General features: G+C 39.6%; 9 protein-coding genes and 1 long non-coding RNA gene across 15 annotated transcripts in view; 3 read left to right on the top strand and 7 right to left on the bottom strand.

Annotated features, from left to right (window-relative positions):
* LOC146566241 (heterogeneous nuclear ribonucleoprotein A/B-like) overlaps nt 1-418 on the bottom strand; it is a 7,150-nt gene extending 6,732 nt beyond the window's left edge. The window contains exon 1 of the mRNA XM_085289843.1: nt 269-418. The gene's annotated coding sequence lies outside the window, so the exon portion shown is untranslated. The remainder of the gene's footprint in view (nt 1-268) is intronic.
* A 5,973-nt stretch (nt 419-6,391) lies between these two features.
* On the bottom strand, nt 6,392-11,079 carry btg4 (B-cell translocation gene 4). Its single transcript, XM_085289842.1, has 4 exons — nt 10,115-11,079; nt 8,417-8,554; nt 7,164-7,443; nt 6,392-6,855 (listed from the first exon to the last, which is right to left on the bottom strand). The coding sequence occupies exons 1-4, from the start codon at nt 10,285-10,287 to the stop codon at nt 6,652-6,654; spliced, it is 795 nt and encodes a 264-aa protein (XP_085145968.1). The 5' UTR covers nt 10,288-11,079; the 3' UTR covers nt 6,392-6,651.
* A 1,603-nt stretch (nt 11,080-12,682) lies between these two features.
* slc25a14 (solute carrier family 25 member 14) lies at nt 12,683-32,952 on the bottom strand. Of its 2 annotated transcripts, XM_085289841.1 has the most exons (9): nt 32,791-32,952; nt 32,087-32,191; nt 30,609-30,747; nt 27,540-27,634; nt 20,337-20,422; nt 20,012-20,107; nt 19,627-19,751; nt 19,328-19,541; nt 12,683-17,244 (listed from the first exon to the last, which is right to left on the bottom strand). In XM_085289841.1, exons 2-9 carry the CDS (start codon nt 32,148-32,150, stop codon nt 17,203-17,205), a joined length of 861 nt encoding a protein of 286 aa, XP_085145967.1. In that variant the 5' UTR covers nt 32,151-32,191; nt 32,791-32,952; the 3' UTR covers nt 12,683-17,202. The 2 variants fall into 2 exon arrangements, with proteins under 2 accessions (XP_085145967.1, XP_085145965.1); XM_085289839.1 differs by lacking the exon at nt 32,791-32,952 and having other exon boundaries at nt 32,087-32,285.
* Nucleotides 32,953-34,077: 1,125 nt separating this feature from the next.
* On the bottom strand, nt 34,078-39,712 carry LOC146566238 (uncharacterized). The gene is made up of 3 exons (XR_014894193.1): nt 39,498-39,712; nt 38,916-39,032; nt 34,078-35,396 (listed from the first exon to the last, which is right to left on the bottom strand). It is a non-coding gene; the product is annotated as an uncharacterized LOC146566238 (long non-coding RNA).
* A 5,826-nt stretch (nt 39,713-45,538) lies between these two features.
* Nucleotides 45,539-49,043, top strand: gpr119 (G protein-coupled receptor 119). Its single transcript, XM_085287995.1, has 2 exons — nt 45,539-46,449; nt 48,358-49,043. The coding sequence occupies exons 1-2, from the start codon at nt 45,945-45,947 to the stop codon at nt 49,041-49,043; spliced, it is 1,191 nt and encodes a 396-aa protein (XP_085144121.1). The 5' UTR covers nt 45,539-45,944.
* Nucleotides 49,044-53,394: 4,351 nt separating this feature from the next.
* Nucleotides 53,395-62,087, bottom strand: LOC146566236 (dual specificity protein kinase CLK4-like). Its single transcript, XM_085287994.1, has 13 exons — nt 62,024-62,087; nt 58,106-58,199; nt 57,885-57,979; nt 57,176-57,299; nt 56,625-56,691; nt 56,363-56,476; nt 56,007-56,173; nt 55,561-55,655; nt 55,312-55,441; nt 55,151-55,233; nt 54,971-55,050; nt 53,904-53,979; nt 53,395-53,817 (listed from the first exon to the last, which is right to left on the bottom strand). Exons 2-13 carry the CDS (start codon nt 58,140-58,142, stop codon nt 53,680-53,682), a joined length of 1,206 nt encoding a protein of 401 aa, XP_085144120.1. The 5' UTR covers nt 58,143-58,199; nt 62,024-62,087; the 3' UTR covers nt 53,395-53,679.
* Nucleotides 62,088-73,110: 11,023 nt separating this feature from the next.
* LOC146566235 (rho GTPase-activating protein 24-like) lies at nt 73,111-82,603 on the top strand. The gene is made up of 9 exons (XM_085287993.1): nt 73,111-73,183; nt 75,356-75,469; nt 75,817-76,024; nt 76,100-76,232; nt 76,367-76,440; nt 76,556-76,677; nt 78,566-78,800; nt 80,144-81,088; nt 81,345-82,603. Exons 1-9 carry the CDS (start codon nt 73,132-73,134, stop codon nt 81,583-81,585), a joined length of 2,124 nt encoding a protein of 707 aa, XP_085144119.1. The 5' UTR covers nt 73,111-73,131; the 3' UTR covers nt 81,586-82,603.
* A 645-nt stretch (nt 82,604-83,248) lies between these two features.
* On the bottom strand, nt 83,249-95,651 carry LOC146566234 (putative monooxygenase p33MONOX). Of its 2 annotated transcripts, none has more exons than XM_085289837.1 (9): nt 95,499-95,651; nt 94,185-94,308; nt 94,004-94,070; nt 89,350-89,525; nt 89,165-89,276; nt 88,738-88,865; nt 87,066-87,169; nt 86,763-86,950; nt 83,249-85,727 (listed from the first exon to the last, which is right to left on the bottom strand). In XM_085289837.1, exons 3-9 carry the CDS (start codon nt 94,026-94,028, stop codon nt 85,516-85,518), a joined length of 945 nt encoding a protein of 314 aa, XP_085145963.1. In that variant the 5' UTR covers nt 94,029-94,070; nt 94,185-94,308; nt 95,499-95,651; the 3' UTR covers nt 83,249-85,515. The 2 variants fall into 2 exon arrangements, with proteins under 2 accessions (XP_085145963.1, XP_085145964.1); XM_085289838.1 differs by having other exon boundaries at nt 83,249-85,724.
* A 1,971-nt stretch (nt 95,652-97,622) lies between these two features.
* LOC146566233 (general transcription factor II-I repeat domain-containing protein 2B-like) lies at nt 97,623-99,101 on the bottom strand. Its single transcript, XM_085287871.1, has one exon. The coding sequence runs from the start codon at nt 99,099-99,101 to the stop codon at nt 97,623-97,625; it is 1,479 nt and encodes a 492-aa protein (XP_085143997.1).
* Nucleotides 99,102-100,377: 1,276 nt separating this feature from the next.
* pof1b (POF1B actin binding protein) lies at nt 100,378-135,573 on the top strand. Of its 4 annotated transcripts, none has more exons than XM_085289833.1 (13): nt 100,378-101,035; nt 105,634-105,714; nt 119,012-119,280; nt 123,501-123,534; nt 124,242-124,322; nt 124,911-125,003; nt 125,945-126,058; nt 128,785-128,937; nt 129,058-129,177; nt 130,022-130,153; nt 132,051-132,121; nt 132,757-132,871; nt 133,562-133,840. In XM_085289833.1, the coding sequence occupies exons 1-13, from the start codon at nt 100,640-100,642 to the stop codon at nt 133,640-133,642; spliced, it is 1,740 nt and encodes a 579-aa protein (XP_085145959.1). In that variant the 5' UTR covers nt 100,378-100,639; the 3' UTR covers nt 133,643-133,840. The 4 variants fall into 4 exon arrangements, with proteins under 4 accessions (XP_085145959.1, XP_085145961.1, XP_085145960.1 ...); XM_085289835.1 differs by lacking the exon at nt 133,562-133,840 and adding an exon at nt 133,849-135,573 and having other exon boundaries at nt 100,382-101,035; XM_085289836.1 differs by lacking the exon at nt 133,562-133,840 and adding an exon at nt 133,894-135,573 and having other exon boundaries at nt 100,384-101,035.
* The last annotated feature ends 7,709 nt before the right edge of the window (nt 135,574-143,282 follow it).

Below are 143,282 nucleotides of genomic sequence, written 5' to 3'. Positions count from 1 at the left end.
AACTGCCATTATGCACAACGGATGAGAATCATCAAGAGAACAAGAGACTCATAGCGTGCAAAAGCCGCGCTAACGCACATTAGCACGCTGCAGCTAACGAACTAGCCATGCTTACAGGCTAACAAGAAAACACCGCACACGAACAAAATGGTCGCCGCAGAAGAATCACGATGGAAATAAGCACGATATAAACCGGAACTCCTACAGTTTCTATTTACTACTCTTATATTTGCTATTACCCAAAATAACAATAAAAACGTGTTCTTACTTTGACTGAAAATACCGGGGACGCCGAGTGGCTGTTCAAAATGGACACGCTCCAAATTCGCCGCTAACTCGTGGCAACATATATATGACCGGATGTGACCAAGAAACAACCACGTCGTAATGTCGACATGCGTGATTGGACGAAAGCGACCCTTTTGAAGTTAAAGGCGTTGGATCATTGGTTGACTGTTCGCCCGCTGTGACAAAAGCCACATTCAGTAGCCAAACGTCCTTCCTGCTTCCTGTGTTCTGCTTTCTTTTTAGAGTGGCGTCTCAAAAGAAACGCTTTAAACATGCTAGGCTTAAAAGCGTGAATAATACTAATGTGTGTTTCCGTAGCTTCATTTTAGTCGGCTACAAATAGCTTTAAAAGTGAAACCGATGTTTGTACTGTAGCTTCGCTACATTGTTACGATCCTCTGCGACATCAGGGATTAAAGAAGACATTTTGTACTGTTCATATTTGTCACACTAACATGTTTCAGATCATCAATAATATTTTAATATTAGACAAAGATAACCTACGAAAAAATAAAAATACCGTTTTTAAATGGTGATTTTATTTATTAATGGGAAAAATGCCCCTATGAGAATTAGTAATCGCCCCCTAAACCTAATAACTGGTTGTACAACCCATGGTAGCGAGAACTAATAAGTCTTTCACATTGCTGTGGAGGGTTTTTTTTGCCAATTATTATTTGTAGAATTAATAATAATAATACATTTTATTTGAAAGCGCCTTTCAAAAACACTCAAGGTCACGTACACCATAGGTGTCAAACTCTGGCCCGTGGGCCAAATTTGGCCCGCAACCTAATTACATTTGGCCCGCGAAGCCATACCAAATTACTATTAGAGCTGGCCTACTGGTATTATACAGCTAATATATATATTGTTTAGTATTAAGCTTTGCATGTTCCATATTCAGTTTTTCAGCAAAACGTGTTTGAGTCCATAAGAAAAGATTCATTCTTATATCTGGAGGAATAAATATATTTCAATAAATATTAACGTTAGCCCTGTTCCAGTTTTGAATTTTGGCCCACTGTGTATTTGAGTTTGACGCCCCTGCTGTACACAGCAGAATAAAAGCAACATAAAAGCAAGCAGTTTACAGCAGCGGTCCCCAACCCCCGGGCCTCGGACCGGTACCGGTCCGTGAGTCGTTTGGCACCGGGCCGCGAGAGTTGAGGCTCAGGTGTGAAATGTATAGTTTTCAGGGTTTTTATCGGTTTTCAGCGTTATTTTGTTATCGTTTTTATCGTTTACTCGGTTTTCCTGGGTCTTTTCACGTGTGTTATGAATAAATTTTCTTTTTTTCGGTACGGTACTAGTTTTATTTTGTTGTATTTATCCGCGACACCTTAAAGGCCGGTCCGTGAAAATATTGTCGGGCGTAAATCGGTCCGTGGCGCAAAAAAGGTTGGGGACTGCTGGTTTACAGAATTGTTTTAATGTAGTCAGATTGGAGGGTTTTTGAACCTGAATGTCCTGTTTACGGTCATGCCAAAGCACCTGAATCTGGTTTAAGTCTGAACTTTGACTACACACTCTTTGCCTTCTTCTTCTTCTTCTCCTTCTTCTTTAGCCTTTTAGAGGTGGACTTGCTGAGAATCAGAATCATCTGTCTTTGGCCAAGTTTGTGCACACACACACACACACACACACACACACACACACACACACACACACACACACACAAATAGACAGTACATGCAGAATATATACAAACTATAGGTTTTTTATGGCAAGTCTTCCAGGTGCTGAAGCAGCAAAGTGACCCTAAACAATCACACTACCACCACGATGTTTGATTATTGGTATGATATTCTTTTTCTGAAATCTGTTAATTTTACACCAGATGTAACAGGTCTTAAACCTTCCAAAAAGTTCATCTTCTGTCTCCTCAATCCACAGAATGTTTTCCCAAACGTTTTAGGGATCATCAAGATGTTTTTGGCAAATGTGAGACGAGCCTTTGTGTTCTTTTGCAGTGGTTTCGTCTTGGAACTCTGCCATGGATAGCATTTTTGCCCCCAGTCTCTTTCTTATTGGTGAATGACGACCTGACCTTAACTGGGGGAAGTGAGGCCTTCAGTTCTTTAGAGGTTATTCTTGGTTCTTTTGTGACCTCCTCGATGACTCGTTGATGCTCTCTTGCAATAATTTTGGTGGACTGTCCGTCCACTTCCTGGGAAGGTTTTTTCATTTGTGGATCATGGCTGTTACTTATTGATGTGTTACACTAATGCAAATTTTAGCATTGATCCGTATACAAATATAGGTCTAATATTGCTGATGCCAATACTTTTACCCTATAAAGGCAGCATATGTAGAGGAGAGCAGTGTGTCATGATTTATGAGATGAATCATCATTAATTAGACACGTATGTGAGAATGCTGTTTGTAGATTACAGCTCAGCATTCAATACCATCGTTCCCTCGAAGCCGGACAGGAAACTGCAGGATCTAGGACTGAGCAGCTCCCTCTGCAGCTGGATCCTTAACTTCCTGTCTGACAGACGCCAAGTGGTCAGACTGGGCAGCATCACCTCATCCCCCATCACACTGAACACTGGTGCTCCACAGGGGTGTGTACTGAGCCCTCTCCTGTACTCACTCTACACCTACGACTGCACAGCCACTAACAGCTCCAACATCATTGTGAAGTTTGCGGACGACACTACAGTGGTGGGTCTTATCACCAACGGTGATGAGACGGCTTACAGGGAGGAGATCAGCGCACTGACCCACTGGCGCCTCCGGGAACGGTGCCCAATCGAGGAGGGCAGGGATAGCTCAGTAGGTAGAGTGGTTGGGGGTTGGGTCAAATGCAGAGAAAAACAAATAATTTCCCCACGGGGATCAATAAAGTATACACTATTATTATATATACACACACGTAGAAAAACATATTTAGTATACACATTCAGTAATGCATACACTCTTATATTGTACATATATTTATTCATATAACTCTCAGATTTAGCCATTCTTATATTTTGCTTGTTCTTATGGTATTGTATTTTTGCACACCTCTGTTGCTTGTGAAGTTCGCACACAAGAATTTCACTCGCATGTCCTGTACCAGTGTACCTGCACATGTGATGTGACAATAAAAGTGATTTGATTTGATTAAATTAGCAAATTCTGAACAAATTTTAATGACTACTGTATCACTGTCAATTTCCCCCACAATAATTCATTAATACAACAAAGCACACTTTTCAGCATTTGACACATCCCACACAAAAAAGCTCACATACAGAGAAAAATAATAGTGAACAGGACTCAGGTCAACTTATTCTTGCAGAACCTCCACAACAGCCCCAGGTTCTCATGCAACACCACCCCTGTGTTAAAGAAAATCTTTCCATTCAGGAGTTGTAATCTGTAGGAAATTGAGGGAAAGTAGGTTTAAACTATAGTTACAGGCCAGAGAGTGATTCTTCATTTACACCAGAGCCAAATAATGTGGGGTAGAAACAAATGTACTTAAAACACAAGAGTGCTGGGGATTTGTAAATAGGGCAAAACGTGCCAGTCCTGGTGGTCAGGACGACTGTTTACTGCTTTATCGGGCAAGTTGAGGCACGTACAACATGGGCACACACACACACACACTCATACACACACACACACAGTAAAGGGTATCTGTGGAGACAGTTGTGTTTCAGCAGTGGTCACTTGTAAACAGAACGAGAACTGCAGCAACGACAGGTAAGAACGCAGCACATTTTAAACATGACTAAATTCTTTCTTTTTCTACTTTTTTTCAGTAAAAATATTTTCCAAGTTTACTTAATCCATCCAGTTGTGTCAAAGTAATGATTATGCACTATACTAAATGTGTAACATGACTGACATGCCAGTTGAAGAGTTTGTTTTGGAAATGGAGGATGGAAAGGCCATCAGGCTCAAACCTCAACCCTTTTTGGATCTTCACTCAGCAATAATAATCTAATTAGAGCTTTATGTCCCTGTCTTCCTTTTCCCTGCAATGTGGATTTTCCAGATTTGTAGATGTGGATAAATAAAAAAGTTAAAAATCCTTAACTGGAGTGGGTATTGTTATTTAATTTTAACTAAAATTACGTATTAGACTTTGTCTTTACATCAAATATTAACTTTTTAAGAAGTCATTGCTTTATAGAAACAGATTAAAACATGACACAACCTGTTTCTTGCACATACGCACACACAAAAAGTATGGTTGTGGTGCTAAGGCCCATACGTTGTTACCAAAGACCAAGTATAAGAGTGAGAAAAGTTGTCTTAGACAGTGTGACTGCTTTTGTTGTTCTAATAATGATCTCTTACTGCATGTGACTCATTCAAACTTTTTTTTCCACGGCAAAAATGCATTAGAAGGCATAGACGTGGCTTTGCAAAGTGGTGACTTCACTCTTTTACAGAAGTATAGGACTAGTTTATTGAGCTCCCTCCTGGAGTGTCTGAAGGTTGCCTGGTAACTGCTCAGAGCTAATCACATGAAAAAAAGGCTTTTTGCACTTCTGCTTGTCGGGATTTATAAAGTGCGTATGGATTAAGTGGTGGATTTTGGATGTTTTGATAAACAGATCCGGCACCTTCTGGTCAGAACAGGGTTACAGATTCCCTGTTTTTCCAGTCTGAGTAAGCTGCTCCCTGTACCCTTACATTTACTAAACATGAAAATGGCATTTGCTAATGCTTCAAGCTATTTTTGACACACACTATTACATTGTAAAACTGTGTTGTAATTTGCATGTACTCATTTGCCCTAAACAACATATTTAAGCTACTTCTGGCTGCTCCTTTGCCCAAAGGTTCACTACAGGAGCTCTGCAAGTTTGATTCAAATAGTTTTATGCCAGATACGTTTCATAATGAATAATGAAGACATTTTTGTCTTTGGCCGGAATTGAACCAGCAACAGTTTAATTGTAAAACATGTTAACCACCAGAACAACTTCCAGATAAACATAATCTGCTTTCTGGGATAACCACTGCACACCATTGGAGGATTTAAGAAAAAAAATCCTGTCAGAGGAAGCATTGGTTATTATAAGAGCTTGAAAAAAGTGGGCAGCTGGCTGCTTGAGATTGTGAAGACATTTCACTTTGTATCCAAAACACTTCTGTTCTAAAAATAAAAGGCAGACAGTCCCAGGTATTGGCAGCTCGTTGACCTGCTATTCATCATGCGAGTCATCACATGAGCCAAGGTCTGGGGGAAAAAAAAAAAAATCAACAAACAAAACAAAAACGAGTCATTACCGTCACTGGGGGTTAAAGGTGAAACCACTGTGAGACTTTGCCCCATCCCACGATGTGCTTTATTGATGTTACCTGAAGGAAGGTGTGAGTGGGGTTTTTTGTTTGTTTTTTAAGAAGTGGGAAAATCACATGTGGTTCCATTTAACTGACTGAACTAAATTAAATACAAAGTTACAAAATATAACAAAAATTATAAAAATCTCAGAATATTACGCAGATTATATATATATATATATATGATTGACATTGGAATTGTAACTATATAACTATTTTCACTGTAGAGGATGTGCAAATGTTAAGGTTGTGCATCTATTGCACGCTCTGCTTAGTTGGATGGGTTGCAGAGAGAGATGGCCGAATTCAGGAATGATTTCCTGTGCCGTTCAGTGATGCAGATGGGCAATCTCGTAAGGTATCAGAAACAAGGTTTATGCAAGAAAAGGGTCTCCTGCACTTCTGCTAAAAATATTGCAGGTGTGACACCAGGACCAGACACTGCACAAGGGCCTTCAATGAAGAGTAAAAATGAAACTGACAAAAGGCAAGCTAAAGGGGACAAAAATATACATTTTATTACAACAAGCATTTACTGCAAGATTACAAGTTTCTGATGGTCAGTGTGATTGGGGTGGCTGTATAGGCAGTGTCGTTAGCTGATTGTTCTTACACGCTAATCACTAACTACACTACCAGTACAACCACCACACACACCAGCGCAGCTGTATTTCCTTCCAGACTGACCCGCTTTACAGGTAAATATAGATTCAGTGTTTTTCAAAGAACTTTTGGATGTTTTATCTAAAAGTCCTAAATGTTAGGTTAACTAAAACTGTTTAAGAGAGGGAGAAAAAACCAAAACAAGACATGTTATGGCCAGTAGAGCTGGCATGAATCTATTTATTTCTTTTCAATGACAGGTCAATGTTACTTTATTCACACTTTAATTTAAAAAAGACAATTAGAGTGAAGAATTATTTAAAATATCAATTTTCACATCTTAAAAACATACTTAAACAGCATTACTTTAAATCAGGTACAAATAAGCTTATCCTTTAAAAGATGTACAAAGTGTGTGGCCTAAATCCGACATCAGCAGGAACCAGATTCTGGTTTGTAGCTTTAAGGCTAGGATCGCGATTTGCTGACCCAGTGGTACTTGTCAACACGAGGCCCAGTGAAGGTGAACGTGGCTCGATAGGATCTGAAGCCTTTCTGGCTTGAGAAGTGGGCTCCAGCAGGAGCGCCATGAGGTGGGAACATGTCTCCTGGAAAGCCTTTCCGCTTCTCCCTCAGCCAGCTCTGAGGGGCACCTGGAGAGAACTCGCTGAACTGAAGACAGGTACAACAAAGTCATTTAGAAAACCTGAGATCTCTTAGAGAAGTTACTAAAAATACTTTGCAAAGCTCTAGCTTTAAAAATGTTATTCAGCAGAATTACATTTTATTTTATGGCTAAAAACCTGCTCCTGAAGATGGTCAATCAACTTGCACTTTCAGGAAGCCTACTTTTTCCAAGTCTCATGTTAATGAGCTTACAGAGAATGAATATGTTAAGATATAAAACACTACCATCATCATCGTCATAAAACAAGCTTGGGAGGCTTTAAATTGTCCTGCATTTCATATATTGAACTCACCCTGTAAACACTGTTGGGGTTGCTAACAGTCGGAATGGTTTTGGGTTCACTGTTCATGGGTGGGATTTGAGGGCAGAGGGTTGAAAGGCTGCTGCTGCTGGTACTCATGCTCATGCTGTTGTCTCCACCTCCATCTTCATCCTCATCTGATGAGCTTCCTGATGGGACCTCGAGACTCGCCCGTTCCACAGCTTCATGGATGCGGCGGGATAATTCCCCATCACCGCGCCGACAGTTGTCCACCACTGAGACGCAGAATGGACTGCTGTGTTCACCATACCTGCAGGGATTCAAAAGAAAATTAGAAACTGACGGCAAATTCAGGTTTCACGATTTCTTTGTACATGTACAATGACAATAAAGGGCTTTTCCATTATGAGGCCAGAAGTTCCACCTTAACACTGCTCTAAACATTTGTTCCCCCACCACTCCTTGTCCTAATGTTCTAGAAACCTGCCAGAGCTGTGACAACATCAGCCCGACTCATGTGCTTCACATATCTTTAGTTTAGTGGCAGGAAATCAGGACAAAAAAAGCTCCAGTAAGGAAGCCAAATCAGCCCTTTTCAGTCACAATCCATTCCTTCCCTTAGCAGCAATGATCAAGTACACAACTATGAATATATTAGTACATGCCCATGACAAACTTAATTACAAGTAATCCGATGCTTATTTGTAAAAATGAAATTACAACTATAGGTGTGGTAGATGCACAAGGTAAAAATAGTTAACAAAAAACAGGTCATTTTATCTTCGTGCTAAATGGTTGTCAGCCAATGCAATGGTATATTGATATAGATAAGAACCTTCAGTTTGGCTGTTAACTCCTGGTGGTCTAGGAGAAGTTGAGATAAAGATTTTGTGTATTATAAAAAGACACTCGTTTTATTGATTCAACATTAGGTTTGTAACTCGCTGAACCACTTGTTAGCTCTAGCTTTGGCATGAAGACACTGCTAACTAATCATATCACCACCTGTTTGAGGCAAATAAAAAAAAAGTTGATTAGACCAATTTATTTGCACTTTTCCTCAAGTCTTGTCACTGTGTGGATGATCAATAATTAGATTATAATTAAGCATTTACTTCAAACTCTGCTTTTAAACTGACATTAAAATAAATGGTTATTCATGTCTTAATGATATCACCATCTGGTTAGTAAGTTAGATGTGAAACCAAAAAGGACTGAGGACTTTGAAACAATGTAACCTGCAGCGTCGCACAAATGCAAGGTGACTAATGATTAAAGCAAACCTGCAGGACACCTCTCCAGGGTCGACCCACACTGTCAGCTCCTGGGGCAGGCCCAGGTCCTCGTACCTCACCCCGCTCCGCTCGCAGACCTGCTCCAGCACCGGGTCCTGTAGCCGAACACTGTTCATACGCAGACACCTGAAAAACACCGGGCAGCTCAAAGTTTTTTTTTTTTTTTTTTAATAGTGTTGCAATTTCACATGTCACCAAGATATCAAGTCCAGTAAAAATCCAATTAAAATATAGATGGAAGAGTAGTAGTTGGTGCCAGTTAAAGGTGGTTTAAAGCCAGACAATTAGGAATAGCATCAGCACATTAGTTCTTTAAATGGTACAAAAACAAACTGAAGATCTCTTTCATGAATCCTAAAATTGTACGATTTCTTTATGTCCCGAATCAAATGAGAAAATGCAGAATATTGAACTACAGAGTCGCCTGTAGTGTGCAATGCAAGCCCCATTTATTTTAATTAGAGCACAAAAAGAGGGGGGGGGGGGGTATTTCCCACGACAACACCTAATATTACAGGGTCTAGCACCACTCAAAGTGAGCAGTGGAACGCAACTTTGTGCATTTACTCCAGTACTTTACTTAAGCACAGCTGCAATGCAAATGTATTTCTATTGTGCTGGTTTCTACTCCCTGCACCACCGTAAGGAGTCTTGTACTTTGAGTCTTCAGACCTCTCCTTTGGTTGCTCAGATAAAGTGAGCAGATTCTAAGTCAAGCATTTTTCTGAGCAGCTGAGCAAAGCTTAAAATTAACCCGCCAACATTTAGATTGATATCCATTATATTCCTGTGAATAAACCTGAGAGCTGCAGTCCTGCTTCTTACTGAGGCCAGTAGAGTGGAGCATTACAAGTGTTTTTCCAGGTGTTTTGATCATTTACAAGGTTAAATAACTCAAGTATAACAGTTGGTATTTTAAGTAAAGAATCAATACTTTCAATTACAAAGTGGGTTCATAATATTTGTTGCATTTCTGAAGGCAGAAAGAGTTTCATAACCTTACAATTTTAAAGATTTGGATACTTTATAGCCAAGTACATTTAATACAATCAGCAGCTGCAACATTAAAGTGACATTCATTAAAAATAAAATCAGTAATTGTATCAAAATATACAAAATAACATAAAGTTACTAAAGCAAACATATTCATTAAGAATTTTGACTGAGAAACATTTATTATTTCAGCAGCGAGACCTTTACCTAAGGATAGATACTTTACAAAACAGCTGTTCACTACAAAAAGGTTCTCAGGCTCCAACTCAGCCACTTCATTTTTATCTATACAGCACCAAATCACAACAACAGTCACCTCAAGGCAGTTTATGTTCAAAGTTAACATGCCTGCAATAACACTCTGGATGCAGTACATGTACATAAGCCACCAGTCTGAAAAATACTTAAATCATTTTATTTTTAACCATTTATTTCTGATCAAATAACCTGATTTCCTGTGGGTCCCCAACCAACTTGTCTTATAGTAAATCCATACAACTTAAAAGGAGAGTGCCAAATGGATACACATTCAAGCTTTGAAACAAAGTTTTTCCTCTTAAATTTAATTGAGTTTTAATTTTTAATATTATGTTTGGTTAACTTTTCATTTTTAAAAGGGAAGCAGGACCTTCAGCCATTTTGAAACAACCAAAAAAAAAAAAAAAAAAAAAAAATTGCTTTTGGATTACTGACCTGTAGGCCTGACCCCTGGCGGGTGCACTTGGGTGCCAGTGGTTCTTGTAGTTCTCAAACAGAAGGGAGGTGAGGGAAGCAGCAAAGCGCTCTCTGCTGTCATTGTCCAGACATCCGTATCTCTTCACCAGCCGAGCCAAAAAGAACACAGCGGCAGCAATTTCCTCCTTCATGGCGACACACTTACCGAGCACAGCAAACTGAAACCGTAATTTTAAAAAAATTATCTCTTCAGATAAAACGCATGTAGGGATCCTAGTACCACAGAAAATAAAAACATCCAGAGCAAACTGGAAACCAAACCAAACAATTCAAGCAAACATATTTGCTGCTGAAGCTCAACAGAGAACTCAGCTTGAATTGTAAGGCAGCTTCATCAAAGACACCAAAACACAAATATATCCACATGCATCTAAATGTGCAAACGCAGCAGCACCCTTCTCAGCAGTGAAACCTCACTCAAATCAAATTCTAAAAGAGTTTTTAATAAAACCACCGTTCAGCTGTGCGACCAGCTGCCACAGCTGATGCTGATTTACTTAATGACTCCTCTCAGGGTTCAAATGTAAACAACGCCCTGTCTGCACTTCTTCAATGTTAAAATGCCCCAAATTCAATGAAATGTGTGAACAGTTCTGTGCAGCAGGAACAGACTTCTACATTAAATCTGTCCATAAAGTACAAGCAGAGAGAATATTTACATTTCTCAGCTCATCAGCACATAAGAAGAGAGGCATTTCTGATGATGGTGCAAGACTGAAAAAGTTGTTTTTACAACTTATATTTATTTTGTTGAGTCAGTTTCATTTAAAATCACTTTCACTTATTTATGGTGATACTGTTGTGCAAGACGGTTCTGGGGCCGTTCTCTGTGGAGCTTGGATGTTCTATACCTGCACGTGTTCTCCGTGGTTCCTCCCACAGTCCAGAGACATACATGTTTCTAGAGTGATTCTAGAAATATGCATGATAGACTAGCAGCTCATCATAATCCTAGCAAGATATTTACCTCTGGAGTTGTTAGTCAGTGATTACATCGAGCCTATTTTGTATTTTAAATGTGACTCTAATCATGCTTGTAATTGATTATTTACTTTTATACAATAAATATGTAGCTTGCAAGGAAAAAGAACAATACATATATTTTTGTTATTCATTTGTTTGGCGTTCACGAACAGCCTATTTTGTCACCTGACTATATACGGTGATATGATGAAGATGAAAGGAATAACGTGATAAATTAACACGTCTGCCACGTCATGTCTTTTCATACATGAGCGAAGCAATTGTGCCACAGGCCTGGCAAAAACCATTACAGTGCACAGAAAGCCAGAGGCGGGGAACACAGCTGTGAGATACCAATGTAAGTTTTCCAAACAGTTTATCAGACAGGTCCAAGGTTGTTGCCTCAATTTTGGGAAAATGAGTGAAACAAACATCCTTTTTTTGTACACGCAAGTGAAACCTTCCTCTAAGTAGGCCTGGAAATTATTCTCTTGATAAACTGATTAATCGGTCAACTATCCTATTAACAAGGAAATCTGTTTGTTTTTTTTTTCAGGTTTCAACATGACAAATAGTCATGCAATCTACTTCAAACACACATTTTTGCTTTTCCTTTTAACCTCACTAATAAAACAGGGATTGTCTCCTTGTTAGTTTTTTTTCTGCTTCACTTACCCCATCCCTCATCCAGTCCTTGAACCTTGAAGATGTATCACTGGGGACCTAAGTAAGCTTCACAGTTGTGTGCATCACCATTGGGGTTTAGTCTTTTCCATGTTGCTGATCCTTTGATATTGCTCGCTATATAAATATCTCTTCTCATATGTGCAAAAGTTTTAGGAAGGTGTGAAAAAATGCTGTGAACAAAGAATGCTTTAAGAAATATAAATGATTGTTTATTGGCCCCAAATGTATTCTGCAGTAGGATGACAACTCCAAACAAACACCCAAAGCCATTAAGAACTATCTTCAGCATAAAGAAGAACAAGAAGTACTGGAAGTGATGGTACGGCCCCCACAGAGCCCTGATCTCATCATCGAGTGTGTCTGGGATTACATGAAGAGACAGAAGGATGCAAGGAAGCCTACATCCACAGAAGATCTGTGTTTAGTTCTCCAAGATGTTTGTAACAATCTACCAAACAAGTTTCTTCAAAAACTGTGTGCAAGTGTACCTAGAAGAATGCAAAGGGTGGTCACACCAAATATAGATTTGATGTAGATTTCTCTTTTGTTCCTTCACTGCATTTTGTTGATTAATGAAAATAAATGATTAACACTTCCATTTTTGAAAGCATTCTTTGTTTACAGCATTTTTCCCTCACCTGCCTAAAACTTTAAATATCTAAAAAAATCTCTCTATATAATTTTTAACTCTTAGATGTGGTATTAATGTGACAGCACATAACTTTTCTCCCCCAAGAGAACAAATGATATTTACCAATACTAATAAAAAGTTACTGTTATTTACTTATATCATCTACTTTTACATACATTTTTATTCATCATAAATTTTTTTAAAAATCCATGAAATAGATTTTATCAACTGACAAACACACAAAATTAATAATCACAGCTTATATTTTAATAATAAGTGAACAGTGAGTTTATATTCTGTCAAAAAAAAGAAAGAAAGGAAAGAAGAAAGAAAGATGTCTTTATACAGCAATGATACAAGCTAATCACAAATAAATGTGCAAATGATCAGTGGGAGTGAAGAGAACACTTACAAAATAAAGATTTTCTTCTGCTTTCAGACTTTAAAAGAAGACGAAAATTTGGCAGTTACAAAGTTTCATAATTAAGTTACTTTAAACAGTAAAATGATGAAATTTAAGTGTGTCCGGACCCATCAGGACAAGAAACATTGCCTTTAATAGATGAAATCCAGCCTTCAATTACATGTTTTCATGAAGTATGACTAAACAATAAAAACAATACACTACGTGTCCAGAAAAACCCATTTCCCCTGCATCACAAAGATCATTGATGCCAAATGCTCAAAATTTAACACTAAATTATTGGCCGTTAAGTCAGTGTAACAGTGTTTTAGTTTTGTTAATAAGAGTAAAAATAAATAACAACATGGCACACACCGGTGGGAAAAATTACTAGGCCCGAAAATGTGAAATAATGTGGTTGACACATAGCACCTGAACAGTCTAAATAAAATCACCCAAACAAATAAAATAAACATGTCTTGACTTCAGGTTAACTGAAGACAGTCGAATAAATAGACAAATCTACAGATTGTCACATAAGATCAGCCAAAATAAAAAATAAAAAAAAATAAAAAAATTGAAATGTCATCTTCAAACATAAAATGACCCTGTACAATCATGATTCTAAATATTTGACAATCAGAAAAGAAGAGAAACCTTTGGACATTTAAAAGCTGAACAGTTCACAGAACATTACAGTGAATTTCCAGCTCCGTGGTTTTACCGTTGGACTGTACTAGAGTGGATTTACACAGTTCTCAATTTCAAATGATCCCATTTATCTTAGACTGGACACTTGCTCAGCCCCTCAATTCATCCTGTGTCTGAATCAAACCCTCTAAATTGGCTGTCCCTGACACACACGCAGCATGTGGGTGGGGCCTCTGTGGTCACAGCCAGAGCCCTGTACCTAAGATGACCATATTTGGGGTATCCACCCTGATTGACATCATTCATTTAAATTTGAGGAGAACACCCCCCCCCCCCAAAAAAAAAAAAAAAAGACTTGAAACTTGCTGTTTAGAGCAAGCTGAAGCCTGGGGTTTTGAATTACAGGGATTATTTCTATGTTGCTGATGTTTATTATGAGCATTCATCATCTGAACTGTAGACATATCACAGGGGAAACTGGAAAGCAGAAAAACAGGTTGAGCAGTAAGTGAATTACCCCACTGTGACATACATTTGTGGAAACATGAAATATGAGAGCGAATGTCAGTCAGCACTCCTGGTTTTACAGAACATTAGAAGGAGTGAGATGAAAACGTGTTCTGTAAATTTAAATGAGCTGACCTTCAACTGTTATTTATGAACAGAGCTGAACTGAACAAGTACACGACAGAAAGCCTCATCATTTACCTGTCCGAGTATCACAATCACATTTACATTCACAACAATGTGCAAAAAGTAGCCGTTATACTCAGATTTAATAAATAATTATGTTTTTGTGTACCATCCTTTACCCAAGTTAACAGCTTGAAAAGGTTTGTCCAAAGAGAATTAAAGTTAAAGTTCTTCAGTCCAAATGACAATTTGGTTTTCCAGTAATTTCATCATTTTAAAAAAAATATTAGTTTACATGTATCATGTTGAATGAATCGAAGACAATTGTATATTAACTAAATGTTCAATATTATCCACATTTACATGGATACATCTGAAAATGCTGTTTGCACATCAAAGGTTTCCATCCAAGAAAAGCATTATAAACATATACTGCAGCATATGTTTATAGTACTTCAGTATATTAATGGAAGTTATTGAGGAGGAAACAAAACAATTTAATTTAACAAACAAAACAAAAACCCAAGTTTGAAATCAGGCAGGTCTGCACTTTTTCCTTCTGCCTAGAATTCCCTGCTGATATTTTTTAATAAAAGAAATTATTAAACAGACTTAGAACTGCAGCATTGTTACTTAAGTGTGGACTGAAGCCAAAACTGAAGACACATCTTTGTTTTCAGATGCAGACAAAAAATAAAACTGAAGTGCAAAAATCAGTACTCCGTACACTCAGTGCAGTGATGAGCTGTCAGAACAGGACTGGAAGAATATAATTACAGAATATCATCTCTAACAGGTGATTGATGTACAGTGTAAGGCTGTAACAGCACAACGCTCCCAGGACTCCAGGAAAACCTATTTTAAAGTGACCTCTGAAAGCAGCACGTCACACTTAGACGTACAAAGACGCAAAGTGAAACGGCTCACTACAAACTCTGGAGCACAAACTGGAAAAGAAATTAAACGCTACAGCAGTTTGAGGACAGGTAAAACCTACCAACTCCTCCTCGGAAAACTTTATTCACCATTAGTCACTTTAAAAACTGTGCACAGGACGACAGCATTTACACTGGAAGACTGTCTGTTTTACTTAGGATTTTAGTCAGGCTCAATTAAGGAGAACTCAGTGGGTACCATGTGCCCCGTTTGTTTGATTAGCATCATTAGAGTACACAGAGACCCAGGCTTAAGCAGGGCACTTAAACAGCTGCCTTTATGAAAATTGTGTTACGCAGTTAACAAATTGTTCCAATTAAACTACAAGATGCATAAAATTATGATCCTAATGCTCCTATGGAAGAGTGCTGCCCAAAGGTGTTTGAAAGAGACAAGCAAGCATGATAGAGAAGAGTTGAGATGCTGAGACAAAGTAAAGCGCTCTCAGGGGCAGATTATTAAGCACATGTAATTAAAGGGCAAGAAAGGAGGACTACTGTACGTAGTGCAAATGCAGCCTAAAAAAACAAACAAACAAAAAACAAAACCCAGACATTTCTGCAGCTGCAATGATTCAGTACCAGTGGACACCGTGTGCGTCTTTTAATCAAAACTAGAGGAGACTGGGTGATGCAATTAGAAGAAGAAACAGATTCACAAAATCCAATCAGGTTTTTTTTTTAAGCATTTGAGAGAAAGATGGCACAGCTATGTGGACGAGTATGACCAACGTGGTGCTGGTTTATGAAATATTAGTCAAATATAACCTAAAGAGCACGGCTGCCTATAACAGTGCTGTTAAAGGATTTTGATAAATTAAGCAAAAAATAAATAAATAAATAAATGAATAAACTGAATTTGACCAGCACCCAGACACAAAATGAGGAAGAAAAAAATGTTTATTTTAAATAAAATTTAAACAAGCAGTTAAAAATAAATGTAAATATGTCTGGTCTGTTTTACATGGGTGGAGTTCAGAGAATGTGATTTACAAATGTGCACATGTCACCGAGTAATCTACATCAACTACAGTGACTTATTACAAAGACCAAGTGCAAGTTCGGGACGGGACGCAATTTGGCACAGGAACTGAGGTTAAAAGAGGAACGATAAGGCCTTGTATGTACAGGAACATGCCTCAGGTAAAATACATCCACCTCTGAGTGTGAATGTGTCTGTACATACATTTACACTATGTACTGATTGTTCTCTTGTTTGTGTGGCAGCAAGCTCTCTGCCCACCACCGACTACATCCTAATACTGATTCAGATGGATGTGAACAGAACTGAAAAAAATAAACAAAACAACCTTTTTGTTAAGGATTGGCTGCTGCTTTGAATCAAGTACTTCTTAATAAGAGCTGATGTGCTATTTACTCTTCACAGGCTCAGATGGTTCAGATTTCTGACTGTAAAACAACAGAACAAATGAATAACAAAAACCTTTAGATGAACACAAAGCTCACTGGAAGAGCCATCATCTCTCTGTAACAGTGTCAACTCTGTTGTACCTTCATCTCTCTTATTACTGTGACTACCAGTAACAGTCACTTTGTCACGTGTACCACTCATTCGCGCCATTCCTCTGTTCAGCAGTTAAAATGAGATTTTCTGAGCAAATTTCATGCACCATCTTTCCCCTAAAACAAAGCTTTCTACACATTCTTTTTAAAATCTAACACCCTTTTTCCTCCGTACGTGCATCAGCTGTGTCTAAGAATCCTGAGCAAATAATTAGAAATTTTCACTCTGTCCTCGGAAAGCCCAAGTTTAAAAATCCAGTCATGCAATCCACACTAATCTATTTCTCATCAGCTGAGAAAAACAAAACAAAACACATTGTCCTCTAAGCTTTCCCTCTTTTGCTAGAACTACGCATTTAGCTGCCTGAGGAGTGTGAAATGGTGAGCGAAATCATTAACCACAGCAGTCTTTAAAACAGAATCAGTAACAATAAAAAAAAAAAAAAAAAAAAAAAAAAAAAAACCACAAACAAACAAAAAAAACAACCTTGAAATGAAACTGGTTTTCGTTCAAAGGGAGTGTGAATATAGATTTGCCAAATCGCCTGGTGCCATGCTCATGCCCCACTTATCTCTGACACAGTCCAACCGACCCACACAGTCGCACTACCGGCTCTTGTTAAAATGGGAGCTTCTTCAGCTGCTCAAAGGTGATGAAGAACTGAGAAGTATGTTAAGGAAACAGACAGTGGATTGGCAGATACAAATACTTCAATGCATTTACCTTGCAAAAAAAGTTGGTATTCAAATTGCACCAATGAAAACACTGACAGAGAGCATCATTGCCAGCACTACGATGGTTCATGGGGTAGGCTGAACAAACTCACCAAGTCCATTACTTGATTGCCATACAAGTCAATTTAATTTGTACTGTGCAAAAGTCTCAAGCCTCCTTTAATTTCTTTATATTTTTCGTTCAAGGAGCCAGACTTTCTTTAAAAGTACAGCCAGTGGCCAGCCGTTACCAAAAAAAAAAAAAAGTTATTTAGCAATACAAAACAAACAAAAAGAAACATACTTCACTCATAAATATAAACTGATTAGTGTGTAATTATGTTCTCTAAGAAACTGATGCATTCTCATAAATGCATAAAATGAATCCAATAAAAATACATAGGAGTGGGCACTGGTTTTGAACAGTGGCTGAGATGGACATCATCCTTCTGCTTAATGGAGTAATGGAATGCAAAGGTCGAGGAGAGGAGAACTCATAGGCATTTATGTGACATGGAGGCAGTGAAATTAATTAAGTTGAGGATAAAATAAGCTTTCTATACATTTGAACCTTGAATACAGGAGGAGCGATGCAGTTTTCGTCCTGGTCGTGGAACACTGGACCAGCTCTTTATCCTCTCGAGGATACTCGAGGGCGCATGGGAGTTTGCCCAACCGGTCTACATGTGTTTTGTGGACTTGGAGAAGGCATTCGACCGTGTCCCTCGGGGGGTCCTGTGGAGGGTGCTCTGGCAGTATGGGGTGTCTGGCCCATTGCTATGGGCCATTCAGTCCTTATACGACCGTTGCAAGAGCTTGGTCCGCATAGCCGGCAATAAGTCTGACTCGTTCCTGGTGGGTGATGGGCTCCGCCAGGGCTGCCCTTTGTCTCCGGTTCTGTTCATAATTTTTATGGACAGAATTTCTAGGTGTAGCAAGTGGCGGAAGGCTTTCACTTCAGTGGTCTCAGGATCTCATCTCTGCTTTTTGCAGAGGATGTGGTTCTGTTGGCTTCATCAGGTGATGGCATCCAGCTCGCCTTGGAACGGTTTGCAGCCAAGTGTGAAGTTGTGGGAATGAGAATCAGCACCTCCAAATCTGAGGCCATGGTCCTCAGCCGGAAAAGGGTGGAGTGCCCACTCCGGGTCAGGGTCTCGTCCCTGACCTGGAGGGGTCTTGTTCATGAGTGACGGGAGAAGGGAGCCGGAGATCGACAGACGGATTGGTGTAGCGGTTGCAATGATGCGGACGCTGTACCGGTCTGTTGTGGTGAAGAGAGAGCTGAGTGTAAAAGCGAAGCTCTCAATTTACCGGTCGATCCACGTCCCTCCCCTCACCTATGGTCATGAGCTGTGGGTAGTGACCGAAAGAACGAGATCGCGAACACAAGCTGCGGAAATGGGCTTCCTCCGAAGGGTGGCTGGCCTCTCCCTTAGAGATAGGGTGATAAGTTCGGCCATTTGGGAGGGGCTCAGAGTAGAGCCACTGCTCCTCCACATCAAAAGGAGACAGTTGAGGTGGTTCGGGTATCTGAAAAGGATGCCTCCTGGGCGAGGTTTTCCAGGCATGTCCCACTGGGAAGAGGCCCCGGGGCAGACCCAGATCATGCTGGAGAGATTATATCTCTCGGCTGGCCTGGGAACGCCTGGGTGTTCCCCCAGATAAGCTGGAGGAGGTGACTATGGAGAGGGAGGTCTGGGCTTCTCTGCTTGGGCTGCTGCCCTCGCGACCCAGCCCCGGATAAGTGGAAGAAAATGGATGGATGGACAAAATAAGAAGTGGCAGGCCTAAAAACTGGAAGTCATGTCCACTGGGATTTATAACTACCCTGGTATACCATAACACCATGATATAGCCCGAGTCTAATAGGGATGGCCAAATGCTAAATTTTAAAGTACTAGCAGTTTTTTTCCATATTATATATCTAGATTTACTATTTCTGATCCTATTCCAGGTCTTTTATGGAATTAATTATTTTTCTAAGAACTAGAAATGATCCAAGTTCAAGTTTTGTTTACTTTAAAGGATACAATGATGTTCCAAGGTCCCAGTCGTAGCCAGTTAGGCCAAAATCCCTTGTAGAGAGCAAAGAAGCCTTCATTCCTCCACGTCTGCATCAGTCCATCCAATGTTCCTTTGTAAATGGGGTTTCCAGACAAAACTCGCTGGTTCATCATTCGAGTTCTGACCACATCTACAGGATTGGAGGCCAGTGCCCCCGCCAAGCCACATGCAAAACTTGAACTGCAGAAAAACACAGAATGCAGATTAACTACAGCTGTTGCCACTGCACAGCTAAAGACAGACTTTAAGAATAGTTTAAACTTACATGAAATGTGCTAAAATAGTGTCTCCCATGAGGCCGGAACGAAGGAGGTGCTTCTTTGTTATGTCATAGACAGGAAGTTCCACTCCGACAACAATAGCTGCTCGCTGTGCTGTGGGGATGACACCCTGAAGACGTGAAGGATGGAGAAAATGAATCAGACCGTAACACACTTACAGTGCAACTCAGTGAACAGAATGAAGCAAGATGGGTGCCTATTTTCCTTGGGGGCATAGAAAAGTTGCTTTTAGGCTTTGTGCTAAACTGTGGATAGACTGGACCAGATTAATTTGTAAAGAAATCACGTGAAGAGCTAGACCAGACCTTACTGTAACTTTTATGGTCAAAAACACCTTGACCTAGCTATACAGCGAAATGCAGCACTCACTCTCCACAGCCCTCTGGTGCCCTCTGTCTGGTAGATGTTGATGAAGTTGGACATCATGCTGCCTTGGAGCAGGCTGCCCTGTGCCTGCATTCTGATCTAAAACAAATGGAAACACAAAACAGTTGCTAAACTTTTGGCTCATGGATTAGGTTTAAAAACAGAAAAAGGTTCAACTATAAAGTTACTAGTATTATGTTTCATGAGTGAGTATTTCTCAGCATATCAGTGTCACAACTGCTGTTTAATAAATAATAAAGCAGTGCTTTGATATTGACAGCACACACATTCCAATATCCTAGGGCTTACTGCCAACATTAGTAGTCACCTTGAGAACATCTGTAGGGTTGGCCAAAGAGGACGACAGGACTCCAGACACGACACCGCAGAAGACGTTGATGACCATCGTCTCATCTGTCACAAAATTACACAAATTGAGTCAAGGCAGAGCCAAAACCAACCAGCAAACTAGCAAATACTAGATCATCCTATAATTAACTATGAATTGATGTCTAAAGGGTTATTTCTAGAGATAACGTAAATTTTATGAACACTTAATTCTTGCTTTGTGTATCAGTTTTGGTACACTATTGCATCTTCTCTGGGTCTAAACATCAGTGTAATTATTTAGAACAGCAACCGAGACAACTCAGTACAATTATTATTATTCTTCTTAATGTCTGTAGATTACAGAACAAAGTGTTAATTTTGCAAGGATCCAGTTACTGTATAGTGTATACAGTTTAAAATATAAATACAATTTCTTTAATGCAAACTAGAGCTGGGCGATAGAACGATAACGATATGTATCGCGATATAACTTTTACTCGATAGAGAAATTAAGCTATCGCGATAGACCTCGCCGCTCTTGTCCTCTTAAAAAAAAAAAAAAAAAAAAAAAAAGGTCAGCCAATCCAAATTAAGTAGCGCAGAGCCGAACCAATCACAGCCGCAGCGTCACGTCGCGTGACTTGTTACGTACAGCACAAGTGCCAAGCCGCACGTGTGTTTGTTTGGGAAGCAGCCAGCGGGTAATGGAGGAAGCACGTAATGGAGGAAATGAGTGTGCCGACTAGAAAAATCAACCGAGCGTGACCGAAGAGAAAACAGATGATGGTTCCAATGCCGGAGAAATTGTCGGACGGAAGAGCCATAGAAGTTCCGTAGTGTGAAGGTATTTCGGCTATTTCAAGTCTGACAAAAAACAGAGTAGCATGCACTGTAAATTGTGCCGAAAGCAAGTCTGGAAATACAATAAACTGGTGCATGCGTCACACTGTGCGCCACGTTATTGTTTCAGTGAAATTAATTTCTACAATACTGTTAATTCTACTCTCTGCAGTGTTTAAATGCTTACAAATACACACAGTTACTGTCCCTCCACACATACGACTCTGTTCTGCTTCTATGCCCCAGCTTTGTTTACTTTTTCCCACCGAGGCTTCTAGACTTCTGATTGGCCAACATTTCTGCACGGTTAGGAATCTAGCGCCACCTGCTGCTTTGGCATGTTCATAGCAGCGTTTTCCTTCATTTCTCCCTTTATGTGTGGACGGGATTATTTTTTAAAACGAAAACGGAAAATCTCCGTTTTCAAAAATACCCGTGTACGTGTGGACGTAGCCTCAGTCTCTGACTGGAAGCGCTAATTCGTCATTCGGCTTTTGTCAGACTAAAGTAACTGTTAAAACTGTTTGAAAAGCTCAGCTATACAACAAGGAGAGATTGAGAATTTCCTTTTAGTTCTCAGTTTATTTGATATTGACAAAAGTTAGTCAGTTTTGTCTGATCTTCTGTAAAACAAACTAAGATTTATTTTTAGAATTAATATTTTGTTTCTAAGTGGAATTGACAATTTAGTCTGTTTCGTTTGTTCTATTTTGAAACTTAAACGCTTTAGCGGCTGCCTTTTGTGTAGTTTGCAATATTTGCCTTTATTTATCTGAAAAAGTCTCATGTTCCTTAAGTACATCTACCCTGTTGAACTTATTATGGGAAATAAATATTTAAATAAAAACAAGCTGCTGATTATTTCACATTTTACTTGTGAGCAACGGCACATTTAAATCTTACAAATATAGTTATTTGGCTTATATCGTGATAGATATCGTTATCGCCTGAAATGAAAAAAACATATCGTGATATGAAAAAATCTCATATCGCCCAGCTCTAATGCAAACTAACTTAAAGTGTTGACTTTTTGTGACATTAACAAAAAAAAAAAAAAAACCCACATATTGGCATTATTTTAGGGCCTGTTTTGAAACATCTGTTGAGGAAGAAAAGTTCAATTGTTTTTGCACCTTGTACTTTCAACATCTCACATCAACGTCTGATCACAATGAGAAAAATCGACATATCAAAGAATCAACCCTTTTAAATATCTTACATCCTTAAAAAATGACAAATCAAGAGTAGAGCTCAACTGATATATCAGTCTCTCTCATTTCAGCATTAGTGTAAATGTTGATGTTGTTGTTCACACTTTTTTACATTTCTTATAATGCTGAAAATAATCCTCATGAAAATGTATAAATGGTATTATCACAGTTCAGTGTTTACAGCTGTTTCTAGACAGATATGAGAGTTTTCTTGCAGTCCAACAGTACTAGCCATTAAAGTCTGAGCATGCGCTAAAAAAAAAACGAAACCCAAAGTTGCCAAAAATAAATTTAAATTAAAAAAAGGAAATGGCCTGAAAACAACAACATAAAGCAGAATGGAGTAGGCAACACGGCTAAGCAGACAATGCATAGTCAAGTGACACCTTAATGGCAAGTTGCTAACTAACTTGTAAGATCTTTTGCTAGTAGGTGAGAACCTACCCAACCTCTGACTATTTTTCTCTTTAAATGCATACTACAGAATATTGTGTATCAACAGTAGCAAATGATACACTGGAATTATTTGAACTCCACAGAAATCATTATTAGCCTCAAAAAGAAACATTAGCCGTTAGCCTGTCTCTTAACTAGAGCCTGTCTGAAATGAAGTTCTCTTAATTTTGAGTAAAAGCTACAAAATTAGGATAGCTATTTCTGGAAGGTGGAAAGGTTAAAAATATGCTAAAAGGCACCAAGTTGAAATTACAGATTCCTATTCAGAGCTCTTATCAAGCACACAGTACTTCACAGTCAGTTTTAAGAGAAGAGAGAAGGAGAAAATCAAAGGCGTAACCATTGTTTGGCTTATCTAATTTTCTCATATTTTCTATAATCTACATTGTGCATACTGGCTTAAAAACATTCAGATGGTTGATCTCATTTGTAGTAACCAAATGTGGTGTCTACACTGGATCAAGGAATAGAAATCTGACATTAGCAGTACAACAGTGTAATCGCTGTGTTGCTTATTAAGGACAGAAATGTACACATTTCCCTGTGATTTGTGGTCTCAAATAAGGTCAGTGCAAGTACAAGCTGGCAAGTGTGCTGACAAATGCCATCTAAATTCAATTTTATTATATTTTATACTGACTTTTGTTATTTAGCATCAAACCACAACAACTATTGCCAAGGTGGCTGGGATGGTGCCTCCCCCCCCTCCCACTTATGTCTTTGGATGACAGTTACTTAAACTAAATTAGGCAGGTGCATAAATTTGGACACCCCAACAGAAAAATTACATCAATATTTAGTAGATCCTCCTTTTACAGAAATAACACCTCCAAACACTTCTTATAGCTTCCAATGAGAGTCTGGATTCTGGTTGAAGGTATTTTGGACCTTTTGTCTTTACAAAACATCTCCAGTTCAGTCGGGTTTGATGGTTTCAGAGCATGGACAGCCCGCTTTAAGTCACACCATAGATTTTCAATAATATTCAGGTCTGGGGACTGAGATGGCCATTCCAGAACATTGTACTTGTTCCTCCTGCATTCGTCTCCCATACAGCATCTCCTTGTGCAAAGTGCGCTGAATAGTTGAACGATGGACAGTGACACCATCTTCAGGAAGATGATGTTGTAGGTCTTTGGAGCTGGTGTGTGGGTTGACTATGACCGTTCTCACCATCCTTTCCCTCTGCTTATCTAAGATTTTCCTTGACCTGTCACTTCCAGCCTCAATTACAATTGTGGTCTTCCATTTCCTCACTATGTTCCTCACAGTGGAAACTGACAGCTGAAATCTCCGAGATAGTTTTTTGTATACTTCCCCTAAACCATGATGTTGAACAATCTCTTTGAGAGTTGTTTTGAGGCTCCCATGTAGCCACTCTCAAGAGAAGATGCAAAGAGGAGAAAAACTTGCAATTGGCCACCCTAAATACCCTTTCTCGTGACTGGATTTACCTGTGTATGTAGGTCAAGGGTCAATGAGCTTACCAAACAAATTTTATGTTTCAATAATTAGTGCTAAAGGTATTCAAATCAATAAAACAACAAGGATGCCCAAATTTATGCACCTGCCTAATTTAGTTTAAGTAACTATTGCACACTTTCTGTAAATCCTATAAACTTCATTTCACTTCTCAAATATCATTGTGTTTGTCTGCTATAAGATATATTTAAATGAAATTGCTGATCCAAACAACCAATGATTTATGAAGGAAAAACGTGAAAATTATCAGGGGTGCCCAAACTTTTGCATACCACAGTATATAAAAAGGAAGCCAATTTCAGTCTCAAACAACATCACTTTCCTTTTCTGGCAAAAAAAAAAAAAAAAATTATGCAATTTTGTGCTGTGCACACTTAATATCAAATATATGTTTGACAAATGGATAAAAGCTTATCAGAGTATCAGTATCAAAACAGCCTCTTTCATAGTTTCCTGCCTTTTCCATCCCCACTCATCTTTCTGTCCCTTCCTTCCTTCCTTACTGGACGCACTTTGCCTGTTGTTTAGCTTGCAAATTACTGCCGGGATGTTAACTCACTCACTTCCAGATGGGTCAACACAGGTGTTGTACTGTCGCTCTATTCAGAGGAAATATGTTGGAGAAAAGAAATGTCCAACTTAACCTGGGTAAAATGTTGGGACCTCAGTGTGTGTTTATCAAGGCTGATTTTGATTTTTAACAAATAAAGGACATCCGCTCAGCTAAGGTGAATGTATTTTATTCATTACCAGGGGCAAATTATCATATAACTGCTTTACTTTCAACCATTTCCAACAAACATACAAACATCATTAACCTCTTTTCATCCACTTAATCTCAAACAAGTGACAACACAACATCCAATATTTTGCAATCCAAACAAGGAAGAAAAGATTTGCAAGGGGTTTTTTCATGTTTGATGCACAAAACTAGCATTGATTGCAAACAAAGAAAAAGAATGAGCATGAAAAAATGAAAAGCAAGAGAAGCACGGTCATGCACAATCAATTTTTGGTTCACCTGCCATGGAGACTTTTATAGTTATGAAACTGCACCAGCCCCAGGTTTATCGAAGGCCAAGAGCATTTTAGAAGCCGAATTTTGTGTTAATTATTCCACACTACAATGTTAAATGACTCTGATATTCTGCTGTTTGGTTTGCTGTCCTAGAAATATGACTTGCATAGTAATAAAAAAAATAAAAAAATAAAAAAATACTGGCTTTAAGTCAAATTGAGGTAAATCAGTGCACTGCAGCTTTGGTTATGCTCTATTCCTTTTCAATGTCAGTATATCTTAATGATCAACTCAACACTTGGCAAGAAAGAAGAAATGGCTGTTGTGTCTCAGGGAGCCGTTAGAGAAGGACATTTATTGATATTCACTCTGGACTGTTTAACTGAGCTTCAAAGTTCGCCTTAAAGATCATGGCAGGCTTGTAAAGAGCTCGCTTTGTGTAGCAGAGTTTTTACCATTTAAAAAAATAAATAAATAAATAAACAGCAATATTAATCTTTTCCCCTTTCTCCTGTCTAATTCCATCATGCTTCTAGTGCTAACACCACAAACCTCTGTTACATCCGTGCCCGCATCACTAAATTAGATATTGTCAGACAGTGAATACTAGCGAAGAAGACGACGACGAAGAAGGATCGTCAATAATAATGATGCCGTTGCTGGGAAAAAAATGATCAAACATCTTAATGAGTGTAGTTGTAACACATTATCTTTGGATTACTTGGTTCCCTGTTGCTATGCATATGCAGAGCTGCCTACATTTTAACTGTGCTGATAAAGTCCAGCACAGAACCTGCGTGAGCAGAAAATAAGCAAAGGGAGTCTGTTTAAAAACAGTTTTTCTGGAGCATCTCTATTTCAACCTCATCTATGTTTGGCCTTTACCTTTGTGACAGATCCCTTTCCTCTCCTGTACTATATAAGCCAATAACATAGTATGTTTAAACCATTTGGAGTTCATTTTGTAAGCTTACTGATCCTCAAGATGCAATGCAATATTACTTCAAGTATTCCAACGGTGATTTGATTCCAGTTGGAAACACAAATCCCCTTTGGAGGGGTGTCAGAAAGGGCATCGGGCTCAAAACTCTGCCAGATCAAACCATGAGCTACTTGTTATGGTGAATCCTTGTAGAAAAGGAGCAGCCAAAATATCCATTTAGTCATCATTACTGGGTATGCTGAATGGAAGATGGTCCTTTAAAAAACAAAACAAAAAAAACAACAACAACAACAACAACAAAAAAGAAAACCCTTTACAGCAAGGGTGGGTAACATAAGAAGGGGAGGGCTGCACCATAAACAGAACCCAGTTCAGCTTTTTAGCCTCCACAACAATCCCAGATTTAGACTTTTTGTTTTTATTTCACTTTATTTTCAGTTAGTTTACTTGTCTGTGTTCAGCTTTTAATTATTTGAAAATGTTTAGTTTTAGTTTTCTATTGTTTCAGTGGTAGTTTTAGACTTTCTCATTAGTACAGTTTGGAGGGTGTTTAGATATTTGGAGAAATTTAGAAAAAGAAAAAAAAAAAAATCACAACAGACGTCACAATACAAATGCACCTCTGTGTAAAGCAGGGGTAGGCAACTCCAGGCCTCGAGGGCCAGTGTCCTGCAGGTTTTAGATATCACCCTGGGTCAACACACCTGAATCACATGATTAGTTCTTACCAGGCCTCTGGAGAACTACAAGACATGGTGAGGAGTTAATTTAGCCATTTGAATCAGCTGTGTTGGATCAAGGACACATCTAAAACCTGCAGGACACCGGCCCTCAAGGACTGGCTCTCTGTCCGTTCTGTTTTTATTATGGAAGATCCAAGATAGCTTAAAAAGCATTTGCTTAATGTAATCTCTGGTTTTGGCTGAGCCCAAACTAAAATCTTACAAATCAAATGCATGTTAAAGGACATTGTATCAGTTTACTGTGAGGACAGAATAATTGTTATTCTAAATTTTATGCCGTATTAAAACACCTACATGGTTGGCCAGTTGTCTGGTTTAGCTGATTAGAGTAAATGTGAGAATACTATCAAGTTTTCAGCTGGGTTCTGTGTAACTAACTAATGAAACCCTGTGAATTAAAGACAGTCTAAAATTTGCCTTTTAAGGAGAACTTAGTAAAGGGACACACAAAAAAAAAAAAAAAAAAAAAAAAAAAAAGAATATTAGAGTTAGAAATAGTGGTACCAACCTTCTGGCTGACTGACAAATAGCCTCTTCAGAGAATTGTAGGTTCCTATCTTGATTGTCCCATAAGAAGCCTGTCTCAAAAGAGCCGGGGAAATTCTGTGAGGAGAAGATTAAAAAAAAAAAAGTTTGATTCAAGTCAGTTCCTAAAGCGAGTATATATATCAAGAACTTACTTGCGTGGCTATGAATGCAAGTCAATACCATTTCGGCCTTATTAAGGATTGTGAAATTCTAGCTATTGTCTGTTACACAGAAAGTGCTCTGAAAACACCTGAATGCTCTAAAAACAAAGAGAAGCTTGTTTTTAAATCTTTTTCAGAATGGATTGCATTACTTTCCCCACGGGGCTGTCAGCTGAATTCAGCTCAGCCGCCCACAAAGTGTAGCAGCTCTGCGTTCAGTCTTTATTACTGCATATTGTAGAGCACATCAAGGCTCCAGACTAATGTTCAATTTTTTTCCCTCCCCACATCAGTAAACGTAAAAGAGTATTCACAGTGTCTTATCATGTTCAAATAATCAGCCTTTACTTGTCATGAAGTTGTTGCTGTGGCACATTCTAAACTATTTGTTCTGATGATTGCAAACAGTTAAGAAAAACCACATGGTGAACAACCATCCAGCTTTTCTCCTTCAGAAGGTGAGTACCAAAGGGCTGAAGATGAGTGTGGCTGATAAATGAGAAGCGAATGAGTCCCACACTTTCCCACACTTTTTGCTTTTCTCAGACTGCAACATCCTCAACTTGTGTCTTATTCCACCCACGAGAAATGTGAGCAGAGGAGTGGAGGCAATATGAATTTAACAGAATGAGAACATATTTGCCTCTGCGCCTCAGTTAAAGAGGGCATGTGGTGCAGCTTCATCATAAATTGGTTTGTTACTGCCCACCTACTGATGTATGCTACGATCTCAGATGTAACAGCGCTCATGACATGGTACCATTTAGGACTTAGTTAAATTGAGAAGGGTGCAACATGACCAAATGTGAAATCATACACACAAGAGCAAAAAGTCTGATTAGCAGCTTCCCCTGTATGCCTGTTCTCTATGCTCTCCACACGAATTTTAAGAATTCAAACATTTTTCAGTATGGTGGAAAAAGACCGATTTCCTGGTCACTGGCAGGAGGATAGAGGACAGAAGAGACAAGGAGGCATAATTTAGAGAACTCAGAGGACTTTAGGCTTTACTTGGGCAGCCAACCCAAGTATATTATTAATTCTTCCCGCCTTGTGGTTTCCCTAACAGCTCGCCAGCTAGCTACTCTGGCAATCCATGATATTACTGACCTTCCACCAGCTCCAATCCAAGATAGTGGAGTTGGAGTTCATCCACAGGGTGAGAGACAGCTGACTACATTGTTCAGGTATTTATGGCCACAAAGTACTTCACAAATATTTCCACTGGAGAATTTATTAACTGTGTTATTCAATAACTCATTTAAGAAAATGTGTGCAAAGAAAGGAGTCACAAATGTGAACACAGGGTTGCTTAATTATGGGTTTTTTTGGTCAGTAAGACTATAGATATTCATCACGATCACTCAAAAGGGATTTATTGAATAAGAAAAGAGTTGTTTAACTAGATTTCCTATGAACCCGGACCTCGTGCATGTGTACAAGTGGCAAATAAAATATTTTATCTTCATCTTTCTTAAACTTTTATTATACCTTACCTAACAAAAGCTAAATAAACTAAACCAAACATACTGCAGCATGGCAGGGATTTTTATTAAGGGGTAAAAATCAAGGAAAGAGATGTGTTGAAGGCCAAAAGAGAAAATTATTTCAAAGTAGAAGCAGCACAAATATTGTTTAGGCTGAAATTCAAATTCATTTATTGCATAGCCCTGTGTACAGACCCCTTGCAGCTCATATAGTTATATTTTTTTGCATATCATATATTTTTACTATATTTCTCATATGCTGTCTTTATACATTTATTATTCCTTTAAATGATCACTTATTCTATTTCTCCATTTTATATGAGCATTTTTTGCATCTGTTGTGGACAGCAAAGGAAAAATTTAGTTGTACAGGGAAACATGTTGGGAAATATTTTGTTATATGCAGATATTTTGTGCATATGACAATAACACTTTGAAACTTCAATGTGAGAAACACTGACAGTGGTGAGTTTATTTTTAACCAGTGGAGTGCATTCATATTTACTGAGGTTCATATCCCGACCAACCTAAGCTGCTGACCACTCTAACCATACGTGACCCGACTCCCTTCTACCCCCCTTCCACAAAATATCATGAAGCTAAAATAGAATACTAAACTGCTTTAACAGAGCAGCCAGCAGCAGCCTGCGTCACCCATATATGATATCAGAAGTGAGTAGCAAGTAAGACTATTTGACTGCACAATGAGAGAAAAGAAAATGAGATCTCCCTGTCTTCTAGGAACAATAATTTACCTGGGACTGTATGCACACTCCCTGGAAATAAGAGCTGGTAGGACTGAAATTCTAAGGAAATCTTTATTCAAATAACCCCCACTTAAACTTACAGCGGAGTCTTATTTCAAAGTGTATTAGCTCTCAGTAAAGCTCAAATGAAAAACACTGGCGAGGGGGGCAGTCGCTTCTCTGCAGCACAAGCAATGTAGACAGGGAGATAGCAGAATTATTTATAACATTAGAGAAAATATTAAATACAAATGGACTTTTCTACATATAAGAAATGATGGAGCCAATCAATGAGGTTTTGGCATTCCACCAAAGAGATATAAACCAGATTTTTTAACATTGTTGCTACAGAGTTAAATTTATTAAGACTTTTCTGTACATCAAATGGCCCAGAAAATACAGGAAATGCTAAGACATCCGTTAGGTAAAGCAACACAGGCTCTTTGCCAACACTGCTTATGTGCACAGTCAGCCTACAAAGGCTCAGCTGAGTCAGAAAACAAAAACGTATTAAGCAAAGACAGGAATTTTTAATCTTGATCAAGCAATAGCATTCATGTAAACTAGAGAGATGCATCACGGAAAACCTTTCTACAGTGAAACTATGACATGTTATGCAGATCAAATGAGTGGCCTAAAAGATAATATTCCATACCCAGAGTAGAGCGCCCGAATGCCCTCCTCCTTCCCGATCCTGAACAGAGCATGGAACATGCCTCTGTAGCGCACCTCTGTGTACTGAGACTGACCTTGGACCTGTAGTCTGGTCTTAGTAAGGTCAATGGGAAATGTGCCTGAGAATGAAAAATAATGATAAATAGGGATTAAAAACACATTTTATGTGGTTTATTATTTTATTTTATTTATTTTATTATTTTAAAAAGACTCAGAATACAGAAACAAATGTATATCATGTAGCTCTATGTTCATATCATATACAGTAAACATCAATCATGTTAAAAGAGAAATCTTCTACTGAAGTCAATAGATGAGTTCTACAAGAGGAAAGATAGTGGTAGAAGCATAACTTCCAGAAAGTTTATTTTTGGCGTTTAAAAAAACAAACAAAAACAAACAAACAAAAAAAGATTAGTCTGAAATGAACGCCTCAAAATTACATATTGATTATGACAAAACTATTATTAACAGTTACTTTAATCAGCACTCAAACCACAGATTATTCAACAGAATTAAACATTTACTTATTGTTTATATTAAAAAGAAGCATGTATTTTTTAGTTGCAGAACTTCTCATTCAGTTGCAAAAAAATAAACAAACAGGTCCATGTAAAATGGACTAACCCTGCCAGAACCGAGCAGAGAGTAAATCTGAACTTTTATGGAGACACTTGAGTGAAAGAATATGATGGGCTGAAAGCCAAAGTGTTGTTAAAATTTAAGTTTGAATGCCTCCATGGCTCTTGCTACTGGTTACTTGCTCTTAGAATGTCATTGTGTTATTAGTTTTACAACCCAATTCTAAGCAACATGTATTTAAACACAGGAAATGTATTTTTCTTCATTCTTTAAGACTCTAAATAGAGCAACAGATGAAATGTTTTAATTTTGTCTCATGTTCTCTGGGGAAAAAAAAAAATAGAATAGCCCTTTATTGTCACTGTACATGTACAATGAAATTGGAGGTGCTCCACACCAACTGTACCGGAACAAAATATATAAATAGTAGACAATAGGATTAAATAGCAAAGAGTAGCTGATGAAGAGTGATTTAAATGGGCTTTTGCATGGAGCAAAAAATCTAAATATGATTTTGAATGTGATGATTGTGTGAGAGACACAAACTGAGGCTAAACACCAGACTTTTGTCAGCACTCAACAATCTGGACTGAACTTTGTGAATCCCACACACCTGCGATTGCAGAATGGGGAACACAATTATCACCAAATGGCTTTGACATTTTCTCTGCTACATGCACCATTTCCCTTTTTGGAGCCAGTGTTATCTGTAGTGATGCATTTTCCTACAATACTGGCGGTTAACCATTTGCATACAACGCGCTCTACTCGTGTTACATTAAAGCATATACCCCCGACTCCCAAAAAAATATATACAAAAAAACCCCAAAAATACACCTGATGGTCAATGTGTGGATATTGCGGCGCACCACGTACCGAATTCTGCGACAATCGAGGCCATCCCTCCGTAGATAAACGGCTTCCAGTTCAAGTTGGCCATCTCCGTGGCGGCGGCTGCTGCTTCCACCTGCTGCAGCCCCGCTAAAAATAGAAGAAGACCACCCAGACAGAGGTCAACGCAGTGCTGCCACCTCAGACAATACAACATGTCGACAAACATTGAGGTAAAAGAGGATGCTACAGATCAACGAAGTGCCTCAGCATCAGCATCCCAGCATACTGCGCCGGAAAGAGACGCCCCGCAGTATCGAACGCGGTGAGGAGAGCCGTCATATTTGTTGTGACCCTACTATTGGCTTATAATAAAGTCAATAACATTTTCGGCGTCTTGATTGGCTGGGGTGCAAGAGGCGGGCACGGAATGCGTTACCGATAGCAACAGTGCCAAGAGAAATAAATGAAGTTATTTATTATTACTACTAGTCATAGAATGACAAAGAAGCTATTTTATTAATGAAATCTAAATCATATGATGATATATACAGTTTTAATCATTTTATAAAATGGTCTTTTTTTTTCTTTTTTCTTTTTTTTTACAGAGATGATCGCCCACCTGCTTCCAGCGTTCCGCCTCGAAACAGATGGCTGCTGCTAGGCTAAATGCTACTTCTAAAAAATTACTAGCCGGTCTGTTAGCAAATTTACCAACTGGCAACCAGTTACTGTCAAACTGAACGTACCTGTGCTGTAGATAAAGTCCGCGACCTTCTATGCAGCTTGGTTTCCCATGTGTCAGAGAATAACTATGCATTGACTTTAATAAAATGCCAGCGGAAAACTTCTCACCTTTCGTTAGCTTCCCATTTACGCTAGCGCCAACTGTGGCAGAATTAGTAAAAACAGGATTTCCGTTAACACTTTCAAAATAAAACGCCTTTTGTCTAACTAAAGTAATCAAGCAATGTAATTTATGTCGTTACGGTTAAAGCAGTGTTTACACAAATAAAACATAAATAAACAAAGTAATGCTAAATGTAATTTCAGGTGGCTAAAAATGAAAACAGTGATCTTAAAATAAAGTTTCATGGAATAAACAATTTTAAACTAGTGATTTAGCTAGGCTACTGATGGTTTACTGTTGTTGCACTTATTTCTAAATGTTTATTGGGTGTTCATCTATACAAATATATAATTAACCACCACAGCTGATAGATCTTCAGGAAAGCTGAATTTGTTTTATTGGAGTTGTACTGTGGAACAGGTCTTCCCCTGAACAGTGTGAAACACGCAGTCATACAAAAGTAAGAAAAGTACATAGTTTTCTAATATCTTTTCAGGTAGCACATTAAATTAAAATCCATCCACAGCATTCAAACTGTGATATATTTAATCACACCCTAGCGTTTTCATCATCATATTTCTTTAATGAACCCTTACTCCTTTATCTTTGTGCTCTCAGTTGTATGGCAACACATATTCGGCTTTTTTTTTTTCTTGCGTGTTTGCAACAGATGAGAGACTCCATTCTCAATAAAACATAAAATCGGCAACTTGAAACAACCCAAGTTTTTATTTTTTTCCGATTTCTTAATGAAATTGATTTTACATACGATGCAAAGTTTTCTTTCTTATTTTATTATGATTTCCTGTTGGATTCTTTCACACCTAACTGCTCTAATGCTAAAGTGTTTGTTTTCTTCTTCTTCTGGCTGCTCCAGAAGAAGCAGCTTGAGGTTGACATATCAGATCATCTGCCCCCATCTCACCTAATCCATATCCTCGTCTTTGACGCCAACCCTCTACACGTCCGCCTTCACTACCTCCTCTGCAGTCTTATTTCCCTCCTGCCTGGCAGCTCCATATTCAACATCCTTTGTCCAGTACTTGCACTATCCCTCCTCTGTACATGTCCAAACCATCTCAGCCTTCTCTTTGTAACTTTGTCTGAGCTGTCACTCTGATTTACTCATTTCTAATCCTTTCATTCCTGATGTAAATCTTCAGCTCTGCCTCCCGGCAGTGCTACCATTTCAAAACTGTACATCAGAGTAGGCCTCACTACCATCTTGTAAACCTTCCCTTTCACTCTTTTTGCTATCCTTTAGCCAAAAATCACCCCTGACAGTCATCTACGCCCACCTCCTCGACTCTGCCTGTGCTCTCTTCCTCACCTCTCTTGTGCATTGTCTAATGGCTGTTGGTTTGCATGGTTGACCCGTTGTATTTAAACTTACCCATGCAACCTAACTACCTTCACTACCTGCAAGTGTTACAAAATAAATTCACTCCCATTACTTTAGCATTAAAAAAAAGTACCCACCCCCCTCAAACTGCATCTGTTTGGTGCTTTAAGCACCTGAGAGTTGCTCATCAGGTAGCTGCACAGCATGAAAACATACTTCCATTAGGGACACAAATAAAAATGCTGTGCACAAATGACATTACCTTTCAAAATATGACACCTGAAATTTTTCATATGATGAAATGTTGATCTACAGTTTCACTTATGTAATAGGAGTAAAGGGCATAAGGGCAACATGGTTCAGCTAACATGTCTAAGGCTTATGTTTCTTGTACAACCGTGGCACATATTTGCAATGAATGAGCCAAGTGTTACTGCAGTGTTTAAGCTTTAGTAGTTAGTCCAGGTTGCATTCACTGGGTTTTGATTATGATCTACTGTCTTGTTTTTATCATTCTCTTTCCTTTTCAGGAGCATCATGCTCCTCTGTTTCTTGTGGATTTTCCTGCATTTTGAACCTGTGAAGACAGCACTTACATCACAGGATACAGTAGAAACAGAACACAAAAACAGCTCTTTGGTAGTTATTAGCAGAGGGAAGAAAGTTTGCGCTTGCATTTCAAACATTACAACTCACAGAGCCTCCCGGAATTTAAATCAGCAAATTTTGGGCTACCCAGATTCTTTTATGTAAATTAAAAAAACTGTAGTAAACCCCTTAAATGCTTTTAAAAGAGGACTGCTGATGTCCTTTCCACATCACTCACATGTCAAACAGCAAATATCCACAATGCTAAACTTCATCAGTAGAAAAATATACATTGGCTAGGTATTCTTCTCCTCTACATTTAAAATATAGTTGGAAAATATCAATAATAAACAAAAACGGGCAGTTGGAGCCAAATTCAAGGGAAACTGAGTGAATGGAAACTCTGCAGTCCGAAAGTTTAGGGATGCATTTCCTCTGTTTCTTCTTCTAGAGGGCATTCTTGATGAAATCCAGCCTTACTTGTTCAGGCACAGGAAGTGGTGTGGAATCACAGAGTGGTGCGCAGCAGCCGAATGGCTCGCTGGTAAAGCTGTTGGACAACTGACACCAGATTCCTAAAGGAGAAAAGACTGAGTTTGAAAAAAAAAAAACAGGATGGAGAGAGAATCGCTCCAAAATTTAGTGTAGATTCACTTCTTTAACACTACGTCGTACATACTGGTGACCTGTGCTGCTCTTTCAGATCTACCATCTGAACATCTGTGTGATTTTTAAATAGATATACAAATTGTCATGACCAGTGACCACTGATCAGTAGTCACGAGTACCATTCACAGAGAGTTGGCTGCAATCACACCATTGTAGGATGGTGAAAGATGTACCCTTTGGCCCCCTCCTCGATTCAGAGATGGTCTTTCCCTTTTCACGTAAATGGCCTCCTTGACTGTCCGCTCAAACCAGCGTTCCTCCCTGTCCAGGATGTGTACATCCTCACCACTGAAAGAGTGTCCACTGCCCTGTAGATGTAAATAGACTGCAGAGTCCTGGCCTGACGAGGTAGCTCTTCTGTGTTCTGCTATCCGCTTAGCCAGAGGTAGTTTGGTTTCCTCGATGTATAAAACACGGTTTACAATTTGCATATTAATTATCATGACACTGACCTCACAGTGCATTGCTAGTCAGTGGGCTGGTTTCAGTCATTATGCAAATGTAGTTTATAAGGTTGGAAACCTGCAGTCAGCAGAGACTGAAGAAGTCACATGGATGAGTGACGAAACGTTTTCCTACTGAAACCGCTACGTCCAGATCAACAGAATCAACCTTTTGTGATTTCCTTACCTGGATGATTGAGCATAGTTGTTAACAAAATTCTAACGATACCATCTGAATGTCACAGATATTTAGACTCATCAGACCAGGCAACATTTTTCATCTTCTGCTGCTTCAAGATTCAAAGTGTTGTGCCTTTCGGGATGCTTTGCAAACCTTTGTTGTGATGAGTAGTTAGTCACGTTACTGTTGCCTCCCAATCAGCTTGTAGCAGTCTGGCCTTTTCCTCTGTCTGATATCAACAAGGCATTTACCCCTGCTTTTTCAGACCATTCTCTGTAAAGTCTAGACACGGTTTTGAGTTAAAATCCCAGTGGATCAGTAGTTTCTGAAATAGTCTGACAGCAGCAACCATATCATTCACCTTCAGAGTGACTTAAATCACCTTTTGTCTCCATTTTACTGTGCGCAGAATACTGCTACTATGTGATTGGGCGATCAAATATTTGCAGTGATGAGCAGTGAGTAAACAGTGAGTGTATGTTTTATGGATACTCACTGATGCAATCCTGCGGACCACCAAGCGTCTTTGTCTTTCCTTTGCCTTATTCCCCCCCTTCCTTTAGCAGTCCAGCATGAAGGCAGTTTATAGCTTAAGCAACTATTTTATTCAGACCCACAGTGGAGTGAAGATTACTTATTTACTTTTTTGTGTGTTTCTTTAGAGATTAGTCTGGATTAGAAACTGAGCCTACAGCTTAGCTGCTTCTAGCACAGGCTATAAGGGGTGAATCAAAGATTAAGCAAAATCCTTTGACATAATGATTAATATGTAAAGCTTGAACTTTTAATTGCATTCCTCTCCCTCATTTCCTGTCATTTAGCTACTGTCTGGTTGTTGTAAAGCCATAAACATGATTAAAAACATTATTTAAAAAAATATGTATGAGGTTACTCCGCTGTTTTTCATCTATATCAGGGGTCAGCAACCTTTAACACCCAAAGAGCCATTTGGACGCGATTTCCACGCAAAAGAAAACACTGGGAGCCGCAAATACTTTTTGACATCTAAAATGAAGATAACACTGTATATATTGTTTTTTTACCTTTATGCTTGTAAACAATTAAGGTGTGTTGCTTAAATCCATGAAGTACAGAGAAAATTACATTTTATTTATGTAATTAACACATTTTGAACTCTTAAAGAAATATAACAAAAGGAAAGACACCCAGCTGAACTAAAATAATCCATGTAGGAAACAAAAACTGTTGTGAGCCGCCACCCTTATATCGCCTTTGGGCTTTTGGAGCCTTGACTTGACTTTTAAAAAAATGATTGGGAATAATTAGCACAGACGTTAAGGCGCCTTGTCGCCTTAACGTCTGTGTTATCTATGCTGTTGTGTTGGTATGTATTGGGCTGTGCGCTTTAACACCGGCTGTATATATACCGGCTGTAAATATGCTCTCTCTGTATAGAGAGAGCATATTTCTCCTGTTTTGGCTTCCCTTCACTGGTTTCCTGTTAAATCCAGAATTGAATTCAAAATCCTGCTCCTCACATACAAGGTCTTAAATAATCAGGCCCCATCTTATCTTAAAGACCTTGTAGTACCATATCACCCTATTAGAGCACTTCGCTCTCGCTCTGCAGGCCTACTTGTTGTTCCTAGAGTATTTAAAAGTAGAATGGGAGGCAGAGCCTTCAGTTTTCAGGCCCCTCTTCTGTGGAACCAGCTTCCAGTTTGGATTCGGGAGACAGACACTATCTCTACTTTTAAGATTAGGCTTAAAAATGTCCTTTTTGCTAAAGCATATAGTTAGGGCTGGACCAGGTGACCCTGAATCCTCCCTTAGTTATGCTGCAATAGACGTAGGCTGCCGGGGATTCCCATGATGCATTGAGTTTTTCCTTTCCAGTCACCTTTCTCACTCACTATGTGTTAATAGACCTCTCTGCATTGAATCATATCTGTTATTAACCTCTGTCTCTCTTCCACAGCATGTCTTCTATCCTGTCTTCCTTCTCTCACCCCAAGCAGTCGCAGCAGATGGCCCCGCCCCTCCCTGTGCCTGGTTCTGCTGGAGGTTTCTTCCTGTTAAAAGGGAGTTTTTCCTTCCCACTGTCGCCAAAGTGCTTGCTCATCGGGGGTCATATGATTGTTGGGTTTTTCTCTGTATCTATGAAGCGCCTTGAGGCGACTTTTGTTGTGATTTGGAGCTATCTAAATAAAATTGAATTGAATTGAATTGAATATACATACAGCAACCGTGTGTGAAAAGTAGTCAATAAAGAGATGCTGAAAAGCATGTTCATGGAAACATCGTCGGGTCTGCCGTGATATGTTTACAACGGGACTTCTGCTCCTGAACCTCTGCGCACAGCGTCTGCAAATCGGGGCTGTACGAAGTCACTTTCATCTTTACGCAGAACTGTAAGCTGTCGTCTGTGAGGCGTGAGCGGTGTTTGTTTTTAACATAGTTCACGGTGGAGAACAGCTGCTGACATAATGTGGATCCGAACATCCAGAATTGTCTTACCTGGGGTTGAAAGTCTCGATAAATGCACGGCGTTTCGGTGGGTATATCGGCTTCCGCAAGTGTGACGCTTATTTTGAGCGATCAAAAAAAATAATAGAATATAATTTTATATTTATATTTCAATATCACAATAATCTTCCAGTTTAGAACTACAAGTTAAAAAAGTGCTAACAGAAATAAAATACACTTCAGGTACTTACTTAAAAAAAAAAAAAATTATTTTCCCAAACCACGCAGAGCCGCACTAAAAGGACTAAAGAGCCGCATGCGGCTCCGGAGCCACAGGTTGCCGACCCCTGATCTATATGAAAACACAGACTTACCGAGCTCCGGCAGAGAAGCAGTTGTTGCGGTTTGGATGGAGGCAGAAGAGCGAGGCCACGCAGTAAACACAGCACAACAACATGGACAGCAGGCGCCTCTTTAAAGACATCTTCAGTCTGGCAAAACACAGAAGCAACAGGTAACACTTGAAAACTTGGCATTCTCCTCCAATATGCTGTTTACACACGGGGTTAAAAATTGCAACAAAAAAAGTAACATTATTATTATTATTACATTATAAAGTGTTTCTTCTTTAGAGACTCTAAGCTTGTAAAACCTGTTCAAATATCTAATCTTGAATGCTACATTCTATAATTCATTCACGTATTACGGGTTGTACGGAAGCCCCAAATGCAATTTCATTGTTCTCTGACAATGACAATAAATAAATAAATAAATAAAAATAAATAAATAAATATTAAATGATGGAGGGAGTGTGAAAAAATATATGTGACAAATGTTATATCATGAGCTTAATGCAGGAATTCAAAGTCTACTGAAGGTCACACTGTTGTGTATTAGCCCAAAATCCCCTGTCCTCCATCATCCTGACAGCATCACTCACACAACACCATCCTAACCTTAAGAGTTGTTCTCAGAAGAAATCTTTACTGACAGACTGATATTCCAAAATTTAGAAAATCCTTGCTTTGGTTGAAAACAAAAAAAACTCTGAAACTCCTTCAAATCAAACCCCAGATGGAGAAAATCCCTCGCTGTGACTGTAGGAGTATAAACACAATCAGAGCTCCCTGGGCGGGAGGGCTGCTGGGCACTGGGCACAATTACTGCTGACCCACGCTTTGTTTTTGAACGGTCCTGAAAGGTCTAGCAGGAGTGAATAACATTCTCACATTGTGTGTGTGTTGGCGCTATTTTAGTGTGTTGAGAGGGAGGGTTGCATGTGATAAAAGAGAGATTCTTTCCCCTCAGGTTGCTGTGGACTAAGCTAGTTGAACCTGTGTCCTGCTGGTGTGGGCTCACAGACGAGGTGTGACAGCAATCAGGCTGGACTGACATATTCAAATCAGGTTTTGCAGAGTACATATAAATAGTTTTACAGGACTCCTGTCCTGATCTCTCTGTTAGCTTCATTTGTCATGTATAACATGAGACTGTTCACACTGGACATATGGAAGTTGTAAGATGATGATTTTAGAATCACTGATTTGTCGGCCTTGGAAGTATCAACAGAGGCTTTTGAGGATAACAAAACAGTATAGACCCAGTGATTGTGTCACATTAGGAACTCTGCACTGCTATTGGTTCTCTGTTCTGATCCTGCAGGAGGTTTGCAACTGTGTCTACGGGCTCTTATGTCTGTCACATGTACTTAGTGTAAATATGCGCTCATCTGTGAAGAGAACAAGGTGCCAGTGGCACACCTGCCAGTTCTGGTGTTCTCTGGTTGATGCCAGACAAGCTGCTCACAGACCAGTATGATGCAAAGGTCCCGCTAAAGGATGCTGGGACCACAAGCCAAGCTTATGCAGTTAGTTTCCTACAGTTTGGTTAGAAACATTCCCATGAGTAGCCCACTGCCGGTCATTTTGTAGGCCTCTGACAGTGTGCCTATGTTCTTCCTTGCACATAAGAGCAGATATGGGTCTAGGCCTAGCCTTGTTGCCTTGTGTATTTATTGTTTGAGTCTCCCCTTTCTCTTTGTTTTTACTGTGTATGCCCTTGTTCTGTCTTCCTTGATCCCACAATTTAATTCTTTCTTGCCCCATTCCCATCTTTTTCTTAGACTTTGTTTATTTTCTCTTTTGTCATCAATAACGTGCTTTTTTTTCATTAAAACTGTCTGAAACTCATTGCCTGCTATACAATGACGAGGCCACAAGCAAAAAGCAAAATTAGAAAGAAAAAAAAATCACTAGGAATAAGAAAAGAGCAATGGTCTTTGGTCACTGCTTGTGAAACCATTCCCCCTTTTGGGGGTTGGCTTCTTGTTGCTTCTGTGGCACACCTGTCATTAATTTCATTTACATTAAAAGCAGGTGAAGTGGATTCATACTGGTTTATGCTCCCTAGCTGGACAGATCCCTTTATCCCTGAAGCTTAACCAAACATTAATTTTCATCTTCCTGGATATGAATGTCAGCATGCAAATGTAACATGCAATAGATAAAACAGGAGCTTCAATAAAGAGGCCACAACAGATTGTAGGTTAACTGATTATAATTAATAAAATGTATATTAAACACTTAACTTTCTTATTTCTTAAGAGTTATCAAAGTCCTTTGTTTTCCAGCCAGAACTCCAATAAACCAAACTAATAATCTGCAGAATGAAGCCCAGCAGCAGTCTTCACACCTGCTGGCAATCAACCTACTTCTCAGTTTGTGCCTCTTATCTGATTGGCTGTTGCCTCCTGTCCGGTTCCCAGTTTTCCCAAGTCACAGCAACATTTTCCTGTTAGCAGAAAACACAGGGTACTCATCAGTATAAAAGGAATTTGATTAGTTTTGCAAAAACCATAAACAAAATCTGACTTGAAAAGTCTTTGGTGCTAAAGTTGTAAAAAATTGCAAGAAAAAGTAATAAAAATAGTTTGAAGTGTTACAAGACAGGCTGAATGTAAAACTCTGTACTAAAAATTTCATTGCAATCTATCCAACAGTCACCTTGTTGTAGTCTAGACCGAAGGGGTGGATGGATCAGCTGATGTAAATATTTCATTGCATGCACGGTACCCCCCCCCCCCTTCATCCCACACCCCAAAAACATGCATGGCCCTTGGTGGACAAACAAAGAAGCAAATACTTGCATACTAGCAAATACTGCACAGTTGTGAAAAATAAACTATGGAGTCACTTTTTTTATTTTGATGTTTTCCCTCTCTAAAAACTCTGTTGAGTAAGGTGAAAGCTCAAGTGGGATGCTGTTTCTGGTGACTGATAATATGTCAGTAATTGTTTTTTTGTTTTGTTTTGTTTGCGTAAGGAGACAAGATTTATTCCATCCATATATTCTGGCACTGTCAGGGTTGGTTGACGGAGGACTCAAATGCATGACTTTCTGAATGGAAAAACCGTGTTTACCATGAAAAGAAACTATGAAACAGTGCCAATAATCCACAGTGCATGCGTTCCTAATCTGGATGCCATGATTCTTCTCGTTGATACGTGGTGATGCTTTGTCCTCCTTGGTGCCTATGTACAACAGTGTGCTGCTCCCACCACACATTTCCGCAATCTACCTAGAAACAAGAGATGCCGCAGTGAGTACAGTCCCAGCCACCGGCTGACAAAAAACACTCTAACCATTCCAACAGGAGATGAAAACACAGTGATATGAGTTTGAGAACTAACTGCATAACAATCCCAACTGCCACTCCACTGTTCTCTTAAGTAGGCCTCCTTGATTAGGCAGGTCGTCAACAGGTGAGTGATTAATCCCAGGTGTGGCTGGCTCAAAGGCAGGAGACTCTACAGGCCTTGCGTTGCAGCTAAACTAACACACCACAACACACACACACAAACGTTTACACAGGGAAACGAGGGACCAGGAGCATATCACACCAACAAACACATGAACCTGACGCATGACCAAAAATGACACATGAGCCCCTGACACACACGGAGATGCAGAGGCACATTGGCGACATAGATTATCCACTTCATTCCAATCAAGAAAACACTGATGCCCATCTTCTTTTTGTTTTTCAAGAACCTTTCAAATTTATTCTCTTCTATTAGGTAATAATATGTTCTGCATATTCGCTGAGACAGAGCGAAACGCAAAGCACAAGCAATGTATGAACAAAAGTGAGTGAATGCAGCTTAGTAAGGCATTTATGGAGACAGATAGGGGAGAAGAAGAAGAAGTAAAACCTGAACGTATCATGGAACAGGCTGTGCTAGTTTATCATCATGACACTGTGACTTGTTTTTCATTAAACATTATTTGTTTATATGTATAAATCTATGACTCTTTGAATCTTGGGAACAAAAGTACCATAAGATCACCCCATAAGGAGGAGATTGGACTGAATGAATGTGAAAATAAATTTGCCTAACTTAACATTTAAGTTGCACTAATAAATTTTCAATAAACAAAATGACTAATGAATGTGATTTGGACATATCATTGTACACTGAACCTTTCTATCCAGTCTTTCTATATATCTAAAAGCTCCTGCAAATTCTGACGCTAACTGCAAGTCTGCAGCTGAGTCACTTACACCTCTCGTCTCCAGAACTTTTAATGCGTACAGTGCCTGCTTTCAAAATCACTGCATTGTGAAAAATGAAGCATTATTTAATGAAAACTCTCATCAGCACATCTGAAAATGTAGACTTTTATATATATATGTATATATATGTGAGTCACACTGAACTCAGCTGCAAACTTAAAAGTGATAACTTCTACACTTCTACACTCAAAAATATGATTCTGCACCCTCAATAAACATGCAGCAATAACTTTGATTAAACACAGCTGAAATATATAAAATCTAACGTTAATATATTTAAAAATAATAATAATCATTAAGGAAATGTGCCTTTTTGGCAGTACTTTATTAAAAACATGAAGCCTGTTACACATTAAGCATGGGTAACAGGTAAACAGACTATGAAGCTAATCATTACCATATTTTGATAAGATTTGATCGCATTATAGTGATATTTTTCTTCAGCTGGATATAGCTGCCATTTGCAGGTTTTAGAAGCTGGTGTGATGCCAGGTACTGTTTGAAGTGTGTGCAGAGAGAAAGCATCATTAGTCTGATCTATTTGTGTGTGAATCCTAGTGGAAAATTGTCCCATCAAGCCAGATGTCTCTCCTGGGGACTCTGGAGCCAAAATAGGATGCTAGCCAGCAGGGTTGGAGTTCAACTAAGCCCATTCAGCACTGCACATTAGCTGCTTCTGCTTTTAATGTTACCGCGTCACAGGTAATGATCAACAGAAAAAAACAACAGCTTAATTCTTAACACAAAAGTCTGAAAATGTGTCTCTTTTCAGCTCCGCTGTCACACGTCCCCGTGTTATTGCACTTCTGGACACTCAAACAATAAACCTGCAGTCCACAGGGCAAAATTTGCTTGGATACATGTGGTGATAATATGCTATCACAGTACTCTGAAATGTAATATAATGTATGCTGCTGGCTTTTTTATGGAGGAGCAAACTGGATGAATCAACATAATCCAAACCATTGTTTTGCTTACATTTTAACTGAAAAGTAAATATCTACTTTATGTGGTTTGTTTTGTTTTATTAATGTTGCTCACAGTTAATTTCCACATGTGCATCCTTTTACTCTCTGTAACACTATCACCAAAAGGGAAAAACACCCCAGGTGCTCAGCAAAACAACACATTCATTTATTAAAATAGGAAAGATATTTACCATTTTATGTGGTAGAAAGTTTCATTATAAATATGTTAGGAATATTAGCATTTTTACATACCTATGATATCTATAGTTACAGTTAAATTGTTCAAATTTATGGGAACTTTTAAGGGTCTGTTTTAGGTGGAAGCTCGTTTCCTCTGCCAAAAAAACCCCAACCTTGTTTTTGTTTTTTGCACCTCATTTTTCCCTCAATATTGTCAAAATTATCTACACTGATTTACAGATGTTAAGCCCAAAATTTGTCTGGTAGATGCCCCAATAAATGTTTTCTTTTCCACCCATGAAAAGTTTCCATACTTTAAGATTTTGTTTCTGAAAAAGCGCTGTAGCAAAATAATAGTTATTTGATGTAACTCCAGTTCCGGCATGTGCTACAAAATGTAGCTGTTTGCTGTCACCAGAGGGCAGTGCCAAAAATATGTGCAACAACCAGTAATGTGTGTTCCTCTTGTTCATGTTTGGAAGTCATAGGCAGAGAACATCTGTATGAAACCAAGTCTTAGAAACTCTCTGCTTTTGGCAAGTGATTGAGCATTTAATTTAATTCCATTGTATTAGTTATTTAGGTTGGCACCAAGTCTGGCTCCACTCCTCCAATAACCACAAGTAATAGTGAGCAATAGTACTAATACCCGAGCCAACAAATTTACAGAAGTACAGAAGTTTTAAACCTTAGCTTAGCTTTGACAAATGTGCTTCACAAGTAGCGATAAGGTGGGAAAGCACAGTTACTAGGATGTGTGTTTTTCCTTTAGTTGTTTTTTGCTATAAATAGTGATATATATAGTTTAAAGTTGAGTTAAAAGACTGTATTACACAGCCTCTTCTTACATGTTTCTCACAGTCGAACTAAAAAGCTAAATCTTATTTGGTGGTTTACTATTATTAGTTACTCACCCACTGTAAATGATTTATGTCTTCCCTAAAAGGAAGCTTTAGTGCTAACCTGCCCTAGTTAAAAAAAACAACCCTCTCGATTAAAGATGATAAATACAATAAAGTGATTATGAAAGTAGGAATCTTCCGGCATGGAAGAGAGAGAATGAGAGAAGAGGGGAAAGCTGGGACAAGGTTCAACCACAAAGAGGCAACAGCAGCAGCGGATGAGCAGTGAAGGGGATATATGTGCTCTCTACGATGGTGTGTGTGTGTGTCTGCAGACTGTGTGTGAGAGGGGAGGGGATAAGAGAGACCTGCTGATATTGTTGCATTTCTGTCCTCCTTCCATTAGTTGAAAGGATTTTAAGGATACAGCCGAGTTTGCCGAGATCCAATGGATGCTTTTCAGAACAAGCTAACTCTCTTAAAGTTCTTTACTGCAAGCTAGATTCATTTAATGGGGAATTGTTGAGAAGATTCTTCTGCTTGCGGTGATTGAACGCACGCTTCTTCAGTTTAGTCACATTTTTAGCCACTGGACTGAGTACTGTGATATCTGATGTTTCATTTGGTACGTTAAACAGCCTAAAAAAAGTTCAAAACTTGTTTTTAAGGATCTTTGCGAATTTTTTTTTTTTTTTTGCTAGATTCACGTTTTGTGTTTTGACGTACAATGACTGTAAGAGTTAAATCTCTGATTGTGATCACAACAATATTGACCCATTGCAGCTATACACTGGCTTTGTGAATTTAACCGGACAAGCATACGTCTTAGCGCCTTTTAGGATGACTCCTGACAACATAGGCTCCAACCAACCCACAGTGACCTCCTTTGACCACTCCCCTTGGGTGATGGGTATGATGCTCAGCGTCGCCTCTTCCCTCATCATCTCCACAAACCTGCTCGTGGCAGCTGCTTTACTTAAGCTACTCCTCAAGAAGTGTAGCCAGAGCTGGTGCTTTGTCCTCAACTTGGCACTCGCTGACAGTCTGGTTGGCGTAGCCATCACTGGCCTGGCCACAGAAGACCTCAGCAGGAATGTCAGTCTTGCTGATCGTCCCTCAAACACTACGCCTTCCACTGGCCAGGACAAGACCCGCTGCCTGCTGCGAATGGCATTTGTGATATCACCCTGCATAGCATCCATCATGTCCATGTTTCTCATCTCACTGGACCGCTATGCTGCCATCAAGATACCCCTGCGATACTCGCTGCTGTCTGGGAAGGGGACGGCAGCTGGAGCCTTGCTGGTTCTGTGGATCATTTCACTCACCATGGGATTCATGCCAGGTGAGAAACAGAAATGATCAATCAGTGTGTTGAAATATGCAGAGGACTGTGCTTTTATGTAATCTAAAGGCATATGTAAGAAGGGGCTATACAAGGTTTAGACTCTGGATTTGACCTAAGAGTTCAAATGCTCCTCTTTGAAATTTCTACCTGGAAAAGAAAAGGCCCAGATTTAGTCACTGCTCCAAAACTGTAAGTTCAAATTATATACCACTGGACTTTACGGATGAGAAACACAAATCACAAATTTACTTTGTATTCACCTCGAGAGTCCTCGAGGAAGGCTTTTTCAGGATGTTGCAGATCACATTGAGATTGCCTGTGTGCACTTTTGAGTGTGGCTTCCTTTTGACCGATACGTTTCTATCATATGAGTATTCAGGGTGTTTTACTCCCGTAATGAGAGGCCTACAAGCATGCACGGTAAAATTTGAACAGCTGCAGTCCAGTGAGACAGATCATGTAACTCCATTGTTTCATTCCTCTCCAATGGCAAATCTAATAAGTGGCCTCTTGCAAGTGTTCCATTCATCTAAACTGCAAAAGCAACAAAAACTGATGTCACTGCTTAATATGAAACTCTCAGTCCAAGCTTTTGTTTCTGCATGTTCTCCTCGTGTCTTCTTCTTCTTCGGGCCTTTATGGTCGCCACAGTGGATCATCTCTCTGAATGTCCTCCATCACTACATCCATGAGCCTCCTCTGAAGCCTCCTCCTCCTTTCCTCCTGCACCACTGACCTTTCCTTACCACCTTCTCTTCCCAGAATTTCTCCTTAGCAGTCCTTTGCACTTCCTGATTCATTAACTCCTCCATCCATCATCCACTCTTTCATTCATCAGAAACGAGCCTTCTATTTTCTCAACACACTCTCTTTACTTGTTAGCAAGTTTATCTCTATTCTTAACCACACTAACCTGTTACACGTCCTTTGCAGCTTGATGAATCTCTCCAGAGAATCAATGGAAGCCATTTTTTTCCTTCCTTGAGGTCAAGTCTCAACTCATTTAAGCCTTTTACTTTCTTTTTTCCACCACTCTCTTTGCTTCTAATTCACCTGGTCTCCTGCACACACAACAGCACCAGAGGCAGTTATTAATCCAAGTCCTGACCGATTTGTGGAAATCTCATTCTGAATGATTTGCATGCTTGATTTGACCAAGATCTTATGCCCGATGCTCTTCCTGACACAACCCTCCACATTTACCCTGGCATGGGATCGGCACTGGGATTACACTGGCTTGTGACCTGGTTGTTTGTACTCCTGGTGCGGTGCTAAGTACCTAATTTTTTAGTATGAGCCCTTAAATACTGTTTTTCTACCCATCTTTTAACACTGCTAGTGTTGTTTTGAACAGATAGCTTAAGGAATACCAATTAGATGAATGCCTAATTAAGGCCCTGGCTGGTGCGGACCTGCATGTAAGGGTTTGTACTGGCCAGATCAATCAACCTGATGCAAATACACAAAGTTAATGTGATGCAAAACCCTGCCAAAGGCTTTTACATTCTATTGCATTACATTCAGCCGGCCTACGTTTGGAGGTAATGCACCAAGAAATGCAATTATGTGCTGTTAAAGGGAGAAAAAAAAAGACTCAACAAATGTAGGCAATGCAGGGTTGAAGTATTTTTATAGAGGATACTTTTTCATAGAAAAAGTGCAGACTCATTGTACTGCACATATATTTTTCCCTTCAAAACAGTCACTATTTTCTTGGAGCCAGTGTAGTGTTGTCTCCAGGGTCAAGATACGCTGCAATACTATAAAAAGAAAGGAAATGAGTTATTACAGTCACCTTGTTATTTCTAAAATGTATGAAGTTTTTGCATTGTTTGATTTGTAATCTGAGCATATCAATATATAAAGAATATATTAAAAAAACACCTCATGTCCTCTTGTCCTCAGTTATGGTGCGGCAGCTGCAGGTGGAATCAAGCTATGATGGCTTCTGTGCCTTCTTCTCTGTGATTCACAATGTGGCCATCGTCATTTTCCTCAGCGTCGTCTTTTTCCCAGTGCTCGCCATCTTCATCTACATCTACCTGGATATCCTGAAGATCGCCAGCAACCACCAGAAGCAGATCTGCCGTGTCAGGCAAGCAAGCTCCTGGAACGGTGACCACCACAGGCAACATAGCCAGCATCAGCCTCACCATTCATATCTGAGGATCAGTTACTGGAGTCACGTCAAGGCCCTGAGGACGGTGGCGGTGCTCGTGGGCTGCTTCTTAGTCCTCTGGTGCCCCTTCTTTGTGGTGTCCATAGTGCACATTCTTTGTAAAAGCTGTGCTCTCAAAGCTGTGATTGAGAATCATATATGGCTGCTGGGACTCTCCAACTCACTAATCAACCCTATAGTGTATGCCATTTGGCAAAGGGAAGTGCGGCTGCAGTTGGTAGCCATGTTTTCCTGCATTACAGGCAGCTCATTGGCAGCCAGAGCAACTGTCACAGAGAGAGGCGACCCACAACCAAATGTGCAGACTCAAGCCTCTGCTTCTAGAAGAGACACACTAAACCCTGCACTCTTGCAACCAATCACCAATGATGAAGCTCATGCAGGACCACAAACGGCCACAACAAGTCTGTGAAATAAACTGGGAAACTCGAGATATACTACAAAAACACATGTGAATGATTCTCTGAGGGATAAAGCATTGATTAATAGGCTTTGTAACCCCTGAAGTACATTATTATTATTATTATCACTAAATATGATGCTTTTTTTAAGTACCATATTTGCACCTCAGGCTTCAATGTGATTTCACCCAATTCCTTCAAGCCTGACTACGAACAGGCCACGGAGCTAATAAAGTTCAAGTCAAAACTTTTGCTTTCTTTGTTTGTCTAATTTAATTATTTGAATTATGCTATAGTTCTGATGCATATTTGATCTGCTTAATCTGTATAATATTTTGGCAGGGAAAAAAATCACAAATATCATCTGACAGTAAAGGGGAAATCAGGTTTATTATGTCATCGGTTTTAACCATATATTTATTAGTTATGATAAATTATGAAAAACAGGGTAATTCCTGAAATATTTAGGAGTGAGGCCAGTACTTCTCTTTGGTACTCCCTGTGCTGAATGACTGTAGGAGGGAGAAATGTGAGCACAACAACATTTATGTATAACTTGGATATTTATTCCGTTGGTCCATGTGAAACGAGGGGTCAGAGGTCAGTGATAGCAGGGGGCAGGAAGTTCAGTGCTTCAGTTCACAGACTTTGACGTGCACTCCTGATAAGTCTGGAGGGGTTCAGACCAGTCCCAAGATTAGAATGACTATAATTACCGAATATTTACGCCCTTTATGCCCACTTACTGCAAGCCTGATATTCCACAGAGACTCACAGAGGACATTGTCTGTGTACAGCCTGGAGAAATCCCACAAGGACGTGGGATGAGAAGCCTGTTAGAAAGTCAGTATAGAAGTCTCTGGAATCTCCTGGCTCTCTATAAATGACTTTGATGTCACACCGTGGTTTGTGGAGCCATGTTTTTACTTTGATAATTTCTGCCAACATCCATGTCAGTTTCTTTAGCCAGAAGTGTTCATATTTAGATGACGGGGTGGAGTGCTAAGTTATCAGACTAACTGATAATTTGTCAAAATGCTGATAAAATACTGGAATTTCACTCACAAACTCTGGAGCACATCACAGTGGTCTGGTTAGGTCCTGGGTTCAAATCCACCATGTAGCTGGGGCCCTTCTGTTTCGAGTTTGCATGCTTTCCTGTGCCTTAATAAGCTTCTTGAATTGGATGGGCAAAAGAAGGTGGATGGATGAAACTGCAGCACAGAAAACTACAGAGCAGACCTTAGTATTACACAAACAGTTGTCCCACAGGTAGGTCCTGGCAGGAGGGACATGTGTGCAGTAGCTAGCACTACCACCTCACAGCAAGAAGGTCCTGTTCTCCCTATATCGGTGTGGGTTCTTGTGGTGTACTCAGGCTTCCTTCCATCAACTGGCCCTTGATGTAAATGTGATTATGAATGGTTGTATGTCTCTGTTAGTTGGCCCTGTGATACAACCAAGGTCAAGAGGTCGACCAGTGATACAGTGTTTACACTTTACCTTTCACACAAAGCAGCTGTACCAAAAGGACATTAGCTTTTTACATCAAAACTTCACTACAGAACTTGGGATAACACAACAGTGTTGTGTAGTGGGGCTCAGGTGATCGATCCCAGTCTGTATGTCTCGGGCAAGATACTAACCACACGTTGCTCTCCGATGCACCCATCGGAGTATGAATATGTGTGAATGTTAGATAGGAAGCACTTAGAAACAGCGTAGAAAAAAGTTCTTGGGTGAATGTACAAGTTGAATGTACAGCACAAAAGCGCTATATAAGAACAGGTCCATTTACAACCAGAACATGTAGCAGTCTTCAGTTACAGTGACCACACAGTCAGTTAATGAGCTGAAGTGCTGCCACTGTTATTACACAAGTAGTGCAGTTAGCTCTTAAGTGATTATTAAACTGGCAACATTCACAAGAGTCTGAAGAATTCTCATCTTTTTAGGACCTAAATACTCTTAGTTGCTATAAAATCCTTTTAACCATCATTTTGATAATTTTACTGACAAAATCTTCAACTGGATAAAGATGGAAATTTCCAGATTTATCACAGGAAAAAACAAAATTGACAACCTTATCTTGCATTTAAAATTACAGCCTATGGCTTTAGATATGCAGCGTCTCTTTGGTGAAAAGTAAACTGAAGTCATACGGATCATAAACAACATGCAGCTGCATGTCTGGAAACAGGCGGAACTGATAACGTTATCAATTCTCTCGGACACATTTTGTTTTCATCCTCTTTTATTACATCCATGTAATTTCAGCTGATGACTCTCAGATAGCCGATGAGCCGGCTGTTTTTCGGAGTAGCAGCTATTGCAAATGTAACATTTCATACCTGGATAACTGTTCAGTCATGGAGACTTCCTTGTCTACTTAAATCTTGAAATTACCGTCCACTTTACATGTCAGCAGTCTGTATCAACAAGGCAGTTACACCAGCAAATGTCAGAGATTTCAGCATGAGCTTAGATAGCTGACATTTACTTTAGACTGATAGGCTGCAGCATCTACATTAAGCATAATAAGCTCAGCTAAAAATCGGAACAAATATTTGTCATTACATCATGCTGCTCTGTGCCAGCATGGTCACTCAGATTACTTTTGCCGTAGACATCACTCATTATAGTTACAGTGAATGTTAAAAATGGTCATTGGTGGCTGACTCTGAGAGACTCTGTCAACGTCCTTTTTTAGTAGCTCTAAGGCCCAAATCTCAACTACCACAAACTTTAGTTCACCCTCCTTCTGTTCAAAACACATAAAATTCCCACTTTTTTAAGTTTTTGTTCTTTACATACCGAGTGTGTTTTTCAAATGCGAATTTATCGTGTTACGTACTTACACACCCAAACATGAACTTCTTGATGAAATAGGAATCTCCACATTCTTCCTTTTTTTGTTTAGACATTATGACCAACTTATAAGATAAGATAAGATAACCTTTATTAGTCCCACACGTGGGAAATTTGTTTTGACACAGCAGAAAGTGGACAGTGCAAAAGTTAAAATTAGAATACAATACAAATAATATACTGTACACAACTGTACAGAATAGAATGGAATAAAATAAAATACTATATACAGTAGAATAAAATAGAATAGAATATACAATAGGATAAAAATAGAATACAAATTCTATATACAACTGAGTAAAAATACTCTTTCTATATTATTATTATATTATTTATATTAATATAGCTCGATGACTTTATTTTTTGTCTTTTGAGGATGAAGTTGCTGCAAAAAAATGCAATCCTTTCAGTGTGTATACACACTGTAGTATGCAAGTTTGCATCTGAAAAACTCTGAAAAAACAACATTTTGTGTTGTTTTTTTCTTTAGACATTAACGTGATTTCACATGAGCAGAAAGTACTTTTACAAAAAGAATATTAATTAATCATATAAAACAGCAATTCTATACTGGGGACCTCTCCGGGGTTTACACAGATATTCTCCGCCCATTCCTGCAACCCTGAATGGGATCAGCAATCAGGGACAGAATAAATTTCGGACACATCAAATCTGAAATCTTTATTACAAACAGCTGACAAAAAAAAAAAAATCAAAAACATGGAATTAAATACTGTGTGGATTATAACATCATGGTGGGATTATTTCAAACAGGAATGCTCTTTGAATCTATAAATACAGCTGAAAATTCAATTCAGAATTAAAAACCAAGCAATCAAATAATCTGCACTCTTTAGTTAGAGCCTGAGGTAGATGTTTAGTGCCTCTTTGTATGTTTGTGTGTGTGTGTGTGTGTGTGTGTGTGTGTGTGTGTGTGTGTGTGTGTGTGTGTGTGTGTGTGTGTGTGTGTGTGTGTACATGTTAAAAGATCTTTGTGAGGACAGAAAATTGGCATGCCACTGTACTTGTGAGGACGAACAGTCACTTATGGAGACAAAATGCCTGTTCACACAAGTTTGAAGGTATTTTTGAGGCTCAAAATGTGGTTAAAGTGTCAGGGTTACTATTAGGTCATGATTAGGTTTAGGCTACGGGTTATAGTATGGTATTCATTTTTGATGGTAAGGCTAGGGAAAGCATTATGCCAATGAGAGTGAGGACCTCTAAAGTCCTCCAAAGTAATCCGATTACTTTTTTAAAGTAACGGGTAAAGTAAGGGATTACTATTGCAAAAAAGTAATGAGATTACTGTTACTTTCCCGTAAGCACGCTGCATTACTGCATTACTAAACTGTCGTGATTTTGTTTGTTAGAGTGTCACATGACAATGATTTACGAGCGACATCCGTGGCAGCAACAGACGTGTGTAGATCAACAATGGATAATATGGAGTGCAGGAGAGAGTTTGACCATGCAGCATTTAAAGCATGGACGTACTTACATTACTTTAAGTTTTATTCCGTAAAAAGTGACAAAAACATTAGCGTCTGCTGTACAGTCTGTGTGGGAAGAAAGCTACTTTCCACAGCAAAAACTTGAACTTCAAATCTGAGCAAGCACCGAGCACGCTGCCACGGGAACGTGAAATTCACAGAGAAACCCCCGGATCCTCCCACTGACGTGACACTGGTCCTCACTAAGATATGAAAACATGTGTGCATGTGTGTGTATGTGCGTGTGTGTGTATGCATGCATTAGCTAGCTGCACTGCTGCTGCCTCTACGTCCTCAGTGGGCTGAAGAACGGGTGCCACAGTGCCTCCTCCAGGGTGATCCGTCTGGACACATCATATTCCAACATGCAGCTGAGCAGATCGAACAACTGCCTCTCCTCCTCGTTCTGCGTCTGCATGTACAGCTGAGAGACAGAAATAATCAGATTTCCTACAGCTACCAGTCCCAGCTCACAGCTGAAGCTGACTGGTTGATGTGAGTGCCGGGTACCTTGAGAGGTCGACAGTGTTTCCTGATGTATTCATCGTCCCAGTTCAGACACTCGCTGTGCACATAATGCTTCTTCCTACACAGATTACATGCACAGTGTTTATATTCAGTTGCAGACAAAAACACTCTGTCAACACACACAACACACTACTTCAAATTACACCTGGAGCTGAGGAGAGCATATTCACAAAAGAGATCATGGATAAGCTCTATATCACCATTTGGAGACCCTTGCTGCTAAATTTCATTTTCCTGCAGATGCACAATCTTTTTAATCAAAGTGTTATTTTATATATTTTTTGTTCTTTGTGCACAGTTCCTTGGACAGTTCTTTAGAAAAATGCTGCATATAAGAGTTGTTTATTGGCACATGCACAGTGTCTGTTTGCACAAATGAAATGCAGCATTTCTGCCATGTTTAATATGATTTCTTTTGGATTTCACTGAAAGTGTCTCTGTCATCATCTGCATCTGTGGGTGCAAATATGCATTCATTTGCAGACTATGGGGAAATTCAGCTGAACTTTGTGCTATATGAAAAGTTACATTCAGAGTATTCACCTCAGTGTTCAGGTGTATGTAATGAAGTGCTCTTTCAGTATGCAGTGCAGGCTGAGTGCAGGAGTGCCAGTTAAGGCACTCCTGCACTTAACTGGGACTCAATTAGGGATGCTTTTATGCAGCCTCCATGGGTACGAACGACCTATGAGACCCTGAGAATGGTGCAGAAAACCCTTTGGGAAGGATCTTTGTAGGGGCAATGCATAATTAGACTGCTCTATGAGCCCTTTTGTCTAGTCATGGTTTCATGCCATGTTCTCAAATGTCCTTAGTTATCATTTGTTGCTCTTCTTTATTCGCTCTCCTATTATTAGTTCTGTGTTTTCTCTTGTAAGTTGTAAGTATGACTTTTCAACAACCACAGTCCTCCAGCTTCTTGATTTCATTTGTCTTTGACATCAAAATACAAGAACAATTGATTCACACGTGTGTGTGTGTGTGTGTGTGTGTGTGTGTGTGTGTGTGTGTGTGTGTGTGTGTGTGTGTGTAGCTATTTGTGTAGCTACCTGGTCTGTTTGAGCAGATGTGGAGGGACCGGTCCGAGGACTTTCTCCATCATGGCCAGATGTTCTTTACTGTCATGGGTCTGAAACAAAACCAGCAGTTATACTACTGTGTGTGCGTGCACGTGTGTGTGTCTGTGTGCGTGCACGTGTGTGTGTCTGTGTGCGTGCACGTGTGTGTACCAGGAAGAGTGCGCGTCCTAGGTAAAACTCCATCATGACACAGCCCAGACTCCAAACGTCACATGACTGGTTCCAGCCCAGACCTGAAATGTAGATAACTGAGCTTAATTCTCTGAGTGTTCATGTAGGAGTGTGTGTGCATGTGTCAGTTGTTTGTGTACCAAGTATGACTTCTGGAGCTCGGTAGTAACGCGTTGAAACCAGGGATTCATGGGGTTCGTGGTCAAATGTGGCATTGCCAAAGTCCACAACCTTCACATCAAGACTCCTCAGCCTCTTCTCCTTACACTCCTGACATAAAAATGGACGCATACACACAAACAGGAACACACACACACACTCTCTAGTAAACATCCTTCATCACATAGCAAACCTTAAAATAAAACCATGACGTGATATTGCACTCTTACCAAGTCCTCATTATACTCCAGGTCATAGTCAGAGCGCACAAACAGGATGTTCTCTGGCTTCAGGTCTGTGTGGGTCAGTTTGTTACGGTGCAGAACTGCAAAACACACAAAAATACACAATACAATTGTGCATGAAATCAACAATTTTTTAAACTGAGCAACACAGTGTTCGACTGTCCCTGTAGAAGGCAAAAAAACCCTTTTTTTTAAATGAATCAGTAATTTTGCCTGTTTGTCAGCTACTGTTGATCAAAATAGTGGCAGACAAGCTAACAGGGTTACGCTTTGTTACACTACATTAGTTTTGATTTCTCTCCTAAAATGATGTAAAAACCCACAAACAATAAAAAAGTCTTTAGAAACTAAGAGATGTTTCAGTCCCAAGATTGCCAACGTAAACAGTCACCTACAACGCCCAGTCTCACAGAAGTAAACACCCGACTCACAGCACACAGCTTTGAAGATCTGGAAGGCCATGCGTCTAATCTGCTCCACGCTGAACGGCAGGAACTCATTCTGTCGGAGAAACTCAAAGATACTGAGGCCGAGCAGCTCGAACACGATGCAGACGTGGCCTTCATGCTCGAACCAGTCCAGCATCCTCACGCAGGCGCTGTCAGAAGACACGATAAATCACTTTAATAACGCAATCGCTGGAGATTAGAATGAGAAATGAATGCAAACAGCAATAACACAGCTATTCTTTCCTGCAGCCCATCAGTTAAACAAGAAGAAAAAAGATTTAACTGAATGCTGTCAAGGAAAAATGTAACCCCCTGGATTTCATGTAAGCTACACTTACAATCTGTTATCATCATCCAGGCAGTTGATTTCCTCCAGCACAGCGATCTCAGACCTCGCTACTTCACAGAAACACTCAATGTTCCTCACTATCTTCACAGCTACGTGCTCATCTCTGTTGAACAGACACACGACATGCAGAGGTGTATATGAGGTTTAAAGCTGATATGGACCTCTGAATGTTGAAAACAAAAAAAAACATATAATCTCGAAGCACTAGAAATACCCAGCAATTCCAAGGATTTTTCAGCATGCGTGCTTACTTCTCTCTGTCTATACACTTCACTACTTTTCCAAATGCTCCTTCTCCAAGTGCAGAGACAACTTCATCTGGAAAGGACAGACAGATATTTATTTGGATCACCAGTGCAGTCCAGAGCAGAGCACTTTTAAAACACTCTAAAACACACTTCCTGCAGCTTCTGACTTGTCACAAACACATTTGAAAAGTCAACTAGTCGCTTTCCTTTCATTCTTCTTCCACAGCCAGACGATTGTGTGATGCTTCCAAATTATGGCATAAGGTTCAGTTCAAGTTTAATCACAAACCATTTGGTTAATTTTCAGTAATGCATTCCAGCAAATTAAAAAGTGAAAGGTTTAGCATCCTGGACTAAGTGCCTGAGAGTACATTTATTGTACAAAAGAGGAATTGAATTAAATAATAAGCCAGTTCCTCTGTACCAGTGAAAGTAGTCAGGTGATCACGGTAACAGGAAACTATTTCTAGAGTTGCTATTCTGGTGTCAGTTGCCCTTTTAGAAGAAAAAAAGCATAAGGGGAAAGGGGGGGGGGGGGGGAATGTGATAAGTACATCTTTCTTTCATCACGAGGCCGATGTGATAGGCCAGGTGGCCCTCTTCATCATCCTCACAGCTCTTTCCCCTCTGACCCTCCTCCACTTCATCATCATTGGCGCTGCCAGCGTTGTCATCAGCCTGAGCGTTGGTTGTGTTTCAGTCAGATATATGGATAAGAAGCAAAAGAGAAAAACAGAGTGTCAATTTGAAAAATGTCCATTTTTTCATAGAATTTAATTCCAATAATGGGATAGTTTGAAATCATAAAAGACTCAGTTCTGTCCTTTTTTATATATTAAGATAAAATCATAGAAGTGTTGAGAAGCCATTAGATTATATAAGAAATGTCTAGCAAGCTAAAGTTTTCCAAACAGCAATTTAATTGCCGATGTTCTGGGATGTGTTCCCATTCAAAATAAGACGAAAGTTCAACTACAAAAATATATTTTATATACAGATCCTATTTCATCGACTGAATCACAGTGGATTATTTGGGGTAATCATATTACACAAGACCCTGCTGTTGCCATATTAGATGATGCTCCTAGTTTTGATGGGTTACTCATTCACACCTGTTATTTTTCATCTGAATTAGCAACAAATAATATAATGTAATGCACTGTATATAATGTAATTAATTAACTAATGTTAATGTACTTAACAATAAGGAAAAAAAGCCTCAGGCAAACTTAGGGGGACTGAGCAGAAAGAAGATTATCCAACCAAGTTATGAGTTTCTGAGGTGGTGCGGTGGATGCACTGGTTGAAACTTCCAGTCTTTGTATCCGTTTGTAGATCAGGTTTGGAGTCATCGCCATCTACCAAAGGACAGAGAGAGAAAGACTTCAAAACAGTTCCAGGAAACACAGACAATAATTAACCTGTATGAGGATCACAGTAACAGATATTATTAAAGGCCAAAACCTAAGAGGAAATAGCGTTACCTCTCCAGTACTCGGAGTTGTCATCCTTTCTGCCCATTGCAGTGTTATCAACACTCTACCTGACTCAGGCCTCTTCTCCACACTCTGGTAGTGTCTGCAAATGTAAGGAGAACTTATTTTCAAAAAAGGCTTTGTGAAAGCTTTAAAAAGCAAAAAGGACATTTCGCATTTAGCTTCACAGACTAAGGAGTGAATCGCACACTTTAGCATTAAACTTTACACACACGTGTGAGGCAGCGTTATCGTACTAGAATTTAGGAATGACAGGTGCCAAACAAACCGGTACAAACATTATCGATACAAATATAGAAATTCTTTACTGGCACATTATCAGCATTTTAAGCTTAGGATCTTTTACTCTTACATGAGGCCAGTACAAATTCCCACGAGGCAGTGGGAATGTAATCTTGCACTCATGTAATATATATGTTATTTATGCATATTTATATTCATGATTTTATGAACTGTTTTTATTTATGTAAAATGGTTAACGGCAGCAGTGGAAACTTGAGTGATGTAGCTTTTATTAAAAAACCAAAAATCTCTGGTACTTTGAATAGACTACTTTGTTCGTGAATATAGATTAACATTTATATCACCAAAGTAGCGAACAACATTAAAAATGCTTTCCATGAGTAGAATATAACACAGACAACATGCTTTTCTGTGCTGGTAAACATAAAGTGCTTCTAAAAATAGTCAGGAGCATTATAATTTACTGTTGCTGCACCTGAATGAGAAATTTCACTCTTAAGAGTGAAGTGGAGAAACTCTTCTCTGTTTTTTGGAATAATATAGTTGCTCTCCGTGCTATACCTCATATTCTTAACTTTAAGAACATGAGGTATAGCACACAGTCTCAAGGGTTTTGGTTCTTTATCACTGACCTTTTAGAAAACCCTATATTAGGATGTTCTGTGCAGAAGGTGAAGTTAGGGATGTGTAGGTAGCATGATAGCATAATGGTCCATGGGAGATTGTGACCAGCTGTTTAAACATATAAACTGAAAGACAAATCCTTCATGCTTGTCAAAATATGCAGTTTCTTAGTCAACTAAGAGTAGTAGAAGCCCCAAGCTTATTCAGTCACTCAGAATAAGTGAAACTTCTAATAGTCAAAACTACTGCAGTGTGTTTTTGAACTGCGTCATGAAATAACTGCATTTTGGTTTCGCATATGAGACGTTGAGGAGTTTTGCTCTTGAGGGGCTTTTAGGTGTTCCTTTGCAGGGTTCTCTTCCTCCCTCCTGAGACATAGATCTGTCTCTCTGTGCCCGTCTGGGTCGGCTGTCTCTGATCGACTGTAAATCAGCAGTGAGGATGGCTCACTCTCACTGACAACATGTAGGACCGTTGTCACTCACTTAAGAATATCCAACACTCACTCACCAGCCACTGCCAGGAGCACAGAGTACGCCACTCCTAATTACTGATCGGCAGAATAAGAAACCAATACAGCTGAAGGATAGGGCCCAGTAAAAGTGCAGCCACCAAGACATGATCTATTTAAAACATGCTGGTTTACATAAAGGCAATGCCAGTCATTTGTGCCTGTAGTCATCTGTATAGGGATTGATTATTTTTGGCTAGGCAGTGATTTTATTATTACCCAATTGCTTATTTTCTCTAACAAAACTAATTTAACTCTATTTTTGGACATGAAAAACAAAATCTTCTTCTTAGAAGATCTTCTCTTACTGCTCCAAACAAAATTCACTGCCTAAATTTTAAATCTAGAACAAAGTACAAGGTGTTCCTGATCGGATATGCTGACAGTGTGGGTCTTGTTTTAGCCATATGCCACATTTTTACAAGCTAGGAAAGGATTTCAAATTATATTGCGCACATTTTGATGTTAAAAAATTTGGACAATAACTTAACCCTGACCGAATATGGTTAACACCTGACTGATGTTAGGAGGTCAACCATGGAGGCCTCAGACTGACAACACCGTTGGGTTATGAGGTGCAAATAACACTTCTTGAAACACAATAACTTCCTAACAAAACACAATGGCAAAATATTTTTTTAAAAGCTTTTTTGTTTTTGAGTTATTATCTTGAAGTGTTCTTGTGCAAATACAAACTGGGGAAAGGAAATGCTGTTTGGATTAAAATCAGGTCAGACTTATGTATGTATGTATGTATATATATGTATATATTGTACTATTCTTAGTTAGCGTATTGTCTGTCTTGTCTTAATGTTGGTTTAAAATGGAGCACTGTAACAAAAAATAATTTCCCCCAGGGATCAATAAAGTATTCTGACTCTGATTCTGATTCTGATTACTGTAAGTAAAAGGGAAGCTACTTCCTTCAGGAATGATTAAAAGAAACAGCTGTTGACTGGATATAAATCAGGAGGCAGTCAGCAGTCTGAAGATTTAAGATCTCTGCAGAGGGCTGCTTTGTGACATCAGCCTGCTTTCTTCTTTACTTCTAATAACAATTTCATAACCTCAAGAGTCTTTGTCATTTGTAAATTACCATAAAATGCTCTCTGGACAACTGCTGAAACAGCCAAAGTTGCTAAAGTTGACTTTTACTGTGTTCCTTTAAGTTCCTTTGTACCCTTTTTCTATATTACGTAATAGGATAAATTTCAATCTGGATGGTTGAGTGACTGCTTTAATTGGAGGGGATTATTTAGTTCAGTTCAGTTGTAGTTTAACAGGTCATCTGATACAGCTGAAAATACACTTAGATGAAATCTAACAACAGCTCTAACTGTGCTCTGAAAGCTGTCCAGACCACAGAGCTCCAACAATCAGCACTGTGTCTGCTAACACACTGCTGCTGTGTACAGTCCATGCATGCGACACACTAAGAATACTGCAGGACAGAATGAGATTCTGTCTTTTCACACCACAGGTTAAATAAAGCAGCAAAGTGAAATGTCACAACACCATGGCTATGAAAAAAATAAATAAAAATTCTGGTTGGCTGGTTAGCTTATTATTGTGCGTCATATAGAGTATTGCTAAAATGCTGGATGTTTATATTAAATGTGAACTAAGCTTCAAATAATGAAAAAAGCTCAGACTTACATTGCCTCTAAATGCTCCTTCCAGACTGATTATTATTATCATTATCATTATTATTATTATCATTATTGGCTCTGTAAGCACAGGAAACCCACCCCCCTTCAAATCTGTTGTTTACAAAGAGCATCCAATCAGAATGAAGCTGGCTTATCTTAAAGGGGGTAAAAGGATAAACCATTCCAATGCCCAGTATAAGATACAAAAGGATTATTATTAACTGCAACTCATGCCGAGTTACTTCAGCAGAGTTCAGGAATAACTACATGTAAACAAGTTCAAATTCCAGTGTAACTGTGAAGAACCACATCTTACCTGGGTGCTAAGTACCAATGTACTGCTTCACTTATTCCAAGTTAAAAATAAAACCACTGCATCCAACTCTGTAAGTTATATTGATGTTTTTTTTTCTGTGCATTTATCCTTTTCACAGTAGTGGACATAGTTCTTATAATTTTCATTTTAAACATTTGGTGCACGGTTCATATTTTTTACTTGCATTGCAGCCTACTGCATATCTCCATCAGTTTATAAACAGAAAATCTTTTATAGATTATTTTTATATTTTAAAAGTTGGTATTTTAAAATTTTTTTGCTTTTTTTTTTCACCCCACGCCCCCATTGGATGTTTGTCACTGAAGCAATAAGAAAAATTCCTCGACTGTACAAACTCATTTAGCTATAAAAGTAACAATTTAAGAAAAAAAATCAAATCGAAATAAAATATAATAATATATATGATATAATAAGAACCATACATTATTGTTTGAAGTCAATAATAAACTACTTTAAAAAGCAACATTTGTAACAATTTGCAAAACAGTTAACTGGTTACAACAGATTTTGCAGTGTTTAGTGATAGTGATCTATCTGCTTACCTGTATTTGGAATTGAAGCTGTGGAGTCTTCTGCTTCTCTTCTATCTGCTTTTTGGGCTCTTGCAGGTCTGTTCAAGCAACTTATCGTCCTCTTCTTTAGCTTCCTTGGGCCACTATTCCACGCCCCACCAAAGCAACACAACCACTTGTTGTCACATGGCATAGCTGCCAAAGAAGGAATGGGAAAAATGGCGTCCGTGGTGCAATAAAATATTATGTCCTTCAGGAAACCAAGCCATGGACATTCCGGTATACTTCAAGGCAGTAAAATCCTCTGCCAGCTGTAATGAAAAAGGACACGGGGGCTGCTCCTGCCTCGACCCTTGGCCTCACCCCGTAAAGGCTCCTCTTTCATCCTTCAGGAGAAAACATAGTGTACTGTGTCTGAAACTGTGGATACAGGATGATGCAGGACATTAGGTGATGTACTCTATGAATGACATGGGGCACACGATCCACCAGCAAATCATACATAACTGTGGTTCCATGTAAGCACAGTGCCACATTAAGGCTTGGATCCACAAAACGTAAGCTATTACTCACTGATACTGTTTTAGAGCAGTATCTTTTATTTTCCGATCTTTAAATTAAATGTTGCAAAGCTAATATAACATAACAAATAATAATAATAATAATAAAGTCTAAATACAGCAAATAACAACAAAACATGTTGAAATGTAAGCATAGAACCAGAGTTATGTTTGATAACTACTACTTCGTGAGGTTAAAGTTTTCTCTTGAACACTTAACTTTTGTTGGTATGTGCTGACAAACCCAGAAACATGAAAACTGGTTATTCATTCTTCTTGGGATGCTTTATGAGTAAAGAGTTTGTTTTTGGTTCATTTGACAAATTATCATAGATGAAGGACTAAAGGGGATGACATGCATCCAAAATCAAAATGTGGAATAATACCACTGGTTTAATACAAAGACCTACTTAGAGTTCCCAGAAAGTCTAGAACTAATGTTATTATATTGTCAATCTCACTGCTAAATTAGTTGCTAACAGGTTTGTTCTGCTGTATCAGATTGAATTTAGTTTACAGCCTACATAGCTCTGCACTAAAGTGTGAGTGTGATATTCAGTCATCTCTGAATCTTAGAATCTCTGGTCTGATTTAAACCTCTCAACCTTTTAAAAACCCAAACCCCGTCACAGTTCTTGCATATGGTGTTGCTCAGAGTTCATTTCTAGGCCCATAGTTGATTCAGAGGGATCATAGAAGGATCACCTTTTTTCACTGCTTCACAGATGACTGTTCATAAATGCGCTAATTTAAATAAATCCTGTAGTGTTGATCATCCTGGGTCAAAAAGAAATTAACAGCGTACATAATCAAATGAAGGAAAAACCAACTGATGCTTAAACATTAGTAGTTAAAATTTATGTTTGGCTGTTAAAATATCTTAAGTTTTACAACTAAATTTTAGAACGACACAAATACTCCTCTAAATATGGTCTAAATGCGGTCTTTTCAATTAGCTGCAAATGTTCAGGGTTTGTGCAATGATGTCAATGCTGGATTTGTCCAGATGAGCTCCATTTTATTACCTCCTGTGATAGAAATGTTGAAATTCCTTTAAAAACGTCAAAAAAAGCTGCAGCTGCTACTTGTACACATCCAGTTTCACTTAAAAGCAGCTTTATTTACATTTAACACAATGTATACATAAATATTGTAGTCCAAAATATATTTAAATCAGTCTTGTTTATTTGATTCACAGTTTAAGATAAGATAAGATTTAATGAAACCTGATAAAAAACGTATTTAATTGGGTAAGAGGACATGAAAGCGCACTGTTGCATCACTTTGATACTGTTTCACGCCCACCACTACTTAGATTTCTTTTCAAAAACATTCAAAGTAAAGATATCCGCACCTTTAACAACTGGCATTCTTCAAATTCTGAGACAAGAACATGACCGGAGGCTCACCTAAAGAGCTTATTGAAAACGATCTCATGGAAAAAGTGAGCGTCAGAAGTCATTCGAGGAACAGATGGAGAGAGGAAAGGAAGGCTTCTTGACATGGAATAAGAGGTTTTACTTGGCACACATGGAAAATCTGAGGCACTGGAAAGCTGCATTAGTAGCTCGAGTAAACTGAACTTGAGAACAAACGCTAAAACTATTGGCCTTGACTTTTAACTGCATTGTGTGACAGAGTAATCAGTGAATGACAGGATTGCTGTATATATACACTGCAGCTGATGAGTACTCGAATGGGGACAGGTGTGCAGTTCAGAGCCTAAAACGAGCTGAAGGAGCCACGCCCAGAATTTGTTTCCCCTGTGCTGGGAGCACGCAGGAAGTACTGATGTTTTCATTTTGTGAAAAAGTGAAAAATTAGTATCATTACATTACCATTCAGTTAGAGGGTTACAACAGAAAATTATATATTTATTCCCCAGGGGGTATCAGATGGGATTATTTTAATAAACCATAAACATTTTGGCTAATAACTATTTTTATTCTCCTGTAACTTTACTATATAAAGAGCTAAATCCTCCAAAGTTTCAGGAGTAATGCGTCATAATAAGAAGTGTTTGTGAACGAAAAATCAGCAATGTGGGATACTGTTTGTCCGTGATTTACACAGGGGGAACAAATTGTGGCAGGATCAGCCTGATATTATTTGTATCCCACTATAACTTTGTTGTATAAAGAGCTAACATCTCAAAAATGTCAGGAGTAGTTAGTCATTATAAGAAGTGTTTGTAAACTAAAAATCAACAATGTGGGATACTGTTTGTCCGTGATTTGGACAGTCCAGCGTATGCTCACGACGCAAGGGGAAACAAATTCTGTCGGGGATACCTAGTTTGCCACGACACCGGCAATAAGTCAGACTCGTTCCCGGTGGGTGATGGGCTCCGCCAGGGCTGCCCTTTGTCACCGATTCTGTTCATAATTTTTATGGACAGGATTTCTAGGCGCAGCCAAGTGGCGGAGGGCTTTCACTTCGGTGGCCTCAGAATCTCGTCTCTGCTTTTCACGGATGATGTGGTTCTGTTGGCTTCATCGGGTGAAGGCCTCCAGCTCGCACTGGAACGGTTTGCAGCTGAGTGTGAAGCAGCGGGAATGAGGATTAGCACCTCCAAATCTGAGGCCATGGTTCTCAGCCGGAAAAGGGTGGAGTGCCCACTCCGGGTCGGGGATGAGTTCCTGCCCCAAGTGGAGGAGTTCAAGTATCTCGGGGTCTATGTAGATAACTAGGAAAAGTGAAAACTTCATGGTTCTACTAATGTATAGAGAGGAAGAAATTATTTTAGGACTCTAACAAATACTATAATAATACATATGCTTTATGGTTGCCTCTACTTTAAACTTTAAATGGTTTCAGGAAAACTTATACTAACCCTAGTTTAAGCCTCAGACCTTCCTGGTTGACGCTAACAAAAGCTAATGTTAGCCTCTTATTTGGGCTGCTAAAGTAAAGGCTTTTAGCTAGCTGACCAGCATAGATTAATTTGGCGATTAACAGACTAGAGTGGTAATATTATTGAAAGTTTATTTTCACCTCAGCACATTTATCATTATGTCCATTCTGTAGCACATAGAAATGTTTAATTAATATTTGCAAATAGACACATTTTCCTTGTGACTGTATCTTTACTCCAAGATTTGTTGAAAATGTAATTTATGTAACGCTGAGCAGCATTTCAAGTATGTTGAATATTTTTGTACTTGTGCTAATGTGATTGTGCTAATATGATTAAATAATAATAATTATAACTAAATAAATAAATAATAACTATATCTTGATTGAAGTATAATATAAGCACAGTGCTGGTGTGCAGGGGTGTTATATGCCTTGTGGGGGATGCTGTCATATTATAAACTGTAATGTCTGTATCAAGCTTTTAGGCTAATATATGCAGAGATATATGTGTCTTTCTTAAAAATTCAAGTCCTTAGAGATTATTTGAGAAGTGGATCAACACCTATCACTAATTGAACCACTCTAAAACCTGCAGTGGAAAAATGTTCCTTATTTAGTCTGTGAACACACACTTTGGTTTTCTAGGTCAGAGAAATGGCCAAGAAAATCTGGTGATGATCGAGCTGGTCTCAGGAAATGAAGAAAAAGCCTGATCACCTTCTCTACAAATACAGGGTGAGTTTAATGTTGTGGTTGTTTAGTTTTTCAAGGTATGTATCTTAATTTATTTATAAACTGCTTATGTTGCAACAGCATGTTATTTGTATGCAACTCTACGTGTATTATAATCCTTTGTATTTTTATTCATTTTTTAGCTTAAACATAAACAACAGCAACAAAAAACAACTTTTTAAAATGTCTTTTTGTTTCTCTTTTTTTCCTCTGAATAAGTTCCTGTATGAACTGAACAACTCAGAAAATCTAAGAAAAAGCTTATTTGTGTATTTTATTTAAAGCTCAGATGGAACTTGATGGACTAAGATGCAGGCTGCATTCAGGACTTTCTCACACTGGCATATGAAGTCGTACCAAGAGAAAGTGTGCACACACAACGTGTCACTTTGTGCTTGCTCTTCCTCTACCCTCTGGTGTCACTTTGTAATCACTTGTCTTATTATGGTCTTATTTGTTGCAGTTTAGGGTCTGTGCACATAAGCAGAGGTTTTTGCTTGGGAAGTAACTGTGACCTCGTTTTCAGAGGCTTCTCTAACATTTAGTGGTTGTGCAAATATGTACCTTTTCCTCTACTTAAAGTTAAACAGCTAAGACAATTTGAAAACAAACAAAAAACAAAAAAAGGTGTGCATTGAGGATTTTGAACTATGCTGTTTAAGTGTTGTCACTGCTGAGGATTTGTGGACACAGATGATCTTTTTTCACTTAGCCGCTGTTTACAGTTTGTCTTCATCCGGACAAGCGCTTATTATTGTACTTTGCCCCTCACTGTCTTTCATCTGTGTTCGGAGTCTGCATGCAGAACATGCACAAGCATGCATATAGTTTTTTGCATTTTTTCTTGCACCTAGAGTCAAGTTCTGGGGCTGTCTCTGTCTCTTTTGGGACCACTTTTTTTTTCTCTTAGTGAAGGGGATGTCCTGGCAAAACGTCAGTTCTACACCTGCCGACTGCGAGCACATTGATGATGTTCTCAACAAAATTACAAATCGTTTCTGTGGTGGCTTAATCTGCGTGACCTGATAGAAACTGCTGCCACTGCTCCTGTGTAACACTGCAATTCGTCTAGGAATAGCCTCATATCATTTGCTGTGACTTCACTCCTGACATTTTCAGGATTACTCTTAGATGTTTTATTTCCCATTGTGTTTTAATCTGTATTTGTTTCCTGATCATTTACTCTCTCTTTGTTAAAGATAGTGTTTGAAAATCCGATCATTGATATAGGTGTTCCACTGTAAACTTTAAACTTCTTTAAATAGACTCTGGTGTGGCGTCAACAGTCAACAAATCTTGACTCAAAGTTTGTTATATTGTAAGGTAAAGACCCCACAGAGTTGATCCAGGACAAATGTTCACAAAAATTCACTTTGTTGATGAAGTAAATGCAATTCAGTAATCAAAAGTGAGTGGCTATAACTGACTACAACATGTATACTGTATCATGAGTGGACAGACATGGATGAAAACCACACCATAACTGTTTGGCTGAGGCAAAATAACCACAAGGCAGTGATTCTAACTTAAAGGTACTCTGGATATTATTAAATGTAAACATATCGTTAAATATTACATTTTTTGTTTGTCAGGTGTTCTGTTTGAATAAAACACTTTGGAGCCACTTGAATGAATGTATATAAACACGTTTACATTTGGGCAAACTGATTTCAAGGAAATAAAAATGCTCAAATTTGAAAGTTTGTGAGTCATTTAATGACAAGTTGGGTGCTGTCATTATATTTTAGTATAGTTTTTGAGTTGAGGAGAGTGAAGAATAGTTAACATTAATTGTACCAATGTTATTGTGTACTAAGCACAGATTAATGTAAAAGGTTTTAATTTACAAAATTTTGCGCAAGTGGTGTATTAGGTTGTAATTGTATAGAAATATAGGATATAAAGAAGTACATTTAATGAGTTACAGTGAAAAGAAGTGCCTGAGAATGGTATATAAACAGAACTTTCAATTTTTCTATTAAAGGAAAATATCAGTTAGTGATACAGAAAATTTAGTTTTCTGTTTGTTTTAGCTGAAGGAAATGTCCATAAATAGTACAGAGAGTATACTGTAAATCTACAGAATTTTCCGTTTTATCATTTATGGAAAAGTCTGTCAACTGCCACAAAAAAACAAAATAAAAATTTTTCTACTGAACTCTTTATTACAGTGTATAATTTATCAGTTTCTGTTTTTTCCTTCATCCTAAAGACTTGTCGTTCATTCAGGTGTGCAGACATTTTTAACCTGATATTTTAGTCACCTGAATCTGACATTTCTTTTATATTTAGAACTTAGTTTGAGTTCCAAAATCCTATTTTATCTTAAAATTTGGACTTTTTCATTGTATATTCTTCTCTTTTTAGCCAATAATCAGGCTTTAAACTTTATTGAAGTTTTTTTTAGGAATATCCTTTACAGAACAACAAGTTCTGAAATGTCAATTCAATTCTTTAAAACATAAAGTCCTCAGTAGATAATTTAACATATTTCCTGAATAACATGAACAGTTTTTATTTACAATTTAACAACAGAACCAGTATATAAATAGTCTGTGTGCTATATTGTATTGTTCTTTATAGTATCAACCCACTGGACAGTTTATGGGATTGATATGTGTGTGTGATTAGAGGTTGCTGGACTAAGGAGATCAATTCTTTTTTTCTTTTTTTTCAGAAAAAGAAGACAACGAGCTCCTGGTTAGCAATATTTCCACGCATGTGATTCATTACAGACATGCAGTCATAGTGAGGACGTGACACATTTAATTTAGTGCAGAGCACAGACACACTCTCTCTCTCTCACTCACACACACACACACACACACACACACACACACACACACACACACACACACACACACACCACTTTCTAATGAAGAGTGTCCTTTTCACTGCCAGATGTATTGACAGACAGATGTGAAAGCTCTCAGCTGTGATTAGAATATAGTCAATCAGTCACACAAACCAGCAGAGTTACAGTACGGCACGAGCAGACAGACACGGATACAACTGTGTGTCGCAAACTGGGAATTTTGTGTTTGTTATTGTGTTTTTTTATTTTTCTTACTTAAGGCTGCTTGTTGTCTCAGAAAAAGTGAGGAAGTGATTCAACAGGGCTAAAAAGCTTTAGGCGTGATGGCTGTTGGAGATTGTTTGGCTTTCAAACAGGTAGTGCTCGACTGCGTTATCTGGCAGCATCTGAACATGTTAACATTATGGTTGCTTTTAGGTTGGGGACATAAATCTTACTAGACTGCATCTAGAACCATTTACAGATCAATTTTATAATGCCATTAACCTTTGTATACTGTTCATATTTGTTCATGAATCTAGTTCAGGTGAGTTGTGACCCAGGCCAATCATAATAAGTCATTTTGAATCATAGATTGATTTAGAATGTAAAAATAGCTCATCTGACATCAGTAAACAATTGTTAAAGTCTAATTAATGTTTCCAAGAGCATCGAGAGCGTGTTTTTTAGGATTTACAACTCTTATTTTCAGTGATAAATGTGTATTTTCACACATCATTTTACCTAAAACATGAAAAACTAACTGCCATAATGACTTTAAAGTAGTTTTTTAAAAGCGAAAAGGGAAGAACTTTCTGGAACTGTTCTGTTTTATTATATAACCACCACAATCATTAGACACTGTCTTCACTGCTGTATTATAAAGACAGTCCTCGTAAGTACAATCTAGAATTATCAATATTAGTTTGCTTTTTGCAAACTAGTCTGTACATTTAATGCGGTGTTCGGAAACCTTGCATGTGTGGGACTTGCACATCTGTTTCCCACACTCACTGAAATGGCAGCACATTAGTGGATCTAAAATCCATCTGAACTTAGGCCTGGAACAGCCCCAGGGGAAAGTAAAGATTTTATTCACATTTTGGATACTTTTAGGAAAAATCATCAAATTTCAGGATAAAAGAATGACACTTAAGGTATTTTTAGTGCTGTCAAATGTTATAACAGGTCAAAGTTTGCCTGAAAATTATGAATAAAATAATAAAATAAAATAAACTGGTCCACCTACACATCACTACAGCATCATTTCAACAGGAGCCCCTGGCCCTACAGCTGAGACACTCTCATACAGATTCTGTGTAACATTAGATCTGTCCAAATGTTGGATGGTTTACATTCGGTCATTCATATGACCACAAGAGGGCCCCTTTATACCTGTGGCTGTTCAGCCCCCTTCAAAATTGACCACTCCTTTTTTGTTTTTGTTCTCGTGGGGTCAAGCTTGACTGTAAAGTTCACATGTCCACATTCTTTTGATGTATTAACCTTTAGGCAGACAACTGTTTATTTGATTCCTTGTATTGAAAAAGGCTCCAGGAGTACACTGTACATTATATCCTACATCAGGCCAATGAAGCTTATTGAATTGGACTGTATTGCGAGAGAGGCTCCTCATACTTTAATGGAGTTCAAAAGTTGACTGGACCGGACAGCCTCTCTTACTTTAATGTCTGCTTGAATCATGGTACCAGTGTGTGTGTGTGTGTGTGTGTGTGTGTGTGTGTGTGTGTGTGTGTGTGTGTGTGTGTGTGTGTGTGTGTGTGTGTGTGTGTGTGTGTGTGTGCGCGCTCTCTGCAGCAGGCCATACTTCAGCAGCAGCAGAATTTGAGCCAGATCATCTCTCTCTCTCCATTTCTCTGTCTCTCTCTCTCTCACCATCAGCTGTGATTACTTTGGTAAAACAGCACTGCGTCGCAGTGAACCAATTTTCCTAATGCACAGCCTTCACGCACACGCAGAGACTATGGTTATTGATGAGGTAAATGGGGAGGGGGCCAAGTGGGGGCATACAGACTGCTGGGAAATTAAGAGACAGAGAGAGAGAGAGCGAGAGAGAGAGAGGGATAGTGGGAATGAGACAGAAGGACAAGCTGGATGGGGACAAAGGGAGGGACAACGAGAGATACAGATAGAAAGGGATGGAGAGGAGGAAGAAGAAGGAAAGGGCTGGCAATGACGTGGACATTAAGATGTATAGACTGTAACTGGAGCGAGACTGCAAGATAACGAGCAGATAAAGCAAAGGACGTGAAGAGGGAGACGAGGAAGGATGCAGGAATAAGTATTAAGATTGTGTCTTTCCAAATAGAAGATGGAGTAGTTTGATTCTCTGGTAGGAGGGACTGAAAATGGGGAGGGGGATAGATGGTTTTACTTTTTAACTTCTGAAAGAAAATATACAATTAAAAAGAAATGCAAAGGGAGAGATGGGTGGAAATCATACTGATCCGTTGATAGTCATCGTGAGATACAGGAAGTAAAGTGAGACGTTTCACTCCTGGAGGTAGTGATGAGTTCATGGGTGTCTGAGGAAAAGGAAAAATGAAGACTGGACGTCTTGGGCTCTGGATATAGAGAAATCTGCTGGGGTAATGGCTGAAATGTAACAGAAGTTCTGCAGGGAGAAAACAGCTATTTGAAGAAGCTTCATTAACAAGCAACTTGGAACATTTGGAAGGTTGTGCTTGCTATGCATCTTTTCATTTGTGTTCACAGAGCAGAGATGGCTGAAAAAATGTTGCCAAAAATTGTGATTGTTTTTTGTTTAGGTAGCCACAACCTAAAATCAACACAAGGTGCTCAAGCCCAATGAAGATTTTCAAAGGAAGAAGGGAAAACTATTTTAAGAAGAGCATGAGAGATGAGCTGTCTGCTTGCAGAGGTGGGAAAGAGTGCAGTATACTGGAACTTCCCTTTGCTTAATGTCCAGTAGTATCCACTAGAAATCTAATTTAACATGACAACTTTAAAGAAAAACAGACTCCCTCCAGGAACCTCCCATAATGTGTTTGTCCAGCAAATCCCAAAGCTGAAATCTTGTACCGAAAGAGGCTCTGTAACCATGAGATATCATTCCATTTGAAGTTAAAATCTCACACCCCTCATCTATGAGAAACCTCTCCTTCAGACACATGTCTGTTTACAGATAGGAACAGCAGCTTTACAAGATTCTTTGTCGAAATTTTTGTCAATCAAGGCCAAGTTGAGGTTTCCAGGAGTTTAATATCCCTCTGGATCTCGTGCTTTGGTTTAAACTTCCTTTTAAGGCATTTGACGTTACAATATCCACCAAGAAATCATCTTCAAGAGGAACTGAATCATTTGGATCCTGTATTTAAGGTTTGATATCCACTTGGACTTCTTTTCAAGAAATGTGTGATTGTCTTTACATTTAAGAAGGAAGCTCTTTGTAAAAAACAATTCAAATGACATATAGTATTAAGCTTCTGTCACTATCAGGATCACTTTTTTATGTACATTTGATACAGTATTCATCAAGAAATTGAGGTCAATTCTTCATCAAATGCATCTCTGCAAGAGTTTTCACTAAAAAAAGACCAAAGTCTATACAACAACATGTGTTTTGTGGTCTTTGTCCACCAACAATGTCTATTTCTGAAGTTTTTTTTTGAACAAGTATGAGCTCTTTATGGTGTGCCAAGAAGTTCAAAACTACTCTACTAACTAAAACTGGGTAGTAATAGAAGAGGAAAACAAGAAGACACAAGAAAGAAAGAAATTCTCTGAAACTTCCCAAGAAAGCTTCCTGCTGGGATCTGGAATTTCATATTAAAAATATTTCTACCAGAACTTCTCTTTAAGCAGTATTATCCACCAAGAATCTAAAGTTTACCTTCACCCAAGGACATTTCCAAGATTGTGTATGTCATGGTCCACGTCCATCCAGAAATACCCCCCATAAAGGTTTTTCCAACTCCTTTTGAGCTACCAAGATGTTCAAAACCAGACTGAAATCCTGCTAGATGAAACTGGGTGCTGATAGGAGGAGGAAGCGTAAGTGCAACGACAGCAAAATTAGAAGAATCTTGTTTTGTATGTTTGTTTTTTCATTTTTATGCAACTGCACTCTCCGAAATGCTCACATTCAGTTACTAGTCTTCAAAAAACATTCCTCATTGCCGTGTGAAGTTTGCGCTTCGCAGGAGTGCTGCAGCATGGGACTCAGCTGCTTCAAGTCCTGGAAGCATGACAGTACGGGCCACAAAGGTAAGACACACCAACACACACACCATCGCTAATCTCTCCCAAACTCCAGCTGTGTGAGTTAGTGTGTGTTGCCCTTGAGTGACACTTGTTAAATGCTGAGTCAGGGTCTTCAGATTCAGGTGACTGTGTGTGTGTGTGTGTGTGTGTGTGTGTTTTAGTGTGCTTCAGACATATGTGTCTGTGTGTTTCATGTGACTTTGAGGAGTACAGACAGTGGAGCATGAAAGGATGAAAGGATGAGAGGAGAGAGGAAAGCGTCAAGAGTCAGTGATTAAAGTGGGGAGATGTCTCTGTGTCCTGATGCTGGTTATATCAGAAGGTTAATGCATATTTGAATGGATGTGACACTGCGGTATATATATAGATACAACAGTGCTGCTTTGCTGAAGTCCAGCTTACACAGGATTACTATTCTAAAAATACAACAATGCCACAATAGAAAATATAGAATTTCCTCAAAACAAAATTGTGTTCATCATTATAACTATAAATTAAATTACTAAAAGAAGATCTAGTCTGCTTTTGTCTGTAGACGTGGTTGAGATAGCCTGCTGAAGTTCAAAATGTGGAAGCAACTTGGAACTTGGCATGGATGTCAATGCCAGACAGGCTGGTCTGAGTATTTCAGAAACTGCTGATCTTCTGGGATTTTTCTGCACAAGCCTGTCTGTAGGGTTTAAAGGGAACTGCCTAAAAAAAGACAAACTATCCAGTGAGCAGTTCTTTGGGTGAAAATGCCTTGTTGATGCAGAAATCAGAGGGAAATGACTGTTTCAAGGTGATAAGAAGACGACAGTAAGTCAAATAACAATTCATTACAACCAAACTTTGAAGTTAAGCTCAGCTAAGAACAGACACCTGGAGCTACAGTTTGCAGGGACTGACCAAATTCAGCAGCTTTGATTTCTGCTGTGACCTTTGGAATTGTAGCATCAGACTGTGATGTAAGTCACATGAAAGCATGGATCCATCCTGATATTTTCTTTGCACACTTTGGGTCCCTTAGGACCAACTGAGCATCACTTAACTGCCACAGCCTAGCTGAGTATTGTTGCTGCTTAAGCCCATTCCTTTATGACCACAGTGTACCCATCTTCTAATGGCTGATGCTTCTAGCAGGATAACACACCGTGTCACAAAGCTCACTGTACTCAAATGTCCTCCACAGTCACCAAATCTCAATCCAGTAGAGCACATTTGAGCTCATCATGGCATCAGCTGCATGAATTTTATCACATCAACATGGACCAAAACCTCAGAGGAATGTTTCCAGCACCTTATTGAATCTGTGCCACAAAGAATAATCGTAATCCAGTAAGACAGGCTGCTGCAACCCCACACTCTACCACAGAAGCTCCGCCCTCCTGCTGCTCCAGTGTGTGTTCATGATGGGCAGCCAATCATAAGAAAGCTTAAAGGGAAGAGAAGGAAAAGAGATAAAACAGTTTGATTCAGGAAGTCGATGCACAGTGAGGCTGCTCCAAGGCCCTGTATAAAATATATGAGGATTATTGTCAACTGTGAATAAAGCAATGAAGGTTTAGTAAAGAGCACATAGAAGCAACTAGGTTTTTTGTGTCCAAGCCAAATCAGACTTTAAAGGTTTTACTCATCAAGTGTGGAGAGGTCTAATGTTAGTATGACAAAGTCTGTCATTTGAGGCAACATGAGGCATAAACAGGAGATCAATCTATGTGGCAAACAATCAAGGAGCATCAATAGAACCGTCCAGCAGTCACACACAAGGAAATAAAAAAAGTGGGGAATCCAGGAAGACCTGAATTACTTTACTACAGTGAATACAAGATGATCTGCCATCCGAGGAAAAGACATCCGTGGGTAAATACACTGAGGAGACCAATGACTAACTGGGCGCAGGTGTGACAGCCTAAACCCAGCTGAAACTAATGAGGAGGGGCGAACGATAACAGAATAAAACAGAACACTTTCAAATAAAATGACATCAACCCAATATCACACCATTATTCTGCTTTTACAAGTGATAATCATTAAACAGCATAAGAGAAGTGCAATAAAGTTGTTTTTTTAAATTATGATCTGATGTTTTATAAAAGTACTATGAGGATAGGTAATAATATCTGGATTTATTATAACAAGTCCAGACTTGACCTGAGTAAGCTCCTTAACATCTCCACATTTGTGTGTTTGTAGGTAACAGAGATGTGTTGGCCAGCCCAGGCTCCTATTTCTTTTTATCCAACAGCGCCGGTCAGGGTGACGAGTGGCTGAAGAGCCTTAACAAGGGTGTCTGGATCCCTTTCACGGGTACATATATTCATTGGCTTTATTTCTCATTCTTCACTGGTACACAGCTTAAAAATATCCTGCTTTCATTTGGTTTTGCTCGATATATATGAAGGGTATCTGAGATTAAGGATTGAGATGTGTTGTTATACAAACACAACACTTTGGCGCTGTAAGCATCCCAGATACAGTTCATGCATGCATCCCTGCCTCCTCTTGCTCATGTTGTCAAATTGACTCTATGCGACTAGAGCTATGTGATGTGCAAGGTCACCTACAAGTCTTACCTAACACTGTAAAGTCTTATTATTGTTTATGATTTGAAGACTCTTCAGAGAGAGCACTCAGTAAATCTTTCCCTCTTGCAGGGGTCTTTGGTCAGCGCCTGGAGGAAACGGTGCTGTATGAGCGGCGTTATGGGGTGCGTTTGGTTCCTCTGGTGGTGGAGCAATGCGTGACCTTCATTCGAGAGAGAGGTCTGCATGAAGTGGGCTTGTTTCGCCAGCCTGGACGGGCCAGTTTAGTCAAAGAGCTGCAGGAGGCTTTCGATTCAGGAGAGAGGCCATCCTTCGATAGGTAAAGTTCCTCTCTGAATGTTCCCTTTGCTTTTCTTCTGATCTGCTCTCTTAAGATAAAACGTTTTATCTGCAGTAACACAGACGTCCACACGGTGGCATCACTGTTGAAGCTCTACCTCAGACAGCTGCCTGAACCGCTGGTTCCTTACAGCCACTACCAGGACTTCCTGCTCTGTGGCCAAAAGCTGTCAAGTGACCGCACACTGGTAACTGCACACTGCACCATCAAGCAGTTTGTTTGATTAAAAGCAGCTTCGCCCCTCTGGAAATCTGCACTCTTATTTTAGCCTTCAGTGGTTTAACATGTCACCTTGATGCATTGCTCTCCTTTTTCTTTTAGGGTTTGAGGGAGTTAAGAATTCTTCTTCATGAGTTACCAGTTGCAAACTTCAACCTGCTCAACTTTATCTGCCAGTAAGACCACCCCTTAATAATAATAATAGTAAAGTAAGAATAATAGTCAAACCGAATGAGTGTTTTTTTGATTAGTCTTGTCATGGGTACTGGAAATGTGTGTGTGTTTGTGCAGGTTTCTGACTGAGGTCCACAGTTACTCCTGCACCAACAAGATGAGTGTCCAGAATTTGGCCACCGTGTTTGGACCAAACATCCTCCGAGCCAAAGCTGAAGACCCACAAAGCATCGTGGGAGGTAAACAGGACATGAACACTTGTGCCATCTGTAGATTTTATTTTAAAGGCAGACACAGCCTCCAAGTCTGAAAAGAGAGTAAATGCAGAAATGCCATAAACCGTCATGATTTTTATTGGCCACAAGGGGGTGACTCTACTACTCGTGTCATGGGTATGACCTTGATGATTGACCTGAAGATGAGTTTCTCACTAGTCACTTATTTCAGATATTCTTTAGTACAGCATGAAGCTCATTTTTAAAAGTTATGGTCCCATATTTAGAGTTAAATGGATGATAAAGCAGGGTAAGCTTTAGGGTGTGTCTTCTTTGTGACTGACAAGCAGAGATGGGCAGTAACGCGTTACTTTTTTCAAGTAATGAGTAAAGTAAGGGATTACTATTGCAAAAACGGTAATTAGATTACCGCTACTTTCCCGTAGGAACGCTGCATTACTGCGTTACTAAAACCGTGATTTTTTTTTTTGCAAGAATGTCTCATGACAGTGACGTAAGCAAGTGCGACGTTCGTGACAACAGCTGTGTGCAGATCAACAATGGATAATATATCGAGTGCAGCGTTTAAAGCGTGGAAGTACTGACCTTACTTTAAGTTTGATTCCATAAAAAGTGACAAAAACATTAGTGTCCGTTGTGCGTGGGAAGAAAACTTCTTTTTACAGCGAAAAACCCCCCTAAACTTCCAAGCAAGCACCGAGTGCGCAACGACGCAATGGAAAATGCACAGAGAAACTCGCGGATTCGTCCACTGACCGCTGCGGCACACCTGCACCAGGGTAAACCTCCGCCTACCCCACTCCTGGTTTACAGGTGAAAATAGAGCAACAGGACCACTGAGTCTTTGATTTTATTTATTTTCTGCTGTGTTTTACTTGCATCTATTTGAAAGAGTGAGTGTAAACACAAAAAAATATTTTATTTTATGTGCTGGATTGGGCAGAAAATAGATTTACATATTAAACAAATTTCTTCCAGTCAGAGAATGTTGCATATAATTAAATTTTTGCTTGATGCATAAAGTTAAAAGATTAAAACTAATAAAACAAGTTTTAAAAAAGGGACTTTTCCATTTGATTACATTTTGTATGATGGATTATGCAGAAAAAGTAGAATTGAGCCGAAAGATCCATCGCTTTATCACCTCTTCACGTTTTCAGGTTGTAAATCGTGTTTTTAAAAAGTAACTAAGTAATTAATTACTTTTGAAAATAAGTAATCAGTAAAGTAATGGGATTACTTTTTTGGGGAAGTAATCAGTAATTAGTTACTGATTACTTTTTTCAAGTAACTTGACCAACACTGCTGACAAGTCACTTTCAAAACACCAAAAAGCCAGAATATACACTGTGGAGTAGCTTTAATAAATATCTTTATAAATATCTATATATATTGTATTGTGTGTATTTTTATGTATTCCTCTCATTGATACATAGCTATTTTGATCGATACTTTTGATAGCTCTTTTAATTACTAGTATTTTTGTGTGTATGTGAGTTTTTAAGCCACTTTTATCAGTTGCCGTTGGTTGATAGTCACCAAAATAAATGTTGTTGAATCTTTCTACAATCACAAATAAAGAATCTTAACATTAATCTTAATATGTACGGTATGCCAAGGTTTAAATGATGATGTCATCGTTTAGAAGTGTAATTCACAAATTAGTCAGCTGCATGACTCCCTGTTTGCTTAGCTGTGATGCTATTATGCTCCATGTGCTGCAGCCAGTGCTTCTTTCTTTCTTAAGTTAATATTAGAACACAGTGAGCAGCATACACACCCGACTAGCCTGATATAATAGTGGTCATCTGATTGGTCTGACTGCAGTGAATTTTCTAAGGTTGTGAACACAAGCAGCGAGGTCTAATGAGAATATCTGTCTGTGCTCTAGGTGCAGCGCTGGTCCAGGTGTTAATGTTAGAGCTGATCACAGAACACGAGTCTCTGTTTGCAAAAATTTCTCCACCCATCTATGCCCGCCCAACTAGAAGTTCACATGGATCTCCAAGCGCTCTGAAGCAGCCTCATCTCCACCCGTTTCCCTGCCCTCGCCAGCTGTCTTTGCCTCTCATAGCGGAGCGTTTCAGGGAGACGGGACAGCCTGCTGCAGACGCAGAGAGCTCCAGGTAAAACTGACCTGCTCTAACAACTTCACCATCAGCTAACAATCGCAATGTGGAAACCTCACAACTCAAAACTTACACTGTCTCTGGGTGCTCTGGGTACCAAGTCAGTACTCACAAATAGGTCCTAATGTAAGGATTAGTAATATGTCGATAGACACAAATTTTAATGACAGAAGACATCTAGGGAGAAGCTACACCACAAAAACAAAGGCCAGGGAAGAGGAAAGACACACACACACACACTCATACACACACAAGGCATTACTCAAGGACAACATTTACACAGAGGGCGAAGGACTGACACTTCCCACGAATGGAAAACAGATGACACCACTGGCCGAGTGAGAGGAGAAAACACAATTTACAGGGAGGAGGAAGAGATAGGAGCAAGACACAATTCACTTAGCAAAGAAAAATATGAGGACACATTTCAGATACAGAAGATACAGGAGGATGGAGAGAAGGGCGGAGCTCACACAGACCCAAAGAGGTAAAATAGAGAAAGGCAGGGCTGTGACTGTCAGACAACAAATGGCAGCTAAGAGAGGACACGAATCTCCAGATCCAAATCTAAAAGGTCTGGAATGAGACAACAACAAACAAACAAGAGACAGGTTTGTGCACAGCTGTAAACAATAGAGATCATGGCCAACTCATGCTCACTGTCAACATGTCAACTTTGTCAGTAGCCACTGGCCTCAGATTGTGACGCGCTGGGTATTTCAGCCTAAACCTAGCCAAACCAAAGTAGGAGCAACTTAAAGTGCAATAAATAGGTGTAAAGAGGGCTCAACAATTTGGCTTCTGGTTCTTTTTTGTGGAATTCTGTAGTTTTGTTGTTCCTTATTAAAATCAGTGCCTCAGAAAATGATGATATTTGGGTATACCTTGATTATTATTGTAGGGTCTCTAGCTTACAATATAAAGCATCTTGAGGTGGCTGTTGTTGTGATTTGGTGCTAAATAAATAAAATTAAATACAATTAAAATATGACGAGACCGGGTTTCTAACCAAGCATCAACTTGTGATGTCTTGGGAATGAGAATATGTGGCTTCACCCACACCTCACCTGCTTGCCATAGGTACCTGTCCTCTTCTGTTTTCCTCCAGACTCTTCTATCTAAGCCTTGCTCATGTGCTTCCTGTGCAAGAGATGGATCCCAGATAATCATCCCCAGTCTTTGTGTCTATCCCAACAACCTGTTCTTCCTTCACATCTTTACTTGCATTCTTTCATTGTCACTTGATGTCATTAAAACTTTTAAAGTTTGCAAGAAAAATGATTTCAGCTGCAAGAATGTGCCTCAACTTCAAATTCTAACTTTTTGTTGTTGTTGTCTAGCTGTGCCTTCTCAGCTGCTGCCAAATCAGACTTGTCTTCCGGTCCGAAAAGGAATCTCGGACATCGCTACACCTCCTCCCACCCGGGGAACTGTTTCTACCCCACACCCTCCTCCAGTCAGCCCACTCAGCACCACTCTGACAGACATAACGTCGACTATCACCAACATAACACTCACCAAATAGCACCCAGTGGAAATGTTCAAGCCTCTGAAACCAGCTTCCAGGTGCCAGAAAATTCTAAGCCCAGACCAGAGCTCATGGGCTGGACCAAAGTTTGGCCAGGCCCAGGAGAGGCCAGCTCTGCTTTCTGGAGCTCTGCTGGTGCTGAGGAAGAGGGTGCAGTGCCAGAAACAGCCAGTGGGGGCAGCAGTGAGGGTCAGGAGGAGAGCACCCCTTCCGCCTATGACAATCTGAGCAAAGTGTCTCTACACCCACCAATGATGGATGTCACTGATGGACATTTGAAAATGAACTCTTCCGGAGGCCACATTGGAACTGGTGAAGATGAGGCAGAGCTTGAAGAAGTGGAGCGCACGAGGGATTCCTCTTCATGGTCTTCCTGCGAGGTTTTACCATTGGATGAAAGCAGTGATGATGTCGGTGTAGTTAGTCCAGTCAGAAATGGAGGGTTGCCTTCAAATCAGGAAGCAGAGAAGGAAAACAGTGACAAAGACGATCATGAAGATAGCAACGAGGATGATGATGAAAACAGTGATAACGACCATGACGACCACACCCACCACCCAAACTCTCCAGCCTCGGGTTCAGTACGCAGTGGCAGCCCTCTTAGTACAGGCAGCTCAGATGTCTTCCTTCCCTCAGGTTCTCCTGATCTCCAGGGGGCTGAAGATCATCTACAACCCAGGGACACCCACTCACTCCTGGATGAGCTGCGGCAAAGGATGGCCCAGCAGAAGTCTGAGTACCAGACCAGGATACAGAGGTGAGACACCTTCAGTGTATTCAATTCAGTTTATCTATATAGTGCCAAATCATGTTGCCTGAAAGCACTTTAAGATGAAGAGCCAACAATAATGGAAATCACAACAATCAGACAACCACCTATGAGAAAGCACTCGTCGACAGTGGCAAGGAAAAACTCCCTTGTAACAGAATCAGCATAAATGATCCTATATAATGTGTGGCGTGCCACCAGTGTTTGCTTAAAGCCTTCACCACGTTTTATGGTGTCTCTGCAGGTTGGAGCGCTGCAATGACGTCCTTGAGAGGCAGGTTGCAGTCCTGCGGGCCAGCCTGGAGCAGCAGAAGCGCAGCCAAAGTGTTGCTGAAATCAAGATTCGCAAGATGGAGCGAGCCAAAGCAGACGCCGACCGCCGAAACACCAAACTGCAGAGAGACATGGAGCTGTTTTTCCAGATGTATGGAGATATCAGGAGAAGTGAAGAAGACAAAAAAGGGAGAGTAGGAGGGAGTATCTGAAGATGTGTATTGACAGATCTGGATAAGCCTGCAATGGAGGGCACTAAACAGTGTGAAAGGAGGAGGGGGAGAAAGACGCTCTCAGCATGGACGTCGACCTTCTCCAAGTTGAAAACGTCACAGATGACCCACACATCTGAGATGCTTGGATTACGATGTGTTATGACCACATGTCAGAGAATTCCAGCTTTGTTCACTTTTTGTGTCCATGTAGTAGAGGGAACACTAATGCTGGTCTTCTCTAAAACTATGCTTAGGTGGACTGCTCGATCTATCGCTGCCCAGTTACTCGACTTTCTTCTTGGATTTTCAGGCTGCTGCAGAGTCACAGATACACCTCAGAGATATTCTAACACGAGCTTCCTGACGTGGATCATGACCTGACATATGAGGAATATGTCAGGATATTCAGAAAGACAGAACTCAGGTGACCAGATCCCAACAAACAAATGTAGGACAAAGACTGTTTGTGTGGAACAATGTGGGACGCATAATCTAAAATTTTGATATTGATTTGACTTTCCCAGCGTTTCCTGCTGAGTAAACAGTAACCATAAAGAGAAGCTAAAGTGGTTTTTCAGTGATCATCTCTAGGTTGTTGTTGGCATGCATCCATAAACCACATAGATCTTTTTGAACAAGCTCACATGCACTTTCATATTTTTCATCCTACAAAATTAAAAAACCTTTCCCCAAAATGTCTTTCATCAAAGTGAGCCGGTATCAACTTTGTTGTCCTAAATGGAAAGACTGGTTTGAAATAACATTTGTTTCACAGGTCAAATCATCAGAGCAGTCTGGGTTACTTTGTAAAGATCTCTGAGTCAGGTGGACCAACACTGGCTGACAGACTGTTTTACGTCATGTACGGACTGGATGTGGTTAAACATGACTTCTGTTTTTTAGGGAACTAGACTGACACACGCTGCAGGAAATCTCTGAGGCTCGAGATGCACTGCAACAGAAGCAGAGGGGAAATGTTTTTCTTTCTACAGTGTAGTGTGCCAAATAACTTGAAGACTGCATGATGATGCATTTCCAAATAACAATAAAAAAAAAAAAAACTTGTTAAAATAAAAACTTGATTTTTTTTTTCTTTGTTGCCCGTCAGTCAGCCACAGACTTTCTATAAAAGGAAGATGTAGCACTTCTTCAGAACTTTAAAGATGTCAACTGAAACAGAGTGGATGTTAACTGAACCTAAACCCAAACCTTAGATGGGTTACAAGTTGGCATCCTAACATCCACCAGCTAACAAAAAGCACCAACAACAGCTGTATATAAAAGACCGTAGTTGTTTCTGGATCTATAAAAATTAAGCTAAATTAAATTCATAGTTATAAAACAGGAGACCACTATAACTGTAAATGGATCTATAATTGCAATAAACACTGCTGTTGAGTGTATCGTCTCAATCAGGAGTTTAAAGTCTGCAAAATGTTCATTTTAGAAATTATGGTAACATTTAGAGCTTAAAAGCACGATAAAGCAGAATGTGGGAGATAAACAACTATTACGTGATGTCACTGTGCGTATATAACTGTTTTTATTTTAGATATAAAATGAACAGATAAATGTAACTGTTCTGGCAGGAGGGTCCGTTTAAAATGTTTGACGAAACAGATTTTAAACACACACAATGAACACTTGACTCCTGTGTGGCTGATGAGAGTTTAACATTTATTCAGGAAATCCAGGAAAACTTCTTTGAACCATTAATTGGTAAAAAACAAAACAAAAAACCAAACAAACATTACTTCAGTCACTACTACAGAGTCACACGTACATACAGAGGAGGTTCGGTTCTGATGCTTCGGTCTGGAGGAAGATTCAAAGGGTCACACTTTAAACACAAACCACTTGTGAACATAAAAATAACAGCAAAAAAACAAAAAAATAGCTACACATCTAACAACAGTGTGGCGTTTGCTTTTGTGTCCAGGGTTGTTCACACAGGACCAAAAGGAAACAACATGTGACTAAACACCACAGCAGAGTTACAGGTGGCAGATGACATGGACTTTGAACTTTCCACTTCATGAAATCGTCCACTGCTGTGTTACAAAACACGCCAAATCTATTCCCAACAAAGGGACCGTTTCCACTTCATAACAAGAGTGCATCATCAGTAACTCCAACCAGGATCTACCTTTTCATTTAGCGGTGGAACTACAGCGCCCAGTATTTTCTAAGAAGCATAGCATGCATCATCCTGCAGAGACTTTGCATATAACATCGATAATTACCAGTAAGCTACCATTGTAGGACCACTAAGAGAAGTAAAATAAAACCTTGCATTACATTTACTTCCTTGTATATTAAGGCCTTTTAGAGATGAAGAACATTTGTTTGCACACTGTTGCAACTGGGGAGAACACCCCCCCAACAAAAAAAACTGCCAAAAGCAGAAAGAGCATCGGTGAAGGTTTCTGCAGGATGCTCACTGGGCACACATCAGCTAATAAGCACTAACTACAAACAGGAATTCTTCCCATCGTTTAGCTTTTCTTCCTAAATTTACTAAGATAGTTTTTTCTCATACCCAAAAAGGGAATAAAATCTTTTGCAAAAGAGGAAGTGGAAAAAAAACAAGCAAACTTCAATCTATACATTAAATATCCCACAAAACAAAACAAAAACCATTTTCTGCAAAAGAAATAACTGGAACGTTTGAGGAGCCTGACAATTTTCCTGAGACAAAACTTGTTACAATATAATTAGAGAATCGTTGTCTGTTTATTTTGTCTGATACTGAACTGCACCCGAGAAATTTATTATTTATTCATCCCAAAATGGAAGAAAAATATTTTAGTGACAGGCAGAACATATCAGAGGAAGCTTTAGCATCGTTACCCTGGAGGGCTGCGTGACAGCAGAGGGTCTGGGGTTGAGTTAGAAGTTATGATGAGGATAAAGTGCGTTAGTATATGATACTTATAAACTTGGATCGCAACCATCTTCAGTTTCAGCTTCAGCTTCACCAACATAAGCTCCTCACTTCATTGTGGGGTGATTCATGCTGACCTGGTTGGTCAATGCGTTTGATTTTACATCCAAGAAACACTGAATATGCATCACGGTTTTCTTTTTTGTTTTTCAAATGTATATACCATGTTTGTTTTTAAATGGGAAAGATGGTGGACAGCACAGTGGTTATCTTAAGTGGTTAGAGCTGCTGTTAAAAGGTCCCATGAAATAGTTTAAGTTCCACAGTTGATATTTCAAAAATATTTACATAAAGCTGCTCACCCCCAAATCTATGGAGGAATGGGAAAAGTCATTACCAGCATAATTTCAGGTCAGAGACGTTTAAGCCTTTGGATAACGGGGGGGGGGGGGGGGGGGGGGGGAAGATCTAAATTGAAACATGATTGCAAGAGTTCTTCTCTGGCAGGTCAGATGATAATCAGTCAGTTAGTCAGATTTACTGGTTCACTTTTATTTTGAGGCAAAACCACAAGCTTGGATTAACTGACCAAAAACCAGATTATTACAGTAATTAAAGGTCAAACGTGATTAGGAGGTCTGTCTGTAAATTGTGATGTTTGACCGTCAGTTTGGGTGCTTAGCTTACAGCTCAGCCACCCTGCCACCTAAATTAGACTAAGTGGAGGTTTGTTTACAACGTTCTCCATCAAACTCCTGTGTGGCAAATAGTGTTGCACTTGCAGATCCAAGGCAGGTACTTGGTGGGTTAAATTATGGCTTAACGACAGAAATTTATACAGGACTGTTTAGGCAGTGCAAAATCTGTTGGATTTATATTTGGAAGAGTAACCGGACCTCGTTAATAACCTAAATACGGTAACATTTGAAAAGATTTGGACTTAAAAAAAGAAAACAAGGAGAACTGGAATACACTGAACTAAGCACGAGGACGTCATCATTTCATGGGACCTGTGGTGTCTGTGCGTCAGGCAGCTTGCGTTCTCAGAAGCCGGAGGGCGTCAGGATGTTCATATCTCTCGGTTTGAGCTTGTGTGTTCGGGTTCCATGCCGCCGACCCTCCACTGTGGGAATCTCCATTGTTGGTGGAGACACCTTCTGAATGGAAGCGCTGTCGGCCAGTCGAGCCTGCGTCTTCATCACCTCCATCGGGGTCGGCTTCTGAGCGCCACGGTACGCCTGCAGAGCAAAGCCTGCTGGGAAAAAAAGATGATAATACAACTTGCAAGAGGCTCAGAAGGTGGTTGATATAAAGTGACAATATTTTAAAAAATTAAAAAATAAAAATCAATACATTTTAAACATTTTACAACATGTGTCCATAAATAACGGTTTCTTTTTAAATTATTATCTCTTTGAATTCATTGTCAGAGCCAATTAATAAAAATAAATAATTCCCATTATAACACAGACACACAACCCACACCACCAAAACCCCCAAAATAAAACAAACACACCCAAAACTACTTCTCCATCTTCAAGAAAACCCCCTCAGCCTAATTTAATCTCTTACCCCCCCCCCAAAAAAAAAACAAAAAATAACAATAGTAGTAATAATAATAATAATAATAATAAAGAATCTGATTCTCCCACCACACTATAAATATAAAGCAGCTGTCTGTTTTTTTGTTTTTTTTAACAAACTCTATAAAAGTTGTGAAATTCTGAAAGAAACGTCTTTTGAAAGAAAAAAAATTCTTTAAGCTGTAAAAAATCTCATTCACTCAGGTCCCTGCAAACATTACTTTTCTCGGGTTACCTACCGAAAGTCATCCTGGGAAGAAGATTTTAAAAGTCTCTGATTCAAACTGAACATCCCACATGTAAAGACCTAAACGCAGTTTCTCAAAAGTCATCAGTGAGCTGTAGTTTTATATCAATGCAATGAAGAAATCTCAGCTCGCCATTGCTAAAAGTCAATGACTGATCAGTCTCTCAGGGTTGTCAGCCCTGAATGTTGTTCAGTGTTTACTGTCAGTCTGAAGTTCATTCAATCACCCATTAACCCCACTCCTGGACTGAACTGGTCATATGGGCCTTTGTTCTTCCATAGTGAGGGGTTATTTTAGTTTCTTACCGCAGCGCTTCATGTTTGTACTCTTTATTTTGTTTATTGAATTGAACACGTCTCATGGGAATTCTGAGGAGAACCTTTTTCGAGTTTTGTTTACACAAGACAAGCAAACAGTCAAGTCATTTCCACAGGCTTCAAACTGAGGCTGTGCTGTTACCTGCAGTTGTGGAGTCTGATCCCAGGTCAGAGGTCGACTTATGGACAGGTGGTCGCGGTCCGAAGACACCCCATCGTTCCACTACACCTCCTCCTCCTCCTCCCCCGACGTCTACTCCAGCCATGTCCAAACTGCTGTTGGAGGAGGAGGCAATACTGAGCTCTGAACTCGAACTGCCGAACCAGCCTCTTCACAAACACACAAAGTGTAAACACGGTTAGGTTTTTAGCATTTATCACATTGTTGGGTTTAGATGGGCAGGCTGATAACCTGAGGACACTGAGTGTAAGTGTGTGGTTGTACCTGCGCTGTGATTTAGGGGAGCTGTGTGGTGTGTTGGATGGAGTGGAGTGGGCGGAGGAGCTCTGGCGCTCTTCCTTGGCCTCCATGCTCTGGATCTGGAGTTTCTACAATAGAAATAACAAAACACACTGTAAACCTTTGACCTCTGTGAAAATGTAACAGTTACTTTACTCACTTTGAAACAAACATGCTGCTTGCAGGGCAAATGCTTTTATTTGTATTGTATTTATTTTTATACCAGGGACAACACATAAATAACACTGCATTTAAACAAAAATGCAACCGACACAGTATATGTAGGACTTCTAGCCACAGCTAATTTGCAGACTATGACCCTGGTTAGGCTTTTTAAGGATTTGTAATAACAAGCAACTAAGGCAGAACACCCTGAAGCACGGGAAATTGAAGAGAAAGAGGAAGTGTTTGAAACAGCAGTTCCTCCAAAGGCAACGTCAGGTCATCATTGGATCCTTGCTAAATCCAGAATCAATATTTAAAATCCTCCTCCTCACATATAAGTACTTGAATAATCCTTCCCCATCTTATCTTAAAGACCTTGTAGTACAGCATCACTCCAACAGAGCACTTCTCTACAGTGTTTAAAAGTAGAATGGGAGGCAGAGCCTTCAGCTATTAGGCCTTCTATTCTGAGGAAACGGCTCCCAGTTTAATTTGGGAAACAAACACCTTCTCTACTTTTAAGATAAGGCTTTTGTTAAAGCATATAGTTGGGGCTGGATCCAGTGACCCTGAATCCTGTCTTAGTGACGCTGCAATAGGTCTAGGCTGAAAGAGGTTTCCCATGATGCACTTCACTCGCCTCTTTCACTCACTAAGTGTTTATACACCTCTCTGCATTTAATGATTAGTGATTATTAATTTCCACCTCACTCCTACAGTGTCACTTTTGTCCCGTCTTCCTCCCATCATTCCCAACTGGTCGTGGCAGATTGCTGCCACTCTCCGAGCTTGGTTCTGCAGGAGTTTTTTTCCTGTTAAAAGGGAGTTTTTCCTTCCCACTGTTGCCAACTGCTTGCTCATAGTGGGTTGTCTGATTGTTGAGGTTGTCCTCTCTGTTATTGTAACAATATAAAGCACCTTGAGGTGACTGTTGTTTTAATGTGGCATTATATAAAAAAAATTAAATAGAAGTTTTATTGTTACTTTCTTCCAAATATTATGGTCTCCTGCACGTGTGCATGCGCATTGGCTTCCTTTGTTAGTTTTCGGTTCCCTGCTGGGTATCATCTATGTGCAGTCTATTGTAATATCATTCTAAAAACAGCTGAGCCCTTTGATAATAAACTCCCACTAAAACAGTAGAACTGGTGAGCCAAACAAGAATTAAATGATACAGCCTAAAACCAGTAACAACAGGTGCAGCAGCTTACTTCTGATGATCACGAATGGAGCATTGGATACGGCCATAAATGATTTTTTTTTGATTTAATGCATATTTGCTGATGACTCGCACTGGTCTTTTCTCAGTGGGAATTTATGGATTCTGTTCCACATTGCACATTTAATTGGTGGAAACAGTTATGCGAGCAATCTCGTTAGCCATCAACCAGGTTGGTGGCATAAAGTAAAAATTCAATTCAAGGCTGATTTAGCAACCATGAGAAATAATCAGCTGCATTTTGGGTGCACACGGAATACACGTGTGTCTGACCTGGATTGTTTCGGGCACGCGATGGTGATGTCTCGTTTCCTCAGCAGTGAGGCCTTTGTGGGGTGTGTAGCCGGTGTCAGAGAGCCCTGCCGTCTGCTCAAACTTATATACGCTATCCTGAGTTTGCTCTGAAACAGAGAAAAGCAGTTTGATTCTAATGTGAATGCATTTTCATGCACAATTATTATAAATTCAAACAATGAGTAAACAAGCTACTTTGTACCAGAACTTTTTCTGTAAGTTTGCACATTTTCTTCTTCCAAATTAATCCTAAAGTATTTAATTAAATTACATTGTCTGTACCACTTCGTCCAGTCCATGATGTAAAATTATTTCTGCTATAGTATTTGATCAAACTTGTCAAGAACACTCACTCAGATAAATGCACCCTTAATACAGAATATCATCATTAACAGGAGTAACATACTGTTGATGAGAGAATTCATGATGATGGAAGAAGCCTTGGTTTTCACCACAGCTTGTGGTCTAGAGGCTCCAGTGTCCTGCGCTGCAGACTGACTCGCATCACTCTCATCCTCCTGGTGAGAAAACATCATCAGCACCCACGCACTGAAAATACGGGCAGTTTAATAGTAAAGCAGCGTGTGTCACCTCAGCCAGGTGTGTGAACTTCCTTTCGGGTATGATTGGTCGTTTCCACAGGTTGTTGATACTGATGTCATGAGGCGGTGTGGACATGGGGGCCTCCAGATTATCGTCATAGCTGATGGCACGCCGGGTCATTCCGACAGGAAGCTTCATCCCACCCATCCCAGATCCCTCGATGGCTGCAAACACAAAAAATAATCCCAATGGGGACTAAACACCAGCTCTCCCTCGTCTAGTGCAGTCTCCAAAATCATTCTGAGATGCGTTTTAGCAGGATTTCCCACATTCACTGCTTGAGATTGTGGTTCAATCTTCATATTGTGTCAGACTGTAGCCCTGAAGCTTACCTACAGGTTCATGACAATGCATATCCCCTACATGGTCAGTTCAGACATAAGCTGACCTTTTACCTGCTCAGAACACGTCGTGTTAGACTGTGCAGTTGTGGAAACGCCACAGCTAATTATCTATCATGTACCCTGCCTTCTGCCCTCTCCACCATGCCTAAAACACATGGATTATTTAAAATACTATAAATATTGCTAAGGCAGAAAATCCTGCTGTGTGAGAAAAGACACCTGTGGATACACCCTGACCCAATTCTCCCAATCCCCCCCCCCCAAAAAAAAACCCAAACAAAAAACAAACCCAAAAAACATGTTTGGTATATAAACCTTAGAACAGTGCGCATTTATAGGTTTTCTAATGTTTACATCATATTGATTGACTGTTGAGAAATATCTGCTACTGCTGGAAGTTCCAGTTTCAGGCAAATGTTGTGATAAGCATCTGTTTTGTTAATGTTCGTGTCAGGAACAATAATAAACCATAGTACATACAGATATTAATAGTTGATGAACGTGTGTGATTCAGCGTGGGACTCACTATAAATGTGTTAACTTGAAATCTGCTCAGCTGCGTTTGGTGGGGAAGACAAAACAATGTGTGCAATCCTTTTATATGTGAACAGGAAAATGCTGAACTTTTTGCACATTAACATGCAACTGAGAATTAATCATACGGCATCCTGGCAGTTACCCTATTCACTTCATCCCAGTGATGTGAAATGAGTGGGGAAACTATTTTGGACCTACAGAAGTTACAGTCTATTACATCAATTTACTAATAAATCAGTATCTCAGTATATTTGTATATGTGTCTGTTCTTTGCCTACTTCGACAATCATTTAGCTTATCAGCTTCAGATAGAGAATGTGGTTGCCGAGGGGGGCTGAGAATGGTTGTTTGGATGAGCTGCTGTAAGCTGTTCTGTTACCAGAGATATCTGGAGAGCAACTGCTCAATGCACCACTCTGTGTGCAGGGCATTGACTCCCAAACTGTAGGGTGGGCGTGAAGCCACTGTGAGTGCCTTCATATGGACAATGAAGTGGAAAACATGGAAGTGAAACAAAGGCAAATTATTTGATCATTTTTTAATTCTCTCCCTGTAAGGATGAGAGATGCCAAAATTATGCAATTTTTCTCAGCAATATGCTGCAAAGACAAGCGTGCTGATTAGATATTCAACTTCATTTTATTCAATTAAGCATCTGTGAAGTATGGTTTGCTGCTACAAATCGAAGCTTAAAATATGCCACATTTCTCCCCAAGTTTCATTTATTCTGCATGACTCATTTATAAAAAATATCATGCTTTAAACTAAACTCTGTAGAAAAACAAAAACAACTCCTGATCTCTTAACCACAACTAAGAAACCATGACTGGCAACAGTCACATGCCAACAATTTGCATTGGGAGGAAAACTTGAACATATGCAAAAAATAAAATAATGAAACAAAGCTCAAAAACTGTATAAAGAGGAGAAAGTTACGAACGGGTTGTTAAAATGTAACTTTCAGGAGCAATGACGTCAGAAAGCCCGTCATTACCCGCAGCAATTTTCACACCTTAAAAAAAACGAAAAAAAACTAACAAAAACAAAACACTTTCGTAAACATAGTTAATGTTTGCAAAGAAAAGGTAAAAAAGGTATAAACTCAAATCCATGTCCTCTCTTAAACCTGACCTTGTTGAATTACAGTGGGGCAAAAAAGTATTTAGTCAGCCACCGATTGTGCAAGTTCCCCCACTTAAAATGATGACAGAGGTCAGTAATTTGCACCAGAGGTACACTTCAACTGTGAGAGACAGAATGTGAAAAAAAAATCCATGAATTCACATGGTAGGATTTGTAAAGAATTTATTCGCAAATTAGGGTGGAAAATAAGTATTTGGTCACCTCAAACATGGAAAATCTCTGGCTCTCACAGACCTGTAACGTCTTCTGTAAGAAGCTTTTCTGTCCCCCACTCGTTACCTGTATGAATGGCACCTGTTTGAACTCATCATCTGTATAAAAGACACCTGTCCACAGCCTCAAACAGTCAGACTCCAAACTCCGCCATGGCCAAGACCAAAGAGCTTTCGAAGGACACCAGGAAAAGTATTGTAGACCTGCACCAGACTGGGAAGAGTGAATCTACAATAGGCAAGCAGCTTGGTGTGAAAAAATCAACTGTGGGAGCAATCATCAGAAAATGGAAGACATACAAGACCACTGATAATCTCCCTCGATCTGGGGCTCCACGCAAGATCTCATCCCGTGGGGTCAAAATGATCATGAGATCGGTGAGCAAAGATCCCAGAACCACACGGGGGGACCTGGTGAATGACCTGCAGAGAGCTGGGACCAAAGTAACAAAGGTCACCATCAGTAACACACTAACGGCAGGGAATCAAATCCCGCAGTGCCAGACGTGTTCCGCTGCTGAAGCCAGTGCATGTCCAGGCCCGTCTGAAGTTTGCCAGAGAGCACATGGATGATACAGCAGAGGATTGGGAGAATGTCATGTGGTCAGATGAAACCAAAGTAGAACTTTTTGGTATAAACTCAACTCGTCGTGTTTGGAGGACGAAGAATACTGAGTTGCATCCCAAGAACACCATACCTACTGTGAAGCATGGGGGTGGAAACATCATGCTATGGGGCTGTTTTTCTGCCAAGGGGACAGGACGACTGATCCGTGTTAAGGACAGAATGAATGGGGCCATGTATCGTGAGATTTTGAGCCAAAACCTCCTTCCATCAGTGAGAACTTTGAAGATGAAACGAGGCTGGGTCTTCCAACATGACAATGATCCAAAACACACCGCCCGGGCAACAAAGGAGTGGCTCCGAAGAAGCATTTGAAAGTCCTGGAGTGGCCTAGCCAGTCTCCAGACCTCAACCCCATAGAAAATCTGTGGCGGGAGTTGAAAGTCCGTGTTGCTCGGCGACAGCCCCAAAACATCACTGCTCTCGAGAAGATCTGCATGGAGGAATGGGCCAAAATACCAGCTACTGTGTGTGCAAACCTGGTAAAGACCTATAGTAAACGTTTGACCTCTGTTATTGCCAACAAAGGTTATGTTACAAAGTATAGAGTTGTATTTTTGTTATTGACCAAATACTTATTTTCCACCCTGATTTACGAATAAATTCTTTACAAATCCTACCATGTGGATTCATGGATTTTTTTTTCACATTCTGTCTCTCACAGTTGAAGTGTACCTCTGGTGCAAATTACTGACCTCTGTCATCATTTTAGGTGGGGGAACTTGCAAAATCGGTGGCTGACTAAATACTTTTTTGCCCCACTGTAAATCCACCTGACACTTTTGCACTTAAGCAACAACTGAAAATTAAATTTAAAAGCATAATTTAAAATATATAAAGTCTAAAAATATTAAGCCAGCACTGACTTTTTGTTTTGACCCGGACCCAAATGACAGTCTCCCGTGTTAAAAAGGGTCCATTCATCCACCGCAGCCTGCTCCTTACACTGCTTCTCTTTATATCAGCTCACCTGACTTCTGAAGGCAAAACTTCAGAAGAACGCCCCCCACCCCACAAACATCAACCATGTGTTAGAAAGCTTTTTCAAGTTTTCCTTTTGGTAAAAAGCCTCGAAGATAATCATCTGTAACATGTTAAAAAAATAAATAAATAAAAGGGTTGTGTCATCTGTGGACACAAAATATTGCATTACACACCCACAATTACCACTTGCGACACTAGTTTTAACGTTTTTAAGGTTATGACATCTCAACTATGTGGCTGGTATGATATGTAGCGCTGATCCTGGAACAATATTAATCATCCAGTTGCAGGAACAACACAAACATGGGGAAATCCAGTATGTCATACTGGCACCATGAGAACTAAACCGTAAACCTAAATGTAAGGCTAAGGGTAAGTCCAAAAAAAAAAAAAAAAAAAAAAAAAAAAAAAAGAGTCTAACTTTTAACTTTGTCTAACTGACAAATGGCTTCATTCATGTTGCTTGGACAAAGCTTGTTCAACCACCTTTCAAGCAGGAAAAAAATGATTCATGTAGCCAACAACTGCAGGTGTCCTCTTATCAAAACAGCAACTTCATGATTGCCTGCATGTTACACATCTAGAGGAAATATACTTGTAGCTAGAAGTATTAAAACAAGGCTTACACTCTTCCCAAACAGGCAACAATACAACGAAATAAAAGCCTTATTCAGATGCTTCTACATAGCTGCAAGCGCACTATTCTTTCTGCATACATGAACAGAATGGCCCAAATCTAACAATGGAAAACTAGTCCTGACTGAAATTTGAATACTCCTGTCATAGGAATTACTCACCTGGTAAATCTCCAGAACCAGACATGGTTGGAGTAAAGATGAGGAACAAGTTAGACCAGAATAGGACCTAAAAAAGAAGAAAGGAGATTCAACATGTGTTTTTTCCATAAATATTTACCCCCCTCTGATTAAAACAGCAACTCATAAACAAAGAGTAGAACAGTGGTTGACAGGCTCCTACCTTCCCGTTTTGCTGCACTGGTGTAAACTAGGTGGTTTGGTGGGTTTTGTTATGATGGTTGGTGAGACACACAGAAACGCCTCTGGCAATGCATTGTGGGAGAGCAGCAAGGCCAGCAGAGCAACTACAGAGACACCAGAGTTCAAAAGGTCAGCTGTGAGAAATTTCAGTTTGAAGGCAAACCCTTGTTACACTAAATTAAGAGAGGTTGAACATCCTTCGTCGAATACGACAACAATACTTTATGAAACTGTAATGTTGTAAAAAATGTATTTTAAGGCATGAAAGAGCGCAAAACCAACTATAATCTCAAAGTGAAAGAGAAACATCTAGTGCTACCGAGAAAGATAGTGAAATGAATGAGCACAGACCATTATCCTGTTCTGTAACACTGACATAGCCACCGCTTGCCTGCAGGATTATTCCAGAGGATGATTGCAGACAGGCTGCATTACATAATCCCTGCTGCAGCAGCAAGGTGCATGCAACACCGGTAATGACCACTTCAAAATAAAAGCTTAGATTTCAATCAGGCACACGCTGAAGGTTTCCTTAAACACATATTTCCTACCACATGGAACAAAAACATGCACGCCATACCCTCCAACACTGTAAACACGACGGCTGGGAGGATGCAGAGGTGACTGACTGGTGATCTTGGAAATAAACAAACTGCGACCTCTTCCGGGACAATTTCTCAAACTATCATGCAGAAATTTATCTGTCTAAGAATTTCAATCACAGGGTGAATTAAAAGAAGCTTAAAGCAGATATATGGAGAAATCGTCACAGGGTTAGCCGTAATAAAGGCCACTGCCCCTGCACACGCAGAACTCCACTGAGGAAATTCGTATTTTATAGTCTATTGTTATAAAGGTAACCGCCCCATGCCTGTACAATTGCTTTTGGGATAACATATTATCATGATTTTAAATTCAGAAGCTAATGAGCCAATAGCATGCCATGAGATTCCTGCACGCCGATAATGTGCAGGTCAAAGAGAATAGATAGGTCTATAACAATTTAGCACAGCTTCACTAAAACTGGTGCAGTTTGGCACGTTTTAAACCTTCCCGAATTTGAGAGTGGTTGTTACATATTCACAAAAAGCCTAGCACTGAGTTTTTCACGTTTACAAAACAAACCAAAACCTGCCGCATAGTTCAGTTATTTATTTTCTGAGTGGAGTCTGGCGGAACGAGATAGCGGAACCAGTCTGAGCTGGACAAAAAGACACAAAACAGCTGACGACTGACGGTATTTTAAAACGGTTTTATCAGCAAAGTTAGCATTGCTTTGTTTGCCTTTTCTTACCGGAGGTAATGACGGCTTCAAAGTGACGACTGAAATATGGATGACCCTCCAATGTCGACCAGCGCGCGAAGAGAACAACAGACTTGTTGGGTAGCAGCCATTATTGGGTTCGATAAATAACAGCCGCTTCCTTGACGGTTCCCTTTGCTTGTTCTCGCGCATTCTCATCTCATCGCGAGAATTGGCCATCACACGTGTGCCTTTCCGTACTTGAGAGGACACTGTCACAGTCATTGGGTGTAAAGCAGTACCTGTAACAGTACCGGTAACTACAAATAAAAACAATTTCTACTTCAAAAATCTTTTTTTTCTTTGTTATGTTTTATTAAAATAACCTCTTATATTTTGGAGATTAAATATGCAATAAAAATCCTAATAATAATTATCTCAGAAAAGTGTTGCCTGCCCACCTCTCCCATAAAGGGAATTTATACATACAACAACAACAACAACAACAATAATAATAATAATAATAACAACATTTATTCAAATAAATATCTTGAAGTTGCACAGTAAATATAACTTACAGGATATATTACACCAAAAAAAAAAAAAGTCCAAAAGCTACATCTCAGACTCTACAGGTTTCAGTTAGCATGCTAAATGTTCATGCGAGGGGAATTAGAAAAATACTAAACAAGTATGGTTTGTTTGGGAAGGTTTCAAGGAGAAATCCTCTTCTTTCTCTCAAACTACAACAAAAACAACAACAACAACATGGCAGCACAACTTAGGTTTCCAAAGTTACATGTGAGCAAACCACAAGACTTGTGTGACCAGACCAAAGTGGAGATGATTGGCTACTGTCTTAATTCAGTAAGCCAGCAAAAACAAAAATAAAATAAGGGCAAACATTATGAAATAAATAGTATTGTTAAACAGAAAGGAGACAAGAGGAGAGGAAGTGAAGAAGAGAGTGTGTGGAGAGTGATGATTTGTGACAGACAGCAGCAACAGTGAAAAGAAAGGTTTACAACATGGTAGTGAGAATTGCTATGATGGATGGTTTGGAAATGGTTTTTACACTTTGAAGAAGACAGGAAGTCGAGCTGGAGGTTGCAGCGGTGAAGATGTTAGAATTTTCATTGGAAGTAACCTGAATGGGGAAGGTGGATACATCAGAGGGACAGCCCAGGTAGAGCAGTTTGGTGACAAAAGATAGAGAGGCAAGCCTGAGCTGGTTTGGACATGTGCAGAGGTGGAACAGAGGAAACACTGGATGTAGGATGCTGAAGGAGGACACGCAGAAGGTTGGTGTGGCACAGGAGGATGCTAGGGATAGGGCGGGATAACCTGATGATCAGCTGTGGCAACCCAGTATTACAGGAAAGAGTGCAACAGCATGGTTCAAGATAATGCATCTTATTAAAGAGTTATATTATTAAATTGTTTAACCAGCATTTAAATGCTAGAAGCAAAGAAATATCTGTTATTTTGAGTAAAGGCAAGAGAAATAATGCTACAAAGATTAATTTGCAGAGTTATTATTATTTTTATTTTATCAAGTCTCCTTTTGTATAAATTTAAAAAGAAAGTAAAGTTACACTTTTCAAATATGTGATTATGTAAATCAGGGGTCACCAACCTTTTTGAAAGTGAGAGCTACTTCTTGGGTACCGATTAATGTGAAGGGCTACCAGTTTGACACACACTTCTCAAATAACAAATTTCCTCAGTTTAACTTAATTATGTGTTATCATTAATAATTAATGATATTCATCTATGTACGGACACTAATTATGTTAATTATTTTTCACCATAATTATAAAGAATGCAATTAGGAAACAAGGTAGGAAACATAAATATCAATATGCAACGCTTTATTTCTATATATCTTTGCAAGTATTTACATTTTGAAGTGATCACTTCTACAACATTTTCACTTACCACTAACAAATTTTAACAAATCGTGCACTGTTACATACATTATTTTTCTATGTATGTAACATACAAAAAATCAACTTTCAAATTTTACAGAACTTTTCACCAAATTGGCAGCATTTTAAAGCAAATTGTCACATGTTACACTTAACAAACACATTTGTTTTTCAATAATTAAATTCAACTTTGACATGACACTGTAATGTTGCCACTGAGAACATCTAATATGGCTTTCTTTGTCTGTTAGTGGGAAACCTGGCATTGCATGCTGTTCACCAGTGTGTTGTAATCTGGGGTATAACTTGACACTGCAACTCTGAGTGAGTCTTGCAGATGTGCATCGGAGAGGCGTGTTCTGTGTTTGTTCTTGATGAAGTTCATGTCAGAAAAGGCTGATTCACAAAGATGGGTTGAACCAAACAGGCTGGCAACCTTCATAGCTGCTGTGCACACACCACTGTACTTTTCTGTGTCAACAAGGCACCAAAAGTTTGGTGCACCCAGATAGGCTTTGAGGTGGACGTCATTTTGCAATGTTACAATTTCGATTTCCACCTGTCCAGTATCCAAGCTGAACATTGAACTTAGTTGCTCAGCAATGCATGTTGTGTCCACATTCATGAAAGGATTGGAAACAAATGAGACACATGGCTCAAGCTGATCAAGGTCACAAAACCTGTTCTCAAACTCTTGACCAAGTCGGTTTATGACTTGAGTGTACTTTTCTGCAACTTTGTCAAAAGTCTCAGATGCAGAAGCATTGTCTTTCAGCACCATCTGCACAGAGGGAAAGTGCAGCACCTTTTTTCTCTGTAAATGCACAGAGAAAATGTTCATCTGGGCTTTAAATCCATTTAAAGCACTTATCATGTCAGCAACAGTCTTACCTTTGCCTTGCAGCTCACAGTTCAAATGGTTCAGTTTCCCAGTAATGTCTGTTAAAAACACAAGGTCAAGTGTCCACTCAGTGTCCTCCAGCAGAGATGTGTCTTCCCCTTTGGATTGCATGAACTCCTTGATTTCACCCAAAAGTGACAAAAAACGAAGCAAAATCCGTCCCCTGCTGAGCCATCGGATTTCCGTATGTAGTAGCAGGTCACCATATTCAGCTGACAGCTCCTCCAATAGCACCTTGAATGTTCTGTGCTGTTTAGCTCTGGAGCGGATGCTGTTTATGATCTTCACGACGGGAGTCATGACGTGCTCGAAGCCGATCACCTTTGCGCATAACGCCTGCTGGTGAATGATGCAGTGGTAATGCATGAAGTTTGGGAACTCTGTGTCACCTTTACAGTGAGCGATGAATCCCGTATGTCGGCCGATCATAGCAGGAGCCCCGTCGGTAGTCACTGATACCAGCTTTTCCAACGGTACCTTTTTCTTCGCGAAAAACTCCTTCACCGCGTTATAGATGTCAACTCCCTTCGTTGTTGTCTTTAGCGGCAGTAGTGTCAGAAGTTCTTCTTTTGTGGAGAAACCATCAAATACCATCCGGATAAAGACCATCAGCTGTGCTGTACTGCTGCTGTCGACGGACTCGTCACACTGGATGCTAAACCAACTGCACTTTGCCAGATCCTGATCCAACTGATCGGCCAAGTTCCCGGACATAGCCGACACTCTTCTAACAATTGTAGTTGCCCCCAGCTGGACATCAGAGAGAGTGGAGATTACATCGTTTCCATATTTCTTGTCTTTAAGCACAGTTTTTGCAATTATCATCATTGCTTCTTTGAAATACTCCGTCTAAAAATGCCTTCTTTTTCTTAATCATGAAATGTGTAGCTCTAAATGAGGCTTCGGTTGCTTTTTGAGAGTTTTTCACCGGTCTCGTGAAAAAAGACTGCTGTTTGCTCAAACCTGCCTTTAATTCGCGGGCCTTTTCCGCTCGCAGTGTGCTGCCCTTTGGGTAGTTAGCATGGTAGCTTGTGTGACACGTTCGGAAATGTCTCTCCACGTTGTGCCGCTTTGCCGTTGCCACAGTTGCCCCGCAAATGAGACACACGCATGAATCTTTCACAGAGGTAAAAAAGAACTCTTCCTCCCATTCACTGTGAAAATTATATGTTTTCTTCCTTTTTTCCGCCATGTTTTCCTCATCTCCTCACCTTTGCCTTTGCTGGTCTTCACGGCAACTGTTTCCGTGGAGACCAGCTAGCACTAAATATTAGATCATGATCTAATATTTAATAATAAACTTTTTTTTTTATATATTATCTCTAACAAATTAATGCCAATGCAATTGTGATAAAAAAAAATAGCAAGAAAAAATAAAAATAGATGCAGCTTACTGGTAAGTTGTTATGGTGAGCTATTTTTAGAACAGGCCCGCGGGCGACTCATGTGGTCCTTGCGGGCGACCTGGTGCCCGCGGGCACCGTGTTGGTGACCCCTGATGTAAATGTTAATAAAAACACAGCTAATGAGTAAAAAATTGTTACAAAACTAATAATACTGCAAACACTTCTACACTCTGCCTTTGGTCAAATATAATTTTACAGCCGTGCTGAACATTTTATGCAACCAATTTCACATAAACAAAAACTAAGCAACATCTTATTGTCATGAGTTTATATATACTCACTGATTTACTAAAACCTGTGCTTACATTTGAACTTACATTATGTGTAATTGTTTTAGTTGTTCAGTGTTTGTCTGTAACATAAGTGAGTGTTTGTCTCCGCCTAGCGGCTGACTTGCATCATTTTTAATGTCTAACTTCACTGGCTACCTGCATTTTCTTCAGGTACAGCCTATATAAAGTCCAACCTGACATACAACACATTAATGAAGGGAGAACACCTCTTCAGCATTTAGCACAGGTGTACAGGTAAAGTGTTTGGCGGTGTTGGAGGAGCATGCAGCACACATTCCCCGCACAGCCAAGATCAGGGCGTGGTGGTAACTCGTTTATTACAGGTTACAAACTATGTGGCCATTGAGACGAAGCGCAGTCAGTTTGAACTTTGTAGGTCGTGAGCAGCGTTTTCGCCCTGCGCCCTCCCACTTTGTGGCGCGCACACCAGGATTTGCATACAGAGGAGTAGAGCGCCCGCCTCCCTCAAGAGTTTGGTTTTCCTTTCCAAGCAGTACGTTTCTGACCAGACTTTGCTCGGCAGAGGTGGAAGTTAAACTCGGGTGGATCGACTCCTCCGCCCAGCCAGCGCTGACAGACCTGCTCTGTTTTATCCCGCTGTGCGTTTTCCCCACTTCAGCTGTCGCTCCGTCGGTTTTGTGACGTTCTGGGCCGATCCATCAAGATGTCTCAGATGAACAAGAAAACGATCACGACGACGACCAGCTTCAGGAATCTACAGGCCTCTCCGGAGCCGATGGTTACAAGGCTTGTCTCCCCCAGCCCTGTGTTCTCCGGGAGCTCCGTGTCGTCGGTGACACCGATGTCTCAGGTGTCTCAGGTGTCCGCGGTGCCGTACGCGGTAAACGGCGCAAGCTATGGGACGTTGCGGTACCTGGTCCCTGTGCAGCAGCAGCAGCAGCAGTCCTTCGTCCTGATGCAGCAGCCTATGATGCAGCAGCCTATGATGCAGCAGCCTGTGATGCAGCAGGTGGTGTCCCCGATGTACCTGCAGAATATGCAACAGCTGAGCATCAGCAACCAAAACGACTACATGTACCAGGATCTCAGCATGACAGAGGTGAGGTCATGCGCGCATTCAACCAGTATTCCCCCCACAACTCTTATTATTTAGTCAGTTCAAAAGTCTAAGAAATACCAAAAAAGGAATATGGTTTACTGACAGCAACTAAGAATGAAGATTTCTTAAGATATGTTATTTGCAATACCCACAATAATCACCCACATTAAACTCTTCTTTGTTGGTGTGATGCAAAACACCACAGAGAGTTTCCAAAACATGAGATCCTTGCAGAAGCTTCATTAGAAATCAGATATCTTCAGGCAGCACTTTCAGGGATTTCTTTTTAATATAAAAATTACTTTTTTCCACCACTGCTTTTATATTACTTGTGTTTGTTTTCCATGTGTGTTTGAAATTAATCATCTGACATTTTAATGACCACTAAATAACTCATTATTGGTTAACACAACAAAACACACCTTTCAACTTTTCATGTATTTTGAAATGTATTTTCTTTGGACGCCTGGAATGTAAATGTGTCTCTAAAGCACATTCGGTTATCTTCTGTTATTTACATTAGATATAAATAAACTAGACATTTTTCATACTGTTATACTGTTATATGTTTGCATTTCCCCCAAAATAATTTATTTAACACAGTACAGTGGGCTACGTACTGACTGATTTCACTCACTAAAACTAAGCGTTTTACCCATTAGAGATAAAAACACAAGCATAAAATGCTAAATATGAGTATCAGTACAGATTTGGTGGTTTTGATGCAATCTACTAGATCTTGTGTTGGTATAAATCAGTTTCTGCTCACACATGGCTGTTAAGCATCTTTAGATGGGTGATTGGTTTAAGTTGCAGTCAGCTATCAGAGCAGGGAGGCTGCTGTGTGCAGATAGTATGGGTCAGCCATCAGGAAAGCATTAGCCATGTAAGCATGTTCCTAATATGGCATCAGCTTCTCATTTCTCTCACTGTGCTGTAAATTTTCTCAAGGCTGAGGTGATGTTTGTGCAGTTGAAGACACTTTTTCTGATTTGCTGGCATGAAGGAGGAATTTATATTTTTACTATGTAAATATAAAATTGAGCCTTTCCCATTTAATACGGACGATCGTGGCTCAAAGAGTTGGCAGTTTGTCTTGTAACCGGAAGGTTGCGGGTTCGAGCCCCGGCTCGGACAGTCTCGGTCACCTATCACCTACTGGTGATGGCCAGAGGGGTCGATGGGGCGATATGGCAGCCTCTGTCAGTCTGCCCCAGGGCAGCTGTGGCTACAACTGTAGCTTGCCTCCACCAGTGTGAGAGTGAATGAATAGTGGAATTGTAAAGCGCCTCGAGGGCCCTGAAAAGCGCTATATAAATGCAATCCATTATACTGCATATTAGTGATGGGAATTCTGGCTCTTTCGGCTTGGCTCACTAAAAAGAGCCGGCTCTAAGGGCCGTTTCGTTCGCGACCGACACATCACTACTGCATATGCTATTTTTTTTAAGTGGGGTTTAGCAGAGTGAAAATATGTCATGTGTATCGCTTCATTAGATTAAAAACAATATGCAGAGTAAAGTAAATATCCAGAATAAAGCCAGAAATCATTTAGTTGAAAATTCTTTAACATTATTTTATGTCTTTAAAGAAATGCATGAGTACATAAATACTTACTTGTATTACAGCAAGAACTTCTGTTAATTATATACAAACACAGAGAGCACAACCAATCGCTCACATTGAAGCTACACATGGAGGTCGTCGTACCGTGTCTGCAAAACATCTTCTAGAAGGGGGCTAGTAGACTTGTTGAATAACTGTTAGTAGTTGAGGTGGGGGTCTTTTCTTTAGATTTAGATACTCTGATTACAGTATTTAGTTTCCTTAACTGATTACCCAGTAAATTATTGCTGTGCTGAAAAGGCAGATAATGTATGACCCAGATGTTCAGGCTTCAGGCTCCTATTAAGGCACTTTTTTCTGCTCTTAGCTCTTTATTTTCCTTTCTAACTGACCTCATAGTCATCTCAGGCACATGACTCTGGCTGTGAGAACAGCAGCACCATCCACTTGTAGTTAAAATCATCAGTTTGTAAGGTGAAGCCAATTAGAAGAAGCCACGGGCTAACTGATGAATAACTTTAATGGTGAAGTATACAAAGCTACTATAGTAGAGGTAAGAATAAAGTGCTTTAAATGTCTTGCATTATCTCCCCACATTTATTCAAGGATTAAGGAACTTTTGCCAGCTCGGCCCATTGCCAGTAAAACAAACAGCCTAGAGCTCGGTCGCTGGCAAAATACGATATGGCATCATTAGCAGTACGTCCTCATGATCACTACCAAGTGTGCTCTAGGTCTCTTGAGTTTTGCCACCTGAGTACACTCAGCCTGAGCTCCGATTTCTCTGAATCTTAATCTTCCTTGATCATTTGTTGATTTACGAGACACCGGTGTGGTCCTCCAATTCCCAAAGTCTTGCCAGCGAACATTTCCCTGCTCCAGTAATTGCTTCCTGAATATGTTGGCCTCTGTGCCTGCAATGGTTTACACAAGGTTTCTGCTGCAGGCTGAAAACATTTGAATTATATCAGCTTTCTACATTTTTATCTGCCTCTTTAATGATGATTTTATTTCATATATCTAGCGTCAAGTGCAGCAGAATTGAAAAACTTCCTCTGCGTCTTTTTTTACTTTGGCTACTTACAATTTCAGGCTCATTCTGCTGCTTAAGCCACTGCATTGAAAGCTAAGTGCTCACACTGTGTGTGATAAAGAAGTGCTGCCACACCCCGTCTGACTGCTGAGGCGGCACGCCCTGACTTTTGAAGACTCATTTATTGTTCCACCTGATGGGATCTACATCTGCTCAAGTAGACTCTGGTGATCGAGTGTTTAACTTCGTCTTTCGTTTTTTTAATTATTGAAGGAGCTGAAGCTGATTTGTTGTGCCAGTAACTTACAGGACTTTCACTTTAGAAAAAGCTGCCATGCTCTATAGTTAGCTCTTAATGACTGGAGGCTGTGCATGTAGTATAGTAATGTAGTAGTACTACATGCTGTATTTGACCGTTTATCATTTTTATGTTACTCTTGGCACTCGTTTGCATTGTTTATAGTTCAAGTAATCATCAAAGGTGTTTGTTAACCCTTTATTGACCAAGATTCATAAAGGCCTCAAATACCTATTTTTTATCTTGGCTATAAAATTGTAAAAAGATTAAAATCTCATCATTCAGGAAAGTAAGGGAATAGAAGCAGACATAGTAAATCTAGGCAGAGGGGATTCGTTCTGTCTGTGTTCAGACAACAATACCTTCTGAATGTCTTGCGCTGTCATTATACACTGATTATTCCCATACAGCCTTCTTTCTTAAACTGTTTAATTTTGTCTCTGTTGGAAACGGTAATGAAGTTGCAGTCATTTAAAGAGGACTTGTAAAATGGGCTTGCTAGCAGGCCCATGGTAGATAAAGGGTTAAACATCATTTTTGAAACAGTTCGTTGTCCAGACGTCTCACTTTAATAGGACTGACTGATTAGGAATGGGAATTCGAGTAACTTACAAGAGCATCCTGGAGAATTGCACACAACATATCACAATTCAATGCCTCAGTGGGCAAGAAAGGAAAAAATAAGAGCCACAAAGTAGGGATTCTCATGGGTAAAGCATGTTTCATTTAAAATACAACATCTGGCGCTGGTGTATTGGTGTACCGATTTGTTTTCTGATTTTTAAAGCATTGCAAAACTTTTAATTGGCGTGTGCATCCGTGTATACTTTTATTATCAATAGATTCATGGGGAAAAATAGCTGAGCATTTCAGATTTCTACTGTGTCTTAGCTGCAAACCTCATGACCCATGGACCGCTTTTTGTCTAATTCACAGCTTGTTTGCCTCATTGGAATGTATTTTGATTTTTACTGGCTCGGATTCAATTTTTGGTTTTGTTAATGCCTTCAGAGTGAAAAAAAAAACAAGTGTCAACAATTCTCACAATGTCAGGAAGCCCTTTTTTAAAATTTCTAAAGCATACAAGGCTAAAGCAGCTGTATTCAAATTTCTGGCATGTTGTTGCTGGGTAGACGCCCTCAAATGGGAAATAATAAGCTTTCTAATTTTTCCAAGTTGCACTTAACTTCCCAATGAGCTCCATTTATTTTGCACTGTTATTTATTAGTGCTCTGAACTGGATATCCTGAAGGTCATGATACAAAATCACAAATTCAGATTTATTTAAACACACTGTATGTTGGACATAGAGTTTGTATACCATGTAATTATTTATTTGAAGAGTACAAGGAAGAACCTGGGAAACGAATAAGTAAAATGGGGTTGAGTGTTGTAGGACAGTGAGGCCATGTTTGGGTCTAGCAGAGCAAGATTCATGTTACTAACGGGCCTCAGCTTCTGACTGCTCTGATGGCTCAGTTTCAGATTCAGTTTTTTCTACTAGTGGATTCATATTGCATCACAGAGTGGTGCAGCTTGTTTCAAACAGGGCTTCTCAAAGCCCAGTATAAGATAAATGATGATTATTTTGATGGGGTTCAATGGGTTTTATGGGTGTCCCAAGGACTGAGGTCTCTTGTAGTTCTCTTTATGTCTGACAGTCTCTTCTTTCTTCTCTCCCTCTTTTGCCAACTGTTTCAGAGCACCAGCAGGAAGTCTTCATCTGTGTTCAGCCATTCAACCAGTCCTATCAAGAGCCCTGCGACAAGTGTTGAGGAGGAGGTAAGGACCTCACATTCACCCAGTCACAAAAGCCTCCTTACTGGGTACAAAATGCTCTATAAAGCAGAAGTCTCTGTACTGCCTAAGCATTAGCTCATCACCAGGGATGGGTTTTTCACGATTCCGATTCCATTTTCGATTCTGTTTAACGATTCGATTCTTTATCGATTCTTTTTTTAAAAAGGAGAACACTAAGGTCGATTAGCTTAGAACTTTGTTTTATATCTTCTCTTTGAACAAGATAGAAATTTAGAGGTAACATGGCCTTACAAACCCAGCAGTGAGATCTTAAGAGATCCACAGCCTACGGCTCTTCAATGGGTGTCACAGGGTCCCCAGGAAAAAAATTGTAAATGTAAAATAATAAAATAAATATTCTTCTGTAGCAATAACAAAGTATAACATAAATTATTCTGTAGCAATTACACAAGAATATCCAGTAATGTCCCTGCCTACAATTAAACACATTCACTTACCGAAAATCGAGGGCATCTGCTGTGGCAACCTTTGACCACAAACTTAGACACTGCTCGGTGACATTCGTCTATCCTGGCCTGAAAGGAGACGCTACCGGTAGACTGCAGCGAGAACTGCCAGCATCTGAGCCAGCCAGACTCTGTCTGTCTCTCTCATCATAGTCACCTAAATGCACAGTAATGGCAGGTTTTGTAATAAGGCAGATCGCGCTAACATAATATGCACTGTTAGTTGATTATTTACCTGCCGCATTAATGGGAGAGGACGTGCGAACGTTACCGCTGCTGCTGGGTTGGATTTCACGAGTCTGGAGCGAATTAAAAACATGACATTCATTTAAGGTCATCATGTGTTTTGAGAGCAAATGCTTTTGCATATTCGTAGTGTTTCCTCCCTTAAATGAAATATCTACTTTGCAAGTATTGCAAGTTGCCCTGTTGTCATCCGTTCTCGTAAAGTATAACCAAACTTTTGAGCCTTTGAGCCGCTTAGCGACATGTTTCCTGCCAGGTAAATGACGCTCCGCAACGTGGTGACGTCATTCGGGGCGACTGGAATCAATAAGGGAATCGTTTGCAAAAATGGCAAACAATTCCAAGGAATTGGAACAGTGGGAACCGGTTCTCAACAAGAACCAGTTTTCGATACCCATCCCTACTCATCACTGATTTTAAAGCTACAAGAGCACAAGCTTCAAATCTATTTAAAGTATATTTAGTTTGTTTCATGGTGTTAAGATGAATGAAAAGTGCAAATAATGATAAGAATAATATTTGAAAAAAGTCAGCAGCAATAGGAATACAGGTCGAAACTCCACCAACAGACATTTCATGTCAGTGATGAACACATCATTAGGCAAATGAGACTGTAGCTTGTTATAACAAGTCAGAGGTGGGTCCATTGTCTGACAGTGTCATTTCAAGATTAAAAAGAAAAACTTAGAGAGAAGAGGTTTTGCACCACACCACAGTCTAGTTCAACAGGTTCATGCTGCAAGCATTCAAGAGCAAGGAAACCCCCAAACTGTGTTTGACATGTAAACGCAAAGGATGGACTGCATTACAGTTATATACAAATTAAATCAACAGTAATTCAACATAAATGTGAAGTTGTGAGGCAGAGAGTGACTGGACAGTTAAAACGTTTAAATCTATCTTTTGTTTCTGCCGCATTTCAGCGAATATTTAAACATGTACATTAGTTGTGTGGTTAGAAACATGCTGCACATTGATGTCTAATCACCGAAAGACTGTTTGCTTGTACCTGAGCATCAGCACTGATGCAACAAAAAAATAATCAAAATTTAAACCCAAAAGACAAGACTTCAACTTGTTATGAATCAAATTATGAATTTGATAATCTGAACACAGAAAAATCTGATCATAGTCCAATATTTTTGATACAACAATTGTTGGTTTCTGTCTGTAGTTACAGACACTTTGAAGTCAAAGCTGTTTCTTCAACATGAAAATTGAAAAAGACGGAAAAATGCAGAAGGGGTGTGGAGTTCGTCTGTCAGTTAGGCAGGGACACACCCATCAGTCTCAACATGGGAACACTAGTTCATCAAAGTACAGTAGCATAGCAAGTGTTTTCTGTTTTTTATCTGGTTTTGTTTTAAAATGAATTCAGCCAGGGGCAACTCATTGCACATGCATGCTTTCTGTGCAGGCAGCAACGCCCTGCTTTACAGTCACACTGTTATCACAGCACTTTGTTCGTAATCACAGGACCAGAAACGGTCACAACATTGACAAACCATGCTGGGTGGGTGTGAAAATTGAGGTGTGTCTGGCCACTTCCCAGAGGCCTTTGCTGTAGGTGGATGCATTCTTTTGATTTGAACCTGCAGTGTCATGTATATGGCTGTTGTTACAGGAGGGAGGATCTTTGATTTATCGAGCTGGTGTGGCATTTTTTCTTGGCACAGCCGAAGAAAATCCTGTGTATCTAAACACACTGTTAAGTCTGTTAAGTCCACTAACAAATTAATCAGCCAGTCCACAGTTATGTAATACTTTATCACTGACATATTTCCACTTTTATGACCTTTGACTTGTTTATTGTGAAGGTAAAGCTGCTTTTGACCACTTGATAAAAAAGAAATGGCTTGTGTAAATGAAACCCTAGTTAACTATTCCAATGCTGTAAAACTTTGCAATTCAACAAATATTGTACCAGCCTGATTATAGGTAGCTACATTGCCTTATAAGCTTACAGCATTGTCATTTGCATGTTTTGATAGTCTGATGAAAATATCACAAGCCACTTTTTATCAGCATCGGTGAAGCCTGTCTGGTCAAACTCATTCACTTCCTGTGTTCTTTCTTTGCTTTTATGACTTTTTCATCTTTTTCTATGTCTTCTTTGGTATTTTTGTCTTTTTCTTCATTTCTTTTCACTTAATCTTAGAATAAAATGGTTTGATATGAAAAGGTAAAACTTCGTAATCACAGTCTTTGCTCGTACATCAACCATCTGCAGAGTGTCCTGGAGTTACCCCTGCCTCTAATCTGCTTTCGCTCCAACTTGCTCGCAGCGTTCTTTCCCGTCAGCTCGTCAGTGACAACTTATTACTAATCAGCTTTTCTTGACCTGCTTGAAGAATTCTTTCTTGATGATTTCATTTTTAGTGAGGATAAAGTGACATGAAGCAAACTGTGGTTGACCTGACTTTTTTTTTTCTCAGAAAAAGAAATGTCTGTCAGTCTGCTCCTGACTTTAATGATGGTTTTCATTTTTAACATTTTTTGAAGTCATTTGAAGCCACTTTGAGCACAAACGCCACTCTTACTGTGTGACACATTCTTGGAAATTTGACTAAAACATTTCTCAACACACAGCGTGTTTGTAATGAACACGGACCCACCGGTGAGGCCGGAAAGATTGGAGGGCTAAAATTGTCCATCTCCGTGGGAGGGGAACAAGTTCAGAAAACAAAACCCAAAACATGATGGATTCTTGTAGTGTGCAGAGACGGCTGGAGTGCTGTTGAATGTCACGGAGGCCTTTTGACCTTTGTTATCTGAGGACTGAAAGACATTCCCTGAGCACTTGAGAGCGGTGGGGATTGGTTATTAGATGCAAATGCAGATGCTAATTGGCAGACTGGTCATTTACCTCTCACCTTTTTCCATATTCATCATCAGCCATAGCGCAATGAGGCTGCACAGTGTGGATAAGAGGTAGAATCTGAAGCGTAAAGGGAAATTCACCCATGAGCTGCAACCTCCAGGCCTGAAAAGTGAAGCCAATGCATACCTGCTAGAAACTGCAGTTCTGCAGGCTGACTCCAAAGGCACATCAATCTTGTTAAAATGCCCATCTATACAATAGAAATATGCACACTTAAAGCACGATACAAAGAGCTGTAAAGGGCTTTTACTTTAGGGTAAGGTAACATATATACATTTAAATACTATGATCTGACTGTTAGATGCACAGGCGGTTACCTCACATCTGTTAGATTCTAACAGATGTGAGGTAACTGCCTCACATCTGTGTAGGTTCTACATCATCCAGGTAATCGTTGAGCGCTTGAAATGAAGAGAACTGGACTTGTGTGTTTCACCTCTCATCCAAAAGGCTTCTTCAGTTCTAAATGAACTGATAGAGAGTCCCAGCTACTCTTTTTGGAGGCTGTTCACATTTTTGTTTTGGTTTGAATGAAGTCATGTTTCATAGGCTGTACAGTGTGTGACAGCAGCAGATAAAATGTTTCCAAAAGCAACACGACGCGACTGATTAACAAAGAGTATCAGTTAACCCTGAATGGAAGGTGTGGCATAACTGAATCTTCTCAAGATCAAACTCTGTTTTGTAGATCTGACTTGTATCAGGCGCCTACAGAGAAGAAAATGAATATAGCGCTTCCTTTGCACTGACCAGGTAACCATTACCGCTGTGACCTACATCATGTTTGTCACCAGCCAAGTCTCGGCTTAAATTCTAGCGATAAACACGGGAAGATCAAAGGAGAAAAAAGTTGCCGGACCAGTTTTGAAAATGTTACCCACAGTGAAGAAAAACATTTAACCTATTCTCTCTCACACACACACACGCAACATAAACAGACTTCCACAGGCACGCAAGGGACGCTTCTCTAAAATGCATCACTACCTAAAATGCTGCTGTCACAGAGCCAATCAGCGTGCAGTGACCGTAGGACACTCTACACCGCTCCACTGCTTTGCATGCAAATGAAAGTTTACAGTTGCAGGTCTGTACAGGCTGAAGTTAAAATTCTATATATTAGCATATTTATGACCTGGGAGCGGGTTTGACTGTGACATCTGGTGCAATGAAACGCAAATTTCACATGGTAGCAGATTCATGTGTTACATGAAGGCCCCAGCTTTTGCAAGGTATAGTAAAAAGCATGTCTGCACATGTGTTTCTTGCTTTATTCGAAGCAAAATCTTGTTGCTTGAGGATAGGATTCATTTTTATTAAACAGAAGGGCTTTTGTCTGTGTGGCAGTAGTTTTGGCCTGTTCATTCACCCTGCCAGGTTCATGTTTTCCCACTTTTGTGCGAAAGCACTTGGATTCCCTGCACGGAGCAAGTTTTAGAGCATAACACGGTTCTCTGACGAACGAGAACAGGGGTGCAGCTAAAGAATGTTTTCATAATTACTCTGATTTTTTCTTCATGAATTAATGCTTATGACAGAAGATGTTGCAATCAGTTTTTTAACAAAATAAAGAAAAAATGAAGAAGAAAAACAGTTGTCCAAAATAAACAGATATGAGCTTAGAATAACAGGGGAGGGATCTTAAGGTTTGGAGACTCTATCTCAAAGGTCATCTTAGGGCAGATTAGCTCCAAGGAACTCCTGTTCTGACTTGGATGAATGTTGGGAAGGAATGTCGTAATTGTTTTAACTTTGAACCTCAAATTTAACATATTTGTCAAACTGTCTCAACCTTTATGTGTCAGTAGAAGGACGAGGAGGGTTTTTACATGTGTCCCACAGGACCAGACCGTTAATAAGGAACGGTACTGTGGAGTCCTCAGGGACAACATTTGGCTGTGGATTTGCCTTCCTGTGAATTTTTCATGTGCTTGCATGGAGTGATTTAAAAATAGCAGCAGGGCTAGAACGGGTGCAGAGGTGCACAGAGACGACCCCGAAGAGGAGATCTGTCTGATTTAATGACTTATGATTCAGCAAGCACATAGTAAATTCTCACATAGTAAAGGTCAACGCATTAATGTGTGGCTTTATAGTTTCTCTTAGGAAGATATCTGATGTGGAAGCAACATTCAGCATTTTTTCTGTCTTTTACAATGGATGGAAACTTCTACATCTCTGATGCCGTGTAAAGAATCAGATTTCAAGGATTCCCTGAAGTATTTCGTGCTCTGACAAAAATTCTCTGCCAAATGAAAAACTACAGGTTCATGGGTAATTAAGCAGGATGGTTGTTGACAGACATGTTTGGTGTGGAGGATGCAGTCTTTGCGACTATCTTCTGTGAATGTGATTAGCTGTGTTTGAGCTGAAGGTTTCTGAAGGTTTATGCGCCGATGCTTCCTTAGAGGGTTTTTCTCACAGCTGTGTGGTATGTGAGGTTTTCAAGCCTAATTATAGGATGGTGAAGAAGGGAGTCACATTGAGGTGAAGCAAGAATGATGATATCATGTTTTAAATGTTTAAATTTAAGGAATCTCTTAGGAATTATCACTGTCCACTTTTTTATCTTGTTAAAAAGATCAACAGCTGATCAAACAGGTGATCCACACAGATCCAGCCTGTCTGACGTGAGTTTCCTGTCATATTTTCTGCAGTGTCAACTCCTTTCAAACATCAGCAAGTTTCAAAGAGCTGAAATGCATCATGTTTTTTATCATGAGTATACCATCTGCTCCTCAGTCTTCTCTGCTGATAAACACCCACAGACACAGAGTTATAACCTTATGCTGCAATCACTTTGGCTTCAGTGAGGTTTTCAGTTGAGTTGACTTCATAGTCAAGTTCTCAAATTTTTTCGTTGTCAGTGTCATGTTTTATTTTTTCTTTGAAGCTAATGGATTATACATTTTGTTTTGGTTTGGGGTTGTGAAAGTTGAACTGCCATTAAATTAGCAGATTAAAAGTCATTTATCAATTGTAGTTCAAAAAGCCGGCACAGCTATGTTGATCTCATTCATGCTTGTTGTCTTTTTTTCTCACAATTTATTGAAGGCACATAAATGAGAGAAATACAGACTGGTGATCTGTTCAGAGTGAGCCCCAGCTTTTGCCCTCTTCATATCCAAAAGCCCAGAGATGTTTTTGTAATTATAGTCATTATTTGATGTACACGTTGTGTAAATAATACTTTCTGGTGTAGCTGGATTCTTGTAGGATATCACTATCACATGTGAATCCGTCTTGCCTTCAAGACAAACTGTGGTTTGGCTGGCCTTTTTTGTTTTCAGTGACTGAATCCATCTTCACGAGCATGCACTACATGTCAGTGCTGTTGCTGAGCTACAAAACTGTGGTTCATCCAAGCATCTAATCATTAAGGTAACACAGTCTGTACCTGTTAAAGGTCAAACTTAATAGTCATAATCACAGAAGCCCCTGCACTATAATTGGAAACCCAACACATGCAGTGTTGCCAGCTAACAAATATCCCACCTGTTCAATCCATCCTGTTGAGTTCCTGTTTTAGTTTTACTCGGTGGCTTCCAGTGTAGGAGTTATTTATTTCCTACTGAGGGAAAACTGTGGACAAAACTGTGAACTAAAGGTCTGGCTTAAAACAGCATTAAACTCTATTGTAATAATATCCCATTTTAATGTTTATTTTTAATAAGATTAAAATGTCTCTTGTCTCACTTTTGTGAATGAAGGATTTTACACGTCTGATGTCTTTAAAAATTTAATTTAATGTTTGTTCAGGCTTGCCAAGATGTCGACAGATCAGCAGGTGTCTCTGCCGTTCACATGATGGCCGATTGCTCAGCAGAAACTTATATATGAGTCTCAATAGGAAGTTCAGTTTAGGCTGTTTCAGTCTGCCAACAGTAGATGGCTATGTGCAAGCAGCTTTGCAACCCACCTTCACCTCAGTTCCACATTTTAATGCGGCTTCTGACTGTTCCTGGCTCAATAATTCATAATAATTTAAAATTATTAAAATTTATTAAATAATTTAAAAAGTCTTAAAAAGACAGACTGAGTCATGCATGATAAGGATTTTTTCTTCAGTATGCACACACAAAGGCACTCACAGAGACTCACACAAAGAGGCTTGTGTGGTAACGTGACTCTTCTCTCTCCAGTAACAATCTCTAGTGTTTCTCAGTCACTCAGGCTTCTGAGAGCCTGTGTGGCTCATGCACTGACCTGCACACACACACACACACGGACGCACACACACATTGACCAGAAGGCCTGCCATGGTGAAGAAGTGAGGTGATGATGTATTGAGTTACTGCTCTTTGTGGAAGCTCCATTCATAGCCCGTGACAGTCAGCTACTGAAGGCTGAAAAAGTTTTGTTTGCATTCAAAACAGGAAGCTGCTGCCTTTTCAACTTTTTTTTAACCACGTTTACTTAAAATACCTGATTTCTTATCACAGGTAAAAACAATCTTATCTCCAGTTAAGAAGAAGAAAATCAACCTGGAGCACCTCAACCATTTGAGATGGTAAACATGAAACGCAATTACCCTCATACTGCTGAAAGGCTGTAACTAATGATTATTTGCATTAACCTGTAGTGACATACTGACTGGTATTATTTTTGAGTAGCTAACACATTTTTAGGCTTTAAAATAGCACAAAAAAAGTGAACATTGTAACAAACACTGAGCATTGAGCTCAGGGGTCAAGTTTAATTTCAGGCTCTTTGAGCAAAAAACTGGATTTTTGCTCAAAGAGCCTTAAACTTATTGACCTGATATATAAATGTATGCAATTTGAAGATTTTGTTGCAGTTTTATATCTTTTTGATATCCGTTTGTTTTTTTGGTTTTTTTAATCTAAGACGTGTGGGAAGTGGCTTTAAAAGACTGTTGAATTAGTGTGTGGATCCACCGTGACATTCATACCAGTTGTCTGTCGTGCATTGTGAGAGATTTTATTCATTGGAACTACCCACATTGCTACCAAGCTGTATGTGCATGTTTACAGATAAAAGAGATCACAGATCAACTCATTTAAGTCACTTTAAATGGGACTGGTGAGTGTAGCTGTGGAATATAGTTTATTAAAAAAAGGAGGATATTTACACTTTTGACACTAACCTGTGAAAACTAATAATATTATATAGATTACACGCCATTACCAGCATGTCTGCTGATAGCAAGCGGCTTGTTTTAGAGTCGTGTTTGTGTCCAGAGTGATCTGCCCGTCAGTCATTTCTACACTCCTTTTCTCTGCAGACACTCCCACCTCCACGCTGTTATAGTTTTTGTGTAGCCGCCTCATTCCTTTTGTTTCCCATTTTTCTCTTACTGTTTAAGAATTAGAAACAGGAGAAAGTAGTGCCAGTCTTTGGCACTGCTGTGACCTTTGAGCTCTGTGTGGGATCATTAACCAACCTCGAGGTTTCACAGTGTCTAGATAGGATTTACAGCCTGTCGAATACCAGAGTTGTGCGTCATCTGAGTCGCTTGTTTTTTCTTCCTCCGTGAGAGCTGGACCTGTTTTAATAAACAAAATCGCTCTTTGTGTGATTTATTATATAAAAACGTGCATTTTACTTACTGTTTATCATGCTTTTGTGCTGCTTTCATTGTCTGTTGTGCCTCACATCTCATAATACAATACAATTTTATTTATATAGCACATTTAAAAACCAGATGTAGGCCAAAGTGCTTCACAGAAACCAAATAAATACAAGTAAATAAAATAATAAAATAAAATAGGTACAAATAAAATATACTAACAGGTGGGAGACTTAACTTAGTACGTAACACAGATCATGCGCATGAAACTTACTGTGGGTTTTTTCAGGATTAGAGGGATGTTTATATTTTCACTTTGCAAAAATTAAAGATAACATTGAGATAAGCCTTTCTTTCTGTTGAGGGATTAAAGTTTTGAAACTTCAGCAGTTTTTTTGGTTTAGTCAGGCTTGTCTCACACAGGTAAGCGATTGTCTTGCATTTCTGGCTTCCCAGAGCTTGTGAGAAGTTACCTGAGCTTGTTGCTGTCTTTCAGGCATTTAAACAGTTTCACTACATGTGTTTTTCTTCCCTTCTCTGGAATTTCCTTGACCCTTATTTTAACAATAGTAACACCCACCTCCTGTGCCACTGTTTCCTGATAGGACTTACACAGCAGTTTATTATATGAGCCATGCATAAAGGAAACCTGCCGCATTACAACCAAGGTTCCCACTGGTAGTGTTTATGTACCGTATATGCTGAAATACTAGTTCATCAGTAAAAGCTGTAAATTATGATGTAATCTGTTGACACAACCTTGCAGTAATGTCTTTGTGTATGTGTGCAGTGTTTAATCGTGTGGAGGGAAAAAACTATTTTTTGCATGAATTATAGAAAAATCCTGCAGAGTTCTTTTGTTTGTAGTCTTGTGTATGTCTCTTTTATGAGCAAAACATTTTAAAACACCTTTCTCTTTAGCACTGTGCAACACAGTATTAGTGAATAAACACCTCTCTGACAGTGGTGAAAGAAGCTGCACCTGTAGTGCTCTGTGCAGGACCTGCTGACTCTCCAATGGCACAATGCTTTGAACTTCACTTGGTGGGAAATTCCAGCTTGTGATCTTCCCTCGAGCTTGTGTGGAATCTGGCTGAACCACTTTGCTCAGCCACGGTTTGGATGTGTAGGAAGAAATATCTTATCTTATCCTTATCTTTGTTTAGTCCAACGTATTTAGTTTTAAAAAGAAATTTCTGAGTTTACCATTCCGGAAAGATCATTCACGCAGGTATTTTTAAATAAATAAATGCAGAGAAATCTTTAAAAAAGTCCTAGAACATAATAAAGTAGCTGTTTTTGCAGCTTTAATGCCATCATTTTCAGTGTTAGCGCCAGTGTTGGTCGTCAAATAGGCCAAATTGCTGTGTTTAAATACCTGAGTTTAAAAGTGCCATAAGTAGAATTCAACACGTAAAAATACCTTTTAAGTAAGAACTGGAGCGTTAGTAGTGGAATGTACTTTAAAGTACCAAAAGTAAAAAGTACTCGTTCTGTACTAACAGAATGCATGAGCAGGAATAGGAATTGTTTTAGCTGTGGTGCCAGACTCTTTATGTTGATGCTGGCATTCTCACAGATGTACATTGCAAAACCATGACATCACACTCATTGCAACTTCTGTGCACCCAAGTCACAGGTAGGCCTTAAAAAAACCTGCTAGTACATACTGTGCTCAGAGTCAGGCAATAACATGATCACACTGACAGTAAAAACCTGTGTAGGGTTCTTTTTTCACATAAAAGTCAGGATGAATTATACCTGTGAACTGTAAAAAAAAAAGAAAAAAACTGAACAGTATGTGCCTGTTGATGAGTCTTTATTAGTTTTATTACTGTTATTTATAAGGTGTTATTAATTTAATTGTTAATACTGAGCCTTTAAGCAGTGGTGGAAAGGGTGCAACTAGTGATTTATAACATTAAAAACATGTCAGACAGTTCAGTCTAGTTTTAGTTTTACATTTTAATGCATGAAAAAAAGTTAAAACTTTAAAACGTAAAACTCGTCACAGTTTTAAGTTTTCATATTTTTTAAGTCAAAACTTAAATAACGGGAACATCACCTCCCTGTTTGCTCTTTGAAACTGTAAACAAAGAGCCCCAGCTGTACGTTACTTTTTACTAAGCAATTTTAAAATTCACCCTCTTCCGTTGTGGCGAAGAGGGAGCTGAGTGTAAAAGCGAAGCTCTCAATTTACCGGTCGATCTACGTCCCTACCCTCACCTATGGCCACGAGCTGTGGGTAGTGACCGAAAGAACGAGATCGCGGATACAAGAGGCAGAAATGAGCTTCCTCCGAAGGGTGGCTGGCCTCTCCCTTAGAGATAGGGTGAGAAGTTCGGCCATCCGGGAGGGGCTCAGAGTAGAGCCGCTGCTCCTCCACATCGAAAGGAGCCAGCTGAGGTGGTTCGGGTATCTGACAAGGATGCCTCCTGGGCACCTCCTGGGTGAGGTGTTCCAGGCATGTCCCACCGGGAGGAGGCCCCGGGGCAGACCCAGGACACGCTGGAGAGATTATATCTCTCGGCTGGCCTGGGAACACCTTGGTATTCCCCCCGGATAAGCTGGAGGAGGTGGCTGGGGAGAGGGAGGTCTGGGCTTCTCTGCTTGGGCTGCTGCCCCCGCGACCCGGCCTCGGATAAAGCGGATGAAGATGGATGGATGGATGGAATTTTAAAATTGTGAAAAAGTTAAAAAACTACAGCTTGACTATTCCTGTAAAATCTGTATCCCTGTGAAAATGCCTGCCAAATATTGTATTAGTGAAACATATCTCTCCTGTAGTGGACAGAAAGTGAAATTAGATATAAAATCAAAGTGCAGTTATTATGTTAATGACTGGTTGTCCATGTACATAATAGCTCTTGAGCAATAACATGTTTAAAGATTTAATATGACAGTATCGACTCATTTGGTTCATCTTAGTTTTTTTCTCCTCGTGTGTAAACTTGAATGAAATATTAATGTCTCGAATTATGGGCAAAACACAAACATGCCTGAAAAACCATTTAGTGTTTTTTTCCTCTCAGTCACTCTCTGTCTCTCTGTTCCTCTGTAAATAATTATAGCCACTACTTGGGACTTTCCCTCAGCTCAAAAGATTCAGAGATGAGATTGTCTTGTTGTAAGATGTCACTGAAGGTCTGGAGGGTTGAGTTGTGAATAAGTGCTTTTTAACAGCCAGCATTTTGCAATTCTCTGCTGTTACATGCACATAGCTGCAGCTGACAGATGTGTTTGGCTTTGATTGAGTGTAGTTTGGAAGTGCAGCATGGTGAAGGCCAGCAGGTCAGGGAAGCCCCTTCAGCATTTCAACACAATGGTTCTTCTTCGCATAAAGCCATAAAGACAATTCTGCAGAAGTATTTAAGTGTCCTGCACAGTCTTGACCTTAACCCCATCAGCTTCAGACATGAACTGGAATGCAAACTGCCAGCCAAGCCTTGTCTCCCCACATATTTAAGTAATCCTTATGTAAATAAAAGAGTGCAGCCTCCTGGTAGTTGGCTTTTAACCCTTCCTAGAAAGTCCTCTCAAGAATAGTGGGGACTTTGAAGCAGCAGTTTAATAAGCTGCAATTTTTAATGTGTTTATTTAACCTTTAAAAAGGTTTAAGATGTCGTTTAGTGCAGCTGTGATTCGGTCTGCTAAGGATTTCTTTTCTTTTCAAGCGTGATCCCTGTTGGCAGGTGTTCAGCATGTAGCTGAGAAGAAAATTTACTTAAAGCACAAAATTGCATTCCTTACAGTTATCGGCTGAGAAACAGACAAAAGATGACAGATTCATGTCATCATACTGACTCGTCCTGAATTGCTTTGTGTGGCTTATTTCCTGCTGTCTTTACATTTGTGTTAAATCACTTCTGGTGATTTTCTTTGAAAATGTTTAAAATACCTTTCTGGAGCAAGAACCAACAGGTTACCTAACAGACTTATTTACTTTACTTGTGATCTGAACGTTATTTACTCATTGATTGATTTGATGTGTGCTGTCCAGATTTGCAGAAATGTCTGCTTTCTCTTGAATACGATTCAGTGTCTGTTTCCGAGAGCCTTTGGCTAACTAACCATGAAAAAAGACTGAAAAAGGACTTAATCATGTCATTCGGATAAAACACAGTGCTTATGGATCTGTTTCTGTCCTGGTACTTCTAGGTTGAATTGGAGGTAGAAGAGGAGGAGGAAGAGGAGGAGGGGGATGCTGTAGAAGTGGAGGAGGTGGAGATTGTTAATGTCATACAGTCGAAACCACCTCCAGTGATAGAGAAGATCTCAAGGAGGGAGGTGAGGACTGAGTTGAAGGAGATACCAGAGCCAACAAAGCTGGACACACGTTACTTCGGCGAGCTGCTGGCTGATGTCTACAGGAAGAACTGCGACATCCACTCCTACATCTCCGAGCATGTGTCCAAGATCCGTGGACAGTAAGTAAACTTTAGGCATTTAAGTTCACATCTACATCAGTGTACACACAAGATTAAAATTACTTTATCTATTTGGTGCTAATTTACAAAAACAGCTACCTCAAGATGCTTTATATTGTAAGTTACACACCCCACAAAATTAGAGGGAAAATCTCAACAATCAATACATCCCCTATGAACAAGCACTTGGCAACAATAGGGAGGAAGTACTTCCTCTTAACAGGAAGTAACCTCTGGCAGAACTCGGCTTAGAGAACGGCAGCTTTGCGCCTCAACTAGTCGATGGGAGTGAAGGAAAAGAAAAGAGAGCATAGGGAGAGGGGACAAAAGCCACTATAAGAGAGAAGACAGTAATAAAACACATGGGGAGTGAATGACGTGAGCACAGAAGAAACCTTCAATGCATCATGGGAAGACCGCCAGCAGCCTGAGCCATAACTAATGGATGTTTCTGGGTCATCTGATCCAGCATTAATGATATGCTTCATTCAGTTCATTTAAAAAACAAAACAAAACAATATACTTTTTAATATTTTTTTTTTACTGTATAATCATAAAAGTAGATAAGATGTCTGTCGTCTGAATTCAAACTTGAAGCTGTTTTCAGAGGAGAGGCTCCGCCTCCCATTCTAAAACTTTAAGAACCACTGAATAAACAAGTAGCAAATGGCCTGTTCGTGCTGGTGGTTGTGAAATGAAAACGATGCAATCCTTTTATAGCAAAGTAAAGTTTGGTAGTTTTAGCCTGTTGACATATCTTGTTCTTTGTTGCAAATTTGGATTGCTCAACTTCTGATTGTGTAGGAAGAGTTGGTGAAGGAACAAATCACAGCAAAAATGACGCGTTGGTCAGTCAATAAAATTTTTCCTCTTCCCTTAAGTGTTGCAGGAGTTCCTGCATTGGAAAAAGGAACAAACACAGACAGATTTCAGGTATGATAGTAAGATATGGTACTAATCCTTTAAGGATTAGTACCATGGATTCGGGAGACAGACACTATCTCTACTTTTAAGATTAGGCTTAAAACTTTCCTTTTTTCTAAAGCATATAGTTAGGGCTGGACCAGGTGACCCTGGATCCTCCCTTTGTTATGCTGCAATAGATGTAGGCTGCCGGGGGATTCCCATGATGCATTGAGTTTTTCCTTTCCAGTCACCTTTCTCACTCACTATGTATTAATAGACCTCTCTGCATTGAATCATATCTGTTATTAACCTCTGTCTCTCTTCCACAGCATGTCTTTATCCTGTCTTCCTTCTCTCACCCCAACCGGTCGCAGCAGATGGCCGCCCCTCCCTGAGCCTGGTTCTGCCGGAGGTTTCTTCCTGTTAAAAGGGAGTTTTTCCTTCCCACTGTCGCCAAAGTGCTTGCTCATAGGGGGTCATATGATTGTTGGGTTTTTCTCTGTATCTATGAAGCGCCTTGAGGCGACTTTTGTTGTGATTTGGCGCTATATAAATAAAATTGAATTGAATTGAATAGATATAATGGAGCCTGATTATTCAAGACTTTGTAGGTGAGATGAAGGATTTTAAATTCAGTTCTGGAGCCTACTATAGTCTCTCCTTTTAGACTGTGTTTTTTTTTAAAAAAAAAAGCCTGATAATAAGGAATTCCAATTGTTCCAGATGTGTGGACTAGTTTCTTAGTATCACAGGATGTGACAGGATGTTTCTCATTTTAGGAATATTTTTGGCGTGAATATAACTGGGTATCATTTGCATAGCAGTTAAACTATACGCAGTGTTTTGTAATAAAATAGCCTAAGGGAAGAGTCTTCATAATTTGAGGTTAAATCCAAGCTTACATTTGATTTTTATTTAATTTTAGCATTTTAACCTCTATTCTTATATAAAGCAGATGCAAGAACTACTTGAAAAGAATGAGTTTATGAAAAAAACTCACACAGCGTTCTTGCTCCCTGTTTCAACTTCTTGCACTGCTATTTAAGCAGTGATGTGAAATGAAGACATCTATTGTCTGGTTCTCAGACATGCTCTGCAACACTTTTAGTGCAGAATGCAAAGCTGGCCATGACCTAGTCAAAACACAAAGCTTTTATTTTGTGTGATATGCTTTTAAAAAAAGAAAAGTTTTAACTGAGAAGTATGGATTTATTTTGAAGAGGAAATTTCAAATATCTTACTCTGGAATAAGTAAAGTACCAGGGGACAAAAGGAAACCCCGGTCCTTATTACCAGACAAATAGCCTTTCGCAAAGAAATCTTCCATTTCTACCAGATTTTGGAGTTTAGCACAACTGAGAAACATCTGTGTCATGCTTTGGTTAAATTACCCAATGCGTCATGCTCCACTGCATTAGAGGGAGTTGTCTTTCAAACCATTACGGAGTTGTTCACCTCCACGTTATGATGAAACCTTTCTATCATGAGGGGAGGGGCCTCCATGATAACTCCAGTCCACACAGACATGAAAAACTAAAAAACCTGTGGGAGATCTTTTACTGACACCTGCACGATCTGCAACCCCATCGTCAAGCACCAATCATCTAACGGAAGAATTGTTTTCATTCCTCAAGTGAACTTTGAGAGATCAGAACAACGAATGATGATGTGTAATTTTATGTTGGATGTTTCTTTAACATCACACCTTTCTGTTTGTCCACGGAAAGGTGAGATGTTATACGCATACATCGTTTTGACTTGGACTGCTGTACACCATTTAGATAAGCTGTGTGAGATTGTCATGGAGACAGACACTGGGTTTGGCAGCTTGGATTAGTTTCATGTGCAACATGCTCAAACAGGTTGAAGGCGAGTTTCGGGTTGGCTTCTCTCGCTCGTAACTCCCGCAGTTTCCCGTCTCTGATCTCCTTACAGTACCTCGCAGTTCCCCTTCAAATTCCCAGGTGAGGTCATGCAGTACCTCTGGTGAAGCCCATTCAGATATCCACACACCCAGCATGTCGCTCCCCATTTTATAATCAATATACTAAAGATGGAGATGAACCACAGCACTGGATCTATACAGTGTGTGAGCACTGTTTGCAGCTGCTGTGGGAGACAACAGAACTGTGGTGATCAGTGTCACCTGCAAACTGTGTGATTGCTCTGTCATTTGGGAGAGATTCGGTGCTTTGGACACGAGTGTGACAAGTTGGAGTTTTGTTGGAGATGGTTTACATTAAAGAAACAGGAAAGCATTTTCAAATCAGATTGAAAACTTGATCAAAAGATTCTTCGTGCTGTGTTTGAGCTGTGCAAGAGTGATAATAGCATTCTGGATCACGTGTTTTGGAATTTTCTTGTGCTTTTGGGATTGCTGACAGTGGATTCTGCAGTTTTTGATTTGTATTTTTTTAATTGTGTATATAGCTGTACACATGTTGTCTGTGAATCATAAGGAGTGCCTGCACAGTATGTACACCTGAAAACGTAACCTGGTACAGCACGTGTATTTTAAATCATCCATGCTGATTTTGCACATGTTCACCGTCATCAGTTTCTGCTTAATTTTCACATCACTCTGCATGTTAGTACAGGAAACCAAGGTAAGAAAAAAGGATGAACTGTAGGTCAGGTTTGCTAAAAAGGCCAAAGGGAGTGAAATGGAGCTCCAATAAGTTAACACCCAGTTGATTCATGAGGTGTGGGTGAGTGAGAGGGTAGCCATAACTTTTCACCTTCCTGCCAACCACCTACATGTCTCTAAATCACCGAGCACAGATGTACTTACTTGTTCCACACTATTGTACGTGCGCTGACTCACAGTCCAGACTAAGCAATTAGACTGAAATAAATATCACGCTGACAAGTCTGATGAGATTCAGGGTGTTTTCATATAATCAAGAAATGTTTCCATGAAAAGCTGAAAACCTCTTTAAAATGCTGCAGCTGTCATTAGCCAGATCGCACACCTTGATGAATATGGATGGGACAGAGGAGCTAGTCAGAGTGGCACCAACAGGTGCTCCTCTGGGCACACAGGAAAACACACGAACTTATCCACACATAGAAAAGCACAGCACCAGGAAATGATCCTAAGATTTCATGTGACCTTAAGTATGGTGCCTAATCTCAGTATGGTCCTAAATTAAAATTTTCAACCATAAAATAAGTTTGTGCACCAAAAGGAGCCCAAATCGTTGATGCATCATCAGAGATGAACAGGTTTTTGTTCAGATAGAACAAAACACGCCTACTGGAGCTCTTTCCAGTCACGCTGTTTTACTCATTGTTTTCCTTGCTTTGTGTTCCAGGAAACACCAGATGGATTTGGGAAAAGATTCCATGGTGAGAAACAATCTTCCATCACACAAGTAACTGATAAGTGAATCTGAGGAGATCTCAGAGAGACACAACAACATTAGCTGCGGTCAAAATGAGTCACAACCTTGAAACTAATCAGATTTCAGACATTTTCTGCAGAATATGAGAGATTTTGACTAAAGTCCTCGGAAACAAAAACTAAAGTAAAAGTGTTTTTTTTTTGTGATCAACATTTTATTGATTTAAAACGGGGTTTGGGGGGGGGTACAGACATATACAGCACAACTGTAAACTGCAGTAGCAAAGCAAACATTAGTCACAAGGCATAGGGACAGCAAAGAAAAAACACAAAAACACAAAGTTAAAACCAATTATTGCCTCTTCCAGGAGATAACTCTGGATGAGTCAAAACCAATAACACGGATAAGACATCGTCTCCAGAATGATTCCATACAAATGTCAGGACTGAACCATTGCCTCGTAATAGTCTTCTTTGCGGATGTGAATCCAGCGAACAACATTTTGCATTGTATTTGTTTTAAGGAGATTTCAGAGGTATCATTAAGGAGACAAAGACCAGGATTGGGAACATAAAAAACTTCCAGTACCTCAGATAACACAGAGTTCACAAAGACCCAAAAATTGGATACAACAGGACAGTCCCAAAACATGTGCAAAAACGTGCCAGGTGATGAATAAGTAAAAGTGTTTTTGTCATTCTTTAACTTCAGGTGGATAAAGAGGAGGTGGAGGCTTTGATTCCAAAAGGAGCTACTGAACTGACCAAGCAACAAATGCGCTACCTGCTACAGGTAAGTGACAGACAGAAAGATTCCAATAATACACAAGTTTAATTAATAACACATTTTGCTATCAATGAGAATATAATCCCACAAATTCAAGCCTGTCACCTGACGATGCCTGGTCTCGTCTTATCTGAGAAGCTAAGCAGCGTCAGGCCCGGTTAGTACTTGGATAGATGGGAGCTGGGATTCCTCCAGCTGTCTTAGCTAACCACATGTCTTAGTTAATTATAGGCTGAATTCCAGCCTTCCTCTTATTTAAAAGGTTCTTGAAAGAAACAGGACTAGTGAAGGTTAGCTTGATCTTCTTATGGCCTCTGACAGTGGATTCAGCTCTGTGTTTATCCTGTTAGACCTTAGTAAAGCGCTCAATACTGTGTATTGGACCTCATAATCATATCCAGACAAGATCATTAATAAGGTCAAACTAGTTACCGTTTGAAATTCTGTCTGTACCAGTAGCATCTGTGTTGGGCCGCCTAAAACAGCAGAATATGTGCTTTTTAAATAATATTTACGACTGCAAAGCATTGAGCTTCACACCTTTGTTTTTTCTGTCCCCTCTCTGGTGTTACCTTCTCTGTGTTTGTGTGTCAGACTCGTCTCACTGCAGATAAGAGCATGCGTCTGCTGCTGTCCACCTTCAACAGTTTGAGAGAGGAGCTCATGCACATGTCGGAGGACCTGCGGGTAAGAAGGAGAAAAACACTTCAGACAAGTCCCAGCTCAGTCACCATAACTCAGACACTGTCCTCTGCAGCACAGTGCTTGGTATCTGGATAAAAAGTAGGGTGGATCGGCTTTGTGTCTTCTTGGAATCTTGGAGAGAAACTGGAGCCGCTAGTTTGACTCTGCGGCGACAGCAAAAGAAAATAAAAAACTGTGGTAACAAACACAAACAGGAGTATAAATCAAAGCTGTCAGATCATCTTTAAGCAACTGAGAAAACTCCAGTACATGACAACAAACAAGCAAACATCTCCTAAGAAAGAAAGTCAAAGAAAAAATGCTAACACTTTATAATATTGTAGGGGAATAAATATAGTGGTACATTCAATATGCTTCTATATTAAACATTCAAATTTCGGTATTAATGGGTTTAAGTCAGGAGTGTAAATGTGACCGTAACATCAACACCTCATGGTTCTGCCATGTCCACTTGAACCTATTTGGTTGATAACGACTTCAGTGTAACATCAGCACTGAGGGAAGAACATGACAGAGGGTGTGGTTACATAAGTAACATTCAGATCTGTACAGCAGCGTCTGTCAGGGTAGAACAGTATGCGCCCAAAGGCTTCACGCATCGTATATGAGCTTTTTCACAGGGGTGCGAGTTACTTAAATAGTTTCAATTAGACAGGCACGTACAGGACACCAGAAAGATAGTATCAAACTATTAATGAGGTGTGGTGAGTCACATTCATTGTGCTTACATTTCTGAAGAAAAACAATTAACGTTTTAAACTGACAAGGAATCAAAAATGCAAATGTGTGTTTTCTCTGATTCCAACAACAAGCCCAGCGTAATGACTAATCTGAATCCAGAAGCAAAGAAGAAGGCATGTCAGCGATCATGAAGTATATGATTATTACTGTTAAAGATGTGATATGTCTGTCTGATATTACAGCGTCTGGAGAGTGAGAAGGACTCTTTGGAGAGAGATCTGAGTTTCAAAACAGACCAGGCTCGGCAGTATGACTCCCTCCTGGCGACCGTCCGAGAAAACAACAGACAGCTCCAGGTACTCCACGTGTGTCTGTCTGTTAGTGTGTGTGCCAAATATTCATGAACAAAATTTGTTTCTCCAAATTGTGCTTGGAGAAACCACCGTTTTGATGAGTAACTTGTATTTGGTTTGTTTCATAATACCACAAAAACACTGGAGGGGAAAAGAGCCAGTTTAATTCCAGTACAGTTTCTTTTAATGTCAGTGTCTACATACAGAGACAGAACCCGAACTATCAGACAATCATGAGCAAGCATGGCAGGGTTTTGGAAGAGGAGACCTGCAGGCAAAACCAGGCTGAGGGAGAGGCTGGTACTACAGTATGAAATGGACCAATGAGAGGCTACAAAATTACTTTAAACAGCCAAAATTATTAAGATTTTCAGTGTCAGAGGTTTCTTTTAGTGGCCTCTCTCTGCTTAGCAGGTAGAACTTGGTTACCCAAGGCTAAAAAATATTAAATTTTTTGTTGCCTTTATCTTTAGGTCTCTACACCAGAACAAGCTACTGTAGTTTACCAAAGTGCTTGCAAAGCCAGCTGTCAGTCAAAGTGCCCATGAGTCCAATATACAGATGTAAAATTAAAAATTCACCACCATAGTGTTGGCATCCAGTGATGGGGGATCACAAGCCAGTGTGCTCCTAGTGCCTGTTCCCTGCATAAATGGAGAGGGTTAAACGTTTGCGTTAAATCAAATGTGCTGATCATCAAGAATGAGATACTGGAAATGGGAGAAAATGTGCTACTGTTGGGTGAAGACAGAGGAGGAAAGGCAGGTGTGTAAATGTGAGATTAGGGACACTAAATGTAGGGCCTGTGAGTAGTAAAGGGAGAGAGCTGGTTGATATGATGGCGAGATGAAACATAGATATGTTGTGTATTCAGGAGACAAGGGTGGAAGGGAGGTGGATTCAAACTGTTCTACGATGGTGTAGATAGGAAGAAAAATGGAGTAGTTGCGATCTTGAACCAAGACTATGTGAATAGTGTTGAGGTAGAGAGAGCGCCAGACAGGGTCTAGAGTTTCATGCTGGAAATAATAAGAAAATATGATGAATGTTTAAAGTGTGTCAAGGAGCTTGCAAAGAAAAGCGTCTGGACTTCTTTAAGTTGCTTGAAGACGTTTCACCTCTCATCCGAGAAGCTTCTTCAGTTCTAAGGTCAAATGGTGGAGAGTCCCAGATATAAACCTAGTGGGAGTGACCCCCCACAGAGGGACAAAAGGACCCCTGATGATCCTCTAATCGCCTGAGCCAAGGTGTGAAACTGGGCGTGGGTCCCAATCAGCCAGAGTTTCGGGTGTGTTCATTGTGAAACCTGGCCCCACCTTATCATGTGAATTCCTGAGGTCAGATGGCCCAGGATGTGAGTGGGCGTTAAGGCGTCTGGGAAAGGATCTCAAAACTGGATTATAGATGGCAGAGAGTTGGTGTCGTAAACCCCCGCCTCTGTTCAAAGATGGTCGCTCACAGTGGACATAGATGGCTTCTTTCACTCCTCTTTCAAACCATCTGTCCTCTCTGTCCAAAATGTGAACATTGGCATCCTCGAAAGAGTGTCCTTTATCCTTAAGATGCAGATGGACTGCTGAGTCTTGTCCTGTGGAGGTGGCTCTTCTGTGTTGTGCCATGCGCTTGTGAAGTGGCTGTTTGGTCTCTCCAATGTAGAGGTCTGGGCATTCCTCGCTGCACTGTACAGCATACACCACATTGTTAAGTCTGTGTTTTGGCGTTTTGTCTTTCGGGTGAACCAGTTTTTGTCTGAGCGTGTTGCTGGGTCTGAAATGCACCGGGATGTCATGCTTGGAGAAAACTCTCCTGAGTTTTAAAGTGTGTGCCCCACAGGTTGGAAGTCAGTTGAAAGAGAGGATTTCTGGACTAAGTGTTAGAAGAGAGTCTTCATTGAGGAGAGAGTGGTGATTGGAGCGGACTTCAATGGACATGTAGGTGAAGGGAGCAGGGAGCAGAGGAGGTCCTGGGTAGCTATGGTGTTAAGGAGAGAAATGTTAAAGGATACATTGCGGTTGTTAAGAGTGACTGCTGTCATTTCCACTAATAGTCACAGAGAAGTATTTTACTACAGTTGAAGGCTGTGTGTAAAAAAATCAAAAAACGAACTTTACGTATTATCACAACACTATGAAAATTGCCAGAAAAAAAGGCGATTCCATTCTTTCACGCGTGCCGACTATGAAAACAGAATTCCAGAAATCCAGAGTTTTCTGGAGGCATGTTTGCAAAGACAACAGAGAGCTATGACCTGTTTTGCCTTCAAGCATGGGCAGGACTCAGTTGCACTCTTCATAGAAAGTGTTTCATTGCAGTCACTGGCCAGCGTTACTGTGCAAATAGTGGAGATGTTTCACTTAAGGATCAAAATGAGGAAAACCTGAACAACCCAGCTATTTTTTTTAATCTTTGAAAATGTGTGCTGCTTCTGTGAATCTATCTGCATGGGTTCATGTATCAGAGAAGGAGAAATGTAAGTAGCTTTGCTACTTTTGCTTGTCAGTTCATCTAAAAAGGCAATTCTTTATTTGGAATGAGGACACGTAAGATGTTTGTAGTGATTCCTCAGAGTATGGATTACTGCATATGCACAAATAGCAGGTCGACGTTGAGGCAAGAATTTGACCTTCAGTTTAACAAATAATACTCTTCGACACAGTCAGGTACTGCAGTTTCTGACTGTGTTGGATTTGGGCGTCTACATAGCGTCTATGTGTGTTGTCTTTCTGCAGCTGTCTGTGAAGGAATCCCAGGCCGCCCAGCGTTCACTGGAGAGCCAGATCATGAGCAAACAAAGTAGCGACTCGAATCGTGACTTCAAGCTGAAAGAGATGGAAGCAAGAATGAAAGCAATGGAGAATGAGAACAAGATGCTCCGACAGAAGGTAAAGCTGGATATGCTTTTTTCCCCTACATCTCTTTAAATAAAGAAAGTTATGCAGTTATTTAGCAAAATGTGTTTTTGAAATCTTTTGTCTTTTTGTCTTGTCTGTCCCTCCTATCAGCTGGCTGGACAAGGTAGCAGCTCCACCTTTCAGATCAAAACAGACGAATTATCCCGTCAGTACAATGAGCAGCTCAGCACCTTGACTCGAGAGAAAGATCGGGAGATCGAGAGGCTGAGGGTAAGACAGGAAGAACTAGATTCTCATCAAAATGAAAAAAAAAAAAAATAGACCACAGAAGTTTGGTTTTCAGATAGGTAAGTGGCGAGCTACAGAAGCTGCACAAAAGTTGATTTGTCGCCAAAGATCTGCCTGCCTAATATTGCATTGGTCCCTGTTCGGCTGCCAAAACAGCCCTGACTCATCGAGGCATGGACTCCACTAGACCCTTGAAGGTGTGCTGTGGTATCTGGCACAAAGATGTTAGCAACAGAGCCTTGTAAGTCCTGTAAGTTGCGAGGTGGGGCCTCTACGGATCAGATGTGTTTTTCCAGCACATCGCACAGATGCTCGATTGGATTGAGATCTGGGGAATTTGGAGGCTTGTCGTTGTGCTCCTCAAACCGTTCCTGAACCATTTTCACTCTGTGGGAGGCCACATTATCCTGCTGCAAGAGGTCACAGCCATCAGGGAACATTGTTTCCATGAAAGGATGTACGTGGTCTGCAACAGTGCTTACGTATGTAGTATGTGTCAAAATAACATCCACATGGATAGCAGGACCCAAGGTTTAACAGCACAACATTGCCCACAGTGTCACAATGCTTCCTGTTTGCCTGCTTCCCATAGTGAGTGCTGGTACCAGAAACCATGAAATAATGATTAATGTTAGATGACGGTGCATCCCGGTGCTTGTATTTAAGGAAGGCATTGTTTTTCGCTTGCACGTTGTTGGCAGTTTCAGTTACATGTTATAGGCCAGAAACATAAAAATATATCTTCTAACATGCTCCCAGTCGTAGTCTTACCTAAACTCATTTTTTTTCCTGGTTTGCTCTCCATCTCTTGCTCTAATCTCTCCAGACCCAGATAACAAGGATTCAGACAGAGGTCACCACTGACAGGTCGTCCTCAGAGAAGAGTCTTCAACTGAAGATCACAGAGCTTCTCACCATGTTGGAGCAGCAGAAGACCACCATCTCCAAACAAGAGGAGGTCTGCAACACACAACACATCAACACTGTGTTTAATTTTGTGCCAGTCAAAGATGGAAGACTATCAAAAGGATCAGTCGAGACAAACCGGCGCTCTCAGAATCAAGACTAAATAGAATCAGCTGGATATTATATAAAATAGCTGTTTTTCAGTTCGTTTTATAAAGAATCTGTTAAACCTTAAATACAGATCAAGTATTAATTATATCTGGAGACCTGGCTGTGATGAAAAGCAGACCAACAGGTTTGTAATGATGGACTAAAACAAAGATGAGTGGGTACAGCTGCCTGTGTTCAACTTTGAGTTCAAATAGCCCCACCTCTAATTTCCACCCTCTCACAGTTGTTAAGAAGAGGGAAAACCTATAGAAATAACTTTTTTCTACAGGCTCTGACCCTGCCTGTTGCTGCTGTAAAAGTTTGGTATTTTGACACTAAAAGCCATTTGGGAATGGAGATGGAGTCAGTTAGCAGCCTCACGTGGCCATTTGAGGTACTGCAAAGCCATTCAGTTTGAATTTAACTAAAGTGGGGTTATTTTTCCACACAATATCAGCTTCAATATCAATATAGTCACAAAGTTTAATACTGAGATCTGCATATGCGGAAGCAGTCTGATTAGATGTTTCTAGGTAGAAATAGGCTTTTTATATGTAGAATATAAACTGATAGTGAAGGTAATGATTTTACCGTCTGCCATTTTTCACATCCGAAAAAAAGGGTAACTTGTGAAGCTCCTGTGAGATCGTCCGACTCATTCTGTTCACTGATCCTGCTGTGTTTCCAGTTAAAACCAGTCTGGATTCAATTATGTGCAAACTGCAAAAGCAATTTTAGTAAACCACAATTTTCCTTTATCACCATCAGACTTACTACATTTTAGATGATCAACAGATTTGTCTTTAGTCATGCAGAAACAAACTGAATGCTAAAAATGAAGTTTGTAAATGAAGAAAACAAAGCCAGCACCTTTCAGGTCCAACTACATTCCTCTGACTGAAAGATGATAGTTAATTTAATTTCAAAATCTGTTGCTTTCATTCAAATTCTGTTCTTTTCATTCTAATTCTGTTCTTTTCATTCTAATTCTTTTCTTTTCATTCAAATTCCGGTGCTTTCATTCTATTTTTTTGTTTTCATTCAAATTCTGTTGTTTTTATTCAAATTCGATTCTTCTCATTCTAATTCTTTTCTTTTCATTTTAATTCCGTTGTTTTCATTCAAATTCCCGTGCTTTCATTCTAATGCTTTTGTTTTCATTCAAAATCTGTTCTTTTCATTCAAATTCTGTTGTTTTCATTCAAATTCTGTTGTTTTTATTCAAATGCTGTTCTTCTCATTCTAATTCTACTCTTTTTATTCAAATTCCCGTTGTTTTCATTCTAATGCTTTTGTTTTCATTCAAATTGCGTTGCTTTAATTCAAATACTGTTCTTTTCATTCAAATTTCTGTGCTTTCATTCTAATTCTTTTGTTTTCATTCAAAATCTGTTCTTTTCATTCACATTCCGTTGTTTTCATTCAAATATGATTCTTCTCATTCTAATTCTGTTCTTTTCATTTTAATTCTGTTGTTTTCATTCTAATTCCATTGTTTTCATTCGAAATCTGTTGTTTAACCTCAGGCGCGTTTGATTACCTCAGGTGGCTCACATCACATACCAGCGCAATTAAAACTGCACAAACTGCAGGAAATAGTTTTGCTCGACATTCATTTGCTGTGAAGTTAACAGTAAAAAAGACTATAAATTCCATACCATGTGTTGGTACTCGAGTTCCATTTTACTCTGACACATTTAAAAAATTGCCTAAATGAATGCAAAGTGACTGGAATGAGTGTGAGCTATCTGTGTGGAGCACAATGTGCCGTTTAACTGACGGCTTCTTGTGGTCCTCAGGAGATCAGAAGGCTGATGCAGGACAGGAACAGCAGCTCCAACAATGTCACTAAGACCATCATCACCAAAAGGTACGAAATAACTATGACAGATTGCTGCCAGACAAGATAACTTTATATCAAGTTAACTTATGTTAAGTGACCCTTAACTCTGCTGATTCTACTGACTGAGTTCTTGCTAGCTCATGCTGAAAATGCTTTGAAGCAACGTGACGTGTAGGACTAACCCAGCAACCACAGTCAAAGCCTGACGTTATCTTCTCAGGTCTTTGAACGGTGGGCATCTTTTACATAAGGCAGGTCATTAAATGTGGCACTGAAAGACACCCATTTGGACACACAGTAAAAGAGTGGGATTTATCTTAAGTGGAATGACATGAAAACCAAACCTTTAATAGCCTTTATTCTTGATTTTTAATCACAAATTTCACAGGAGTACTTGTACAGCTTGCCGGTGTGGCTCTTCTTAATTAATGCGATTATGGAACGTGTTGTTTGGCCGAAGAGAGAAAAAGGAGAAAAACACAATAGAACAAAATTATTTAATCTATTGTGTTTTGGGGAGATCTGTTTTTTTAAACTGCCACCTATTACACTTTCAAAAAGATAAGTGACAGTTGAATCACTTGAATGCAGTATATACAGACAAATTCTAACCATCCACGTGACTCACAATCTGAGAATAACAACTAAATGTGCGTTTGCAGGTACAGGAACCAGTACCCGATCCTTGGTCTGCTCAGTGATGATTACCAGGTCACCTCACCTGTCAAAGAAGACAAGACCATCGTCATCGAGAGAAGTGGACAGATGATCAAACAGGTAAAAACAGGAGGCGAGAGTGAAGGGTGAGAGTGAGCAGGTCACTTTCACTGAGCTGCTCTACATTCCACACTGATTTAATGAGCGACAGCAGTGCACCTGTACATACAGCTGCATTAAAAAATATTAGGTTTGTTGAAAAAGAAATTACCAAAAGTTCATATGTTCTTGAATTTACATGTATGTGTTTATAATTCGACGTGATTTGAACTGAGATTCTGACAGAAAAACTGACAAACTGCACAAAATGTAAAGACTTTTGTGGGACTTTAAGTTAATTTTGCAGATTTACAACCTGATGCAAACAAAAAAAACTGACAAAGGTGAAAATAAACGAATAAAACAATCCACATGTGGGCACACGGCTAGATTTTATATCAATTGATTGTCAAGCAGCTTCATTACATGTGCAACAAAGTCTATCATCATTATCGGCTCTTAAGTGACAAATAGAATGTTAAAAAGGGGAAATTCAAACTTCAAACTTGGAGTTTATTTCATGCATAATGTCAAATCTTAAAAGAGTTCAAGTAAATCAGTGTTCATTATTCAGAAATAATAAATATAAAAACTGCACTTTTTGCGTGCTGTGAAAGCAAGATATCTTATTTTATTATTGACCTACACTGTTTGAAGTTTTCAGCTAAACAGCAAAGCCCTGATTATACTGTCTGTGTCTGCATGTGCCAGTTTTCCCGTGACTACATCGACTTGTCAAGTCCTCCTGCTCATATCAGAGATTGTTTTTATTTTTCTGATCATGAATTGTAACATTAAAGTATTTTGCAATGAAGCAGTAAAGGAGTAATCTACTGTGAAGGAATGTGATAGTCGGGACTCTGAGAATCCGTAAGACCGAGGCTGTTCAAATTGTGGAAACTGTGTTTTCTTTGCATCTTCTCCATTAAACAAGTGAAGCGTTTGCATATTTAAACTGAATTATAACAGCTCTACCTGTTTTTTTTATTTTGAAACAGGAAATCATTACAACCCCTTAAAGACACACTGCTTCTCTCCGACAGGAATGAACTATGACCAACCAGAAGATCCAGATGTCACCCCCTATTCCCCTGCATGCTCCTCCCCCTCCCCTCAGGGCTCCCAGGGATGGTGGTGGTTGAAATCCCCTTCTTTGCCCCTAAATTTGGGATCTTTGCTTTGACCAAATTGTTTGGGGTGACAATTTTATCAAAATTTTCATTTTTTTCCCTTGTAACTAATAAAAAGGGAATTAATAATCTACTAATCACAGGCCAAATCTGATCAGATGATGCTACAGCCAGTTATGGATTGAGGCACGGGTAAAAAGAGTCACGACAACTGGGAACACGCTGAGATTAGAGTTGAACTGTCCGACGTGGATGGATGCTTCCTCTCTTTTCTCACCTTTATAACCTCATTCTGCTGGTTTCACTAAATTTAACATTCAGTCTTATTTGGTTTGACTCTGCACTTTAGCACATTAATACAAAGCACTCAATGGAATCACTAAACAAGTGATTCTGCAATATACTGCAATACAGTCATCTGTGATACCTCACAAAGTTGGTATTTAAAGAAGAAATGGGAAAGATCGTACACTATGACCTGAAATTTAAAATCTTTCAGGCTTAGTCTGATATACAAGAATATTCACAGGAGATTGTATTGTGATATATTGCTCTGTTGATGATTATCTGTCCCATCTCTACCCAGCTGGGGCAAGATAAGTTTGGATTTGGTTCCACGTGGATGTTTGTCTTCCCATGCTGTAAAATTCTTGGATGGAAATAGTTTAAGTTTTGTTTCTAAGGAAGTAATATTCTTATTTATTTCCCATTTTCTTTCTAGAGGAAGGAGATTGTTTGAAATATATATACTTTATATGCTCTCTGTTCAGTTTATTAAGCCTACCTGTGCATCCTCATGCATCATAGTACAACATGTCCGTTTTTGTTCATTCTTTGAACTGGCTGCACTAGACAGATATACCTAATAAAGTGACTTCAGTATTCTTAACTGTGAACACTATGAATAAGCTTTTCTAGAAAAGCTCTCCTGACAGAGGTTTGCAAATCTATGCTTCTGTCTAAACACGAGAAGTTGTAAAAGAAACTGTCAAATCTGCTTAATTACCTTTGAAATCACTAAATGTCAAAAGATTGGATCAATGAGACAAGAAGTCTGCAGCTAACCGAAGGAAAACAATGCACCGCTGTGGAACCAAATGCTAAGTACCAAAGTGTCAGCCTCCAGTTGTCACCGATGTGTGTTTTGCCAAGACTGGTACCATGTAGCATGTAGCATGTAGCATGCAATCCTCCTCAAAGCCACCACAGCCATTCTTGCCCAGGGGACGAGGAAGTGGATGCATTTCTATGACTGCTACTCTGCATGTAAATATTTGTGTATATTTGTAAGCTGGGCGTGCTTAGTGTATGATCTCTCCAGTGCGCGTGTGGAATAATCCCCCTCTGCACTGCGGTTCTCATGATCATTTAACAAACGTTCTTAACGGGTAGTTTACTTCTGTTTAGTGCTAAGTGACTGTTTTTTTTGTTCAGTGCATTTTACTTTATTTGTAAGTTTTCTATGACTCAGAGGTGAATGGGTTCACATGTAGCTTTCATGTGCGATCTCGGGTTCGGGGTGTGTGATGCCTCACATTCGTGTGAGAAAATTCAGGCTTGATTGGATGCCTCCGGGTGCGAAGCATCACATTGGGCGGGAGGGTGGGAGGGGAATATAGCTGGAACTGAAGCATGATTTTGGGAAGGGGGGGTGTTAAGATGGTGCAAGAAGATTTAAAGCACAATATCATATAAACTTTATGCCCGAGTCTGTTTCTGTTTCAGCTTCTTTTTTCTACTCTTCTTACATACAAGCAGAAGGCTTTGTGTCTACTGGGTAGCACTCATACCCCTTTTCCACCGATGCAGGTGCCCAGTTGATAGCCAGTTCCGTGTGTTTCTACCAAGGAAAGACCAGTGCCCATGCCAAAAAACCTGGCATCAGAACGGCACCACAAAATTTCCCGGCCGAGAGTTGGGATCACTGACATCAGTGGTGTGGGAGGGGCTACCACAAGAAAGTGAAGAATGATTGGTAGGTACAGCCCACAGTTTCTGGCTGCCATGATTTTCTTAAAATAGAACTTACCTCAACTCCCTGACACTACATAGTCGGTCCTAAAACCTGTTGCATTGTGGTGCTGAAGACAGAACTGGCTCAACACTATTACTGGCACCAGTATCAGATGGTGTTAAAGAGGTATTGAAGGCACTGTAGCCTGCTTTACTGGCTCATCAGCAGCTTGTGGTTTACATGAAATAGAACACTGAAACTACTGACTTTAAACTGAGGCTGTGTATTTGTTACTGCGCCACAAGCTTAAAAAAAAATCTGCTAATAACCGAATGTCAGGGTTGGATGGTAATAAATTATATTAAGGGCAAATGTATTTGCAGAACTCAAAAGAAAATTCAGAATTTTAAATGTATGATTTTAAAGTAATTAAACAGTTTTTGGATTAGATTTGTTTTTCTGTTTTGAATTTATTGTAAGACAGTTCTAATGAAAAAAAACAACTTCCATACAAAGTTAATTTTCAACATAATCTGACCCAAAATGATGAAAGCATAGAGAAGGTCCAGTTATTGTTTTCATCCTCTTTTTAAAAAACAACCACCAATCCGTGATTGTCTACTAAACCTGCTTATGTTGTCGTTGATTTGTATTGTAGTATACTGATGCTGATGATGGGGTATAAAATACAGTTAATGATTGTTTGTAAGTGATATAGACAACAGTGAAGTAATATTACAAGATCTTTGTAAAACAATGTGTAGTTCTTCCTTTAAAGAACAGCACAAACTGGCTACAACCCGAATAGAAAGACGTGAGAGGTAAAAGTGATGGTGACGCCTCGACTGGCAGCTTTATTTAAATGCATTTAAATCAACTCCAGTGCTCGAGAGCTACTTTTCCTTTTTTTTACCCCAACACAGCTGAATCAAATGATTGGATTATCTCTTCAGCATGCCATCAAGTTTGGCAAAGGCCTGGTAACAAGCCATTCATTTGATTCAGGTGTGTCGGAACAAGGATGCATCTAAAAGCTGCAGGACAGTAGCTCTCCAGGACTAGAGTTGGACACCCCTGATTTCCTTTCAGTGGTACAAGCAAAACAGCAGTCTTGACCATCAGCAGTGAAAAGTGGCTTTATGCAGAGCTGTAGAAATAAAAGCATTTTCTTCTCTTTGATCTTTGTTCTTTGGCCAGTCTCAAATATGACTTCTACTTTACAATCTACTGTGCTGAAAACTGAAGTCACCGCTTTGACAAGTCGAGACGCATGTTTTACGGGTGCCATTCAATAAAACATTTCTTGAATATGATGAAGGCAAGCTGAGGAGCTGTGAGACACACGTTTCCTTAATTCTGATACTTGACTTCTTGCTCATTTGGGTACTGAGGTTCTCATATCTGTTCTGTTCTGGTTGGAGCTGGTTTGTGCTCTTCTATGAAAGTCCAGCACACACATATTGGAGTATTTTACTGCAAGGAATAACTGATGAGGTTTAGTTTGTGTATTTTCAATATTTTGAGGGAATCATCAACCCCCAAATGCTCCTAGCTGTATTTGGTGCTTATGTATCGAGCGCACCAGTTTTCGTTGTGGTAAAATGCAATGCAAAGCAGGTTTTGTACTGATCAGTAAGGCTTTTAACAAAGTGAACTTAAAACAGGGAGTGTAATGTCCCACTGGAACACCACAGTGAATAAATGAGCTCCTGCATACCTGTATATTCTATTAAATGTCACAAATTAATAATGATTATATTGATATATCAGACCAATTTATCTATAAATTGAAAACATCTCCATTTCTGAGTCCAAACTTTAAAGAAGTTCTGAAGTAGTACTAACCCAAATTAAGTACGGCTCCTCTTGTGGTTTGCTGCTAAGTAATTTTACTGATCACCTGTTTTGCTGTCCCTCTAGTGCAGAGGTGCCTCGAACTCTTGAGGCCTGGAGTTCCCCACCTCTGCTCTAGTGTGTACAGGACTTGCAGCATATAAACTGTACTACAGTCTCTGACTATTACATATTACATATTCCTCTCTTTCTGTCTCCTTGATTGTATATTTCTGCAGTTTATCGTGTCAAAAACATGTACAGATTTTTTTTTTTGCTGTGATGTGGTCTCAATGAGTTTCACACTGAACTGAATTCCTAACTATTTTAGTGTGTGCAACACATTCGGGTACTATAACTGGTTTTACAGGCTGCAGCTCTGATTTATAGCCTACTGAAAAAAACGCAAAGCCTCACACAGTGTCAACCACACTGCAAAAACACTCCTTGCACTAAACATCTGATTGACTCTAAAGACAGAAGAGTCGCCCAGTGGACACTCAGCTGCATTTCTGCAGGAAGCCTGTAAAACGATTTTTGACTTTGTGGAACCTGAAGTGCCTTAATGTGTTTACCATGTTAGCTACACGGATCATTTTAAACTTTGTGGTAACGGCTCTCTGATCGCCAAACGAGGTGCCTTCATTTGCTTGCTATCCTGATTAAACCCTGCCTTTCTTTTCCAGCAAAGGATCATCTGTGTGTTGAGCTAAATTAATTGGTTGTAGCTAATATGCAAAAAGATCTAAATGTCTAAATATATTTTCATATGCAAACTGTTTTCTTTATTTTTTCATTCCGAGAGAATTTGCCTCAGTCCTGTTTCAGCTGAGGTGGATTGCAATTAAAATGAGTAATATATCTTTGAAGAAGTGCACTTGTGTTTGTACTTAAATTAAGATACAGCCTGAACGAAGCATTTATCAGATTATGGTCTTACTAAAGGGTCAGTTCACCCAAATGAAAGCACAGGTGTCTGACTTCCCTCTGTCCACACTGCTGGCTTTCACTTGTATGTATCTGGACTTTTTAAAAATCTATTCAGACTCCCTGTAACAAATTATCCAAACCTGAAGCTCCACATACTGGGTTAAGAAACAGAATACAAGTCACTTAAACTGGTTTAAAGTCTACAATGACAAGGATAAAAGCAGCTCTTTTTACTTTAAGCCCTTAAAGTTGTTTCTTTTTTTACTGTCTTCACAATAGAAAAGCACATTTGTGCTCCTTTCCCTCCTTAAAGGGTATAAGAATGTCAAAACAACTGTATTAGTACTCTCATCTTCAAGTCTCATGAGGCTGCTGGTCCAAGAATGGTCAGCAGGGGGAGCCAGCTCCCCTGAGCAGCTCTCTCTCCACTTGGGGTCAATGAGTGGAGCTGATGGAGCAGAGAGACAGAGAATGAGGTCATGGCAGCTCTGTAGGGCTTGGCTCACTTGGCTGCTAGTCAACCATTTTGACTTCAGTCAGTGTTCTCAAAGCCCACATGGTCGCAGAAAGCAGAAACCATCTCAGAGAACAGTCATTACTGGGAAGTTTTAATGATTACATGCAAACAGGATTAAAGCGATCAGACTACAAATAATCGGATTTTCTAAATTGTTTATTATTATCATCTGATTTTAGACTCTGAAAACATGTTACTTAATGGGCAGGACATTTATTTAGAATTTTGTTTGCGCAGATTAAAGAAACTTTTTTAAGACTTTGGTTTCCCGTTTTAATATTACTGTTTGTAAAGCACTTTATCCTGTCTATTTATCTTTCTTTTTCTTAGCTGATCTCCAAGCATGGAATTCTATTCGCTGCAGCATGGGCTGAATATTATTTGTTCTGACTGATAACCATGCTAGTTTCATGATGTGGCTCTCCGTGTTTCCTCTTTGCTCACTGACACATTTCTTGACTCGATTATGCAGCTCTTTCCGTGTGGGCATTATGAATTAAATATGAGGAAATATATGGAAAAAGAGAAACAAAGATGTTATCCAAACCTGGGTTCAGTCACAACAAGTTCCATTTTCTTTAAAATAATTTTTCAATGTGCTGCACCACAGAAGAAAAGACCGAGGAACAGAAACTTTAATTTTGCTAAAACAAACGTCACCGGTTTAGAGGTTTGATTATATGCACTAACACAACTAACAAATGAATAATCAGCTACAAATTAGCGTTTTTTGTATTAAATATTCATTAATAATTAGTATTAATAATGTTAATAAACCAGGGGATTTAAATGTGAATTCATGCAAATCATAAGCTTAAATACAATTTAAACTTTATGGCCATAAAGTGCATGAAACTGTATTTACCTTTCCTTTCTCTGATGTCAGCAGGACAATAAAAGTTAATGCTAAACAAAGACTGTAGCTCTTACAAAACTGAGTTGTTGTTAACAGTTACACACGCTTGTTTTCATACTTGGTTCATAGTATGACTTGGCAAAACATTCACCTGCTCGTTGATTATTTATTATAATACATTTAAATGAATTTAGTAAATTCTCATTTATCAATGCAAACTTAAACAGCTAGCCATTTAAACATCCAGCTGATTCAGATCTAGTAAATTTTCCAGTTTCCACCAGCGATTTGCAAACCTCATTGGAACAATGTTGCTGAAAACAGGTGTTTATTAATTCTGGAGGAAAGACGGTTGGTAAGAATGAATCACAACAGTGTCAGTTTGTTGTAAACTGAAGTGTTCTTTGTTGTATTTTAAATAGATGTTGATCTGCCACAACATCAAAACCACATGTCTAATATCATGTAAATCTCCCTTGTGCTGCAAACCCCAGTGGTGTTTGGAACTGAATGGATCCTTTGGCCTAATGTGGATTGGAGGGTGGGCCTTGAGGCTTGTTTTAGTACATCCAGAGATGTGGGGAGTTCGGAGGCTGGGTCAATGTCTTGGACACTTCATCGGGTTACCTTAGTCATTCCTGAGCATTTTTCACAATGTCAGGGCACATTGTCCTACTGGGGGAGGTCCTTACTGGTGGGGAATGCTGTAGCCATGTGGTGTGGGAGGGTGGGAGTAGTGGCGTCAGGATGCCTGGACCAAGCAGAACATCAGTTTGTTACAAGATCATAAATGTTAGTCACCGACTGTAGCTTTTAATGTTGTCGATGACTCATGTGGGTTGTAATATGAGTATATAGGGAATTTCTTGTAGTAGATTTAAAGTTATGTAAACATTAGATAGTAAAAATTAAGACTAACAGAAAATTTAATCAAAACTCCTGTTTCAACGTTGTACTGACCCATCCATCCTCCCTGACCTCCACTAGTCCTAAAAAGGCAATTTCTGCTTCTCTTTTCTCAATGTTGGCTTTTGTCGTAACATAAACACTGTTCACCCCCTTGCATTTGCACAATTATTTTTTTTTCTATGAAAATATAATCTCATGCCACATCTCTATCAAATTCAAGCTTATGCATCATGTCTCTCTCTCTCTCTCTCTCTCTCTCTCTCTCTCTCTCTCTCTCTCTCTCTCTCTCTCTCTCTCTCTCTCTCTCTCTCTCTCTCTAAACCCAATATCCTCTGAGGCCCGGGGGTTTCAGAGTGTAAAGGCAGTGGAGAGACAGGAAGAGAGTGACTGCATTATCCACATCAAAGAGCCAGTTATCAGCCATAATCAATGTTTTCCCATTACGCACTCCAGTCATCCTTTCTCGTTCACTCTCTCTCCCTCTCTCTATCTCTCTCTAATCAGATCAATATGCTTTATTGGCATGAATGGATGTACCTTATGAATATTGGCAAATAATGGTGAATTAATCAGCAAGTTGCCAATATACAGGAGGAGGATGATAAATGTTTGAAAGTAATTTGGGACTCTTTTGTAAGTTGTACTTTTGGCTGCGAAGTATAAATACCACATACTCTGAGGGTCTTGGGGTGTAACATTTCTTCTGAGACAACATCTGTGGTCGAGAGGGGTATGACGGTCAACCAACTTTGTTGACTCGCTTCAAATTGGTTGACTGTTAAGCAAAACCTTTGAGAGCAGTGGTTTTTCAGTGGGCCACAGTTCCTCTTGCAGACCAGCCAGGAATTTGAACAGCTTTGATTCAGCTAGGTTTCAGTACACTACCCGTGTCAGAAGGGTCAGTGGCTGATTATTGGCCAGTATATGTAAATGGCTATGGCTTGGCAATCTTTGTGTAGCACCTTATTATTCCATAGTTTGATGGTTGAAAGAGGCACAGTTCCACTTCCATTGCTGTGATAGTTGAAACATTTGTTGTCAAACCATTTTACTACAATCACCCTCCAGGAGACATATAAGCAAAAGATCCTTTCTTCAGTCACTTCTTTGCTTATCATCAAGGGGAGGCCCACTGATCCAGCTTGATCACATAAGACATAGTTGTATGTGTCAGAATCCATTAGCGCCTTAATAGTCACAAGTAAGGTGTTCTTTGGCATCAGCAGACACTGGTCCACCAAAAGTGGTTGCCCAAAAAGAATGATCATATTTAGGTTCCCAGAAATGAGAGCATAGTTCCACAAACAGAATAAAATATGATGTGGGTATCCTAATGTCACCCATTTGCCTGAGGATTTGCATTTTTATGTCCAAATATGCTATATTTAGACAGTAGTAGTAGGTTATCACCTAACGTTAGTAAGCTTCATATTGGTGCATTACCCAAAAACAAATACAATAACTAACTAATCGCCATAACTGAAGCACAGTCTGTTTGGATAGTCTGTGCCACACAGCGAGCCTATTTTCTCTTCTCATTCCCATCTCCCCAAACCGGTGGTGAGGTGTTTACCTCACAATACAAGGTGCCTAGAGGAGACTATTGTAGTAACATGGTGTTATAAATTTAACATTAAACATGAAACATCTATGTCTATGGCAAAGTCCTCACTTTTTTAAAGACGGCCTCAAGTGGGCAATACAGGAAATTCAGTTTTTCTTGGATCAGAAATATATCAGTTTACAACTGTTTGTCGATACCATAGGTAAGAATTAATTAAACTATAGTTTAATAAATTAAACTATTAAATTAAATTATATAAATTATAAATATATATATAAAATCTAATATAATATAATATAAATATATAAAATATAAATTAAAGAGTAAAAACAGAACAGTAATCTCATCGAAACTAGAAAAGGAAAAAATTGTGGTTCTGCGATGATTTGCAAATAATTGCGAAAAAACAACTGATTGAGCAGAGGTTGCATGTGCAGCACTCTCAACCTCTGAGGGACCGTTTTTGATTGCAAGGCCACTGCAGAGGACATTGAGTGGGAGGCAGTGGGTTGGATTGTGATTCTTAATAATTGTCGTCAATCACTCTTAGATTGGCTAAGCTTTGCCAATAACTGCTTTCTAATTTGTAAATGTATACATATTGCCAACACGTTGCAATCAACCTGAGTCAGTCTACACCACAATAAGTGCAACTCGTCTGCAACTCGTCTGCAATGCATCTTTTTGCAATAGGATAATTGCCATGCGGTTGTATTTGTGTATAAAAGCAAGGCCATTT

The sequence above is a fragment of the Mchenga conophoros genome, linkage group LG10 (assembly GCF_057382185.1).
Source record: "Mchenga conophoros isolate Kocher_MC1m ecotype Shallow Benthic linkage group LG10, M_conophoros_male_GT1.1, whole genome shotgun sequence".
NCBI lineage: Eukaryota > Metazoa > Chordata > Actinopteri > Cichliformes > Cichlidae > Mchenga > Mchenga conophoros.
Note: the sequence above shows the minus strand (reverse complement) of the source record. Positions and strands in the feature narration are given on the sequence as shown.

Bases quoted from the DNA above. Each gene is read 5' to 3' on its own strand.
- btg4 (XM_085289842.1), bottom strand. From the start codon at position 10,287: ATGAAGGAGGAAATTGCTGCCGCTGTGTTCTTTTTGGCTCGGCTGGTG. The intron at 8,555-10,114 runs GTCAGTAATCCA...GGTGTTTTTCAG, and splicing joins GCCAGGGGTCAGGCCTACAG to GTGTCTGCGTATGAACAGTG. The intron at 7,444-8,416 runs GTTTGCTTTAAT...GAATCCCTGCAG, and splicing joins CCTGGAGAGGTGTCCTGCAG to GTATGGTGAACACAGCAGTC.
- gpr119 (XM_085287995.1), top strand. From the start codon at position 45,945: ATGACTCCTGACAACATAGGCTCCAACCAACCCACAGTGACCTCCTTT. The intron at 46,450-48,357 runs GTGAGAAACAGA...TCTTGTCCTCAG, and splicing joins CACCATGGGATTCATGCCAG to TTATGGTGCGGCAGCTGCAG.
- slc25a14 (XM_085289839.1), bottom strand. From the start codon at position 32,270: ATGTTTGTCGACATGTTGTATTGTCTGAGGTGGCAGCACTGCGTTGAC. The intron at 27,635-30,608 runs GTATGGAATATT...TTCTCCTCACAG, and splicing joins ATTCGGGCGCTCTACTCTGG to AATTTCCCCGGCTCTTTTGA. The intron at 19,542-19,626 runs GTAAGTTTAAAC...GTTTTTCTGCAG, and splicing joins ACTATTTTAGCACATTTCAT to TTCAAGTTTTGCATGTGGCT.
- LOC146566236 (XM_085287994.1), bottom strand. From the start codon at position 58,142: ATGGGCAGAAAGGATGACAACTCCGAGTACTGGAGAG. The intron at 56,477-56,624 runs GTAAGCACGCAT...TCTGTTCAACAG, and splicing joins AAGTGTATAGACAGAGAGAA to AGATGAGCACGTAGCTGTGA. The intron at 56,174-56,362 runs GTAAGTGTAGCT...GTCTTCTGACAG, and splicing joins CTGGATGATGATAACAGATT to CGCCTGCGTGAGGATGCTGG.
- LOC146566235 (XM_085287993.1), top strand. From the start codon at position 73,132: ATGGGACTCAGCTGCTTCAAGTCCTGGAAGCATGACAGTACGGGCCAC. The intron at 76,025-76,099 runs GTAAAGTTCCTC...TTTTATCTGCAG, and splicing joins GAGAGGCCATCCTTCGATAG to TAACACAGACGTCCACACGG. The intron at 81,089-81,344 runs GTGAGACACCTT...GTGTCTCTGCAG, and splicing joins TACCAGACCAGGATACAGAG to GTTGGAGCGCTGCAATGACG.
- LOC146566234 (XM_085289837.1), bottom strand. From the start codon at position 94,028: ATGTCTGGTTCTGGAGATTTACCAG. The intron at 87,170-88,737 runs GTCAGACACACG...TTTCTATTGTAG, and splicing joins GCGTGCCCGAAACAATCCAG to AAACTCCAGATCCAGAGCAT. The intron at 86,951-87,065 runs GTACAACCACAC...GTGTTTGTGAAG, and splicing joins TCCCCTAAATCACAGCGCAG to AGGCTGGTTCGGCAGTTCGA.
- LOC146566233 (XM_085287871.1), bottom strand. From the start codon at position 99,101: ATGATAATTGCAAAAACTGTGCTTAAAGACAAGAAATATGGAAACGAT.
- pof1b (XM_085289833.1), top strand. From the start codon at position 100,640: ATGTCTCAGATGAACAAGAAAACGATCACGACGACGACCAGCTTCAGG. The intron at 119,281-123,500 runs GTAAGTAAACTT...TTTGTGTTCCAG, and splicing joins GTGTCCAAGATCCGTGGACA to GAAACACCAGATGGATTTGG. The intron at 123,535-124,241 runs GTGAGAAACAAT...CTTTAACTTCAG, and splicing joins ATTTGGGAAAAGATTCCATG to GTGGATAAAGAGGAGGTGGA.